This window comes from Loxodonta africana, chromosome 2, assembly GCF_030014295.1.
Source record: "Loxodonta africana isolate mLoxAfr1 chromosome 2, mLoxAfr1.hap2, whole genome shotgun sequence".
Lineage (NCBI taxonomy): Eukaryota > Metazoa > Chordata > Mammalia > Proboscidea > Elephantidae > Loxodonta > Loxodonta africana.
In genome coordinates, this window is record NC_087343.1 from 48,966,046 (window position 1) to 49,105,931 (window position 139,886).

The following is a 139,886-nucleotide window of genomic DNA, read 5'->3' on the forward strand; positions in this document are numbered from 1 at the left end:
ATTCCTTCCAGAAAAATGCCGTCGAAACATATTATCATGCCGGATAGAGTTTTTCACTTTATATGGATGTTGTGTGATTTGATTGACTGTTTAGTGGTCCATTTGAAAACTCTAACTCAAGTTAGATTTAGATTTAAGATTTAGCTTTTTTTTTTTTTTTTTTAAAGGATGCCTCTCAGTAGACGCAGGAACTACAGAAGGCGCAACCAAAAGAACCAAGTTCATAAAAATAAGTATCAGATACCATGCACCAAGGTACATGTCAATGGTGGACTGTCACCGTATCCGCTTCTGTTCCCTTTTTGGTAAAGCTTCCAGTTTCTACTGCAAAATAGCTTTTGGTGCAGTTCCATGTTAGCCGCAAAGCAGTTTGAACAATTCCTTTTTCACTGGTTTTCAGAAAATGAATCTAAAACTTTAGAGTCAAGTAATTCAAGGAAGTTGTGTCAAAGTTTTCTGCCTTTTTTTTACTACCTAAAAATGTGACCAATGTATCTGTAAAGATAGTATACATGACTTTTGACTAAGGCTTTTCGTTAACAATAAACCTACGATCTGATATATATATGTGCATGTACGTATGTATGCGTGTATATGTATGTGTGTGTGTGTATATATATGATGTGCTAGAATAAATATATGTAGCCATCATACTACATAAATTATTGAGGGACTACTATGTACAGTGATAAAAGTTATAAACTGTGGTTCCTACTTTCAAAGGACTTATAATTTAGTTGAAGGAACAAAGGCATAAACACACATAGTAAATAATGCAAGATACAGCATAAGACATAAGTAACTATCAAATGAGTTGTATATATAATAAATGCCATTGGTTCATTAACAGCTTGTGATATACAGATGATACAACCTTGCTTGTTGAAAGTGAAGAGGACTTGAACCACTTACTGATGAAGATCAAAGACTTAGCCTTCAGTGTGGATTGTTTTTCAACATAAAGAAAACAAAAATCCTTACAACTATTCAAATAAGCAACATTAAGATAAACAGAGAAAATATTGACGTTATCAAGGATTTCACTTTACTTGGATCTACAAGCGACGCCCATGGAAGCAGCAGTCAAGAAATCAAGCCACATATTGCACTGGGAAACTCTGCTACAAAAGACCTCTTTAAAATGTTAAAAATCAAAGATATCACTTTGAGGACTAAGGTATGTTTGACCCAAGCCATGATATTTTTAATCACTTCATATGTATGCGAAAGCTGGACAATGAATTTGGAAGACAAAGAAGAATTGATACCTTTGAATTGTGGTGTTGGGGAAGAATATTGACTATACCATGGAATGCCAGAAGAACAAACAAATCTATCTTGGAAAAAGTACAGCCGGAATGCTTCTTAGAAGTGAAGATGGCGAGGCTTCGTCTCACGTACTTTGAATGTGTTGTCAGAAGGGACCAGTCCCTGGAGAAGATCATCATGCTTGGTAAAGTGTAGGGTCAGCAAAAAAGAGGAAGACCCTCAACGAGATGAATTGACACAGTGACTACAACAGTGGGCTCAAGCACAGCAAAGATTGTGAGGATGGCACAGGACCAGGCAGTGTTTCATTCAATTGTACATAGGGTCACTGTGAGTTGGAACTGACTCAACAGCACCTAACAACAACAACAACATTAGTTCAGAGCCACTTACCAAGTGCTAGACATTCTACTAAGCACTTAATATACATTATTCTGTTTTATGAATTATTATCCCCTTTCTATAGGTGAGAGTTACCTCTGATCTTCTCCCATTTTGGAGAAAGTAAAGAGAATGATATAAGATGAGCAAAAACCTAGAGTCAGGAATATGCCAGATGGCGAACAGACTGGTTGGTCTGGGACTAAGGATTCATTTATGGGAACAGAGAGAAATGAACCCTGGGGCTTGTGTTAGTCTATTCATTACCATATTCCAGTGCCTAGCATAGTGCATTTCACATAACAGGTTCTTAATTAATATGTCTTGAACAAATTAATGGACCACTGGTCTGTGTCTATAACCCAAACCAAGTACAGTGGAATAAAGATAATTAGAGAATTAAAGCCACACAGCAAATAGACCTGACCCTAACACCTCCCAATTCCCAACTATTGGAGTAAAGGATTCAAGTGGGATGTACACAATATACTGGGGCAGGTTTGGCAGAAATAGCACCTCTTATTCATTTGGGTTCATTTCATGGAATCTGACATGGCAAGCATTCCACAAGTCCTTCCACTGGTCTGCAAGACCCTGCACCTCTGTAACCTCAAATTCTTCCACTCTATCCTCCTCCCTCTCCAGCCAGTCATGAGCCTCCTTGCTGTGCCTCAAACCCATCTCAGGGCCTATGTTCTTGTTTCCCTCTTCCTGGAATGTGCTTCCACAAAATACCTATGTGGCTCTCTACCACTCTGCTTTCGGGTCTATAAGAGCCACTCCCTGTACCATCTTACTGCTCCACCCTGCTACCCAGCATCTTGAACAGTGCCTGGCACACTGTAAGCACTCATATACTGCAGTTCTAGCTGAAGAATCACTTTCTCTGGCTCTCCAGTACCTACTTCCCAAGGGAACAAGAATGTGTTCAAGAAATGCTGGATGGAAATTGAGGAGTAAAGCTTGGAAAGGAGAGTCAGAGTGGCAGGAGCCCAAACCAGCCTGTTTATTAAAGATGCCTTTGCCCAGAAGGGGAAAAACACACCTTACACCTCTGCCAAAATATATACTTTCTTAGGACACTCTTTGCATGCATATGCTTCTGAAATACCACCTTTACTGAACAAGAAGATCCATGGATTTGCCAAAACAACCAACTCCCTGGACTGAATAGTCACTACTACCCGTCTCAGCCTCATAAACAAGAATGGGTACTGCACATCTCAGTATCAAAAGGCTGGCTCACTGCTGTAACCCAAACCATGCAAATGCAACTGTCCGGGTGACAGAGAGAGTTCAGGAAGCTAAACAAGCCTATTTTCCCTGTTTCTTTCCCTCATTGAATGGTAGCAAGAACTAGATACTGTGAAAATGAGTTAATGAATGCTGGCTTTGCCTCAAGTTTGAACGATCATGGTCCCAGCAGGACACTTGCTGTAGCATCTGTAGCATGTGCTTTCAAAGAGGCTTATATCTGATAAATTAAAAATAATAATAGTAAAGGTGCTAACAGTGGTGAAACACTATGGGTAGAGATAGTGAGAATGGTGACACAATGTGAAGTATGCAAACTTTGTCATTGTACTGCACATGTAAAAACTATTGAATGGGTGTATTTTTTGCTGTGCATGATGCCTCACAATGTTTCTTGAAAGACCCTCCTCTAGTGAAATATTCAGATAATTTCACAAATATGTATAAAGCACACACTATATTTAAGGAATTGTGCTAGTACTATGGAGGAGAATGAGACATGTTCCTTACCTTCAAGGAGTTTATCGCCCATTGAGCAAGTCAGATGACTAAGATACTAAACCAAAACAAAACCAAAGCAGTTGCCATCAAGACTATTCCGACTCATGGTGGTCGTAGGCAAGGAATAATAATTGCCATGGTCCAGGTATGAAAAAGTGTTGCAGAAGTACAAAGAATGGAGAGATGGATTCCAACTTTGAGAAAATTAAAAAATGCTTTATGGAGGAGAAGCCCCTCAAATTGACCTTGAAAGGTGAATGGAATTTCCACAGGCTTAGGTGGAAGAGGCAAGAGGAGACAGGGACAGTCATGCTAGCATTAATGGGAACCTTCAAGTTCCACATCAGTAAAAGAGTGCCGCATACCTGCCCTGCCAGCTTCAGAATTAGTGAGAGGTGTAAATGGATGATGTGTGTATTAGTGCTTTGGAAATTAGCTCTCCCTTTAGATGAAACGTTTGAACAAAGACACGGAAGACGAGTGTTCAGGATGTGTTTGGGGGAGAGTAAATAGTGAAGTGGGCTGAAAGTTAGAGTCCCTGAGAGATGTATAACGCCAGTTGCCATCAAGTTGATTGCAACCCATGATAACTCCATGTGTGCCAGAGCAGAACTGTGCTCCATAGGGTTTTCAATGGCTGATTTTTCAGAAGTAGATCACGAGACCTTTCTTCCAAAGTGCCTCTGAGTGGATCTGAACGTCCAACCTTTTGATTAGCAGTAAGCGCATTAACTGAGAGAGATAATAGAGGGAGATAAAAACTGGCAAAGTTGGTGGTAGCCAGATCACGGAGGGACTTTATTTCCTGGGAGCACATGGAGTCTTTGAGCAGGGGGTGAAGGGATCAGGTTTATGTTTGGGGAAAATAATTTTGGGCAGCAATGTGAGGGCTGGATCGTAGACACTGCGTTTAGTCCATGTGAAAGGTGATGAGAGCCTGAGCAAGGTGAATGACACTGGGCCATACAAAGAAGGGAAAGACGTTGTAGGTCAGAGTTAATGATTCGAAACATTATCTGACTGTATCTTGGCAGACTGCATTCGAAAAGTGGTTAGAAGTCTTTTGGGATCTTGGGAACTGTCAGGGATTGAATTATGTGCCCCCAAAAATCTATCAACTGGGCTGGACCATGATTCCTGGTATTGTGTGATTTTCCTATATGTTGTAAATCCTGCCTCTATGATGTTAATGAGAGAGGATGGGCAGCAGTTGTGTTAGTGAGGCAGGACTCAACCTACAAGATTGGATTGTGTATAGAGGCAATCTCTTGAGATATAAAAAAAAGAAGTGAGCAGAGAAACAGGGGGACCTCATACCACCAAAAAAGCAGTGCCAGGGGCAGAGCGCGTCCTTTGGACCCAGGGTCCCTGTGCCTTAGAAGCTCCTCAGTCAGGGGAAGATTGAAGACAAGGACCTTCCTCCAAAGCCCACAGAGAGAGAAAGCGTTCCCCTGGAGGTGACACCCACTGAATTTGGACTTTTAGCCTACTTTAAAACCGTGAGAAAATAAACTTCTCTTTGTTAAAGCCATCCACTTGTGGTATTTCTGTTATAGCAGCACTAGATGTCTAAGACAGGAACCCCTCAAGTTTTTCGACTATTAATCTTGGGGGAACAGATGAGTGACAATAATACAGCTGCCTAAGTCTGCTGCTTAAAATGAAATTGAAGAGGAAAAGAAAGAGGCTATTTTAGAAACTCTGTAAATACTCGGAACACTACAAACTGCAAATTGGTCATTTATTCAGCAAATATTTATTCATCATTTTTATATGCTATACACGAGGATACATCTTCCTTTCGTCTAGTGATAAGCTCTTGTTGTTTCTGATCAGAATGTTAAAATAATAACAATCACTACTACCAACAGTGCTGTCTTTTCCAACATTTATTAAATACTTGCTCTGCACTGTGCTAAGTACTTCATGTGTACTTAAGTCATTACATGACTTTGGGAGCATTGTATAACTCTTTAGGCCTTTGTCTCCTGACCTCTAAACTGGGTATGATGGAATGACCTACCTCATAGAATTGTACCAGTTTACTAGGTACTGTCAAGTCTATTCTGACCTATGGTGGCCTCATGTGTGTCAGAGTAGGGCTGTGCTCCATAGGGTCTCCAATGGCTGATTTTTCAGAAGTAGGTGGTGGGGCCTTTCTTCTGAGGTGCCTCCAGGTGGACTCGAACCTCCAACCTTTCGGTTAGCAGTCGAGCGCATTAACCGTTTACACCACCCAGGGACTCCCATAGAGCTGTAGGGGGGATATTTCTTATTGCCATCTCTACCTGCCTGCTACTTTTCACTGTCTTCTTTCACAGAATTGAAGAGCAATTTTGCATTTATTTGATAAGCATTTACTGAACTACTTTTCTGCTCTGTACTGGAACCTGCTCTGGGATCAGAACTGCTAACACAGGAAAAGAATAGAGGCATCTACCCACTTGGCAGCAAAATACTTTGAGAATCATACATTACTTATACCTTATATTTTATCAGTTAGTTCTCTGCCTGTCCATGGTTATTAATATCTTCTTTTTTTTTTCATTCCACATGGCAGAGAGGGAAATGACTGGGATTAGGAATCAAGGAACCTAGTCCTTGATTAAGTTCTGTGTGAATTTGAGCAAGTCCTTTGAACTCCTTGGGCCTTAGTTTTCCCATGTATAAAATAGGAGGAGTGACTAAAACTCTAAGATATAGTAGTTGACATGTTGTCAACAGTGATATGTTGGTAAATGTTAAACAACCAGCTCTGCTGGGAGGCAGGAAAGCCTTGATTTGTAGCATTTTCCAATTTCTGTGCTGTAAATACTCCCACTGTGGCTGGTTTCCAGTCAATGACATGATGTCACTGAACACAGTTAGAAAGAGATACCATCTCTAGCACACCATTTATGAGTCACCACCTGAACTCTGAAGTTTGTTATCATTCTGACCCTATTGTATTTAATGAGTGAACTCACAGGTATTAATAACATCTAAGACAGTGTTTGGAGCCCTGGTGGCACAGTGGTTAAGAGCTCACCTGCTAACCAAAAGATCAGTTGAAATCCACCAGCTGCTCTTTGGAAACCCTATGGGGCAGCTCTACTTGTCCTATAGGGTTGCTATGAGTCAGAATCAAGTCGATGGCAACAGGTTTGATTTTGCTTTTTTTTAAGACAACATTATTAGGGAAGAAACACTTCTGTCCTCCCACATTTCAGACTGACCTTTGAATTCTTTCTTAGTCTGTCTTTCTGATCTCAATCATTTGGCCCTGACTGACATACGTAAGATTGATCTTGGCGAATGCCAACCTGTGATTCTGTTAGCATTGCAGTTATTACTCTGGGCCCAATTATCACATTGCATGGAGGGCTCACTTACTGCCCATGGCCTGGTGTTGACATTTCAATAATGAAAAGCAGCTTTTGGGTTAGCTAGTAGGAAAAGATGTTTCGCTGTTTTTCTAGCAGTAGAAGGGAAAAGCAGGAGGAATTTCTGGGAAGTTTTGCACAAAAAAGATGTTGGGGCATCTATAAGCAACTGCCTCTTTTGCTATGAGACCAGAGGAACTGGATGGTGCCCAGGTACAATTACCGAACACTTTGATCAATGATTCCATAGAAGAATCCTGATCAAAAGGGGGAAAATACAGAAGAGAATTTCAGATTTCATGGACTCCAGAATTTCTGGAGCCATGGAGGGAGGATGAACCCCTGAAAATATTGTCCTGAGATAATCTTTAAACCTTAAACCAAAAACATCCCTTGGAGTCTTCTTAAAATCAAACAACTGTTGCTGTTAGGTGCTGTTGAGTCAGTTCTGACTCACAGCAACTCTATGTATAAAAGAATGAAACACCGCCTGGTCCTGCACCATCCTCACAATTGTTATTATGCTTGAGCCCATTGTTGCAGCCTCTATCAATCCATCTCATTGAGGATCTTTGTCTTTTTCACTGACCTTCTGTTTTACCAAGCATAATGTCCTTCTCCAGGGACTGATCCCTCCTAAAAACATGTCCAAAGTATGTGAAATGAAGTCTTGCCATTCTTGCTTCTAAGGAGCATTTTGGCTGTGCTTCTTCTAAGATAGATTCGTTTGTTCTTCTGACAGTCCATGGTATATTCCATATTCTTCACCAACACCATAATTGGAAGGCATCAGTTCTTCTTCAGGCTTCCTTATTCATAGTCCAGCGTTCACATGCATATGAAGCAATTGAAAATACCATAATGTGGGTCAGTGCACCTTAGTCCTTAAAGTGATATCTTTGCATTTTAACATTTTAAAGAGGTTTTTTGTAGATTTGCCCATTGCAATGCATCATTTGCCTTCGTGACTGCTACTTCCATGGGCATTGATTGTGGATCCAAATAAAATGAAATCCTTGACAACTTCAATATTTTCACCATTTATTAAGATGTTGTGTAATGGTCCAGTTGCGAGGATTTTTGTTTTCTTTATGTTGAGGTGTAATCCATACTGTTTAGCTTAACTAGTAAAAAAAAAAAAAAAAAAATCTGCCTTGAGCATTATGCTCTTTTAAGAACTGTCTGTATGGGATCAAACTGACAACAGCAGCTCGAAAGATTAGATAGGAATCTTAAAAAAAAAAAAAAAACCTTAGGGGGCAGTGAATTTATGTTAATGAGGGAGGAACAACTCAGAAAAGGAGGGTGAGAATGGTTGTACAACTCGAAGAATGTAATGAATGTCACTAAATTGTACGTATAGAAAATGTTGAATTCGTGCATATTTTGCTGTGTGTATTCTCAACAACAACAAAAAATTTTTTTAAATAAAGATGCAGGTTGTTACTGCTCCAGTGCTGAGATCCAGCTCAAATCCAGCATTCATCTTGACTGTTGCTCTCAGGACTCCTTTTAAAAACACCACCACCAATGTCTTCTCCTAAAGTCACTGCCCCTTTAACTGTCATTATGGCCCAAAGGGCTACATTTGAAAAGCCTGACTCCAGTATCTATCTTTAAGTACAAGCAGATGTCCTCAGTACACGCATAAGCTTATGTCAGAAGGACGTTTTTCAAAAACTTGCCAGACAGGAAGGGAATCTATGAAGCTTAAAGCTATTGGGAAACTTCTGCGTATGTCCCACTCAACCAGAGGTAGAACCTGTGAGAGAAGAAGGTCTTCATGATATCTCATTGCAAATTGACTCTTGTTACCTTCAGACCCAGTGACTCACAAAAAAAAAAAATCAAACCCATTGCTGTTGAGTCAATTCCAACAGCCAGCAACCCTATAGGACAGAGTAGAACTAACTGCCCCATAGGGTTTCCAAGGAGCAGCCTGAGTTCTTAACCACTGCGCCACCAGGGCTAAAAAATACATTTACAGCAAAATGTAGCCACTGCATATTTCTTTAATCATGTGTTTCTTTTCATGAATGACACCTGTTTTTCTTTTAAAATTGTTCTATATCATTTGACCAAAAACCCACCTTTAACATTAAAGAATGTTGGAAACCACCAGAATCATTTCATGTTTGTTTATTTTTCTAATTTGTTGAAATTCTCTCTCATGTAATGGGCTTTTTGATTTACTGTTCAAGTAAAGAAGAAACATAACTCCCTCGTAGAGATCTGGGAGGTGATACCGTCCGCTTGAAAGGCCCAAAGATTTCCTGTTCTGATTATACAGGCTTCTTTAGAGCTGCCAAGAGTCATGACGCATACAAGATAACACATCTTAGTTCAGGAGGAACTGGGAGTGGAAATTCAATTAATACAAAAAGCCACAAAAGAAAGGATATTCCAGCTTAGAACTGTCACTGGGCTTGGGCTCAGTGGACTCAGTGGGTGGAGGGGTAGCTATGACCAAGTAGATTATTATGCTTGTTGTTGTTGTTGTTGTTAGGTGCTGCCAAGTCGGTTCCAACTCATAGCGACCCTATGCACAACAGAACGAAACACTGCCCAGTCCTGCACCACCCTTACAATCATTGTTATGCTTGAGCTCATTGTTGCAGCCACTGTGTCAATCCACCTCGTTGAGGGTCTTCCCCTTTTCTGCTGACCCTGTACTCTGCCAAGCATGATGTCCTTCTCCAGGGACTGATCCCTCCTGACAACATGTCCAAAGTATGTAAGATGCAGTCTCGCCATCCTTGCTTCTGAGGAGCATTCTGGTTGTACTTCTCCTAAGATAGATTTGTTCCTTCTTTTGGCAGTCCATGGTATATTCAATATTCTTGAATATATATTATTATATATATTATTAATATACATTATATATATTATTGAATATATATTATGCTTGAGGACCTGCTATGTAACAGCATTCAACAGCAGGGCTAACGGAAGTGGCCTGGTTGTCAGAGTGTTGTGGATCTTACTTGGTTCCTCATGAACTGACCCCTGAAGGGTCTTTGTCAACAGCCTCAGCAATCTGACCCCATCATTATAACTTTCCAGGATATCTGCAGCATTCCAATAAATGGATTAGCCCGGGCTTTATCCTGCGTCTTCTAATGAGCACCAGCTATGGGCATGCAGTGAAGAAGCACTCCAAGCAAGTCCTGCAGAGGACACAGCTCGGAGGAGAATTAATTGAGCAAGGAAGTGGAGCAGAGTGAAGTGATGTTGAAACCCATCATAGAATCACCTGGGGTGCAAAGTAAACACACGGAGTCCCAGGACCTTCTCCTGGAGAGAGGTGCCCTGGTGGCACAGCGGCTAAGTGCTTGGCTGCTTAGTGAAAAGGCAGTGGTTCAAACCCACCAGCCAGGAGAAAGATGTGGCAGTCTGCTTCCATAGAGATTACAGCCTTGGAAACCCTATGGGGCAGTTCTACTTTGTCCTATAGGGTCGCTGTGAGTTGGCTGTCTTATAGGGTCACTCTGGGTTGTAATCACCTTAACAACAACGGGTTTGCATTTGGTTTTTATCCTGGAGACTTCAGATTCTGTAGATCTAGGACAGGGCCCTGGAACCTGTACTTTTAATGCATGCCACAGTAGATACTGACAATCAGGCAAGTTTGGGAAGCAGTGTAGGGGATGAAGAGCAGCAACTTTGGAGTAAGACCCTGGCCCCATTTCGAATTCAGGCTCCACTGTTTAATTGCTGGGTAATCTTAGACAAGTTACTCAACTTCTCTAAACCTCTGATCCATCATCCGTAAAATATAACTAATTATAATTTTCACTTCCGAGGTTGTGAGGATGAAATGGAAAAAATCCATAAAATATGCATAGTACAGTGCCTGGCATATTTTAAGCACACAATAAATGTAAGATGTACATTTTTTTGACTTTTTCATCCGCCAACCCCTTTAGAGGCAGCAGTACGTCTGGGGCACAGCATCACTGAGGTCAGGCTTGAACTTGAACCTGATTGTAAGGACTGACGAGCAAGATAGGGACTTTAAATTGAATACTCTTTGGTAATGGTGATGAAAGTTTGAAAGAAAGGAAGGACAGGAAGGCAAAGATGGGTCTGGAAAGAGCTTTAAAGGTTGAGATCCTAGCAGGGAAAATTTCTGGAATGTGGTTGAGGATAAATAGACTTCAAAAAGACAGGAAAAGTCATCAAGCAAACTTAAGTTTTCCAAGGGGAGGCACAATTTGCTGAGAATATTTTTATTTGATTCACTTTTGGCTCAGAAGCCAAAGTTTGCAAACATACATAATTCATCTTCATTTACCTCATTTATTTGGCAAACTTCATTAATCTGTTAGGTGTCATGCCCTGTGCTAGTAACAGGTTACAAGGATGAAAGGAGCAATACCTGCCTCAAGGAACTCGCCACATACCAGTCGGGCCAGGCAAATAAACAGTGACAGGAAGGAATATAAGAGCAGTATCTGGGAACTTGGGTGTAGGGCCCACTAAACTGCCCAAGGGAGAAATAACAATCTCTCTCCAGCATTGAAAACCCCTATTAAATATTTACTGAGTGAATACTGGAAACCCTGGTGGCATAGTGGTTAAGTGCTACAGTTGCTAACCAAAAAGTCGGCAGTCCAAATCCACCAGGTGCTCCTTGGAAACACTATGGGGCAGTTCTGTTCTGTCCTATATGGTCACTATGAGTGAGAATCAACTCAATGGCAGCGTGTTTTTTTTTTTTTTTTAAGTGAATACTTAATGAATGGGACGCTACAGATCATAAGTGAAGCCACAGTTTCTAATGGCTTCCATAATTCTTGTTACTGTTTGAATCATGATTTTCTGTTTGTGGTTATATCTTTATTTGTTTTTCCCTCTCTGTTCAATACTTCTGGACATTAGGCACACGGCTTTGGCACTAATTAAAATTGCTAATGGAACACAACACCTCCATTTGCTAAGAGAGCAGGGTTTTGAAATCGTGCTTTGCTTTTGTAACCAGCAGGCTCTCAGCACTGCCTTAACTCTGCAGTCCTACCTCAGTCATGCCATTTGCTCCTTTTATGTACTGGTGCATCACACGTTGTGGAGGGTGTTAGCTGAGTAACACTTTCTTGCCTCATGAAAATGTCACCAAATACCGACACCACAAAGTGGAAGGTACCAGACGTTGGTTTGTAAGGAAAGCAAAATCCTGTTTGTGACGTGTCAAGGTGGCCAGGCCTTCCCCCTTCTTTCCCAGCCTGAAGTTTGGCTCTGCACCCCACCTTGGGCTTTCATTTTGTAGCTGACCCCCAAATTCCATTTCATTCATCATTCTGAAGAAACTCTTCTCAACTTTAGTGCTAATCTAAGAAACTGTCGTCTGTTCATTTTCTCAATTTCAAGCTGAAAATTAAGACAAACTTGCTGGATAATTTTGACCAAAATAACACGTGTTTGTGGGCCCTCTCATGATTACCTCAGTTGTTCATTTCCTTTGAACTGTAGAAACATTTTCAAAGAATACGTAGTTGTCAGTGAAACAGGCCATTCATAGTCAGAAGTTATAAAAACTTACCAAGCCCTCAGCAAAGTAATGTTTTCGTGCTGTACTTAGGGTAAGGGGTCATGAAGTAAAGTGTTCTCTCATTTTTAGCAAGGAGTTGGGGTAGTTCTAAATGACTAACAGTATTAACAAAGACATAGGGTATGACAGTAGTGAGTAGATTTGAGAGAATCGTCATAAAATGCAAATTTTCATTCTTTCACCTTAAAACCAGTGTAGCACATTATCTACTCTAGACAAATGTGTATTCTGCCTTCTTTTATGCCATACTTCTTTATTGCATTTGGAAGCAAATTAGTTTGTATAGGTCAAGGTAAGAGTAAAATTTAGAGGGAAGAAAAAGAAGCATTTTCAGAAATAATGTTGTTAGCTTCCGTTGAATCGTCTCCACTTCATGCCAACCCCATGTATAAGAGAATGAAACACTGCCCAGCCCTATATGGGCAATATTCTGTTGTGATCTATAGGTGATCTATAGAGTTTTCACTGGCTAATTTTCAAAAGTAGATCGCCAGGCCTAGTCTGTCTTAGTTTAGAAGCTCCGCTGAAACCTGTCCACCAAGGGTGACCCTGCTGGTATTTGAAATACCGGTGGCAAAGCTTCCAGCATCATAGCAACATGCAAGGCACCACAGTACAAGAAAATGACAGGCAGTAGACAGAAATAATAGTCAGAATTTAAAATATTAATTCACCAAAACTCCCAACCCTAACCACTTAAAAAAATACGCTCACCGATAACACCCAGACTGAAAAACCCCTACAAGGATTAGAATTCTGTAGCATTTATTGGGGAGAATCTTCACTTCATCTGTTGGTCTCTATTTATGAACACCAGACCCAGCAGCTGCTTCCTACAGAATAGCTAATTAGAGGGAGTTAGTGGAAAAGTACATTGAAAAGTGGCTCAGGAGCAGGTGGCCAGGACTCACTAGCTCTGAAATTCAGGGAGATGAAAGTGAGTTATCTCACTGCCCGATGCATCTTCATTTTCTTTCTCTTCCTTTTTTTATTCCAGAGAAAGATTTCTTAGCACCTTGTGAAGAGTCAGAGTAGCCAGGCCTCCCCGCTCCTTCCTAGCCTGAGGTTTGGCTCTGCACCCCCTCCTTGGGCGCTCATCTCATAACTGACCCCCACATTCCATTTCAGTCATCATTCTGGAGAAACTCTCTTCAACTTTACTGCTAATCTGAGGATTTCTACTGAGGACCAAAATAAGAGCATCAGTAGCTTCACTCACATTGAAATAATGCTCAGTGTTTCTTGTGGGCCGGGGAAATGCTGCACCTCCAAGAATCACCCAGAGGTAACATGATCTGAAAGGAGTTCCTGGGGTGGCGCAAACAGTTAACACGCTCAGCTGCTAATCAAAAGGTTGACAGCTCAAGTCCACCTAGAGATGCCTCAGAAGAAAGGCTTGGTGATTGACTTCCGAGAAATCAGACATTGATGTTTGACACACATCAGGTCACCATGGGTCTGAATCAACTGAACAGCAACTGGCAACATGATCTGATGTGGGAAATTCTGTACAAATACCCTTTTCCACCAAGCCCGGATAACAATTGCATATTTTATAGCTGAGATGCTTGCAAAGCAGTCTGGTGTAATAGTTTAAGGTAGAACACCAACTACACTGATCATTTGCCATTTTTCCTGTTTTTAATATAATCTAATTTTTTTTTTAATGCTATAGATTATCGATCAAATTATAACTGCTTTTTAATACATGACTCATTGTCCATCTTGTATCATAAAGTTCTGTATCTTTCTTGTCCAACTTTTTGCTTCCCCTCCTTTCTTCCCCACTCCCAGGATTACTTGTATGTTTATTTCTGAGAGACATTTTTTTGACCGAATGGTTTTTAATACTGTTTTAAGAAAAGAATTTATGTTCCTCCTTGTTTTCATAAGCAAGGCTCAAGTTTAGACTCAAATGATAATAAAAGCCATTTTTTCATTTCTCCTGACTGTATCTAGGCATGAGACCAGAAGTGACTAAAACCAGAAGATTTCCATTTGCTCCAGTTATTTACTGTATAATTTGTAGTTCTATGAGTCGGAATCAACTCAACGGCAGCAGGGTTTGGTTTTGGTTTAAGAGGGAAGATTTACAATTTTAATTAAAAAAAAAAAAAGCAGGAGCATTGTAAGGGGGTGCAGGTCAAGTTTTTTAATTTAGAAATGATACTGTAGTGGGGTCACATCAAATCATTTTGACAGAGATGGCTAATAGTTTTCTTCTTTTTTTGTTCCAGCCACACCAGCTATCCTTGGCAGAGCATCCCAGAGTCTGCAAAGAGTTAATCCAGGCCCAGGGACAAGTAAGAATTTCCATCCTTTTTCTGCCTTCAGCAATATTGTCCATGCTCTACTATAATTCAAGCTACTGTCCTTTTTCTGTTTTGTTTGGGATATTGGTAACTGGGAGAGTGACTGATTGAAATTGCCCTGGCAAGCAAAGAAGTATATTTTTTCAGGATTTTTTTTTTTTTCAGCTTCTTTGCAAGGCTGCTGCTTTATCTATTTTTCTTATGCTCAGAGGTTAAGTTAGGCCAAATAAATGGGGGGGGGGGGCATAATTAATTTGGATATGAGTCAATAACTTTATCAAATTAAGGACCCTGCCTCTTTTTACAGATCCTGTTTTAGAGGATCATTATTATTTTGAGATATATCTATCTAGTGATCAGCTTGGCAGAAGACTAAACTCATCTCTCAACCAAATTGCCTTATGCTCCAAAATTCTTCCTTCGTGTGAGTTAACTCTTTTTGAAATGCCTTTACATGTCCCTCTCTTGTCCTTTGACAATCTTCCCTTCATGCCTAAGACTGAGCTCAAACCTCTGCTCTGTGGGGAAGCCTTCTCCACATCCTCTAGGTCTGAATAGTTGTTCTGCCTTTTGTGTTCCCACGAAACTTGGTTCATCACTGCATGATGGCATTTACTTCACGATATTTTAATGTATATGTTAGCATCACGCATAGAACTCAACAAATTTTGTGAGCTGTACGTGAGTTAATTAATTAAATTGAACTTTAAGACCCAACAACCAGAGCCCACATTTTATGATACTTCTAAGTCTCTCACGTCACCTAAAAATTCATGATCACATAGTACGTGCCCATTTAACTAAATTCTGTAAGAATGGGTATTTTTTCATCAGTTAAGAAAGTGCTAGAATCCAATTATCCAGTAAAAGAAGGGAAGACAGTCTGCCTAATTGAATTTAAACCGTTGCTGTTTTTGTCAGTAATTCTGGTGTCACGAAACCACAATTTGGATTTTATGACTAAATTGCAGAGTAAATTTCTAATGTGAGATTTAAGCATCATTTTCTTGGAGGTGGCCCAAATGGAGGGTTGGTGGTGTTTTTTAACAAATGTCATTCACTTGTCAGTTGTGCCAGACCACAAACCCTTTACAACCCTCCACTTTTAGAAGGACCTGACATGTTAATCTGCTCCCCAATTAACACGAGGGGTTGTAAAAGGGGTGGCTGTTTGGTTATGTTTAGGTTATACCAGCCAGCAGTTCAAAGCCTTCATTCAACAGATGCTGTAACCTGTTGTTACTTTCTGCAAGGAACTAAGAAGGAATTGGTCAAGAATGTCTTAATAATAGTGCATGCTCCAACCCACATTGCAGCCCTCCCCCACACACAGATAATACATTGCCCTCCCCTTCTCCCCAAAGTGGTAGCATGATTTCTTCAAGCCATTGTCATTAACAGGTCACGGAGTCTGTCTTGGTTTTCTAGTGCTGCTATAACACAAATAGCACAAGTGGGTGGCTTTAAAGAACAGAAGTTTATTTTCTCACACTTCTGGAGGCTAAAAGCCCAAATCTGGGTCTCAGCCTTGTTGATTCCTTCCTTGTCAGTAGCCCTAGGCATTCCTTGGTTCTTGGTGATTCTCACATGGCATCTGTCTTCCCCAGTATGTGCATGCCTCTGTGTTTAGTCTGCTCTTTTTATTACTTAGAATTGATTAGTTTTAGGATCCACCCTACACTGGTATGACCTCAACTGATGGACTGATTATATTAGATTGCATTATGGAAGAAGACTGCATTACATTATATTCACAGATATGTTGTTGTTGTTGTTAGGCGCCCTCAAGTCAGCTCTGACTCATAGCGACCCTGTGCACAACAGAATGAAACGCTGCCGGGTCCTGTGCCATCCTTACAATTGTTGCTATGATTGAGCCCATTGTTGTAGCCACTGTGTCAGCCCATCTCATTGAGGGTCTTCCTCTTCTTCACTGACCCTGTATTTAACCAAGCATGAAGTCCTTCTTCAGGGACTTATACCTCTTGATAACACATCCAAAGTATGTGAGATGTAGTCTGGCCATCCTTGCTTCTAAGGAGCATTCTGGTTGTACTTCTTCCAAGACAGATCTGTTCGTTCTTTTGGCAGTCCACGGTATGTTAAATATTCTTCACCAACACCACAATTCAAAGGCATCAATTCTTCTTTGGTCTTCCTTATTCATTATCCAGCTTTCACATGCATATGAGGCTATTGAAAACACCATGGCTTGGGTCAGGCACACCTTAGTCCTCAAGATGACATCTTTGCTTTTCAATACTTTAAAGAGGTCTTTTGCAGGAAATTTGCTCAATGCAATGCATCTTATGATTTTTTTGACTGCTGCTTCCATGGGTGTTGATTGTGGATCCAAGTAAACTGAAATCTTTGACAACCTGAGTCTTTTCTCCATTTATCATGATGTTGCTTATTGGTCTAGTTGTGAGGATTTTTGTTTTCTTTATGTTGAGGTGTAACCCATACTGAAGGCTGTGGTCTTTGATCTTCATCAGTAAGTACTTCAAGTCCTCTTTACTTTCAGCAAGCAAGGTTGTGTCATACGCATATCACAGGTTGTTAATGAATCTTCCTCCAATCCTTATGCCCGTTCTTCTTCATATAGTTCAGCTTCTCAGATTATTTGCACAGCATACAGATTGAATAGGTACGGTGAAAGGATCCAGCCCTGACACACACCTTTCCTGACTTTAAACCATGCAGTATTCCCTTGTTCCGTTCGAACAACTGCCTCTTGATCCATGTACAGATTCCACATGAGCACAATTAAGTGTTCACAGGTATAGTGGTTAGATCCCAACACATATTTTGGGGGTGTCACAATTCAATCCATAACAGGATCCTTGGTGCCTCTAGGTTAGACTGATCTATAACAACCTCCTACCAGTCATTTGACGTGTGTTGATTTCCTGTCTTTGTGATAAGCAAGAATACTAGCTAATCATCATTCATCATACAGACACTGGCCTCTCTAAAGGAAGAATTTCAGCCTTCCAGCTTCTTCCTGTTAAAAATTACCTGTCCTCTGACCCAGGATTGATTGGATAAAGTAACCCATGTAAATGAATGTGCCTGTATCAGTGGGCACCTACCACAGTGAACATGCTTTGACAAAACCATGGCCGCCTTTATCACCATGAGTATCTCATTCAAATCTGACAGACCCAGGTGCTCATACCTTCTTACTCTGTTACTGGGTACGCCGTCACTGAGTCACAAATAGTTCACTCTGCAGTGCACCTAGCACTGAGCTTTGCACCCTGGAGAAGAAAGAAATGAGTAAGATGGTGTCCTGATACCAAGGAGCTCACATCCTCACTAAGGAGATAATATCACATGAAAAGCTTGTGTACAACATGAGATGTCCTAAAGATACACATTTCCTATATGCACTTTTCTAAATTCTCAGGTTCAAAGCAAAATCTCATAGAAGAAAAATAAAATAAAAACCCTCTCAGGGCCAGTCCTAGACAGAATTGACCAAACATAAGTGAAATAAATGCCACCACCCTTCTCTGGGCCACCTTTATACCTGCGCTATTGCAATAAACATTTAGTAGCTGTCTCCCTCCTCTCTCCTTCCACCCCCTGCCCCATCTCCCCTACTTTGGATCCATCTTCCTCTGCCAATAATAATATCACTTCTATGCTCTAAACACCACTAAATATGTTTAGGCCATCCTCACTACCTAAATTTTAAACTCCAAGCCTTTCCCAAGGCACTAAAATCCACCATCCATCATCACATCCCAGATAGTCTAGACTTCTGACTATTCCCAAGGCACACTATGCTTTCCCATCTTCCAGAAATATCCTCCTTCCACACCACCCTGTATCCTGTAAATATAAATCCTGCCTGTGCTTTAAGTTAAGGCCAAAACACCAATACCCTTGACCTGAAGCAGTTCCTTCCTTCTCTATGCTTGTCTGTGAGAGAGGTCCTGATATTTCATACCACACTTAAGGAATATATTAAATGTTGCTTTGGAGTATAGTTTTTTGCATGTACCTTCTTCTTTCCCCATCTGGACTATGAGCAGCTATGTGTTATTCAAAGTTGTATAATTCAGCATACTTAAAATGATAGCTTAGCACGGTAAGTAATAAATGACATTGAAAATAAAGTAATTAAATGAAAATACCTTTAACAAGAGTCCCTGGGTGCTACATACAATTAATGTGCTCAGCTGCTAATCAAAAGGTTGGAGATTCCAGTCCACTCAGAGGTGCCTCAGAATAAAGGCCTGGTGATCTACTTCTGAAAAATCAGCCATTGAAAACCCTATGGAGCACAGTTCTACTTTGACATACATGCGGTTGCCATTAGTCTGAGTCAGCTTGATAGTAACTGGTTATCCTTAATAGCTGCCTGGTTACCAAGCCCTTTCCACACTTAGCAACTGCCACCCATACCACTTCTTATCATGGAGTCTCTTGACTTCCCCCCTGAATTAATTATACATGAATCACCTTGAGTGTTCCATTGCTGGAAGACTCACAGGACTCAAATGGTTTATACTCACAGAGCTGCTTTATTACAGGCAAAGGATACAACACAGCAAAAGTAGAAAAGGAATATGCATTGACCAGAAACACACTTACATAGCTAAATTATACACTGGCTCATAAAATAAAGAATATTACCTGTGAGTATGGTGCTCTTTTAAAAAACCATCTATTTGAGACCAAATTGTCGACAATTACTCTAAGGAGAAAGTAAGGAGGGCAGGGAAAACAGGTTACTTAAATGGAACAAGCAGAACGGAAATCATGAGAATTTTGACACGTGAAAAATGTAATCAATGTCACTGAAAAATTTGTGTAGAAATTGTTAAGTGCGAACCTAATTTTCTGTGTAAACGTTCACCAAACACACAATAAAACATTATTTAAAAAAAAAAAAAAGTATGCTAAAGACTTGGCAACTAGTCGAATAATTAAATAATTATACGCTATTAATTTTACAAATTATTTATGTAATTATTTGACTAGTTGCCAAGTTACTAGCATACCTTTTTTTTACAAGATTTTCACTGGCCAATTTTTTCAGAAATAGACCGCCAGGTCCTTCTTCCTAGTCTATCTTAGTCTGGAAGCTCTGCTGAAACCTGTCCACCAAGGGTGACCCTGCTGGTATTACCAGTGGCAAAGCTTCCAGTATCACAGCAACATGTAAGCCACCACAGTATGACAAACTGACATTATTAATTATACTCTGCAAAAGATGTCTTTAAAGTGTTAAAAGGCAAAGATGTCACTCTGAGGATTAAGGTACGCCTGACCCAAGCCATGATATTTTCAATCACCTCATACGCATGGGAAAGCTAAACAATGAATAAGAAAGACTGAAGAAGAATTGATGCATTAGAATTATGGTGTTGGCGAAGAATATTGAATATACCATGGACTGCCAGAAGAACGAAAAAATCTATCCTGGAAGAAGTACAGTTGGAATGTTCCTTGAAAGCGAGGATGGTGAGACTTCATGTCATGTACTTTGGACATGTTATCAGAGGGGACCAGTCCCTGAAGAAGGACATCATGCATGGTAAATTAGAGAGTCAGCAAAAAAGAAGATGATCTTCCATGAGATGGACTGACACAGAGGCTATAACAATGGGCTCAAACATAGCAGTGATTGTGAGGATGATGCAGGACCAGCAGGTGTTTCATTCTGTTGTACATAGGGCCACTATGAGCTGAAACCAACTTGAGGGCACCTAACAACAGCAACAACAATTATACTATCTTAGTCACACTAAAAATTCATCATTAAAAGATAAGGCATTTCTGAGAGTCGGGAGGGAGGGAGAGAGGTATTCACTAATTAGACAGTAGACAAGAACTATTTTAAGTGAAGGGAAAGACAACACACAATACAGGAGAGGTCAGCACAACTGGACTAAACCAAAAGCAAAGAAGTTTTCTGAATACAACCGAACGCTTCGAAGGCCAGAGTAGCAGGAACAGGGGCCTGGGGACCATGGTTTCAGGGGACACCTAGGTTAATTGGCATAACAAAATGTATTAAGAAAACGTTCTGTATCTGACTTTGTTGAGTGGCATCTGGAGTCTTATAAACTAACAAGCGGCCATCTAAGATGCATCAACTGGTCTCAACCCACCTGGAGCAAAAGAGAATGAAGAACACCAAAGACACAAGGTAAATATGAGTCCAAGAGACAGAAAGGGCCACATGTATCAGAGACTACATCAGCCTGAACCAGCCTGAGACCAGAATAACTAGGTGGTGCCCGGGTACAAATGCTTACTCCTCTGACAGGGAACACAACAGAGAATCCCTGATGGAGCAGAAGAACAGTGGAATGCAGACCTCAAATTCTCATAAAAAGACCAAACTTAATGGTCTGACTGAGACTAGAGGGGCCCCAGAGGTCATGGTCCCCAGACCCTCTGTTAGCCCAAAACTGGAACGATTCCCAAAGCCAACTCTTCATACAGGGATTGGACTGGGCTATAAAGTAGAAAATGATACTGGTGAGGAATGGGCTTCTTGGCTCAAGTAGGCACATGAGACTATGTGGGCAGCTCCTGTCTGGAGGCGAGATTGAGAAGACAGAGGGGGACAGAAGCTGGTTGAATGGACATGAGAAATACAGGGTGGAGAAGAGGAGTGCGCTGTCTCATTAGGGGGAGAGCAGCTAGGAGTACATAGCAAGGCATGTATAAGTTTTTGTATGAGATACTGACTTGATTTGTAAACGTTCATTTAAACCACAATAATTTTTTTTTAAAAAAGGTAAGACATTTCTGTTCCCTTGGGTCTTAATGTTCTCTAAAGGCATCATAGCAGTGGTCAATAAATAATAAATGCAAAAAAAACACACACACTTAGGATAAGAGGGACATTAAGGAAGTTTACGGTTTACAGAGATACACAGAAATCTTTGTTATACTTTAAATAAATAATGATACAAATTTACCAAAAAGAAAGTTTCTCTTAGTTGCTGGGTAAAATGATGACTATGATTGGAATTCTCTAGAAGAAAGTAAAACATTTTTAGTGTCCCTGAATAAGACAGATACCTCAGCTAGGATGCCTGGCTCTTTGCCTTCTAGCAATAATTTTATTTCTCTGTCATGACTAACACTATGCTTTGACTATTGGCAGAGGATTTGATTATTATTTGGACCAAATAGATGAGACTTCATTAGGAAGGGAAATTTTTGGATGATTGTATATCTTTCTGAGGGGGATTTTTCCCTCATTTTTTAAAAGTCATTCCTTTTTACAGCGTTTGTCACATATGACTATAAAAGTATATGTTTTGTGATCAGTAACATAAACCCCAAAAAAAAACCAAACCCGTTGCCATCGAATTGATTCTGACTCATAGTGACTCTATAGGACACAGTAGAATTACCCCATAGGGTTTCCAGGGCTGTAATCTTTATGGAAATAGGCTGCCACATCTTTCTCCTACAGAGCATCTGGGTAGGTTTGAACCATGAACCTTTTGGTTAGCAGCCAAGTGCTTAACCACTGCACCACCAGGGCTTCTTTAATCAGTAACATGTCCACCTCAAAATAAAATGAATATTCAGCTGGAGCCAAATGTTGAATTTTCATTGACTGCTCTTTGGAGCATAAATTAGTCCAAAAGTTTATGAAAACAGGCATTCTGAACAAAAAAATCAATGACTGAGATCAGAGTTAAGTGTGCAAAGGGTTCCAAAAAATTTATTATATTAGACACAGAAAATAAATTTCTTGAAGTTTTAGGGGTTCATGAAAATCTTCTCTCACAATTGTGAGTTCCTTTCACTCTTCAATAAAAACACATTTATGAGACAAAGACTAACATAGCCAACTTCACCTTGCTTGTTCAAAACCTTATCATACATTCTTAGCTGGATTTTTGTGCTAATCTCCTAATTTTTCTTCCATACTTCCTATTTCTTCCTCATCCTAAACCACCCTACATTCTACTTCAAGAGTAATTCTTTCTGGCTACCTTTGATCCAGGAATTGTGCTGCTCGATCATCTTCAGTAGCATTGCATTGTTTTTTAAATTACCAATTAACCCATCTCCCTGGCTTTCAAAGAATTCCACCACATGGATCCTACTGCCTTTTCCAGCCTTATCTTCCTTGTGTCCTATGCATCCCCCTCCCCATTTATGTTCTTTGCATTCCTGCTTCATTACATCCATTCATTTTGGCCCTTTCCCCAGATATTCTCTCCTCTTACCTCTGAGTCTTAAACAATCCCTCTTGAATTTTTGCCCTTTAAGGCATATTTGAAATATCTCTTCATTCACAAGACTTCTCCTAGTTCCCCCAAGAAGATGAGTGCTTCCTCCTTGGAATCTCTGTAGCCCGTTCTTTCTCCATCTCAAAGAGAGATAGCATAGCATAGTAGTTTAAAATGTCAGCCTCTGGAGCCAGACTACTTTGGTATAAATCCCACTTGTACTGCTTACAGCCCGTTTGATCTTACCTAAATTTCATAATCTCTGCACCTTGGTTTTCTTATCTCTAAAATAAAGACGCTAATAGTACATGCCTCACAAGGTTATTGTAAGAATTACAAGTGTTGATATATGAAAAGTAGTTAGAGTGGCAACTGGTCACATGGTAAGCTTACATGGTGGCTATTATATTTTCTCATGGTTCTTATGTTATCCTGACACGTAGTAGTTTGAATTATATGGAATTGCCCATACTCAAATGTATTTTGGTTCATAAAATCATTATGTCATTTAGTACAACCTAATGTAGACTTCTGTGTGCTTGCTCTTCCCCCTTAATAGACTGTACTTTTCTTAAGGGTAGGGGCTATATCATATCTATCGTTGTGTCCCATACTCCTCAATAAGTGCCTGACACATGATGGGTGCTTAATGAATAGTTGTTAAAGTGAATTTTGTAAAAATAAATAAAAGACAAAAAACAGGAGCCAGATTATCCTCATTGTCTTAACTACTCTTTGGCTACCAAACAGTACCATCATGCCCTTCAGCACTCATTTATGAAGGCATGAAGAATTTATAAAGGAGAAGAAATTTCTTTTGTCCATTGCTAAGTATAGATACTTTCAGCCTTTCTCAAAAACCTTCCACAAAACCTTAAGTTCAGGTCATGGACCTGGTATCTGGTCTTGGGTTACATCACACAACATTTCTGCATCGTCGTCATGGCATCCTGTTGGCACTTTAACTGCCCAGAAAATAGTGGCGCCATTCCTGCATGTGGCCCATTGCTGCCCCATAAGAGCCGGATAACCCTCTCAGCTTAATATTCTTTTTCATCAAGTGCTTTCAACCTTAAGGGCTTATTCATAGCAACCCTATAGGACAGAATAGAACTGCCCTGTAGCGTTTCCAAGGAGTGCCTGGTAGACTCAAACTGCTAGCCTTTTGGTTAGCAGCGGTAGCTCTTAACCACTATGCCACCAGGGTTTCCAAGGGCTCATTAGCTGACAACAAGGCTAAAATATGCGGGACATAAGGGCAGTGTGTCCTCGAGGGTGGTGTCTTAGAGAGGATGTGCAACCTTTATTTGTTACAAAGAACTCAAGCTGTGGGCATGCATTAGAGAGCAGTGCTGGCGTGGGGTGCTGACATTGAAGCTGACATTGAATTCTTGATGGTCTACTTGTTTATAAGGGATTCTGTAAACAATTCAGCAAGTAAACACAGATTATTGTGACCCTTTTAAGGAAACAGTGTTTATGTTGGATCTCTCTGGCGCTCAAATTAGTAGTAAGCAACCTTCCTGACTCACACACAGCACTAATCTCCAGATAATACCGAGCATCCTTGGCATTTATCCCCCTTCCGTGTTTCTCTGAAGTAGGAGGAATGCAGGTAGAATCATGCCTTTTATACAAGAAGAAATGGAGGTACAGAGAAAACAACTTACTAAGTCTCTTAACAGACCAACTCAGAGAGTAAAGAAGACATTGTCAGTGCACTGATTTCTGTCTGTCCCTAAATGAGCATCATAAAGTGTGGAGAACACGTGTATATGGGTAACTCAAATGGCATTGTTCACTTATCTCAGAATATGAACTTTGCAGTGACTTCTTTCCAGCCTGAACACCCAGAGGATGACTGCCATTTGTTTCACACATGTTAGTGCCTTAAGATATACTCTGTTGCTCTCAGGTGTACTTGTTGGATGATAAGGATTTTTTGGAACATAAGTATTAGATCTTAACTTTTTATCCTCCTTCAACTTCCAGCAACTTGCTGAGCTTACTTATCAGTGATAAGCAGATATTTGCCACTCAGTTTACAAGAGACATTTCCTTCTCTGTATGTATGCTTAGGCCAGTGTTAGCAAAACTTCTGGAACAGGCAATGAGCCCACAGCTCAGGGTCAGCCTCCTCAAGTACCTGCACGTGCCTTCTGGTTAAGAACATATATCAACGTCTTTTCTTTTGGAACCAAAACAATAATAAAATAATTCGAAATCTGTTTGTGGACAAGTTGTTGTTGTTGTGTGCCGTTGAGTCAATTCTGACTCATAGTGACCCCATGTGACAGAATAGAACTATCTCATGGGGTTTTCTAGGCTGTTATCTTTACAGGAACAGATCACCAGGTCTTTTGGGCACAGAGCCACTGGGTGGGTTCTAACCACCAACCTTTAGGTTAGCAGCCAAGAGTTTAACCATAGGGGCATAGACCTCTAAAAGAGTTGAACTTGGAAGTGAGTAAATGAAAAGAAGAAAAGAAAAAGAAGCCTGCGAAGAATGATAAAGTGTCTCCCGAAAAATGCCAGTGTGCCTCTGTATGCTCTCTCTACTGATTTCTAGCATGGTTTCTCTCCCAAAGTATAACACACGTTTTGCAAGGATGAAACCCAAAATAAACATCCTCTCACCCTGAGTGACCTCAGTGGATGGTAAACACGTTTTAGTGACTCTAGAACATTAAGAATCCCAGAGTTTGTTGTGGCCTTTGAGTACTTTTAACTGAGCCCTCTGATTTGCTGCTAAGTTCTACAGCTTCCAAGCCAACTCTATAACCACTGCTCTCAAGAAGGCCTTTCTTCTGCACGCATGCATGAGCCTCTCACAGGGAGTGGATACTTGAATTACTTAAAAATGCCCTTTGTTCACATCAACTCCTGCTTGTGATGAACAGGTTTTTCAGCTAATGTATATTTTTTCACTTAGAGAAAAGACTTGAGCTCACTATGTAGACGTGCCCTGACTTTGAAACAAATGAACCTGTACACTGAGAAAGCAAGTTACACAGCACAGTTGTAAAAACATGTATGGCTTTATCAAATAATTGAAACATAGGTAGCATTGAATAGTGGTTCAAGTAATAGTGTGCTTCGTGGCAAACATATGCAATAAAAAAAAAAATATGAGATAATAATTAAGCCAAAAAATAACTCAAAGGGTGATTATTCTATAAAGAATTCATCACTTAAAAAGGGGTTATACAACTTTCGAAGGGCTTTTAAAAATATGATACACACATAATTCACAACGTATGGTACAAAATAAACTACTTTTTTTTTAGGTTAACAATTATCTAAACCAGAGGTTGACAAACTGTGGCTCTCGAGCCTACTTCCTGTCTTTGTAAATAAAGTTTTATTGCAACAGAGCCATACCCATTTATTTACAGATTGTGCTTTCAGGGTACAATGGTAGAGTTGAATAGCTGAGACAGAAACTATATTGTCCACAAGCCTTAAATATCTACTATCTGGTCCTTTAAGAAAAAGTATGCCAACCCCTAATTTAAGAAGGAAATTGATTATTTTGATAATATTTTATCAAACTAGTCATCATATATATACTAGTTATTGTCTTTTAGTCTCCTGCAACAATTTATCTTCAGTTTAGTAGCTGACAGTAATGAGACTACGAGATTGATTTCATAAATTTACTTCATAGTCAACTCTTGAAATACCAAAACCAAAAAACCTAACCCATTGTCAGTAAGTCGATTCCGACTGATGGTGACTCCACGTGTTATAGAGTAGAACTGAGCTCCGTAGGGTTTTCTTGGCTGTAATCTTTACAGAAACAGATCTCCAGGCCTTTCTTCTATAGCACCACTGCGTAGGTTTGAACGGCCAGCCTTTTGGTTAATTGTTATTGTCCTTAGCTGCTGTCAAGTTGGCCCCTGTCTCATGGAGACCCCATGTGTTACACAGTAGAACTGTTCCATAGGGTTTTCTTGACTGTATTCTTTATGGAAACAGATTGTCTTGCCTTTCTTCCACAGAGCCGCTGGGTGGGTTGGAACTGCCAACCTTCCGGTTAGCAGCCAAGAGTAAACTGTTTGTACCACCCAGGGACCTTTTTGAAATACACTATATTGTAAAGTAAGGATTAACTATATTTGCCAATCCATGTGGGCATGTATATTCATTATTATTAAAGGAGCCCTATCACATGAAAGCTGAACATGTGTAAATGCTTGTTGATTGATGTAATGGACAATTATTTGCAACTGGACTGTCTACGACAGTGTCAACATTATTCCATTGTATTTATCTCATGAAAAGTTATGGTCAGCGAAACACTCAGCTCCAGTTTGAGAACAAACTTGACTTTACAGGTTGTAGCACTCTTACAAACTGACTGCTGTCACTAAAACTCAGGCTGAAGAATAAAGAAAGAAGGTTCTCCTGTTAGGAAGTCGTGCGTTAAAAAGAGTCATAACCCTGAAGCCTCATAGCATCCTGACAGATGTGTTGTCAGAGGCCGTTCATGAGTGATTGTGGTATTCTCAAGGAGCAGTTATGACTTTACTGCTCTAGGTTATCTTTTGATTTTTCATGTGTCATGGAAAAGCAGCTCTTAACTCTTCTTTTTTCACTCAATATTCCTCAATAAATGCATGTGTAAAACCAAATTTGGATTCTTGTGAAAGCAGTATCTGCAGGAGAGCCCACCTGTGGTCTGTGTCATCAGCACATACGGCTTTGTGCACCTGCCACCATGAAGCTTCTGCCAGGCAAGCCCCATGTGAGTCCTCGGAGAAGTGGATAAACATCTGGATACTAAAGTGCTTCCTTCTCTGAGTTCTGGAAGCTTTTTAATTTGTGCTTCTTTGACATTAAACAACATGTGGATTATGTACACGTGGTATCTTCCCTACAGACCCTAAGTTCTTTGAGTGCAGGGACTAAGCCCTGCTCATCTTTTTATACGCTGCTCCCTTAGTCAGGACCTTGCACAAAATAAGAGCTTAATAATATCTGTTAAATAAATATCATACTGAGTTCCTGGAATTACCAGACAAAGAATGCAGAAGGGAAGTGGAGGGAGATGAGTTCGTATAGATTTCACAGTGCCTGAGTCTGGCATTTTCCCTAAGACTAACACAGATGAGTAACATGTTGTTTCCTCAAATCTAAGAGAAGATACATTTCCTCTTCTGCCCTTTTCCTCTTGGAGAGAAGCAGACAAGAAGTTCCTGCCAAAGTGTTGGAGGTGTTTGTTCTTATCAAACAGGAGTGGTTGTGGCAGCCTCTTTTGTTGGTTTCAGTTGGTGCCACAGGCAGTGTGATGAGGACTTTGGGACCTAGGGAGCCGGAGACCATGGATTGCCCTTTATGTTTGCACACAGTTTACTGTTAATATGCATGAGCTTCAGTTTATCCATCTCTAAATAGAGACATCACAACTATCTCAAAGGGTCACCGTCAGAGATGGTTACATAGAAAAGTTCCTGGCACAAAGCAGGTATAGAACAAATTTTAGATATTTAATTATTTTTATTACTAGTGTGCCAAGTCTATTCCTACTCATAGTAACCCCATGCAACAGGGTAGAACTGCCCCATAGGGTTTCTTAGGTAGTAAGCTTTGTGGGAGCAGATTGGCAGGTCTTTCTTCTGTGGAGAGGCTGGGTGGGTTTGAACCACCATTCTTTTGGTTAGCGGCTAAGCACGTAACCGTCATGCCACCAAGCCTCCTTCTACTAGTGTTACTACTGTTAACGTTATCACTATCACTACCACTACCACTACTACTACTACTACCATTACTGAAAGAGTGGTGGTAGCCTGGGTCACTGGCTTACCAAAAACTTACCCCTTGTTTAAGTTCACATATATTTTCTAGAAGAATAGAAAGGATACTGAATATAGTATCACGTATCTCATATTTGAGTAGTATGTTTTTAAAGGAAGTAAAATTCCCACAGACCCTTCCGAATGCCTGAATAGTCTACTTTGGCAAAGATTGTGTTAAAAAATAAAATTTTAATGTTGTGAATATTGTCAGTTATCTCTACCAAAAATGCAAACCTTCATTTTGTAGTCCAGGAGGGCCCCAGTTTATCCATCAGCATTGTTACCTGGACTGTGAGCTTAGGTTGACCTGTTAGAGGTAGAGAAGCAGAGAACACTTAAAGGGGAGGACTGAGAGGCGTGCCAAGCTACAGATGGCCAGACATGGGATGAGGCCAAGAAAGACAGGCACCCAAACAAAGAGTTGGGGCTAGAAGAGGGAGAAAGAGTGTGGGCCTGGAGGCTGGCTTCATTACATCAGAGTATTGCCTCAGGCCTGCCTTCAAGCAAGATTAGTTAGATGTTTATCACAGGGCTTGTCACCTCAGAGAATGTTGTTCCGTTTCCTTCCTCGTTCCCCTGAAAAAGATGGTCCTTCAGAATTTTTTTTTTTTTTTAGAATAGAAGAGATGAGGCTAAAAAAAGCAGAACATTAAAACAGACGTTTTCTACTTTTCCAAGGCTGTAGGGCTGCTTTACCCCTTCCTGGAGCAAGCTCAGTCCAAACTTCAATGAGCTCTTATAACATTTGCTACCTGGGAGACATTTGGCAATAATCATGTACCATTTTATTGGCAGGATTCTCTTATACGTGCACATTTATAAGCCCCTAGAGTCCCTAATTTAAAATTTGTTTTTGCTTCAGAAATTCAGCCAAAAGGAGACTTCCTGGATCAATTTTAACAACAGTAACAAATAATATATTAACGGTGTGTAGGTACCCAGGCTAGCCCCTGGCAGCCTTTGGCTTCTGCTGCAGGTGAACTATGGGTGCCTCCGAGGGTTGGAGCAGGAGCTCTACGGAACGTTTCCCACTCCATCTCATCCTCTTCTCATTAGCCCTACCCTCTTATGCTTCCCACCTCCTTACTCCACGTCCCTGTCGTTTTTGGGTGAAGGGCCAGCTGGGGCAAAAATTTGAATCTGGTAAAATTTGTCTTTGGTACCATCCCAAAATTTAGATTTTTGACAGAATAATTTCAGTTTAAATTGTAAGTAAATAACCTCCTAGGTTATGTTGTTATTAGCGGCTGTGGAGTTGACATCTGATTCATGGCAACCCCAAAAGAACAAACGCTGCCCGGCCCTGCACCATCCCCATGATGGGTTGTGGAGGATCAAATCAGTGTGATCCATAGAGTTGTCACTGGCTGATTTTCAAAAGTAGATCACCAGGCCTTTCTTCCTAGTCTGTTTTAGTACGGAAGTTCCACTGAAACCTGTTCAGCAACATGCAAGCCTCCACTGACAGAATGGAACATTGGTTGGGTGGATTGGCTCGGAATCTAGCCGAGGTCTTCCACGTGGAAGGCTAGAATGCTACCAATGAACCACCACTGCTGCCGTTCCTAGGGTATAGTCAGCCCCAGTATGAGAAGCTGTCATAACAGGGACGCAGAGTAGCTCCTTCCTGTCCTGCAAACCTCTCCTGGCCAAGGTGTTTATAAGAATGGGTGCCTTATTTATTAGTGGTTAGATATCAACAAGACTAGAGGGACATCTTATCTTCTGGAGAAAACAAAAGCCTCAGAGTGAAGAAGTGTATCAAAAAGATACCCAGGGAAGTTAGGCTGCTGACAACAGAACAGTTAGTAAAAGAAAGAAATTTTTTTCAGAGTAATGGAATCTGAGAATTAGCAAAACAAACTTCTCAGGCAGCTGATGGACAGAAGGAAACTGAGACCTGAAAAATTAGATATTATCTTAGTTAACTAGTACTGCTATAACAGAAATACGACGAGCAGATGGCTTTAACAAACAGAAGTTTATTCTCTCACAGTCTAGAAGACAAGAAGTCCAAATTTGGGGCACCAGCCCCAGAGGAAGGTTATCTCTCTCTGTCAGCTCTGGGGGAAGGTCCTTGTCATCAATCTTCCCCTGCTCTGGGAGCTTCTCAGCACAGGGACCTCAGGTCCAAAGGACATGCTCTGCTCCCAGCACTGTTTTCTTGGTGGCATGAGGTCGCATCTCCTCTCTGTTCCATTCTCTCTTTTACATCTCAAAAGAGAATGACTTAAGATCCAGCTTAATCCTGTAGATTGAGTCCTGCTTCATTAACATAACTGCCTCTAATCCTGCCTCGTTAACATCATAGAGGTTAGGTTTACAACACATAAGATAATCACATTTAAAACACATAAGATTTACAACACGTAAGATAATTGAAGCCCTGGTGGTTAAGTGACGCAGCTGCCAACCAAAAAGTCGGCAGTTCAAATCCGCCAGCCCTCCTTGGAAACCTTATGGGACAATTCTACTCTGTCCTATAGGGTTGCTATGAGTCGGAATTGACAGGCCTGCAATGGGTTAGTTTTAGTTTTTTAAGATAATCACATCAGATCACAAAATGGTGAACCACACAATACTGGTTGTGTGGTTGATACACATTTTTGGAGGACACAATTCAATTCATAACAGATGTGAATTAGAAGAATTCATAAAAGACCAAGGTTTCCCACATGACCAAAAGAAAGGAAGGGCAGCCGTGTTTAGGCTGCAAAATGAGCATTCCCTTCAAGTAAGAGCTGTATGATTAAAGAAGAAAAAAAAATTTTTTTTCTCTCTCCTCTTTAAGTCCACAATTATCTCCTCCCACTAACGCAATCTCGACCGTCACTACCTGTAATATGCACCTTTCAAGGGATGACCAAAAGATATTTCCTTTGGGGCTACTTTCTCTGAAAAAGAGACACGGATATAAAGGGCAGAGGGCTCTGTTGGTGAGTCCAGAACCACAGCAGGAGGTAAAAATCCTAGTTGTTATTAGTTGCCGTTGAGGTGACTCTGACTCATAGTGACCCCATGTACGACAGAACAAAATGTCCCCCCATCCTGAGCCATCTTCACAGTCGTTGGTATCTTTGAGTCCATTGTTGTGGCCACTGTGTATTTTGAGTTCCTTTCAACCTAGGTGGCTCATCTTCCAATGCTATAGCAGACAATATGCTATCGTGAATCCATAGGCCTTTCATTGACTAACTTTTGGAAGTAGATCTCCAGGCCTTTCTTCCTATTCTATCTTAATCTGAAATCTGTTCACCTAGTTTACCCTAATGGTATTTGAAACACCAGTGGTGTATCTTCCAGCATCATAGCAACACCAAGTGACCACAGTAAGACACACCAACAGATAGGGAGTGGAAAAATCCTAATAGGATGTCAGTATAGGCAGGCAAACAACCCTTCTTGTTTCTGTTGTTGGTTGCCATCAAGTTGATTCTGAATCATAGTGACCCATGTGTTGCAGAGTAGAACTGCTCCATAGGGTTTTCTTGGCTGTGATGTTAATGGAAGCAGATGGCCACACCTTTCTTCCGTGGAACTGCTGGGAGGATTCAAACCATCAACCTTTAGGTTAGTAGTCGAGTGCAAATGTCTGCACCACCTACTCTTTACTTTTGTGTATATTTGCAAATTCCATAATAAAAAAGAGTACACCCTCATGAGACCCTAGGTCTCAACTCCCATCCCCAAGTGAACATGATTCAGATTCCCGATGGAACCCATGAAATTAGCCTTACTGGTGACCAGAGTTCTCTGTCTCTGAAAAGTGGGGAAGGTCCTTATATGAGCACAGTATTTTAGAAAATTGCTGTGGGAAAACCAGAAAAAAAATATTTGCGTTCTAGCTAATTAGACATTGGATGAGTTGTGCTGAAGCGTGTGGTCCTGAAGGGCTGATGTTGAAAGACAGACATGTTTTCAAGTGGTAAGGGACAATGAGTGACTTAGCTAGAATTTAAGGCAATGACACGAGGCCACAGTTGAACTCAACTTGAGCTGAAGATCTCATTGCTGTTGTTATCTAGCTTGACAGTGTGTGCTTGCGCACCAGCTCTGCTATGGTCTAATATTGGTGCAAGCAATTTCCTAGAACTGAAATCACCTTATACTAAACACTGCTGTGTCTCAGTAGAGATCCCAAGACTATGCAGCCATGGAATATTTGCATTGCCTTTTGGGTTAGTCTCTTGCCATACCTAAAACAAAAAATAAAGATATCCAATAGGCTTTCTATTATTGGCACAAACCAGAAAGAGAAAGAAAATGAATGAACCAGTTACATGCTGTTTTCTAAAAGCAGGTGTCTGCTTGTTTCTACCCTCTCGTACTTGCTCTTGAAGCCATGGTTTTAAAGCTTGCCATTTACAAGCCTACAGAGAACATCTGAGATGTGGCCACCCCTGCCTTTGCCTCTCCACCTGCATTGTCCCCACTCACCCCTGCTCCACTCCCTCAGGTCAGCTTAGGGGTGGAAGGCATTACAGGAGCACAATTATTCACCAAAGAAGCCCAAACTCATTGCCATCAAGTGGATACTGACTCATAGCGACCCTATAGGACAGAGTAGAACTGCCGCATAGGGTTTCCAAGGACTGGCTGGTGGATTCGAACTGCTGGCCTTTTGGTTAGCAACCAAGCTCTTAACCATTACCACCAGCGCTCCACGCAATCATTCAAGCTCACAAAAATAAGACAAAATGCAAATAGTGACCAAAAAGGGTAGAACTTCAGTTCAAAGATCATTCGATTGCCTTAGTGTTGCTGACTGATTTCTAGGAGCCCCAAGCTGAGCTCTTGGGTATCTCATAACTAAGGAGAGTAATCATTTCCACTATATGCGTCTGCACAGTGGCCTAACCTCCCAGAAATGGTTCACAACTTGGCCTACTCTGATAAGCAGAAGATGAACAGACACTCTGAAAGTAAGTCCTGCTACAAAAAGACATGGACAAGCCTTAAATGCATATTGCTAAGTGAAAGCAGCCAGTCTGAAAAAAAACTACATCCTTATGATTTCAACTGTATGACATTCTGGAAAAGCCAAAACTATAAAAACCAAACCTTCTAGTCAATTCCAACTACTAGCCACCTAGGGGTGTAATGGTTAAGTGCCACAGCTGCGAACCAAAATGTCAGCAGTTTGAATCTAGCAGGTGCTCCTTGGAAACCGTATGGGGCACTTCTACTCTGTCCTATATGGCTGCTATGATTTGGGATCAACTCGACGGCGGTGAGTTTGTTTTTTTTGTTTGTTTGTTTTGGCCACCCTACAGGGCAGGGTAGAACTGCCCCATAGGATTTCTAAGGCTATAAATCTTTATGGAAGCAGACTGTCGAATCTTTCTCCCGAGCAAAGGCTGATGGGTTCCAACCGCTAACCTTTTGGTTAGCAGCCAAGTGCTTAACCACTGCACCACCAGGGCTCCTAGAAAAACTATAGAGACAGTAAAAAAAAGATCAGTGACTGCCAGGGATTCAGGAGGAAAGGAAGAGGCACAAGTCGGTAAAACACAAAGCATTTCAAGCCCAGTAAAACTGTTCTGCCTGATATTGTAATGGTAAACACATGTCATTATGCATTTGTCAAATCCCCAGGACTGCACAACACAAAGAGCAGATCCTAACGTAAACCATGGACTTTAGTTAATAAAAATGTATCAATATTGGTTCATCCATTTTTACAAATGTACCACACTAAGGCAAGATGTTAATAATGGGAGAAACTCTGTGGGAGGGTAGACATGGTATATGGAAACTCTGTGTACTTTTTGTACAGTTCTTCTGTAAATCTAAAACTACTCTAAAATATAAAGTGTACTCAACAGAGAAACCCTGAGGGAGCAGGAGAGCAGTGGCATGCAGGCCCCAAATTCTCGTAAAAAGACCAGACTTAATGGTCAGACTGGGACTGGAGGAACCCCGGAGGCCATGGACCCCAGACCCTCTGTTACCCCAGGGCAGGAACCATTCCCTAAGCCAACTCTTCAGACAGGGATTAGACTGGAATAGGGGATGGAAAATGAGACTGGTGAAGAACAAGCTTCTTGGATCAAGTCGACACATGAGACTGTGTTGGCATCTCCTGTCTGGAGGGGAGATGAGAGGGCAGAGGTGGCCAGAACCTACCCGAATGTACACGAGGAGAGAGAGTAGAGGGAAGAACTGTGCTATCTCATCCGAGGGAGAGCAATTAGGAGTGTATAGCAAGATGTATGTAAATTTTTTGTACGAGACACTGACATTTGTAAACTTTCACTTAAAGCACAATAAAGATTAATTCAAAAAAATAAAAATAAAAAAATAAAGTGTATTAAAAATAACAATCGTAGTTCCTAAAATGCCACCATAAGACATGCACCTAGACTCGGCTCCCTTCCCACCAAGTCATACTTTATGGTTTCCTGCAATGGCATGTTCTCTTCTTCCAGCACCTGAGGTTCCATGGGCAGGGCAAGTCAGAGGATCAAGATTTTATTAAATTTTTTAAACCAAAAGCTTTAGGACAACAAGTGAGAGGTGCACTGGAAATGAAGTATCTATGCCTTCGCTTATCAATGTCAGAAGGCTGGAAGGCGATCTTTCATAACTTATTACAAATGAGCCCAGCGAACTTAACCCTGGCTTGCCTTATTCACTCTCCATTCCTCTTCGCCAGACTGTGTACATGTACATGTATCGGGAAAATGGTGCGTTTTAGTCTATAGTTTTTGCCTGCAAGCTAATATGGGTGAGTCCACAGCACCCTTAGTATAAGTAAAAGCTTTCGTTTTACTCACCAAGGTAAATAACTAATAAGCAGAGATTTCTGCTTTGTTCATAGATGTGTACTTGGACCTAGAGCGGTGTCTGACGTATAGTGGATACAAACACAGTATGTCTTAAAGGAATGGATGGTCTGCAGGACACAAGTTCTCTGTGCTTAGATGAGTTATTATCCTGTAGGCTCAGAGCCTAAATAGAAAATATCACCATGAGGTTAGATAGTCCTGCAGACTGTCTTGAGGCGCTTGGGGATGTACTATAGCCAGGCAGACCAGATGAGGGACCCCACTGTCACTACGAGCATGTCAGCTTTCATTACATTCTCAAATTATAAGTCATTGTGGTAACCAGACTAGGGATCATGTCCCTGATACCTTCTCATATTGGGTTTTTTGGTTTGGGTTGGGTTTGGGGGTTTTTTGTTTTGTTTTGTGTTTTGGTTATTTAGCTTCTTGGTATCTGAGCTTATTGTTCAGAGAAGCACATGACGAACATGACTCTTCCATTGCCTTGCATGTCTGTTATCAACAGAGGAGGTAAATGAATCACTTAAAATGAGACAATTCCATCCACTTTAGTCCAGTATAAACATAGCCTGTGTTTTGACTGTAATTATAGTATGTGGGTGATGCTGCTGAGAAAGTGGTATAATTATAACATTATGGTTGAGAACCATCTGAGGAGAAAACACTGAGCTGTACTGTGCCAAGTTCCAGACAGGATTATGGTTGTTTTCATTATCAGTCAATATTAGCAAGACTGATTAGCTAACTGCAACCAAGAGCCTTATATAAGATATTAATAGTATAATAAAATCAAAGGATGGGGTAAAAACATAGGGAACAGTGACGTCCTTAATTTTCACACGCTCCTATAAAAGTGTAATGCAGAGCAGAAAATCTTTCCAACTTGAAGAAAGCGTGAAGAAAATCATAAAGAGAAGCTGGGTTAGGAAAAACAGCTCACTAGACTGCTTTTCCCTTCTTCCCTTCTGGCATAAGGACCTCACGTAAGTATATAAACTGCTTGTTTTTAAGTTTTATTTCCCGAAATACGACTTTCTCTCCTGTTTAGTAGCTTTGTCTAATGGCCCTGGAGCCCTGGTGGCACAGTTATTAAGATTTCAGCTGCTAATCAAAAAGTCGGCAGTTTGAATCCTCCAGCTGCTCCTTGGAAACCCTGTGGGGCAGTTCTACACTGTTCTGTAGGGTCGCTATGAGTCAGAATCAACTCTACAGCAGTGGGTTTGGTTTGGGGAATGGCCCTAGGTTTTATGTCACCACAAATTAGGGAGAACAGTGTTCTATATCTTGACCTGAGTGTTGGTAACACTGTATGCATTTATCAAGCCATCGAAATATAAATTTAAATTTGAGCGTTTCACCATGTGTTGTTTATCTCAATTAAAATAAATAAATAAGACCAGAAGTTTCCAGCAGCAAGAAATATAAAGTATTTATATTTTATATTTCTAATAGTACTTTCTTCATGACTTAAAAGTTATGTATTCTTTAAGCTTCGTATTTTCAAATGAGAATATTTGTATTTATACCCTCACCTTCACACGGAACAGGTGTGGCAAGGATATGCAGGTCCCTTACAAGTGCTTGAAACAACCTGTTGCCATTGAGTATAGCAACATTTTAGGACAGAGAAGACTTGCCCCATAGGGTTTCCAAGGCTGTAAATCTTTAAGGAAGCAGACTGCCACATCTTTCTCCCACAGAACAGCTGGTGGGTTCAAATCACCAACCCTTTGATTAGCAGCCGAGTGCTTAATCACTATGCCACTAGGGCTCCTTGCAAGTGCTCTAGGGCTCTGTAAACCATAAAGAGCCCAGATTGCCACCTCTTCGAGGTTTACTCCCAAAGGAGAGGAAATTGCGGGTTGCTCAAAATAGTGGAACAGGGTTGCAGGAAATCTGTGTCATGTGACCAGGCTCTAAAGTTATTTTCTAGGGTGAAGGCGGTCACGGGTAGCAGTGCAGGGAGTATGTATACATGCGTGGTTGTGTTTCGCCCCTGGATGGCACAAATGGTTACTCATTTGACTACTAACAGAAAGGTTGGTGGTTTGAACCCACCTACAGGTACCTCAGAATAAAGGCCTGGCAATCTGCTTCTGAAAGGTTACGACCTTGAAAACTATGGAGTACAGTTCTACTCTGCACACATGGGGTCACCATGAGTTAGAATCGATGCGATAGCAACAGGTTTGATTTTTTGATTTTGTTTGGTGTATGTGTTTTGGAAGATGGAAATGAAAATAGTTTATCTCCCTAACTTCGTCTCTATTCCTGGCTTTTCCTAGAGCCTTATTCCTCTCCTTACCCCAAACTTCAAAACAAGGACTCCTCACCCCCTTTGCTAATAAACCGAGATTTTGTCTTACCCTTGTCTTACCTCATTCTCTTGGTCTATGGCTGCAATAAAGGCAAAATAATAATATTAATACTAGTGTTAATACTAGTTAGTACTGTTAATACTAGTTAATACTAGTGTTAAGACAACTCTGATGATGTAGTGGTTAAGAGCTGCGGCTGCTAACCAACAGGTTGGCAGTTTGAATCCACCAGCCACTCCTTGGAAACCCTCTGGGGCAGTTCTACTCTGTCCTGTAGGATCGCTATGAGTCAGAATCAACTCGACGACAATGCATTTGGTTTGGTTTTCCTTTAGTGTTAATAATAATGATGATGATGAATAAAATTAAAGGTTTCCCCATACCTGATTAATAGCTCATATGGCAATTGCCCACAAATTTGATTTGTTTCTGAATCTCATTACTTAGCATCTTAAACAAATGGTTACAACCTGCAAAATTTTGAGTCCTTAAGATCTTGTGTCTGAAGCCTGGCCAGTATCTCTTTTTCTTTGACTTGGTAAAGATAATTTCTTCTGTATTTGTTGTTAGGTGCCATTGAATTGGTTCTGACTCACAGCAGCCCTGTGTACAACAGACCAAAACACTGGCCGCTCCTGCACCACCCTCAAATCATTATGCTTTAACCCGTTGCTGTGGCCACTGTCCCAGTCCATCTAATTGAGGCTCATCCTCTTTTTCGCTGACCCTCTACTTTAGTCATCTAGTGCTGCTATAACAGAAACACCCCAAGTGGATGGCCTTAACAAAGAGAAATTTATTCTCTCACAGTCTAAGAGGCTAGAAGTCTGAATTCAGGGTGCCACTTCCAGGGGAAGGCTTTTTGTCTCTGTTGGCTCTGGGGGAAGTCCCTTGTCATCAATCTTCCCCAGTCGAGGAGCTTCTCAAAGCTGGGACACAGGGCCCAAAGGACACATGATTCTCCTGCCTCTTGTTTCTTGGTGGTATGAGGTCTCCCGTCTCTCTGCTTGCTCCTCTCTTTTATATCTCTAAAGAGATAGACTTAGGACACAACCTAATCTTGTAAATTCAATCCTGCCTCATTAATACAACTGTCACTAATCCTGCCTCATTAACATCATAGAGGTAGGATTTACAACGTATAGGAAAATCACATCCGATGACAAAATGGTGGACAATTACACAATACTAAGAATCATGGCCTAGCCAAGTTGATAGATGTTTTGGGCGGACACAGTTCAATCCATGACACTAAGCATGCTATCCTTCTGCAAGAATTGGTTCCTCCTGATAATATGTCTAAAGCATATGATACAAAGTCTCACCATCTTTACTTATAAGGAGCATTGTGGCTGTACTTTTTCCAAGACAGATTTGTTCATTCTTCTGGCAATCCAGAATATATTCAATGTTCTTCATCAGCACCATAATTAAAAGGCATCAATTCTTCTTCAGTCTTCCTTATTCATTTTCCAGCTTTAGCATGCATACGAGCAGATTGAAAATACCATGGCTTGGATCAGGAGCACCTTAGTCCTCAAAGTGACATCTTTGCTTTTTAACACTTTTGAGAGGTCCTTGAAACCCTGGTGGCATAGTGGTTAAGTGCTACGGCTCCTAATCAAAAGGTCAGCAGTTCAAATCCACCAGGTGTTCCTTGGAAACTCTATGGGGTAGTTCTACTTTGTCCTATAGGGTCTCTATGAGTCGGAATCAACTTGACAGCAACAGGTTTTTTGGTTTTAAGAAGTCTTTTGCAGCAGATTTGCCCAGTGCAATGAATGCACCATTTGATTTCCTGACTGCTGCTTCCGTGGGCATTGATTGTGGATTCAAGTAAAATGAAATCCTTGACAACTTCTGTCATTTCTCCATTTATCATAACTTTACTAATTGGTCCAGTTGTGAGGACTTTTGTTTTCTTTATGTTGAGGTGTAATCCATAGTGAAGGCTGTGGTCTTTGATCTTCATCAGTAAGTGCTTCAAGTCCTCTTTGCTTTCAGCAAGCAAGGTTGTGTCATCTGCATACTGTAGGGTGTTAATGAGTCCTTCTTCAATCCTGATTTCGAATTCTTCTTCATATAGTCCAGCTTCTCAGATTATTTGCTCAGCATACAGATTGAACAAGTATGGTAAAAGAATACAACCCTGACGCACTCCTTTCCTAATTTTAAACCACACAGTATCCCCTTGTTCTATTCAAATGACTGCCTCTTGATCTATGTACAGGTTCCTCATGAACACAATTAAGTGTTCTGGAATTCCCATTCTTCCCAATGTTATCCATAATTTGTTATGACCCACATAGTCGGATGCTTTTGTGTAGTCAATAAAACACAGATTAACATCTTCCAGGTATTCTCTGCTTTCAGCCAAGGTCCATCAGACATCAGCAGTGATCTATCTCATTCCACGTCCTCTTCTGAAACCGGCTTGAATTTTTGGCAGTTGCCTGTTGATATACAGCTGCAACTGTTTTTGAATTACATTCAGCAGAATTTTACTTGTGGGTGGTATTAATGATATTGTTCAATAATTTCTGCATTCTGTTGGATCACTTTTCTTTGGAATGGGCACAAATACGGATCCCTTCCAGTTGGTTGGCCAGGTAGCTGTCTTCCAAATTTCTTGGCATAGACAAGTGAGCACGTCCAGCACTGCATCCATTTGTCAAAACATCTCAATTGATATTCTGTCAATTCCTGGAGCCTTGTGTTTGCCAGTGCCTTCAGTGCAGCTTGGACTTCTTCCTTCAATATCTTCAGTTCTTGATCATATGCTACCTCCTGAAACGGTTGAAAGTCGACCAATTCTTTTTGACACAGTGACTCTGTTTTTCTTCCATCTTCTTTTGATGCTTACTACGTCATTCGCTATTTTACCCATAGAATCCTTCAGTATTGCAACTCGAGGTGTGATTTTTTTCTTCAGTTCTTTCAGCTTGAGAAATGCTAAGCGTATTCTTTCCTTTTGGTTTCGTAACTCCAGGTCTTCGCACATTTCATTATAATACTTTTACTTTGTCTTGTCAAGCTGCCCTTTGAAATCTGTTCAGCTCTTTTGTTTCATCATTTCTTCTATTTGCTTTAGCTACTTGACCTTCAAAAGCAACTTGCAGTCTCTTCTGACATCCATTTTGGTCTTTTCTTTCTTTCATGTCTTTTTAATGATCTTTTGCTTTTTTTATGTATAATGTCCTTGGTGTCACCCCACAATTCATCTAGTCTTTGGTCATTAGTGTTCAGTGCGTCAAATCTATCCTTGAGATGGTCTCTAAATTCAGGTGGGACATACTTAAGGCCGTACTTTGGCTCTTGTAGACTTGTTTTAATTTTCTTCAATTTAAGCTTGAACTTGCACATGAGCAATTGATGGTCTATTCCACAGTTGGCCCCTAGCCTAGTTCTGACTAATGATACTAAGCTTCTTCATTGTCTCTTTCCAACGATGTAGTCAGTTTGATTCCTGTGTATTCCATCTGGTGAGGTCTACCTGTATAGTCACCATTTGTGTGGTTGAAGAAAGGTATTTGCAATGAATAAGTCATTGGTCTTTGCAAAATTCTGTCTTGCAATCTCTAACGTCATTTCTGTCACCAAGGCCATATTTTCCAACTACTGATCCTTCTTCTTAATTTCCACCTTTCACATCCCAATCACCAGTAATTATCAATGCATCTCAATTGCATGTTTGATCAATTTCAGACTACAGAAGTTGGTAAAAAATCTTCAATTTCCTTATCTTTGGCATTAGTGGTTGGTGAGTAAATTTGAATAAGGGCCGTGTTAACTCGTCTTCCTTGTAGGCATGTGGATATTATCCTGTTATTGACAGCCTTATACTTCAGGATAGATCTCGAAATGTCCTTTTTGACAATGAATGGGATGCTGTTCCTCTTTAATTTGTGATTCCCAGCATAGTAAACCATAAGATTGTCTCATACGAATGGCCAATACCAGTCCATTTCAGCTCACTACTGCCTAGGATATCTATCTTCAAGCATTCCAATTCATTTTTGACAACTTCAAATTTTTTTGTCTCTTCTATGTGCAAGATTAAAAAAACACAACTGATTTTTGTAAAATTTCTCTTAAAGGAAAGGAGTAGTTGAAAAATGAAATTCGAAGAAAGAGTTCCTCCTCTCAGAAGTGTTACCAGATAGCTCAGATGCTGAGTCACACAGAATTGGCTTAATTTCTGACACTGCTGCTTACTAGCAGTGGGATTTTGGACAAGTCACTTAACCTCTGAGCCTTAAGCTGCTGGTCTGTAAAACAAGGATAAATAATACCAACTTTATAAGCTTTCCTGTAAGTTTTCACTGAGCATGGTGTGAGCATGAGCTAGATTCTGTCTAGCTCTGAAGATGTGCAGCTTAATAAGTTGTTAACATTTCATTAACACCGAACCCAAGATCTTAAATCCTTCAGAATAGTTTCTAAAAAACAAATGGTACTAATTTGGAATTTGATGCATGGATTAAGGGATATTTGTAAAATAATAATAATAATTTATTAACTAAAATAAATGAACAAACACAATACTTTAATTAATGAATCAGAAAAAAAAACAAAGATTAATAGATGTTCAGCAAAAGGGGAAAATATAAAAGTAATAAGGTACAGAGCAGTTGATATTTGTAAAGTAATGCAGAGGCCATAAACCCCATTTGAGAGGAGGCAAAGCCAAAAAGTTGTTTCCCTTTGACAGGCTCTTGGTAATAGACATCTGGAAAATTGTGGTCTACTCACTGGGCCTTATTTCCTACTCTGGATAAGCACACTCTATGTGAACAACAAAAAAAAATAGCCAAAATAACTAAATAGGAGATGAAACTATTTGTCAGAACTGGTTAAAGTTATTAAATCTGAAAAGCAATGGTCCTGGGCATGGAACAGAGTGATTTCTACAGACATTTTTATATACAAGGATTTGGTTAGACTACTACAGAGCAATAGGACAGGTGGAGAAAACTGAGAATATTCTGAAAATCCTGTTACTTTGATGGTAAGCCAGCCATCCAGGGGAAAAACCAGGGTTCCTTCCCTTAAGGAAGGCAGATTTCAGTCAGAAGAAAAAATTAGAAAGGTAAGTTTCAACCTAAAAATGAATTGGGAGTATTTACTGAGCACCTGTTGCAAGCATAAGGAGTCCCTGGATGGTGAAAACAGTTAACACGCTGGGCAGCTAGCCGAAAGGTTGGTGGCTCAAGTCCACCCAGAGGTGCCTCAGAAGATAGGCCTGGTGATCTACTTCCAAAAAATCAGCATTTACAGCTCTGTGAAGCAGTTTTACTCTGATACACATGGGGTCACCACAAGTAAGAGCTGGCTCAGCAGCAACTGGCTTTTGGTTTATTGCAAGCATAAAATTATTTTAAGTGACCAGGGAAGGGGCCAAAGGTTAGAAAGGAAGAAGATAGGCCCCTGGACTTTTATCAAGGGCTCTTTGTCCCCATTTTCCTTAGAACGTGATGTTATTCAAAGTCATATGAGAGGGCTCTTAAATTTACCAGGGATAATATTACAGAGAGCAGCAGTGACACTTAAATGCTTCCATTATATTCACTACCCCAGTTATCTGCAGTTGCCTGGGGGATTTGCAAGCAAGGACAGGAAAATGCCAGCACTAGCCAGTTCCAGATAATGCAATTATTTGCTTTAAAAACTTTCACTACATTATTAAATTAGATGAGTTGGGACCAAAAGGTAATAAGACTGATTTTCCTATGTGGCTTATGAAATAATTTAACTCTAGAAATAGTTCTAAAAGAAGAGTTTTAAAAGTCCTTTGAGCGGTAACATCATTGGAATTTATATGAAACTCCCCAAGGTACTCACTTTTAAAGATAACGTTATTTAAATATATGAATTTGGGCACGATGATTAAAATTATGTTTTATGACTGTATAATCACATCAAATACTGACGATTGAAGTAAAATCTGTGAGATTAATGAATGTAATAATAATACATAGCGTATGGAAGCCTTTCCACATGCAGTGCGTGATTGCTATAATTGTCCTTTTGAGACCCCAGCCAGATTCCCCAAATAAGTATGTGTAATAGCATTTATCTTGAGTATCACTGAATCATCAGGCATGAGTTCAAGTAGCTTCCAGGGATACAACTGTAAATTCCAAGGTGATTTTAAAGTCTGACCAGTTATCAGCCTTCATTAGGATAGGCTGAGCTTGCCAGCTGTATCCGCTACGTGGGAACTTAATGGGAAGAGAATGAAGTTGTCAAATAGGGGACAGGGATAATGGTAATGGTGTTTGCTGGTTTCTCCATTCTAATAAAAAGAGTCCCGCATGGGTAGTAAGGTCCCCTAGGATGATTTTCTACCTCCCATCTGTCAGTTTGTGGTACTATGTTTGCTTGTGAGTTGCTATGATGCTGGAAGCTGTGTCACCAATATTTCAAATAACAGCAAGGCCATCCATGATAGGCAGGTTTCAGCAGAGCTTCCAGACTAAGACAGACTAGGAAGAAAGGCCTGGCAGTCTACTTCTGAAAATCAGCCAGTGAAAACCCTGTGGATCGCAACCAAATATTGTCTGATGTAGCATTGGAAGATGAGCCTCCTGCGTTGGAAAGCACTCAAAATTTGCAGTGGCCACAAAAATGGACTCGAGCATATCAACGATCATGAAGGTGGTGCGGGACCAGGCAACATGTTGTTCTGTTGAGCCAACTCAACAGCAACTAACAACAACTAAGAATGATTCTAGGAGACTTCCAGGAATGTTGTCAAGATTTGGGCTTCCTATGTTTCGATGCTAAAGAAGCCACACTGCTCACATTCCTGTAAGGTGTGCCTGATTCTTATCTCTGATGGGCAAGGGCTCTACTGATATTATAACAGTCTGATCCTGAGTAATCTTCAGTCACTGTCGAACCTCATCCCCAGACTACCATCACCTTCCCTAAGGGCCGGGGAACCTCCAGGTTCTAAGGCTGGACTAGGTTTTAGGTGGATACCCTATGAAGTGTTGAGAATGAAACAGAAGCATTGGTGTTTTATATGGTAGCCTGTCATCAGTCTGGGGTTTAGAGGATCAAACCAGGGACCCCAAGTAAGTAGACACATGTGGGCCATGAAATGGGCTTCTCTCAACTGGCCCATCATGTTTCCTGGAACAATGAGAAATAAGAGGCCATACTCCTCAGAGTGACACACTGAACAGTTTTCTATCTCTCCTCTCTCTGCTCCTCCACTTCCATTTATTCTCCCTCTCACATCTGGCAATAAATTTGTTTCCTCAGTGATATTTTCCAGACAATATTGCCAACCTAGAAGATGAATGGTTATTTGATGAGATTTCTGCTATGGTCTCAACTTCAGCATTTTTTCCCAGTACCAATATTTTTTAGTGTGGTTCTTAACCTGATTGTATATTCACCTTACTCTTGAATTAAACTCTTGCCCAAAAAAAATTAGCCAAAGGAAAAAAAGTACAAAAGAAGAAGACACTATTTTAAATTCTATAAGTAAGCTCTAAATTTTAAAAAACGCAAGGCACAATTCCGTTGTATTGATTTTTACTTGGGCTTATTCAAAAAGGGAAACGTGTAGGTGCTACTTTACTGCAAACTTATGCTGAGGCACAGCTTTCAAATTCCAAACCATAAACCAAAATTAATGGAACTATAGGAAAGCTCAAAATTAGAACCCGATAAACTCCCTGCTTCAAGGATTAAGTAAAAGATTACACACATTCCACTCCTCATACCACTTAGGTGAAATGAAAGTGCTGGATTTTGTATCACAGGTCGTTATGGCAACTATAAGGAATTCTGAACTTTAAAACTTTCAAATCCTGGCCTTGTAAAATATGAAACTGAAGAAACTGCTTCAGCAAGGATTTTTAAAATTACAGTGTGCATGTGGTGGCATTGACTCTCTCTGGTGGTGTGGCTGGGATGTCAGATGGGCCTGTGGTCTGATGGGTGCCTAATTTAAAAGACCACATTTTATTTCTTCTCTTTTCTCACCCAGTGATTTCATGGACCTAAAGTTGCTTGTAGTGCTGTTCATATCACAGAGAAACCAAAATGGGCTATTGCGTTAAAAAGGCATGGAGATGTTTTACTTCATGAAGTACTAGCAAAATTATTATTTGATGCAGACTTGTAAGGAAGTATTGTAAACATGGAAGCCCTGGCGGTGTAGTGGTTAAAAGCTACAGCAGCTATCCAAAAGTTCGGCAGTTCGAATCCACCAGGCGCTCCTTGGAAACCCTATGGGGCAGTTCTACTCTGTCCTTTAGGGTCTCTACGAGTCAGAATCGACTTGACAGCAGTGGGTTTGGTTTTTTTTTTTTTTGTAAACATTGAAAGGAGCAAAAAAAGTTACAGATTGTTTTCAGTTCTGGGGGGAGGATATCCATTATCAGGCTTGCTATCTGAAAATATTATAATAATAGTACTTTACCACATGCTGACTTAAGTACTTTACATATTTTTTAAAAACTGTATGCAGCAAAAAGTATACCAATTCAACAATTTCCACATGTATAATTCAGTGACATTGATTATGTTTTTCAAGTTATACAAACATTCTCACCCTTCTTTTCCAAATTATTCCCCACCGTTAACATAAAAAGCTCACTACCCTCTTAGCTTCCTTTCTAAACTTTGAGAGTCGCTGTTGTCAATTTGATCCCATATGCATAGTTCTTTAAAAGAGCACAATGCTCAAGGCAGACATTCTTTAATAATTAAGCTAAATCATCATTTGATTTAAAGAAGATGTCAGAGGATATTTTTGGTTTAAGATTTAAAGATTATCTCAGCGCAGTGGTTTCAGAGGTTCATCTAGCCTCAACGGCTCTAGGAAGTCTGGAATCCATAAGAATTCAAAATTCTGTTTTACATTTTTCCCATTTTGATCAAAGATTCTTCTATAGAATCTTTGATCAAAACATTCAGCAGTGGTTTACCAGGCACCATCCAGTTCTGGTCTCATGGTAAAGGAGGCAGTCAGTGGTTTTCATATTTTAAATGAGCAATAACCTTCGTAACAATCCTATGAGGTAGATATTGTTATCCTTATTTAACAGATGAGGAGACTAAGGCACAGGGAGGCTAAGGGACTTTCCCCCAAAGCACATACAACTGATGATTCAAACCTAGGCATCCTGACTCCAGCACCCTTGCTCATTACCACTGTACCTCTACGTCTTCTTGATATAGAACTCTTCTAGAATAAATGAGAGGTAGGGTTATACAGTGACTGAGAGTACAGGCTTTAGAGTAGGACTTTCTGGGCATGGCATCCTCTGGGTCTGGGCCAAAGGTTTCTTATCTTCAAAATGGGGTAATGTCAGTCCCCACCTCATTTTACTAAGGATTGAACAAGATAATACACCAAAGGCTCTGAGAGTAGGGCCTGACACATAGCATTGCCCAATAAATGTTAGGTCTCATTATCACAGTAAATATGTTAAGGTCAACTTTAGTATGTGACTTGTGGAAGCCAAATTTCCTGGGTGAGAGATGATGAACGTTTATTGAGCAGGCACTTTTTATATTAGAGTTTGTCTCATGATAACTCAGTAAGGTTACTCTTACCATCCCCAATTCACTAAGTTTGAGGAAACTCAAACTCCAGGAGAAGATATTATTTTCCTGAAAACATATAAGCATGGAGCCAAATGCAAGGCACACTGACCCTAAAGCCTCAACACCTTCTACTACCCCACCTGATGTTCTAATTATTGTCTTATCCTAAACCCTAGGTTTGATCACCCAGTCCCCATTCATTCATCAAAAATCACTAATACAAACCAGAGAGGGAAAGGTCGTATTAAACTTGTGAAAGTGTATCATGAGCATGGTAAAAAATGTAATGCAGCTGTATTGGTTCAGCGAATAACAACCATGCTGCTTTGTGCTAAGACCAGCCAAGGCCCATAAATAAAACTATGTTAATAATTACAGCACAGAGACCACCCAGGAAATCTTGGTTCATATAGAAAGTGTCAGCTGTGGCTCCTAACTGAGGAATATTTCTTCCTGAATTAGTGCTGGACCCTTCTTCAGGGGATATTAAGCCTGCTCTGTCCATGGAAGGATTGAAACCCAACAGCTGGCCCAACCACTTGTCATTGTTGACGATCCCATAAAATTTCTCTTAAGAGAGGAACTCTATGGCCTAGTCCAAACCTAACAAATATCTCCTGTTTGTTGACTTACGACTTCAAGGGCAGTAAGTCGTCAGTCTGTAAAGATTCCTTTTCTCCCCTCTGTTGTAAGTTATTGTAGTTCTACTAAATGGTGAAAGGGGATGCCTACAAATTTCCCTAGCCTTTCTCTGTTTTTTCCTACCTCTTCTATACTTTTTCTCTCTCTTACGTGTTTACCAATGGTACCCTAAATTTTAGAGGCAGCAGGGTAGTAGCATGGGGCGGTTAGAAATGCGTTAGTTGTGAATTTTGCAGACCTGGTTTAAATCCCACCTCTGCTACTTACTGGCTGAATAAACTTGGACAAGACATGTAACCTCTCAGAGTCTTACATTCCCCATGTAAAAATGAAGATAATACTGTTGTTGTTGTTACGTGCCATCGAGTCAGTTCTGACTCATAACTACTCTATGTACAACAGAATGAAACACTGCCTGGTCCTGCGCCATCTTTGCGTTAGTTACTGTGTTTGAGCCCATTGTTGTAGGCACTGTGTCAATCCATCTCATTGAGGGTCTTCTTCTTTCACGCTAATCCTCTACTTTACCAAGCATGCTGTCCTTCTCCAGGGTCTGGTCTCTCCTGATAACATGTCCAAAGTACATGAGATGAAGACTAGCCATCCTCTCTTCTAAGGGGCATTTTGGCTGTACTTCTTCCAAGACAGATTTGTTCATTCTGGTAGTCCCAGAGATAATGCTAACTGCCTTATATGGTTGTCTCAATCATTAAATGTATGTGTTTCTGGACGACAGCAGGCATGCACTAAGTGTTAGCTGAATCTGTCCCAGTGCCCTGCCCCCACGTAAGAAAAGGCATATCTCAACAAATCCATAGCAAATTGTCCTTCTTTTCGAGATGAAGATTTACATGCTCTCCTAACCAATTCAAGTGTTTCGTTTCCTTTATGAGCAAGACGTTGTCTTACATCTTACTCAAGTTCTTAAGTGTGAATATAGTACCTTCTTTTTCAAATGTAGCCTCTAATGACCTCAGACAAGTGGGAGAGCCTCTGATCCTATCTTTTTCTTCCTTTCCAATTATATATAAGACACCATGTTCTGCTTGAGAGTTAACACCCAAAAATATACAAATCAAATGAGGGTTCAACGATGGCGATTCCCACACAGAGTTTGAATCAGTTGGTCTGAAGTAGAACCCAAGAACCTAGATGTTTAGCAAGCTTCCCAGATGGTTCTGATGCAGGCAGACCAGTCTCCAGGGCCACATGTTGAAGACACTGGCCTGTAGGCAGGACATACCTTCTCTAGCAGAGTTTATGCAGGACCATTTATTGAGGCCTCTCAGCAAAGTTTTATGAAGAAAAGGGCAGCCAGCTTGTAAGAACCATCAGGGCCATGGGAACTTCATCTGGGAGGGAAACTCCCCTTGTGCCTGCTCTAGAATGCCAGACTATTTTCTCCATACCCACACCAACTTTTTATATTTACCAATATAACTTAAAATAGTGAATACATCTTTAGGAATTCTTTGTTTATGGCTCTTCATTTGAAAAGATTTGCTTATAGAAGAATGCATAAATTATCCTGTAGCATCTTTCTGCTCTAATATCTGGGTCCTTCCTTTCCATATAGTTGCATCTTATCCTTTTCTTTCTTTAATATTTCTTGCACTTTTGCTTATGCTTCCAACAGAGCAATCCTTCAAGGATGAAGGCACTAAGAGAGTTGTCAGAGGAGGGAGCCCAGGGCTGCTCCCTGGTTCTGGGAGGATGTAAATGTGTATCTGATGAGCTAAGCTTGAGGAAGGTGTGGAAGCAGAGTGCAATGAAAAAAAATCTGCTAAAAGAATAAGAATTTGGGGGTCTAACTGTGTTGTGTGGTGACACTGTGCAGTCCCCAAGTCTCTTGCTCATCTTATTTGTAAAGGGATTAGGCTCAGTTGTCAAGTCAGTAAAGTTCGAGTCACATATCCCATTAGTAAAATAATTTTTGAGCACACACAGTATAAACCAAGAACCAAACCCATTGCAGCAGAGTCGATTCTGACTCACGGCAACCCTATAGGACAGGGTAGAACTGCCCCATAGCGTTTCCAAGGAGCAGCTCGTGGATTCAAACTGCCGACCTTTTGGTTAGCAGCTGTACGCGTAACCACTGCGCCACCAGGGATCCAAAGAAACATGTAAAAAAATATATCGTCATTACAAATTAGCCTGTAATATCTCCTAATTTTGAATACCTCTGCTGCCAATATTCATAGCCTACTTTGGTTAATGATCTTTCCTGTCCTAGTGAATCCTGATGTCATGTGCTGCAGCATCCCCTCGAGCCTGTCTTTTCACTGCTGCCCAGCCCCCGTTCTCTGATTATGACTCCACCTCTAATGGCCAGGAAAAATATTCTGGAAAAAAAAAATACAGTATCTCCCTACCAGCCCAAAACCAAAACCAAACCCGTTGCCATGGAGTCGATTCTGACTCATGGAGACCCTATAGGACAGAGTAGAACTGCCCCATAGAGTTTCCAGGGAGCACCTGGTGGATTCAAACTGCCAACCTTTTTGTTAGTATCCATAGCTCTGATCCACTATGCCACCAGGGTTTCCTCCTACCTGCCCAGGAGTCAGAAATTCTATGATTCGACATTGTATCATTTCATCACAAATGATTTTTAATCACTTCACTATGTATAAGAAAGAACTTGGATAATTTGAACACAAATTCTTCAAGAATTTAAACCCAAATTCTTCAAGAATGTATTGAGAGTATGCAAGAAATGATTGTGGAAAGTTTAACTTGATTCAGGCAAATTTAGATGCAAGCTGTGCATGGTTTCATTTTTGTTTTCAATTTTCTAGTTAACTGACTATACACCAAATACCTATTTGCTGCCATCTAGTGAAACAAAATGTTTGTTATGCACGGAACTCTGAACCTATTTCACGGCTGAATATCAGTTTTCTAAGTAATTCTTCTTCTGGGTTTCTTACAAGCTTTCAAAAATGCCTCGGTAAGGGATCTGTCATTCTTATCATGGTGACCCTGTGGCATAGTCTTTATAGTGTCCTAGAGTTTAGGGTTCAGGACCATGCTTGTTTCACTCTCTATGAATTTGACATTTGGAAATTCAGTAGGCCCTTAGAGGTCAGAGACTCTGAAGTAAATGCATAAAAATAATAATCCAAAGGTCATCCTATTTTAGTGACATGATTTCCACTGCATGGAGGCAGTAAAATACATAATCTGGCTTCTTACCAGTTCTGTGACCTTGGGCAATTCTTTCCTTTTGGTGTCACTTTCTTATGTATAAAGTGAAATGATGGGCTTAGGTGACTGTCATAGGTCCCAGGTGGTGCAAATGATTTACACTCTACTACTAACCTAAGGATCCCTGGTGGCATAGTGGTTAAGAGATTGGCTGTTAACCAAAAGGATCCCTGGTGGCATAGTGGTTAAGAGATTGGCTGTTAACCAAAAGGTCAGCAGTTCAAATTCACCAACTACTCCTTGGAAACCCTATGGGGCAGTTCTACCTCGTCCTATAGGGTCGCTATGAATCGAAATTGACTCGACGGCAACAGGTTTGGTTCTTGGTTTTTGAGAGTAACCTAAAGATTGGCAGTTCAAACCCACCCAGCAGCACCACAAAAGGAGGGCCTGGCAATCTGCTTTCATTAAGATTACAGCCAAGAAAACCCTATGGAGTAGTTCTAGTCCGTAACACATGGGGCTGCCATGAATTAGAATCAACTCAATGGCAACAGATTTGGTTTTTTTGTTTGTTTGGTTTGGTTTGGTTTGGTTTGGGTTTTTAGGTGGCTGTCAAGGTCTCTTCAAGCCCTACAAGTTTATAACTATATTTCAAATATTTTCTCTTTGAAAATGCCAAAATCATATGCTTAGAGTCCTTGTTTATATCTGGAATGAATGTTGCTTCTCTAGCTCTTCTACGTGTTTATCTATCCATTGGTTATGTTAGAAATGAGAAGAAACCCTGACTTATAAGAGGGAGAGGCAAGTGTGGACCATGATTTTATCCCTTCCATTCTTGAACATTGTCCAATGGAATGTTGCCCTTCAGTGGAAAAGGAGATACTCTCTACCGTGCATCTAACCTCTTCTCTCTAATCATGAGGACAAGTTTAGAAGTACAGTAACTGCTATGAATGATCAGCTTCTCAAACTGTGCTCCCATTTTTTGTCTCTCTAATTCCTAGCAGACCTTCTCCAGGTCTGTTATAACTCATACTGGTCCTTCCCTTTCTTTGCACGATTTTGTATAGCCAATCCAGTGTATCTTAAAATATTTTATTTTTATATTGCTTCATTATGTGTAAGTCTTAATTTCCCAACCAGAATGAAAATTTCTGAAACCCAAAAGCTCACAAATTTCTCATTTCCATGAGGGGATCTGGTACCATTGTTTAGGATTTCATATGATTCTGATGTTTCAGGAGATAGCATATGATCAAGACCCAATGGTATTGAAGGAAGCAGCCCAAATTACACTGAAGGCATTGGCAAAAAAAAAAAAAAAGGCTCCAGGAATTGTTGGAATGCCAACTGAGATGTTTCGACAAACAGATGTAGCACTGGAAGCGCTCACTTGTCTTTGCCAAGAAATTTGGAAGACAGCTACCTGGCCAGCTTACTGGAAGAGATCCATATTTGTTTCCATTCCAAAGAAAGGTGATCCAACAGAATGTGGAAATTATTGAACAATATCATTGATACCACACACAAGCAAAACTTTGTTGAAGATAATTCAAAAACAATTGCAGCAGTACATGGATAGGGAACTGCCAGAAATTCAAGCTGGATTCAAGAGAAGATGTGCAATGATGTCAGGTAGATCCTGGCTGAGAACAGCGAATATCAGAAGGTTATTTACCTGTATTTTATTGACTATGCAAAGGCATTCAACTGTGTGGATCATAACAAATTATAGACAACATTGTGAAGAATGGGAATTCCAGAACCCTTATTATGCTTATGTAAAACCTATGCTTAGACCAAGAGGCAGTCATTCGAACAAAACAAGGGAATACTGAATGGTTTAAAATCAGGAAAGGTGTGCTTCAGGGTTGTATCATTTCACCATACTTATTCAATCTACATGCTGACCAAATAATCCAAGAAGCTGGACCATATGAAGAAGAATGGGGAATCAGGATGGGAGGAAGACTTGTGAACAACCTGTGATATGCAGATGACAAAAACTTGCTTGCTGAAAGTGAAGAGGACTTCAAGCACTTACAAATGAAGATCAAAGACCACAGCCTTGCGTGGATTACATCTCAACAAAAAGAAAATAAAAATCCCCACAACTGGGCCAATAAGCAACATCATGATAAACGGAGAAAAGATTGAAGTTGTCAAGGATTTCATTTTACTTGGATCCACAATCAACGCCCATGGAAGCAGCAGTCAAGAAATCAAACAACATATTGCGTTAGGCAAATCTGCTGCTAAAGACTTCTTTAAAGTGTTAAAAAGCAAAGATGTCACTTTGAAGACCAAGGTATGCCTAACCTAAGCCAGGGTGTTTTCAATCACCTAATATACATGGGAAAGATGGACAATGAATAAGGAAGACCAAAGAAGAATTGATTCCTTTGAATTATGGTGTTGGCAAAGAATATCGAATATACTGTGGACTGCAAGGAAAATAAACAAATCTGTCTTGGAAGAATTGCAGCCAGAATGCTCTTTAGAAGCCAGGATAGTGAGACTTCGTCTCATATACTTTGGACATGTTATCAGGAGGGACCAGTCCATGAGACAGAATGACACAGTGCCTACAGCAATGGGCTCAAGCATAACAACAATTGTGAGGATGGCGCAAGACTGGGCAGTGTTTCGTTCTACTGTACATAAGGTCACTATGAGTCCAAACAGACTCGACGGCACCTAACAACATTACATGGTTCTGAGAGTAAGAATGCTTTTCCTATTTGCTTCATATAAATGAAGGTAAAAGGTAAAGTCCTGGACCTTCTCAAATCAAGTACAGAACAGTTAATCTCTAAGCTCTGGTCTCCACAATTTATCTAACAGCTTAGAGTAGCCGATAAGACTCTGCGCCTAATGCCAAAAAAAGCAATCCTACCATAAAGAGAAAACCCAAATAAACAAAGAGACAGTGTAACATATGGCGGAGGGAGAGCTTGAAAGTGGGAAAAATCTGGATTCAAATCCCAGCTTTGCTACTTACTAGCTGTGGGTTTTGACTAAAGTTTATCAAGCCCCACTGAAGTTTAGTTTGCTTTATCTGTAAAATGAGGATTATGATACATCATACAACATTTCTCACAGAAGAGTTTTGAAGATTAAATGAGAAAGTGCATGGCAAGCACTTAATACAGAGTAGGAGCTTAACCAATGGTAGTTAAAAAGAATTTTTTTTTAATTTTCAAGTAAAACACTTTTGCTTATGTAAAATAAAAATTATTCAATTTAAATGTAATCAAAGCATCTGTAGTTCAAGTGTTATAAAATGAGTGATGCATTTCTATAGAGCAGTGGTTCTAAACAGGGGCAATTTTCCCACCCAAAGGACACTTGATGATGTCTAGAGACATTTTGGTTGTCACAACTGGGGAAGATGGGGAGTGCTACTGGCATCTTGTTGATTCTAAACATCCTACATGCACAGGTCAATCCCCATGACAAAGAATTATCCAGCCCAAAATGTCAATAGTGCCAAATTTGAGAAACCCTGCCACAGAACCTAGGGAATTTAGCACAGTGTTTCTGTCCTAAATTTGTCTTACATTTAAGACTGACTGGGTGCGTGGCAACTTCCATTTTGGTAGGTTATGAAGAGACTTGTCTAGTCCTAAATATCTTTCTGAGAGAACTATTCTGGTGTTTCAGAGTCTCATTGTGAGGCATACTTTTGGGCTAAGGCATTGCAATCCATAAGACCCAGTTATATTTCAGTAATTTCCTGGGAGGTTGTGATGGTTAAGATTGTGTGTCAACTTGGCTTGGCCATGATTTTCAGTGTTTATATGTGATCATCCCCATGATCGGATCTTCTGTGAGTAGCCAATCAATTGAAAGGGAGTCTCTTTGGGCGTGTGGCCTGCATCCAAATATAAGCGGACATTCTGGTTTTTGCTTGCTCTGGATCCTGCAGCTGGCTTATGTTCATCTGACCTCCAGTTCTTGGGACTTGTGCTAGCAGCTTACCTGCTGACCTTGGGATTCATCAGTCTTCACAGCCTGTGAGCAAGAGCCCTGCTCTCCAACCTGCCGATCTTGGGTTTGCCAGCCCCAGTAGCTACATGAATCAGGAGAAGCCTCTATTATGATCCACTGACTTGGGATGTTCTGGTCTCTACAACTGCGTGAACCATTTGCTTGGTATAACTCTCTCCCTCTCTCTATATATATATGTATATATATATATTCATATGCTTTACTGATTTTGCTTCTCTAGAGAATCCAGCCTAAGACAGAGGTCAGTGGATAAAGGCATCAGGATCTACATCAGTATCACCATTAGAATTGGCAAATTTATTCTCTGTAATAATGATGTTGCTCTTTGTTGAAGATCAACCATGTACTGGGTACTTTATATAAATAATCTGATTTAGTTTTCAACACCTGTAGATGACAGTTATTTTGCTCTCATTTCACTGATGGGGAAACTGGGGCTCAGAGAATTTACATAATTTCTGGCAAGTTGTACAGCTGGGACTCGGGCCTAAATCCAACTGGCTTCTAATCCTGTGCTCTTTCTACTCCTGCGTATTGCCCCTACCTAGCAAGGTTCTAAGACTCCAAAGGGGAGTGGGTATGTTTTAAAGGGAATAAGGTAGGAGAGAATTTCAGAATATAAGAGGCTCTGCTCAGGAAGGTTAGGTTTTCATCTCCTGCATAAGAGTTTTTAGATGTCCAAGCACCGGATGAAAACTCTGGGCTCTCTCAGGAGGGTGGGCCAGAAGGGCATGGATTTATCAAAATGAGGGTTAACACTATACTGTGATACACAGTTTGATAATTCAACAACATTTTTAGTTCCTCATGTTTAAGCCTGATACAATATATTTTCTCATTTCTTCCTTTTTATTTGTTGATGTTGTTTTTTTTTTCTTTGAAATCAGTTCTACCATCTAAACCAGCATTGTCAAATAAAAATATAGTGTGAGCTACATACATAATTCTACATTTTTTAGTGGCCACATTTGGAAAAAAGTAAAAAGAAACAGGAGAAAATTGATTTTTAAAATATTCTTATTTAACCCAATGTATCCAAAATATTATCATTTCAACATGTAATCAATATAATAAAAATGTTATTATGAGATACTTTATACTCTTTTTCATATTAAGTCTACAAAACCTGATGTTTATTTTACATTTACAGCACATCTTAATTCAGAAGTTAAATTTCCAACAGTTGAAAGTAAAATATAGCCCTACCAAAACAATAAAGTTGTGTTTAAGGAAATATAGTCTATACTGCTTTTGTTTTTAAATTTGAATTTAAGTTAATTAAAATTGAATAAAATTAAAAATTCAATTATTCTGTCATACTAGCCACATTTTAAATGCTTACTAGCCACACAAGGTTAGTGGCTACCATATTTGACAGGGCAGATTAGATTCTTGCTACTCAGAATGTGATACCCCTTAATCTAGATCAATTGGCATAATAAAATGTATTAAGAAAACATTCTGCATCCCATTTGGTTAGTGGCATCTGGGGTCTTAAACGCTAGCAAGTGGCCATCTAAGATGTATCCATTGGTCTCAACCCAGCTGGAACAAAGAAGAATGAAGAACACCAAAGAGAAAAGGTAAATATGAGCCCAAGAGACAGAAAGGGCCACATAAACCAGACTCCATCAGCCTGAGACCAGAAGAACTAGATGGTGCCCAGCTACCACAGATGACTGCCATGGCAGGAAACATAAGAGAAAATCCCTGATAGGGAGAACAGTGGGATGCATACCCCAAATTCTCATAAAAAGACCAGACTTAATGGTCTAACTGAAACTAGAGGGACCCTGGAGGTCATGGCCCCCAGACCCTCTGTGAGCCCAAGACTGGAACCATTCCAGAAGCCAACTCTTCAGACAGGGATTGGACTGGACTATAAGACAGAAAATGATACCGGTGAGGAGTGAGCTTCTTGGCTCAAGTAGACACATGAAACTATGTGGGCAGTTCCTGTCTGGAGGTGAGATGGGAAGGCAGAGGGGGACAGGAGCTGGTTGAATGGACATAGGAAATACAGGGTGTAGAGGAGGAGTGTGCTGTCACATTAGGGGAAGAGCAGCTAGGGGTACATAGCAAGGTGTGTATAAGTTTATCTGAGAGACTGACTTGATCTATAAACTTTCACTTAAAGCACAATTTAAAAAAAAAGAAAAAGGAATATGGTCCCCCGAAGCAGCTTCAGCATTGTCTGGAAACTTGTCAAGAGTGCAAATCTCAGGCCCCACCTACTTAATTTGCATTTTAATAAGATCCCCAGGTGGTTCTTATACACTTTAAAGTTTGAGAAGCTCCTCTCCAGAACACAAATGTCTCCAACAATAAGCTCCAAAAAGAACAAATGAATGAGGAACTGTGAGGGTTTAGGAAATTTGCTGCAGGAGAAGCAGTGCCAGGGACTGATATTATTGATGTGTTCTCTTGAAGAGTTAGTTGTAAATTTCATGAAGGCAACTATGGCTGTTCTACTGTTTGGACTGACACAGGGGCCATCCTGGGGCCTGACTGGCTCTGCTCCCAGGATCTACATCAAAGAATCTAACACTAGCTTCCATGACTCCCACAATTAAGGCAGCTACACTCCCACACCACCATATAGATTGGAAACTGCAATTTTAGAATCCCTGAAACACAGCTGTGAGCATCTGTTTCTTCTCCACACAAGTGGAATTAAAGGCTGGACCTTCTTGGTGAACACCAAGAATATCGCCCAGAAGAGGGGCTTGTATGGTCAGTCTTGCTGCCATTCCCTGAGAACTAACACAGCCATGCTCAACATCCTTATTAAATGGGATCCTGTCCAGTTCCCCCAGATGCAATCCGTGCTGCTTTGCCTAGCTAATCCTTATTTGTTTTGCTTCTCATAGGACTTAGCATTTGAGAAGCTTTTCAGTGTATTCGCTTAAGGAATTCGTTTTACTAATCTAACATAGAAGTTCATTGTTCTAGCTCAGCGGTCCTCAACCTTGGTTGCACATTAGAGTCACCTGGAACACTTAAAAAAAAAAAAAAAATAGCAACGATGCTTTACCCCAATCTAATTAAATTAGATTTCTAGGGGGTGTTTTTATAAAAGATTCCCAGGTGATGGCAAAGGTGAAGCCAGAGTCTAGAACCACTGGTACAATTAGAAACAGCCCTGGGAATCTGACAGGCTTGTGCGCTGAGTCAGTGTTTCTCATTCTTTAACGTGCACACAGATAGCCTGGAGGTCTTGTTAGAATGCAGATTCTAGTTCAGTAGGTATAGTGCTACGCTGAAGAAACCTAACTGTCGACAGATATGTCCCCGGTAGTGTTTGGTTGATGGTCATGATCGGGGTGTTTCTATGCCTGACCTACTGATGGACATACCCTCTCCCCTTCTGAACCCTTCCTTCTTTTCAGGGAACTACTTGCAGTGCTAAAACTCATTCCGGGCAAACTAGGATGAGTTGCTTATCCTATTCTTACTCCTTTTTGAAACCTTCCTCTGTCCCTCCCACCCTCAGCTCCAATAATTTTTACTTTCTCTAATTCCCTAAAGCAATTACTGTCTTTATCTGACCTGTCTTTTGTTGATAGCTACCTCTGCATACACACATACTTTGTTTCCTGTACTGGATTACAGCTCTTCAGCCGCAAAATTCATGTATTGTGCTTATAATTCCTACCGCACTTGAAATAGTGCCTTACACAAAACAGGTGTTAAAACAGGTGTTACATAATGCTTATTGATTAATTGATTCAAACACGAAATGTCTGATGTGAGAGTCTCTTTTAAAAAAAGTCTAAAGGGCTTAAAATGCAAGATGTATTTTCTTTGTAGAGCAGAAAAAGAAAGTTTAGACAGGCACGGGGATAGAGGAGATTAGATGTTTAGATTTTTACATTAGTTTATTTCACTCTCAGCACATATTTACATTTGGGGGAACTATTTTGTTAATGTTTTAATTCTTTGCATGGAACAGGACACTACTGAGATTTTGGACCAGATAATTCCTTTTTTCTAGGGGGCTGTCCTGTACATTGTAAGATTTTTTGTAGTATTTCTGGCTTCTACCCCCTAGATGCCAGTATCACCCCTTCCCCAAGTTGTGACCAACTGTGCTCAACCCCAGGTTGAGAACTCCTGACTTGAAAGTATGAATTGTGATGCATATGCCTTACTGCAGTAACCTAGACCTAAAACAAACCCACATAAGAGAATGACAGTTTGTGTTCCAGAGAAATATCTATATTTATAAATATTAATAGAAAGATCTGTTCTTTGTTCCTGCATTTTGAAGTACATGTCCATGTATACCAATTTTATCTTTCTGTCACATTGATCATTCTTTTTATGGAAATAGAGGTGTGATATATACATAAAGCATTTTTTAAATCTGAATATAAACTCTAGGAATTCAAATGTGTGGTGGTAGTAATTCCACCAAGCAAGAGAATGTACACAGAGCAAAAGTTATTAGGAAAGAATGACTCAGCTGATTCTCAGGGAACTGTCCCGGCCTCTTTTTATAAAAATGTCTGCCTGGTATACCGTGATCCTTGGACTGAATATACCACTTTAGAAACTGATGGTGTTAAGCCAAGACCTGGCACGCAAGCAGGTGTTCAATGATTGCTAGTTGAGAAAGTGAACAAATGAACGTTGAATGTAACTGTAAATCTTTAAATTCAAAAGCTTTGGTGTGCTCATTACAAAAGTCCCTGTTTTATTGCATTTGAAAATTCAAAACGTAGACATGAAATTACATGAAAGGGTATATCATCATCAATCAGAATGAAATGGCCTTAACAGAATTACAAGATGGGGAAAATAAAGTCTCAATCGTCCACTGGTTTCTTCCAGCACTAGAAGGTTCCCTGTAGACTTTATTAGTCCATACTTTTCAGTGATACAGGTGAGACATTGGCAAAGCATTGCCATAATTTTAGAATTGGATTGCAATGCCCCTGAAGCTACTTTTTCCTCCCATTCCTGGCCAAGAACTTACCACGTGAAAACCAAGGAGAGGCTCCAGTGGTAGAAGTAAGCAGTGTATATCTTCTGGGCTTGCAAAGGAGAAGAGGATATGTCAGTATTTCTCAAACTCTGCTACACATTAGAGCTTTTAAAAATCCTGGTGCCCAGGCATCCCTTACCATATAAAATAGAATCTTGAAGGATGGAACCAGTATTTTTTTTTAAACTCCCCAGGTGATCCAATGTACAGTGTGTTGTGCATTATTACTGCTTATAAAATCAAAAAAAAAAAAAAGAAACCAAACCCGCTGCCATCAAGTCAATTCCAACTCATAGCAACCCTATAGAACAGAGTAGAACTGCCCCATAGGGTTTCCAGGGAGCACCTGGTAGAGTCAAACTGCTGACCTTTTGGTTAGCAGCTGTAGCTCTTAACCACAAAGCCACCAGGGTTTCCATTTCTACTTATAGACCCTCTAAAGAAAAAAAGAAAAACCCACTGTCGTCAAGTCAATTCCGACTCATAGCGACCGTATAGACAGAGTAGAACTGCCCCATACAGTTTCCAAGGAGCGCCTGGCATATTTGAACTGCCAGTCTCTTGGTTAGCAGCTATAGCACTTAAACACTATACCACCAGGGTTTCCATAGACCCTCTGAAAAACAAAAAAAATCATTTTTTTGTTTGTTTATAGACCCTCTAAAAAAACAAAAAAACAAACCCATTGCCATGGAGTCAATTCCAACTCATGGCAACCCTGTAGAACAGAGTAGAACTACCCCATAGGGTCTCCAAGGAGTGGCTGGTGGATTTGAACTGCTGACCTTTTGGTTAGCTGCCAAATACTTAACCACTGCACCACCAGGGCACCTATAGACCTTTTGCCAGCTACTAATTTTCAGGAATTTGGATGGTCTCATTAAAAAGGACCTGACAACCACATTCACAAGGGCTTCGGCTAACTTTCATTTAGGATGTTTTCATGTGGCCAAGGGGACTCTGTGGTATCTTTAGTGCGATAAGCAACAAATTTCTGTTCTTGTGACAGTGACATGTGTAAATTAATGAGCAATGATCAGAAAACTGGAAAAAATTGTGTGGGGGGGAATCTTTAATACTCCAAATAGTTTTCAGGGAAATATATTTTACTCTGTGACCAAGCTAAGTTTAGATATTTTCTGAGTAAGAAGTGCATGAACAATCCTTTTGAGAATAATTTTGATTGTCCATTTTCAGAAATGCTGTTTTTAGGATATTCTAATTCTGGGTTTTTTGGGGTGGCGGATTTTGTTTGTTTGTTTGTTTTACTTTTTTAAGTTGAAAAAGTGTCCAATAGCAGTTAACAAAAAAATTAAAATTAAATTCTGCTTAGGACAGTGTGTGTGCACGCACTTTAGCTGAAGTTTTGCAGAACGAATAGTTCCCGTTCAACAATTTGTACACAGAAAGTTCCAAGACGTTGGTCTCAGACCCCTCAATGTGTCAGCACTCTCCGCATTCCTGCCCTGGGTTCCCTATTACCTTTCATCTGGTTTTCCTAACCCTTCCTGTGTTCTTACCTTTGGTTTTAGTCAGATTTTGCCCTGTTGGTCTCATAATTTACTGTTCTAAGGAGCTGTTTCCTCTCAGGTGTTATTGTTTATTTTGTAGGCCTGTTTATTGTTTGGCTGAAAGGTGATCTCCAGGAATGCCTTCACTTCTATGTTAGAAGGATGTCTTAGGGCCATAGTCTCAGGGGCTCCTCTGGCCTCTATCAAACCAGTAAGTCTGATATTTTTTATGGATTTGATTTTCATTCTACATTTTTCTTCTGCTCTGCCCAAGACCCTCTATCATGGTCCTGGTCAGAGTGATAGGTAGTGGTAGCCAGGCACTATCTAGCTCTTCTGGTCTTGGAGTTATGTAGGTTGTGATTCATGTGTTGTCTGTTAGTCCTTTAGATTTATTGCTCCCTTGAGTCTTTAATTTCCTGCATTCTCCTTTGCTTCAGCTGGAATGAGACCAATAGTTATAATTTCTTGCTTTGTACATTTTAGATAGAACTTTATGTACAACTCACCATTTTAACTATTTTAAAGTATACCATCCAGCAGTTCTTGAGTATATTCACCATGTTGTGCAGCCATCACCACTAATTCTAGAACATTTCTATAACCCCCAAAAGAAATTCCATAACTATTAGCAGTCACTACCAATGTCCTCCTTTGTAAAAATGGTGTGGGGCATCATCTGACCTCCTTGTCTAACTTCACAAGGGGGGAGAAGCATCAGCATCAGCCCAAGGCTGATTCCTATGAGAGAGAGGTCAAACATACCTCAACCCTTTAACCTTTTTACCCATTCTGACACCAGCTGTCCCTCCCAGGGCAGTCTCTACTTCTCTGCTGGGTCTGATAATTCATAACAATGGCCATACAGAACTCACAGTGTTCACAGTTATGGGGCTTACAACTTGGGATCAGGATCAACAGGCCACAACTCGGGATCAAGATCAGGAAGCAGCAAAGTCTCCCTTATTCAGTGCAAGATAGCTCTCTCAGTTCCTCTCAGCCATGCAAGGCTCCCCTCAGCCCCCGAGGACAGGCTCCTCTTGGCGCCCTCAGAGCCAGCCTCCTCTCTCGGCCCCTCTCAGGCCTAGCCTCTGCCCTGCTCAAACAAGTGTTACAAAGCTCTTTAGCTCTCTCGGTAAGTCCCCAGAGGCACCACACCCCACTAGGAAGCCTCCTATCCTAAGGCACTCAGCTCTCTCACTCTGTGGGTCAGCAAGCCTCGCTCTGTGGGTCAGCACCCCACTCCACCAGGAAGGCTCCTGCCTGGAGACTCTCAGCTCTCTTGCTGCATAGGCCAGCACACCCACTGTAGCCACTTTGCTCCATGGGGCGGGAAGCCCACCACACTGTCTCTTGCTGGTCACCTGGTTCTGCTGGCACCGTTTCTCTGCTGCTGCTTCTCCAAGTCTCAGGCTGTCTCTAGTGTTATAGCTCTCTCTCCTGGGTCTAGGAGGTTCTCAGTGCAGGGTCCCTAGGTCCAAAGGATTCACTCCACTCCTGGCTCTTCTTTCTTGGTGATAGTGAAATCCCCTCTCCGCTTCTGGGATTGGCTCCCTTTAGCCCTAATGAGTTGGCAAAACTGGCCAATCCCCTTGTTAGAATTCCATATACCTTATTTGCAGGATCCAACCCCCAAAAGGGTGTTATGCGCCTTATTTGCATTATCAGTAAGCTGTCCAATCCCTTGGTAAGCCACAAGCACCATTTTTACATAGTCCCACCCAATCATTGTGTGGGAGTTACGAGGCTATGCGTGGTTAAAAGGGCCATATTAAGTGATTCATTGCACTACATCCTCCTCCCATTCCCTGGCAACCACTAATCTACTTCCTGTCTATTGAGACAGGATATCTATTCTGGTCATTTTATATAAATAGAATCACACTATAGTCATCTTTTGTGTCTGGCTTCTTTCATTTAACATAATATCTTTGAGGTCCATCCATGTTGTAGCATGATTCAGTACTTCTTTTTTCATGGCCAAATAATATTCAAGTGTATGAATATACCACATTTTGTTTATTCACTCATCAGTTGATGGACATTTGGGTCTTTTCTACTTTTGGGGTAAAATGCTCTCTCTAGTTTTTTTTCTAGTAGTGCACTCCAGGAATTGACAGAATATCAGTTGAGGTGTTTCAGCAAACAGATGCAGTGCTAGAGGTACTCACTCATCTATGCCAAGAAATTTGGAAGACAGCTACCTGGCCAGATGAATGGAAGAGAACCATATTTGTACCCATTCCAAAACAATGCAGAAATTATTGAACAATATCATTAATATCACAGGCAAGCAAAATTTAGCTGAATATCATTCAAAAATGGTTGCGGTAGTACATCGGCAGGGAACTGCAAGAAATCCAAGTCGGACTCAGAAGAGGACATGGAATGAGAGATATCATTGCTAATGTCAGCTGGATCTTGGCTGAAAGCAAGAGAATAGCAGAAAGATGTTTACCTGTGTTTTGTTGACTATGCTAAGGCATTCGACTATGTGGATCTTAACAAATTATGGGTAACATTGCAAAGAGTGGGAATTCCAGAACACTTCATTGTGCTCATGGAGAACCTGTACGTAGATCAAGAGGCAGTCATTCGAACAGAACAAGGGGATACTGCATGGTTTAAAATCAGGAAAGGGGTGCATCAGGGTTGTGTTCTTTCACCATACTTATTCAGTCTGTGTGCTGAGCAAATAATCCAAGAAACTGGACTATGTGAAGAAGAATGCGCTATACGGATTTGAGGAAGACTCATTAACAAACTCTGTTACTCAGATGATACAGCCTTGCTGAAAGCAAAGAGGACTTGAATTACTTACTGATGAAGATTAAAGACTTGCACCACAACATAAAGGAAACAAAAATCCTCACAACTGGACCAATAAGCAACATCATGATAAATAGAGAAAAGATTGATGTTGTCAAGGATTTCATTATACTTGGATCCACAATCAACACCCGGAAACAACAGTCAAGAAATCAAATGACATATTGCATTAGGCCAATCTGCTGCTAAAGACCCCTTTAAAGTGTTGAAAGCAAAGATGTCACCTAGAGGATTAAGGTACTGCTGATCCAAGCCATGGTATTTTCAATCACCTCATATGCATGTGAAAGCTGGATGTTGAAATAAGGAAGACCAAAGAAGAATTGATGTCTTTGAATTATGGTGTTGGCAAAGAATATTGAATATACCATAGACTCCCAGAAGAACGAACAAATCTGTCTTGGAAGAAGTAAGATCCTTAGAAACGAGGATGGCAAGACTTCGTCTCACGTACTTTAGACATGTTATCAAGAGCTACCAGTCTCTGGAGAAGGACATCATGCTTCATAAAGTAGAGAGTCAGCAAAAAAGAGGAAGACCCTCAACAAGGTCAGCTGAACAGTGGCTGCAACAATGGGCTCAAACATGGCAATTGTGTGGACGGCATAGGACAGGGCAGTGTTTCGTTCTGTTTACCTAGGGTTGCTATGGGTCAGAGCTGACTGATGACATATAACAACAACAGTAGTAGTATGTGAGCAGCCCCCTGCTTCCTGACACTGCTGCAAAAACGATGATCACGTATAGGCTGTGCGTAGTCAAATTCAACTGCCAAAACCTATATGTTGTGAATATATTTCCAAGAGACTACAAAGTTCAGTTGACTTGACATTCACCCAGCAGTAACTCTAAGTGCAGGGTATGCCTTTAGTAACGGAAGGTGAAGAATATGTCTTTATTTGGGTCAACCCTACAATTTTTTTAATTATCAGGAATTCATTTTTTAAGGCTTATTAAAGTTTTAATTTAACATAATAAAAGAAGAGAAATGAACAGTTCAAGGGAGACTTGCGAACTCTTGCTTTCAACTCTAAGCCGGTGAGTGAGTACCAAAGCAGATTTCACAGCTTTGTCTTCTTCAATTCCACAGAGAACTATGAGAAAATCAAGTATGAAGGTGAACTTCTTACATTCGATATTGTCTAAATTTAAACACTTTATTAAATTTTTGGCCAATTTCCATCAAGTCAAAGCTTTTCTTGAGAACAGCTTATACCATTTCAGGAACTATTTGTAGTTTCATAACCATATGGCAATTTTAAGGTTTAAAAAACAAGCCTAGCAGTCATTTTTAACTGCACTCTTTGACACTATATTGTTTGCAAGGCAGTTCAGTTATGTTTAACAGTAGTGATCAGCCAGGACATTTATAGATTTCCTTTACCATATTATAACAGACTGGCATCCTTCAAGCATATGACCTTTATTGAAAAGAGACTTAAGATGCTCTTAGGTGGAGGAATTATAGAATTTGTGAACCTCTTCAGACAGAAGAACACTTTGGAAATCCAAGAGTACTTCGGAGAAGGGTGTGCAGCCTTAAAGCGGAGCTCCAGGAGTAAGGACTCCAGCAAGCTGGCTGACGGGTTCAGAGAGGTTCAGCCTTCTCAACATAATGGTGTACTCTGGGGGCTTACTATATACTGGGCACTGTGCAAATCTCAGTACCCCTCAGCATAGAACCTAGTCCCCAGGGAGCCCCCAGGAAATATTTAGGTTGTATTTCTTTAAAAAAAAAAAAAAGGATAATAAATCAACCACCTAAGCCCATTCCGTTCAGGGTGGCTTTGGCTTAGAGAAGTGAAATGGTTGAATGGAATATTAGTGAAAGAACCAGAACTCCTCAAGTTTTTCAGTTCATCACTCTTTGTATTTAACATGCTGTTTCTGAGAAGAGCATTGCCAAGAAGCTGATAAAGCTTCTGCCACAGTTCCAGAGGGCCCACCCAGGTCATCAGGAAAAGGCATCAAGTAGCATTCTAAGTGTTTCAGAGATCCCGTTGGGGCCAGCCCCTCTAGTATCTGCATGAGTCACTGGTAAGTCTTCTCCTTTTGTGAACTTCTTCATAGACCTGCACTTGGGAAAACACAGAGAAAGCCTTTGCTTGGAATTTGTTTTTGTTTTAATACTAGTATATAATAATGCAACATCCTCCAGTTCTCTAGAACTCAGACTTTGGTAGTTATAACCATCTAGAACACAACCACAGAAACCACCTCTAAACAGTGAGGGAAATAGCTGTCACAATACCACTGCATACACATCAGACCTTTGAACTACCACCATTAGGCTTATAATTCCATGTAAAAAGAATTTTAAGAGTAAGTTTCATTTACCTGGGACATGCAGTTCTGTTGACCATCTCAGAATTGATGCCAGGTAAGTTAAATATTTTTGCCTTGCTTTGAGGGAATGACAGACTGACATTCATGTTAATTTTCAACTTTCATAAAGAAGCCAAAAAACCAAGCCCATTGCCGTCAAGTCAATTCCGACTCATATCAACCCTATAAGACAGAGTAGAATTGCCCCATAGGATTTCCAAGGAGTGGCTGGTAGATTCAAACCGCCAAGCTTTTTAGTTAGCAGCCAAGCTCAGCTTTCATAGGGGCAGATTAGTTTACAGTGTTTTCCAAACTGAAGATGGCGATCTACTAATAAATCAATTTACTGAGATGTGACCAGCATATTATAAATTATAAATTGAAATACACTAGATCAGAGTGCATTGCTGGCACTAAGAGCTAGTATGGTTTTGACACATTTTCATTTCGGCTATATGTATTCTACACATGTTGTTGTTAGGTGCTGTCGAGTCAGTTCCAACTCATCACCCTGTGCACAACCAAACGAAACACCGCCCCGTCATGTGCTATCCTCACAGTTGCTGTGCTCGAGCCCACTGTTGCAGCTACTGTGTCAATCCATCTAATTGAGGCACATCCTCTTTTTTTGCTGACCTTGTATTTTACCAAGCATGATGTCCTTCTCCAGGGACTCATTCCTCCTGATAACATGTCCAGTGTATGTGAGATGTAGCCTCACCATCCTTGCTTCTAAGGAGAATTCTTGTTGTACTTCTCCCAAGACAGATTTGTTCCTTCTTGTGCCAGTCCATGGTATATTCAGTATTCTTTACCAACACCACAATTCAAAGATGTCAATTCTTCTTTGGTCTTCCTTATTCATTGTCCAGCCTTCGCATGCATGTGACGCTATTGAAAACACCATGGTTTGCGTCAGGCGCACCTTAGTCCTCAAGGTGACATCTTTGCTTTTTTAATTGTTTAAAGAGGTCTTTTGCAGCCCATTTGCCCAATGCAATGGGTCTTTTGAGTTTTGACTGCTGATTCTGTGGGTGTTGATTGTGGATCCACATAAAATGAAATCCTTGACAACCTCAATCTTTTCTCCATTTATCATGATGTTGCTTATTGGTCCAATTGTGAGGATTTTTTGTTTCCTTTATGTTGAGGTGTAATCCATACTTAAGGCTGTGGTTTTGATCTTCATCAGTAAGTGCTTCAGGTCCTCTTCACTTTCCGCAAACAAGGTTGTGTCATCTGCCTAACACAGGTTGTTAAGGAGTCTTCCTCCAATCCTGATGCCCCATTCTTCTTCATATAGCCCAGCTTCTTGGATTATTTGCTCAGCATACAGATTGAATAGGTATGGTGAAAGGATACAACCCTGACGCACACCTTTCCTGACTTTAAACCATGCAGTATCCCCTTGTCCTATCTGAATGATCGCCTCTTGATCTATCTACAGGTTCCTCATGAGCACAATTAAGTGTTCCGGAATTCCTGTTCTCTGCAATGTTATCCATAATTGGTTATGATCCATACAGTCAAATGTCTTAGCATAGTCAATACAACACAGGTAAACATCTTTCTGGTGTCCCCTGCTTTTAGCCAGCATCCATCTGACATCAGCAATGATATCCCTGATTCCATGTCCTCTTTTAAATCCTGCTTGAATTTCTGGCAATTCCCTGTCGATATGCTTCTGCAGCCACTTTTAAATGATCTTCAGCAAAATTTTGCTTGCATGTGATATTAATGATATTTTTAGATAATTCCCACATTAGGTTGGATCACCTTTCTTGGGGATAGGCATAAATATGGATCTCTTCCAGTCGAATGACCAGGTATCTCTCTTCCAAATTTTTTGGCATAGGCAAGTGAGCACTTCCAGCGTTGCATCCGATCGTTGAAACATCTTAATTGGTATTCCGTCAATTCCTGGAGCCTTGTTTTTCACCGATGCCTTCAGTGCAGCTTCAACTTCTTTCTCCAGTACCATCGGTTCCCAATCATATGTTACCTCCTGAAATGGTTGAACGTCGACCAATTCTTTTTTGGTATAGTAACTCTGTATTCCTTCCATCTTCTTCTGATGTTTCCTGTGTCGTTTAATATTTTCCCCGTAGAATTCTTCAGTATTGCCACTCAAGGCTTGAATTTTTTCTCCAGTCCTTTCAGCTTGAGAAATTCTGAGCGTGTTCTTCCCTTTTGGTTTTCTATCTCCAGGTCTTTGCAGGTGTCATCACAATACTTTAGTTTGTCTTCTCAACCCGCCCTTTGAAATCTTCTGTTCTGCTCTTTTACTTCATCATTTTTTTCCTTCTGCTGTAGCTACTCAGTGTTCAAGAGCAAGTTTCAGAGCCTCTTCTCACATCCATTTAGGTCTTTTATGTCTCTTTTGTCTTTTTAATTACCTTTTGCATTCTCCATGGATGATGTCCTTGATGTCATTCCACAACTCGTCTAGTCGTTAGTTATTAGAGTTCAACACATCAAACCTATTCTTGAGATGGTTTCTAAATTCAGGTAGGATATACTCGAAGTCATACTTTGTCTCTCGTGGACTTGATCTAATTTTCTTCAGCTTCAACTTGAACTTGCATATGAGTAATTGATGATCTGATCCACAGTCAGCCCCTGACCTTGTGACTGATGATATTGAGCTTTTCCATCATCTCTTTCCACAGATGTAGTCGGTTTGATTCCTGTTTATTCCATCTGGCAAGGTCCATGTGTATAGTCACCGTTTATGTTGGTAAAAAAAAGGTATTTGCAATGAAGAAGTCGATATTGCAAAATTCTGTCATGCGATCACTGGCATCATTTCTATCACTGAGGCCATATTTTCCAACTAGGGATCCTTCTTTGTTTCCAACTTTTGCATTCCAATCACGAGTAATTATCAGTGCATCCTCATTGCATGTTCAGTCAATTTCAGACTGCAGAAGCTGATAAAAATCTTCTATTTCTTCATCTTTGGCCTTAGTGGTTGGTTCATAAATTTGAATAATAGTCATATTGACTGGTCTTCCTTGTAGGCGTATAGATATTATCCTATCACTGACAGCATTGTACTTCAGGGTAGATCCAAATGTTCTTTTTGACAATGAACTCAACGCCATTCCTCTTCAAGTTGTCATTTCTGGCAGAGTAGACCATATGATTGTTGGATTCGAAACGGCCAATACCATTCCATTTTGGCTCAATAATGCCTAGGATATTGATCTTTATGCATTCCATTTCACTTTTGATGATTTCCAATTTTCCTAGATTAATACTTCATACGTTCCACTTTCCAATTATTTACAGTTATTTGCAACTGTTTCTTCTCATTTTGAGTTGTGACACATCAGCATACGAAGGTCCCTAAAGCTTTACTCCATCCACGTCATTAAGGTCAACTCTAAGGAGGCAGCTCTTCCCTAGTTGTCTTTTGAGTGCCTTCCAACCTAGGAGGCTCATCTTTCGGCACTATATCAAACAATGTTCTGCTGCTATTCATAAGGTTTTCACTGGCTAATTCTTTTCAGAAGTAGACCGCCGGGTCGTTCTTCTTAGTGTGCCTTTTGAAGCTCAACTGAAACCTGTCTGCCATGGGTGACCCTGCTGGTATTTGAGTACCGGTGGCATAGCTTCCAGCATCACAGCAACACACAAGCCCCCACAGTATGACAAACTGACAGAGGCACGGGGGGATTATACACATACACACACATTAATAAGTGCATACTGGGTCATGATGTAAAACAGCATTTCTTCCTGAGGGTCACATTCAAAACTTTGAAAACCACAAGTATACTGGTTAAGATTACGAACTCTGAAAAAATACTGCCTGGGTTGGTTGGAATCAGGGCTCTGCCACTTATTTCACTTTACTTCAGTTTCTGCATCTGTACCATGGTGAGAATCACAATACCCCTGGTGGTGAAAACAGTAGTACTCCTGGTGGTACAATGGTTAAGCACTTGGCTCCTAACTGGAAAGTTGGCAGTTCAAACCCACCTAGCTGGAGAAAGACTTGGCGATCTGCTTGCATAAAGATTCAGGCAAGAAAACCCTATGGGGAACTTCTTCTATGTCACATGGGGTCATTACGATTCAAAAATCAACTCAGCAGCACTGAAGAACAACAGCAACCTTATTCCATAGTTGTGAAAATTAGTTTATATTTATTTAATTATTATACATATATATATATATAGTGCAGGTGGGTGCTTGGCACAAGGTAAGTCCCCAGTAAGTGTTAGTTGCTATTATATTGTCAGTCCCCATCCCCTTCCTGTTCCTGCCTGAGAGGAGGACTTGGAAAAGCAACAATGTTGAATGCAATAGCCTCTTTCCATCATGGTAGAATTACATCTTCAGTTTTTTTCCCCTGACCACACTGCTCTGGGCTTTGCAGTTGTAGTTAACTGACGAAACATCCTCTTCCCTAATCAAAACTGTCAGGATCATGAACTGTCTATTCTGTAATATTTCTTTGCCCAAATATAAAGGTTAAATGCAGAGATGTTTGTAAATCACTGCTATATTTAGGCTAATCAGTCACCCAAAGATTTTACTCAAGAGCTGTGCAGGCATAGCCTAGGAAGTGAACTGGCTCTCTAGAATCACCGTCTCTTGTTTATTATTTGTGGAAGGAACATTACATTTTCACCATTCTTGGCCTGGGCCAGTGTGCTTATGCAATCCTCAGAACATATGAAAGCTATTTCAGTTGATAGTATTTCCTCACTTTGGCTTGTGTTCAGCAGTAACCATTCTTTATCCAGATCAGGGTGACCAAGCGCGCTATGACTGTTTTTCTTTTCTAAAAGTGATCATCGATTGACTGAGTATGTTAGATTTCGTAGAAGAACTCAGATCCACAAGAATGGGCCAAAAAACTTTTGGTCAGTGTGCCTCATGCTTTGCTCTCATTACAGTGTTTCCCCTCTCATTTCTCATGCACATATAACCACATACTCTGATTTGGCCTCATAATTTCTTCCATTCTTTAGGATTAAATCCATGTTTAAAGTTTATTTCTCTGTTCTATGGAATTGCTTTCTTTAGTATGTCTTTGTACAGTTTTAATTCAGCAGGTTTTTTGTTCGTTTGGTTGGTTGGTTGTTTTTTGGTTTGTTTTGTTTTGTTTCCTTAATCAAACTTAGGACTGTCGTTTTTCCTTTTTTCCCCCCTTCTTTTCCTTATTGTTTGTCAACTGCTGCCCCAATTCAGTAGAAATCTTCAACTGGTTATGTTTAGTTACACCTTGGTCAAAGGGCCTCCATTTCCGCACAAGGTATCTAAATCCCTCACCCTCTGTTCAGAGCTAATTACAAATTTCCAGAACTGTTGACAGCAAGTGTTCCTAGCAAATTGTTAAGGAGTGATTCTACATTTAATGACAAATGGCTGCTGAGTGCCTTCCATTCCACAATCTGGAGCTGTCTAAAGACTATCCTTTCCCTTCTAAGACTCCTTTCCTTCCAGCCTTCCCCTCCTCTCTCAGTTGCTCCTCTTCTTCCTTCCCCCATAGCCCTGAACCCCAAGAAGACATGGGGTACCTTAATATGATTTCATTTGGTTTTTGTTTTTGCTGTGTCATGAGTAGAGGATAGAGAAACATCTCTGGTAAAAAAGCAGAGAGTAAAAACATGAATTAATACAGTGAAACCTGTGGGAGCCAGAACTCAATGGGACTGCTTTGTTTTTCTAGGTGTTGCAAGTTTTCCACCTTTGACATGATGCAATCTTACCACTTTTTTATCACTTGTTTTAGTGGAAAATATTTTAGTTTTCCTTCTCTGATGGGTTTCCATCTTACACAGGTTCCAGCTTTAGCAGGTTTTACTGTACCTTAATATATAATAACTGCTTAATGTGCCCCCACTTTGTACTGTCTGATAAGATCATCTTCCTCCAAGAGGAAAGCCACTGGGCAGTGAAAGAGGAAGCCGACTTCAGCCTGCCAGCCAATCTCACCAGGAGATCAACCATGGTCACTAGCAAGATTACATGCTGCAACCAGAAATGCCTCCCAGTTCCATATAACATTGTTCTTCTGACATTGTAGGTTTGGGCACAATATCATTTCATCGACTTTAAAAAATTCGAATATAGTAAAACTCTCTTCAAGCTTCCTAAATGTTAATTTCACCAGGAATATCACTTCAGCTTATTCTTAATTAATTTATATTGCCAGTTTATAGTCCATCTGAAGTTTAGGCAGAATTATCATTTAGATGTCTCATTTTGTACATGTACACCCGCTCCTCGCTGATCGACATGGTTAAATTCCAAAGACCAGGTTATTATGAGAAAATTGGCATTATGAGAAAATGGAAGATAACTACGTCAGATCACAAAATATTATGTGGAACACATATGTCCCTCTGGACCTGACAGGCGAAAAGTGTAGGTGGACGCTTTCTATCCCACTGGTCATAAAGAGATTACTGCCAAACGTACATCATCAATGCACAAAATAGTCTAATAACAGATTTTTTACTATTGTCACAAATGCAAAATGTTGGATAATGACATAGTTGATAAGTGAAGAGTAGGTGTATTTAAACTATCTCTTAGTGCCCCCAAGCATTCATCATGATGCATTATTATACCCTTCTGAGGTGATGACTAATATCCGTATTCTCTCCACACACTCCTGAGCTAGTTTCACAGGAGTTTACACCAAGTGTTCATTCTTGATACATAGGTCTGATAGAACTGATCAAGGAATCTAATCAGGAAAGCCAAATGGTTAGTGCTTACATATCACTTTATTTCTGTATAGCAATAGTCTCAACCTGGGCTACATACTGCACATACTTGGAGAGCTTTTAAAAATCTTGATATGTAGGCTGCAACCCAGACAAATTGATTCTAACCTCTGGGACTAAGCCAAGGCATCAGTATTTTTCAAAGCTGCCCAGTTAATTCCAATGTGCCGCACTACTAAAATTTGATGCTCTTGGGGCTTGTCTGTTTTTTGTTTTTTCTGAGAGTCAAATTACAGAGAACATCTGAGCATCATTTTTGCCTTCTGTAAAGCTTATGAGAAGCAAGAGAGAATTGCCTAAAAAAAGTTAATATTTTTTGCTTGTGCTAAGAATTGTGCTTTAATCTCACCTTTGCTACCTTCAACAGTATGCTGTAGTTGTCAGGTGTCATCGAGTTGGTTCCCATTCATAGCGATGCTAGGTACAACAGAACAAAACACTGCCCAGTCCTGCGCCATCCTCACAATCATTGTTATGCATGAGCCCATTGTTGCAGCCACTGTGTCAGTCAGTCTCCTTGAAGGTCTTCTTCTTTTTTGCTGGCCCTCTACTTTACCAAGCATTATGCACTCTTCCAGGGACTGTTCCCTCCTGGTAACATGTCCAAAGTACGCGAGACGAAGTCTCAGCATTTTCGCTTCTAAGGAGTATTCTGGCTGTACTACTGCAAAGACAAATTTGTTCATTCTTCTGGCAGCACATGGTATATTCAATACTCTTTGCCAACACCATAATTCAAATGTGTGAGTTCATCTTCAGACTTCATTATTCATGGTCCAGCTTTCACATGCCTTTCAGGTGATTGAAAATACCACGGCTTGGGTCAGGGGCACCTTAGCCCTCAAAGTCACATCTTTGCTTTGTAACACTTTAAAGAAGTCTTTTGCAGCCCATTTGCCTAGTGCCATATGTCATTTGATTTCTTGACTCCTGCTTCCATGGGTGTTGATTGTGGATCCAAGTAAAATGAAATCCTTAACAACTTCAATATTTTCTCCATTTATTATGATGTTGCTTATTGGTCCAGTTGTGAGGATTTTTCTTTATGTTGAGGTACAATCCATTCTGAAGGCTGTAGTCTTTGATCTTCATCTGTAAGTGCTTCAAGTCCTCTTCACTTTCAGCAAGCAAGGTTGTGTCATTTGCATATTGCAGGTTGGCAGTGAGTTCTCTTCCAATCCTGATGCCATACGGATTCTTCTTCATGTAGTACAGCTTCTCAGATTATTTGCTCAGCATACAGATTGAATAAGTATGGTGAAAGGATACAACCCTGACACACACCTTTCCTGACTTTAAACCATGCAATATCCCCTTGTTCTGTCTGAACAACTGCCTTTTGGCCTATGTACAGGTTCCACACAAGTACAATTAAGTGTTCTGGAATTCCCATTCTTCGCAGTGTTATCCATAATTTCTTCTAATTCGCACAGTTGAATGCCTTTGAATAGCCAATAAAACACAGTTAAACATCTTTCTGATATTCTATACTTTCAGTCAAAATCCATCTGATATCAGCAGTGATATCCTTCATTCCATATCCTCTTCTGAATTCAGCTTGAACTTCTGAAAGTTCCCTGTCAATGTACTGCTGCAACCAATTTCGGATGATCTTCAGCAAAATTTTTCTTGTGTGTGATATTAATGACATTGTTCAATAATTTCCACATTCTGTTGGATCACCTTTCTTTGGATATGGATCTCTTCCAGTCAGTTGACCAGGAAGCAGTCTTCCAAATTTCTTGACATAGGCGAGTGAGCACCTCCACTTTCTTTGGATATGGATCTCTTCCAGTCAGTTGACCAGGAAGCGGTCGTCCAAATTTCTTGACATAGGCGAGTGAGCACCTCCAGTGCTGCATCTGTTTGTTGAAGTGCTCAGTTAGTATTCCTTCAGTTCCTGGAGCCTTGTTTTTTGCAATGCCTTCAGTGCAGCTTAGACTTCTTCATTGAATACCACCTGTTCTTGATCATATGCTACCTTCTGAAATGGTAGAATGTTGACCAATTCTTTTTGGTTCAGTGACTCTGTGTGTTCCTTCCATCTTCTGATACTTCCTGCATCATTCAGTATTTTCCCCATAGAATGTTTCAATATTGCAACTTGAGACTTGAATTTTTTCTTCAGTTGTTTCAGCTTGAGAAATGCCAAGGATGTTCTTTCCTTTTGGTTTTCCAACTCCAGGTCTTTGCATATTTCATTATAGTACTTTGTCTTCTCAAGCTGCCCTTTTCAGATCTTCTGTTCAACTCTTTTACTTCATCAATTTTGTTTGCTTTAGCTACTCAACATTCAAGAGCAAGTCTTGGAGTCTCTTCTGACATATCTAAGTTGGTCTTTTCTTTCTTTCTTCTCTTTTTAATGACCCTTTGCTTTCTTTGTGTATGATGTCCTTGAGTTGAATCTATTCTTGAGATGGTCTCTAAATTCAGGCAGAAGATACTCAAGGTCACATTTTGGCTCTCATGGACTTGTTCTAATTTTCTTTAGCTTCAATTTGAACTTGCATATGAGCAACTGATGGTCTGTTTCACAGTGGAATCCTGACCTTCTTCTGACTTATCATACTGAGCTTCTCCATCATCTCTTTCCACAGATGTAGTTGATTTGATTCCTGTGTCTTCCATCCGGTGAGGTCCACATGTATAGTTGCTGTTAATGTTGTTAAAAAAAAAAAAGGTATTTGCAATGAAGAAGTCATTGGTCTTGCAAAATTCCGTCATGCAATCTCTGATGTCGTTTCTATCTCCAAGGCCATATTTTCCAATTACTAATCCTTCTTCTTTGTTTCCAGCTTTCACAACCCAATCACCAGTAATTATCAGTGGATCTTGACTGCGTGTTTGATCAATTTCAGGCTGCAGAAGTTGGTAAAAACTTCAATTTTCTCATCTTTTGCATTAGTGGTTGGAGCGTAAATTTTAATAGTAGTCGTATTAACTGGTCCTCCTTGTAGACATATGGATATTATCCTATCACTGACAGCGTTGTACTTCAGGGTAGATCTTGAAATGTTATTTTGACGATGACTACAACACCATTCTTCTTCAAGTTGTCATTACCAGCATAGTAGACCATATGATTGTCAGATTCAAAATGGCCAACTCCAGACCATTTCAGCTCACTTTAATGCCTAGGACATCAATCTTTATGCAGTCCATTTTATTTTTGATGACTTCCAACTTTCTTTGATTCATACTTTGTACATTCCACGGTTAGATTATTAATGGGTGTTTACAGCTGTTTCTTCTCATTTTGAGTCTTTCCTCATCAGGAAATGAAGGTCCCAAAAGCTTGATTCCATCGACATCATTAAGGTCAACACTACTTAGAGGAGGCAGCTCTTCCCCAGTTGTATTTTGAGTGCCTTCCAACCTGATGGGCTCATCTTCTGACACCATACCAGACAATGTTCCACTGCTATTCATAAGACTTTCACTGGCCAGATTTTTCAGAAGTAGACCACCAGGTCCTTTTTCCTAGCCTGTCTTAGTCTAGAAGTTCCCCTGAAACCTACTGGTGGCATAGATTCTAGTATCACAGCAACACACAAGCCATACAGTACAACAAACTGACAGGTGTATGGGGACCTTCAACAGTATAGCCATAGGCAACTCATTTAACTCATCTAAACTCCAGTTGTACTCATTTCAAAGTGGAAATAACTATTCATCTTCTAGAATTGTTATCAGGATTAAATGATATTATATATGTAAAATGTTCACCGTGATGCCTTTAACATGGTAATAATAATTAAAAGAAATGTGCAGCTACAAAGTCAAAATCCCCGTTTTTAAAATGAAGCGTCCAAATAGGAAAAGGAAATGTATCCTAAATCTATTGCCAAGATTTCTGAGTGCTTAGCAATATTAATAGTAACATTTCTTCAGAATGTGAATTCCACTTACTTTGGAACACTCATTTCTCTTAATCAGAATTAATTTAGGGCCAAAGGTGGCTCTCTTGTTGATTACATCATTCTTTTCAGAGATGCTGTAAATGGATGTTGAGCTATGCTGTCTAGGTTTTTCTCCCAGCTTTAGGCTAAAAGCTCACAATAGAGCAGGCATTATTTGTAGTTCAGGAATGACAGTGTGTTCATGGATGGCTCATGGGAGAGGATCTGAGAGTCTATGTAGCCATTTATTGTCTTCATGGTGAAATGGAAAGCAAGTTTCTAAGAGGATTTTCAGAGATAGCCGGAGAGGTGCTCATTTAAGGTAATGCTGATACCTCTCAGGCTTGGAAAACTTCAGGATGCCACTAAAAAGCTAGACTTCAGGAATGTTGGATATCCTCAGCAATAAAGTTGTAGCAGGAGGTGACTAACCCACTAAAAAAAAAAAAAAAAAAACTAGGAGGAGCTAAACAGCCGGCCACACTGCAGTTCCCGAAGTTTTTCAGTTTCACTGCCATGCTTCTTTCTATTTGCAGAGAAAAGTGGTTCATGTCATTCTTGAACACTGCTTTTAACTTTTGATATATTAGATTCATTTATTCTGTATCTATATCATTCAAATATTTAGTACAGTTAATAATATTCCTACTCTTCCTCCAAATTAACGCATTAACAAATATCCACATAGTTTATTTATTAACATCCGCTCATTTGTTCTAAAGGTCAGGAACCAAGATACCCAGTTTAATGAGATCCTCTGCTTTAGGGTCTCTCATGAGGCTGCAGACAGGGTGTCCACCAAGGCTGCAGTCCCATCTGAAGGCTGGACTAGAAAATGATCTGCTTCCACATTCGCTGATGTGGTTGCTGGCAGGATTCAGTTCCTCCAGGGTTGTTAAACTGAGGGCCTTAACTCCTTTGCTGGGTATTGGCCATAGGCTGCTCTCATTGCTTGCCATGTGGACCTCACCAGCATGGCAGCTTGCTTCATCAAAACCAACAAGAGAGAGAACCTGATGGGAAGATGACAGTCACAGCCTTTTGTAAGTTAATCACGGAAGTGACTTCATTTCAGCCCTGCCATATTCTGTTGGTTAGAGGCAGGTTACTCAAGGGGAGGAAATACACAAGGTCATGAATACCAAGAGACAAGGATGATTAGGGACCTGAGAGGCTGCCTGCCACAGCAGTTCATATCACGTATTCATCCATAAATGAAAGAAGGAAAGAATGTGAATGTAAGGAAGAAGGGAGGGAGAGACGGAGGAGAAGGCAAACAAAAAAGGACAGAAAAATATAGCTTTCCTGTACTACATCTGTTCCAAGGTTCCACACAGTTTATCACATTAGCACTACAACCATGAATTTCTTATTTAAAATGAGGAGATAATATGGGGCTTTCTGTACATATAGAGTTGAAAAAAAAAAGAGAGAGATAGAGAATAAACATAATACTAAGTTTAAGCAAGTAAAATGTGTTTCAGATTAGTTCCTTTTTTAAGGTGAGTTTTTGTTTTTGTTTTCAGTTAGCAATTTTTTTTTTCCTTCTGTTTCAAATTTTGAGGCTGGGTTCATTTTTCTTATCATTATGTGTCAGGCATATTACACAGGTGATATAGAACCGTGAATAGGGTTTGCATTTTTTGTTCTCAGGTTATTTCAGCTCAAATGCCAAAATTATGCTTCGGTTATGTGCATTACTGTTAATGGCTGTATACGCCACCTAATTGTAAAACTGAAGTTGTAAAGTGCCTTGAATCTCATCTATTCCAGCCCCTTCGTTGAGGAAGCTGAGGCCCAAATGACTTCGAAAGGTCAAGGCTAAATACTGACAGAGCCAGAACTAGAACTCAAACGTCTCGATTTCGAATCCAGTACATTTTCTCTTCTTACCTTCTGTGCAAAAGAACAGTTAGAATGGGAAATATTCTCCTCAAGCCTACAGACATTTTAATAATTGTGGTTTATATATATTTTCATAATCACCAATTTTTTGGAAAGACCTAAAAATAATGTTTTCAGTGCTTCAGCTAATGGGAAAAGGAACATTTCCAGGTACTTTACTGTATAATAGGTGCTGGCCTGAACTTCTTTGCTACATTGATAAGGATGCCCGTTTCCCAGCCCTATCGTCTCTTCTTACCCTGCTGACTTTTCTTCACAGGATCCCTACTTCCTACACCCCATTAGAATGGAAACTCCGTGAGAACTAGGACTGTATCAGTTTTGTTCATTGCTCTATGCTTAGAATAATGCCTGACACAAAATAGAGGTTTAATAATTGTTTGTTGAATGAATGTCTGAATGATGAAGGTTTATGACTTGCCGTGCCTTGTGAGTTTGTTGCCAGCGGGAAAAGAGGCATGTTTTGGTTATGTACTTGGAACTTGGAATCAGGAATTTTTATGTTTGTTTGCTTGCCGTTTATTTTTAAATTGTCTTTTTTTAAGTAGTCATAAAGATTCTTCAAGATTGAGAGCCTCCCTAATGCCCAAGAATGAGAGTTTTAGATCAGAGGACAAATATATTAAGTTTACAATTGAATTGAAGATTAATCAAATAAGGAGCCAAAAATATGGGGAAAATGAGAACAACTTGACCATCTCCAAAATGGCCATGGAAGTCAGAAGGTCAGTGAGAATTGACATACAAAATCTGCTTTGCCTCAGACTTGTCTGTTGCAGATTTCATAGATGCAGAGGAATTTTGGTCAAGATCCTGACCATAGAAGGCATTCTCCATTCCCCAAGTTAGAATTGGCACATAGGTATGCAAAAGTCATTTCAGAGTTGGTAGTTATTCAATGAGATTACTGACTGAACCTTTTAAAGATAATGCAAATATAAGTGACTTTTGTTCAAAATCTATAAAAATAGAAATGGCTCTGGAGCGGATGCTGTGGTCCCCACACCACATTCCGTTGGCCTACCTGATTTCAGCACAGCCATGGTGGGCAGTGGCGGCATGCATGTTTCCAGGTACATTTCCAGTGCGTGCTTAGACTGCCCCCAAGGCAGGCAAGGATACTCAGCCCATGTACAGGAGCAGCCTAGACACATATGGGAACTAACAACCCAAAAGCAACCTTCAACTAGTGGAGTTGTTGGATAAATGTCCTGGCCTCCCATCCCTCTGTTGGAGATGGGGAAGCACATTCTATGTGGCTCCTCTGAGGGGCGTCAGTACTTGAGAGTCTCAGTTGGCCACTGCAGTAACCATTTCAATAACATACACTTTAGTAGCTGCTCTCCCATCCCTTCCCACTCTCTCCATTCCCCGACTTATGGTTCCAGGAATCATTTTCCAAATAAATTGCCCATACCCAAATATTCATCTCTAGCTCCGGTTTCTTAAAGAGGTCCTAAGAAATAATGCTTGAAATAAAAGCAAACCGTTAAAAAAGACGAGACTTGCTGGTCTGACAGAGACTGGAGGAACCCCCGAGACTATGGCCCCCAGACATCCTGCTAACTCAGAACTAAAGCCACTCCCACTTTTCAGCCAAAGATTAGACAGGCCTATGAAACAAACAATAACACATATAAGGAACATGCTTCTTAGTTCAATCAAATGTAGGAGACTAAATGGGCGAATCCTGCCCAAAAACAAGACGAGAAGGCAAGAAGGAACAGGAATGGGACGAATGAACAGGGAACCTGGAGTGGAAAAGGAGGGCATGCTGTCACATTCTGGGGCCTGCAACCAATGTCACAAAACAATATGCGTATAAATTTTTGAATGAGGAATTAACCTGAGTTGTAACCTTTCACCTAAAGCACGATAAAATTAAAACGAAACAACAAAAAGCTAACTGTTTGTCCTTGGAATCAAGTGCTGACAAAGAAATAGCTGGCAAGCAACAAGCTCTGAAACTGGACCAAGGCATCACTTCCTGGATACAGCATATGCTGATATGCTGGCTTCCTCCCAGCAGTTTCTTCTTTACCTTTTCAGATATGTGTTTCATTAGGACCATACATTATCCTCCTGATTTCAAGCTTTGCCTTTTTTTTTTTATTATTATTCTGCAGATTCTTCTGGGAAGCCTAAATTCACCAAGTGCCGTTCACCCGAACTGGAGACATTTTCATGCCACTGGACCAATGGGGTTCATCAGGATTTAAGGAGCCCAGGAGCCGTACAGCTATTCTATATTAGAAGGTGCAGGCTTCATGCCTTTCTGATTTTTCTATCCGTTGATTTACTGATTAAAATATACTGAGTTGCATGCAGTGTTAGGAATGGAAGTGATTTATTTTGGTGACCTAAATGTATTCATTCATTCTCTTATTCAAAATATAGTAATTAAGCCCTTACTATGTGTTGGTTACCGTTTTAAGCACTGGCGATACAGCAGTGATTTAAAAAGATAGAGTCTATGGTCTCATGGAGATTCCTTTACAGTGGGAGGGGACAGAAAACTAAAAATAGATAAATAAAATCAAATGTCAGCTGGTAATACAGGTTATTAAGAGAAATAAAGCCAAAAAGAGAGCAGCACTGTGTGTGTGTGTGTAAGAGAGAGTGAGTGTGTAAAAGTATGGGTGAGAGTGTGTGTGACTGTGTAAGTATGTGTGTGAGAGTGAGCATGAGTGTGAGAGAGTGAGCATATGAAATTGGGTCAGAGTGTGTGTGTGTGAGGATATGTGAGATTGTATGAATATGTGTGAAAGTGTACGTGAGTGAGACAGTGAGTGTGTGGAAGTGTGGGTGAGAGTGTGAGCATGTAAGTGTGTGCTTGTGCATGAGAGTATGCAGGAGTGTGAGTGAGTATGGGAAAGTGTGGGTAAGAGTGTATGAGTGTGTTTAGAGGCATTGGATGATATATTAGCCGAAGAATTCTGAGGAGGCCTCTAATGTGGAATAAGGGAGGCCATGTGAACATCAGGGGAAAGGCTGTTCAAGCAGAGGAAAATGTAAATGCAAAGGCCCTGAGGCAGAACCAGGTGAGCCTGAGGAAAGCAATGAGACCAGCCTGGATGGCACAGGGTGGGAGATGGCGAGCATGATATGGGAAGGGGTTGGAGGCTTAGCCTGGGCCAGACTGTGCCAAGCTGTCTCGGCTATGGCAGGACTTTGGATTTTATGTTATCTGTGGTGGGAAACCTTTGGGGTTTTTTGTTTTGCTTTGTTTTGTTTTGTTTTGTTTCGTTTTGTTTTGTTTTAAGACGTGTTTTAAAAGACTGTGTTTGGTTTCTATGTAGAAAATAGACTATGTTCCTGTTTTAATTAATCTTATTAGGTTAAAGACTGTAATACTTTTCCTTTTTTTCGAGTGGTCCTCTAAAAAACAGGGGAGAGTGAAACAGAGATCTCAATATAATCACCACACAATAATTTATTCTAATCTCTTGCCTGGCATTATTTCTACTTCTGTTTACTCTTGTTTGTACCTCTTTAACTTTTTTAAATTTTAGGGTCTAACACTTCATCATTTCATCTTTTCTGCACCAACCCCAGGAAAGGCCTAGTTCAAGAAAGAAGGTTATTGAGGACTTAATCCTCGGCTCTCGTTGCTCTAGGACATGATGCCTTCTACCCTCTGAGGAGTGGGGAGCAGGAAGTAAATTCAGTGAGCAGTTAAGAGAAGGGGCTCAGGGCCAACATTCCAACCTGGCTCCAGCCCTCACTCACTGAGTGACACTGGACGGATTTGTCCCCAGCTTGGCTTCCTAATCTGCAGAGTAGCAGCATAGCCCTGGCCTTGTGGCTTTTTGTGAGAAATTTATTAGATAATACATGAAAGGTACTTAGCACAGTCCTCGGCACATAGTAAGTGTTATGGACTGAATTATGTCCCCCCAAAATATGTGTTAGAAATCCTAACCTCTATGCCTGTGGTTATAATCACGTTTGGGAATGGGCTGTCTTTGTTATCTTTATGAGGCAGGATTAGTGCAGGGTATACCTTGAGTCAATCTCTTTTAAAATATAAAAGAGATTTAAAAAGCAAGCAAGTTAGCAGAGATAGGGGAAGAGAGATGCCAAGCCACATGTAGATCACCCAGGAGCAGAAGCTCAAAAAAAGACAAGAACCTTCCTCTGAGCTGACATACAGAGAGAGAACCTTCCCCTAGAGTCAGCAATTCGGACTTCTAGCCTCCTAAACTGTAAGAAAATAAATTTATGTTTGTTAAAGCCACCCATTTGTGGTATGTCTGTTACAGCAGCACTAGATAACTAAGACAATTTGGTACTGAGAGTGGGGTGCTGTTCTAACAAATACCAAATGCGGAAGTGGTTTTGGAAGTGGGTAGTGTGTACAGGCTGGAAAAAGGTTAAGGTGTCTGTTAGTAAAATCCTAGATTACCTTGAAGAGACTGTTGATTGCATTATGGCCGTCAAAGGCAATTCTGGTGAGGGCTCAGAAGGAAGTGATGAGAGCTATAAAGAAAGCCTCTATCATCTTAGAGAATACACATGGCACCAGCAACAGAATGTTGCTAGAAATATGGACGATAAATGTGCTTCTAGTGAGACTTTAGAAGAAAATGATGAACGTGTGATTGGACAATGGAGGAAGAACAATGCTTTTTATGCAATGGCAAAGAACTTGTCTGAATTATGTTCAAATGTTTGGTGGAGGTAGAACTTGGTAATGATAAACTTAGATATCTGGATGAGGAGATGTCTAAGCAAGATCTTAAAGGGGTCATGTGGTTTCTCCTTGCCGCTTATAGTAAAATTCAGGAGGAAAGAAATGGACTTTAAAATAAACTGTGCAAATTGAAAACAAAACTTAAAGATTTTGAAAATTCTGTTGTACAGACTAAGGACACTTGTCCTGGAATTTTCATCAAGGACATGGCTACACAATCTTTTGTTAAAGAGACTGATGGATCTAACCAACTACCACAGCAGAAAACCCGTCAGCTTAGACTGAATGGGAAGAGAAAGAACAAAAGGAGAGAATGTCATCTGCCTCTTGGAATTCTACAGGCAGGAAATGGGCAAAAGGAGCTATATCTGTTGTCCTCCAGGAAAAGAAAAGAATCACCCCTGGAGCAGCTCAGAGATCAATAGAAGTATTGGAAGGAGCATGGAAAGCAGGACCTTCTCAGTTTCAAAGGGTAGGGTAATGATCCCCTGGACCTCAAAGGGTGGAGCCACAGCCTCCTCGGTTTCAAAGAATCAGGTCTTCAACCTGAATTTGGACTTCTAGTCTCCTAAACTGTGAGAAAATAAATTTCTGTTTGTTAAAACCACCCATCTGTGGTATTTCTGTTATAAGAACACTAGATAGCTAAGAAAATGTTATTCTTGTTATTATTCGTAGTGTAATAATAATGAAAATAATGATATAGAATTCCAATTTCTGTACTTTGAAATGATTTTTGATTCCTTACTGTTCGTGATTATTAATATGGATCCATTTTTAATGCAGAGCTTGGTGCTTAATTTGCAAATAACAAATACTTCCAGTTAGCGATCAGGACCAGGCTTGTCCACCTTCTCAGTATGAGAGAGGTCCCTTGGATATACCCCCAAAGGTCACACAAAGAGGAAGTGGGTGGACACTGAATACATTTTTTTTCTTTAAGACTGACCCTACAGAGAGGCAGGGGCCAATACACAAAACTGATTTGAATAAATTCCTTCAGACAGGAAACTAATATGTTTGGTAACACTTTTGAATATGTACTGAATTCATTATATCATTTGTAAATGAAGAGAGAGATTTTGTAGGTGCAATTCTCATGTTTTTGCTTCAGCGGCTTAGGGAGCCAGCTCAAGCAGAACAAGTGAAATAAATTATTTGTGCAGTTATTTGCAAAAAAAATTGAGAAATAGCACAGTAACCTTTAAGCTGGGCCACTTTATGGAAATATGTTTTCACCACCCTAATAGTCACCAAATTTGAATCTGAGCCAAAAGATAAATCCAAAGATATGGAAATGTCACCAATATATATTTGTCCCTTACCCTCATCCATCAAGGCTACTGCACTTTGCTTACAAGGTTCTACTGCACACCCAGAACTTTCCACATTCCTAATCCAAACCCAGACTCTGTACTAACAAGGATGTCACTGAAAATTTGACCAGTTGGAGAGAAAATCTTGTACATATTCAGAAGAATGTCATTAATTTTTGCCGTAGTGAAGTTTGGGATCCCAGGGAGAAAAAACTGTCACATCCTCAGATACCTAAACTACCATGGTTAAGTGCTAACTCAAATTTGGAAAACCAGTATTTTGTGTTTCCTCTATAAAATATTTTCTTTATAAAAATAAAGCTATTCTGAATATCTTAGCCAAAGAGGCTAAAGTAGAGGGCCAGCCAAAAAGAGGAGGACCCTCGAGGAGATGGATTGACACAATGGCTTCAACAATGGGCTCAGACATGGCAAGGATCATGAGGATGGTGCAGGACTGGGCAATGTTTCATTCTGTTTTGCACGGGGTCACTATGAATTGGAACCAACTTGACAGTACCTAACAACAACAACAAACCAAAGCACCACAAGTCCATAGTCCAGGAGTGTTAGAACTAGACTTCACTGATTAGTATACACTTGCATTAGGCTTCTCATTACCAACTTACACAAAGACAACAATACACAGGCACTTTCTGACTATCATCGTTGTTTCTTAGAATTCAGTTCCCAAGCAACTCCTGGAACTATAGGACCATGCCTCCCCATCCCTGACACACAAAACCGTGACATGATTTCATCGCCACTGAAGCCAGCGGAGGCAGGAAAGAGCGATGCATTGAGCTTTCAGCTCCCTGGCCTGTCCTTGGTATCTAAATCAGACTGAATTTAAAGACAATGGGCTGTCAACAGGACAGCAGAGGGCAGAGCCAAAGGTAGTCATAGGCTTTGCTTGGATCTGCTCCCTGCCAGGTGAGCTGGCAGAAAGGCAGCCTCAGCGCATTAGGGCAGCTGATTCTGGACAGTTCTCTGCAGCCCCTGAGATGGAGACCATGCCAAGTTTGGGCTTTGAGCTTGGAAGGGACTCAACATGAATGCAAATTACAGGCATGACAAGAAGAGGCTCTGGGCAGTGTATCAGGGATGCTCTACTCTAGGTCCCTGGCATGCAAATGCCTGTTTTCAAAGGACATGGGTGAGGGAACCATTATTCACTATGGATATACCCCCTTCCACTTCTTTGATCCCCACTATGCCGTCCACAAAAACCAATGTGGCCTTTTTTAAAAGAGCTTACTTAAAAGGGAAAAAAAGCATTGTTTCTTTTCTTTTTTTCCTAGGAAAAAGATTAAACTTTAAGCCTAAAATGCATGAGTTGTATATAATGAAAACATTGGTCCTTAACATATAAATGATGTTTTATGTTTATTAGGTCCTTTCCAATTGGTTACCTTTAGGTAGAAATATTTCATCTGATCTTTATTCTGATATTTTTTATTGATAGTCTCTTTCCACTTGTCTCTCTACTTCTGTCATTAGATTGTCTGGAAGCAAAGCTAAAATATTTAGCTTTGGGGAGTGAGAAGAGGAGATAAGCTTCCATAAGTTGGCAGTGGTCCCCTTTATAGAGATTCAACCCTCTGTAGGCAGCCAACAGAGTATCTGTTTTATGAATCCATTTGGAATTTTTGTGTAAATGTAATGGTTTAATACATAAGTTTTAAATATTGGTTTAAAATAAAATTCAAGTTTGGTTAATGAGTAAGGGGGTGGGGGAGTTGTGTTTCGGATCAAGCATTTCCTGATTCATCATGCTGAAGATAAGTGCTTTAAATTGTTTGTCCTGTGGAGCTAATGGATTTGGGATACTCTAAATATGGTTTTTCCACACAGTCCCCATGGGGACCAGGCTGCTGACATGCCAGAGTTGAGAAATTGTGTGAAACACTGCAAAACTAACCTCCCTATTCCAAATCAGGGCCTGCTAAGAATTGGCCCATAATTCAGAACATTTTGGAATTCGGAGTTTTCTCACTTTAAAACTATCAATTATCCTAAATACATTTGATATCCACTATACTGTCTTCTGGAAACCCTAGTGGCATAGTAGTTAAGTGCTACGGCTGCTAACCAAGAGGTCAGCAGTTCAAATCGGCCAGGTGCTCCTCGGAAACTCTATGGGGTAGTTCTACTCCGTCCTATACGGTCGCTATGAGTCGGAATCAACTCGACGGCAGTGGGTTTGGTTTGGTTTATACTGTTATCTGGAACCCTTGTGTCACAGTGGGTAAGAGCTAGGGCTGCTAACCAAAAGGTTGACAGTACAAATTCTCTAGCCTCTTTGGAAACCCTATCAGGCAGTTCTACTCTGTCCTATAGGGTCGCCATGAGTCGGAATCGACTCGATGACAACAGGTATACTGTTATCCAGAGCCCTAGTGCCAAGTGGTTAAGAGCTAGGGCTGCTAACTGAAAGTTCAGCAGTTTGAGTTCACCAGCTGCTCCTTGGCAACCTTATGGGGCGGTTCTGTTCTGTCCTATAGGGTCACTATGAGTTGGAATCGACTTGATGGCAGTGGGTTTGGTTTTTGTTTTGTTTTTTAATGCTGTTATCCACCCCTCATCTATCAGTTTACCATACTGCATGTTGCTGTGATACTTGAAGCTATGCCAGCAGTATTTCAAATTCCAGCAGGGTCACCCATGGTGGACAGGTTTCAACTGAGCTTCCAGACTAACACAGACTAGGAAGAAGGATCTAGCAATCTACTTCTGAAAAAAAGTCTAGTGAAAACCTTATGAATAACAGTGGAACATTGTCTGATTTAGTGTCAAAAATGAGCTCCTCAAGCAGGAAAGCTCTCAAAAGACGACGGGGAAAAACTGCCTCCTCAAAGTAGAGCCAACCTTGGTGACATGGATGGAGTCAAGCTTTCAGGATCTTCATTTGCTGATGTGGCACGACTCAAAATTAGAAGAAATAGCTGCAAATATCCATTAATAATAGGAATATGGAATGTATGAAGTATGACCCAAGGATAATTGGAAGTTATCTAAAATGAAATGGAATGCTTGAAGATCAATATCCTAGACACTAGTGAGCTGAAATGGATCGATACTGGCCATTTCAAATAAGACAATCATATGGTATACTATGTCAGGAATGACAGATTGAAGACGAATGCCATTGGCAGTCATTGTCAAAAAGAACTTTTCAAGATCTATCCTGAAGTACAATGCTATCAGTGATAGGACAGTATCCATACAACTACAAGGAAGACCCATTAATACAGCTATAATACAAATGGAAACCCTGGTGGCGTAGTGGTTAAGTGCTACGGCTGCTAACCAAGAGGTCGGCAGTTCAAATCTGCCAGGCACTCCTTGGAAACTCTATGGGGCTGTTCTACTCTGTGCTGTAGGGTTGCTATGAGTAGGAATCAACTCGACGGCAGTGGGTTATAATACAAATGTACACATTAATCGCTAATACCAAAGATGAATAAATTGAAGATTTTTACCAACTTCTTCTATAGTCTGATCAAACATGCAGTCAAGATGCAGTGATAATTACTGGTAATTGCAATGGGAAAGTTGGCGTAAAAATGGTGTGGTAGAGACACCTGACCTCCTCTAACTTCACAAGGGGGAATAAGAATCAAGATCAACAGGCCAAGGCTGATTCGAAGGCCAGACATGCCTCCACCCTCCAACATTTTTACCAGTTCTGACACTAACCATCCCTCCCGTGGCACTCTCCATTTCTCTGCTAAGTTCAATCATTCGTTGCAATGGCCACACAGAACTCACAGACCATACTCACAGTCGTGAGGTTTATTAGGGAAGTAAGAGGTTACAATTCAGGTTCAGAAATGCTCAGGATTCAATACTTCAATCAGGACAGCCTATTCTCAGGTATGCCCAAAGGCAGGTCTCTCTCTGGCCCTTGGCTGCTCAGCCAGGCCTCTGCCCTGCTTGGGCAAGTGTTACAGCGCTCATTTGGATCTACTTATAAGTGCCCAGAGGCACGCCACTCCGCCAGTAAGCTTCAGCTGGAAGAAGCTCAGCTCCAGCTCTGTGGATCAGCAAACTTGCCCCCGCTAAGGGCCAGGAGGCACCCTACTCCACCAGCAAGGCTCCTTTCCAAAGGCACTCAGCCTTCTCACTCTGTGGGCTGCAAAACCCACCATGCCATCTCCTGCTAGTCTTCTGCCTTTGTTGCCATCCTTTCTCTGCCACTGCTTCTTGCTGTCTCCAGTGTTACAGCTCTCTCTCTGTCTCCTGGATCTCGTTTCTTGATGATGGTGAGATCCTCCCTTTCCACCTCTGGGATGGCTCGTTTTAAGCCTAGTGGGATGGCAAAAGTGACCAATGCCCTCGTTAGGGTTCCATACACTGTATTTGCATGATCCCACCTCCACAAGGGTGCAATGCACCTTATTTACATTATTATCAAGCTATCTAATCCTATTGGTGGGCCACAAGCACCTCAGTTGCATAGTCCTACCAGTCATTTGATGGGAATTACAAAGAAACAAAAACTTGCTCTTGAGCATCATGATAAAAGGAGAAAAAACTGAAGTTGTCAAGAATTTCATTTTACTTGGATCTGCAATCAGCACTCACAGAAGCAGCAGTCAAGAAAAAAACTGATGGGTTGCACTGGGCAAATCTGCTGCAAAAGACCTCTTTAAAGTGTTAAAAAGTAAAGATGTCACCTGGAAGACTAAGATGCACCTGACCTAAGCCATGGTGTTTTCAGTCAGGTCATATGCCTGTGAAAGCTGGACAATGAATAAGGAAGACTGAAGAATTGACACTTTGAATTATGATGTTGGTGAAGAATATTGAATACACTGTGGGCTGCCAAAACGATGGACAAATCTGTCTTGGAAGAAGTACAGCCAGAATGCTCCTTAGAAGCAAGGGTGGTGAGACTATGTCTCACATACTTTGGATATGTTATCAGGAGGGAGCAGTCCCTGGAGAAGCACACCATGCTTGGTAAAGTAAAGGATCAGAGAAAAAGAGGAAGACCCTCAGTGAAATGGATTGACACAGTGGCTGCCAAAATGGACTGAAGCAAAACAACAATTGTGAGGATGGCACAGGACCAGGCAGTGTTTCATTCTGTTGTACATAGGATTACTATGAGTCAGAACCAACTCTATAGCACCTAACAACAGAAACAACAAAGACTATGGCTGTATTAAGCAATTCACTGTGCCGCAGTTCGAAACAGAGAAAACAGGTCAGTAGTTGGAAAATATGGCCTTGGTGATAGAAACAAAGCTGGAGATCGCATGATATAATTTTGCAAGACCAACAACTTATTCATTGGAAATACCCTTTTTCAACAACACAAATGGTAGCTACACACATGGACCTTGCCAGATGGAATACACAGGAATCAAATTGACTACATCTGTAGAAAGAGACGATGGAGAAGCTTAATATCATCAGTCAGTGGAAGGCAAGAGGGGTCACCTTCAGAACAGACCATCAATTGCTCATATGCAAGTTGAAGATGAAGAAAATTAAAAGAAATCTATGAGAGCCAAAGTACAACCTTGAGCATGTCCCACCTAAATTTAGAGGCCATTTCAAGAATAGATTTGACGCATTAAATGGTAATGACAGAAGACCAAACAAATTGTGGGATAACATCAAGGACATCATGCATGAAGAAAGCAAAAGGTCATTAAAAAGAAAGGAAAGAAATAAAAGGCCAAAATAGATATCAGGAGAGACTCTGAAACTTCCTCTTGAATGAAGAGTAGCTAAAGGAAAAGGAAGAAATGATGACGTAAAAGAGCTGAACAGATTTCAAAGGGCAGCTCAAGAAGACAAAATGAAGTTTTATAATGATATGTGCAAAGACCTGGAGTTAGAAAACCAAAAAGGAAGAACACACGCAGCATTTCTCAAGCTGAAAGAACTGAAGAAAAAATTCAAGCCTCAAGTTGCAATATTGATCGATTCTGATGGGCAAAAATTAAACGACACAGGAAGCGTCAAAAGAGGATGAATACACAGACTCGCTGTATCAAAAAGAATTGGTCAATGTTTAACCATTTCAGGACGAAGCATATGATCAAGAACCAATGATACTGAAGGAAGAAGTCCAAGCCACACAAATGCATTGGCAAAAAACAAGGCTCTAGGAGTTGACAGAATACCGATTGAGATGTTTCAACAAATGGATGCAGCTCTAGAAGCACTCACTCATCTATGCCAGGAAATTTAGAAGAGAGCTACCTGGCCAACCAGCTGAAAGAGATCCATATACACACCTTCTCCAAAAAAGGGTGATTCAACAGAATGTGGAAATTATTGAACAACATTATTAATATCACACGCAAGTAAAATTTTGCTGAACATAATTCAAAAACATTTGCGGCAGTACATCCGCAGGAAACTGCCTGAAATTCAAACTGGGTTCTAAAGGGGACGTGGAGTGAGGGATATCATTGCTGATGTTAGATGGATCTTGGCTGAAAGAGAATACCAGAAAGATATTTACCTATGTTTTATTGACTACGCAAAGGCATTCGACTGCGTGGATCATAACAAATTCTGGATAACATTGCAAAGAATGGGAATTCCATAATGCTCAGTTGTGCTCATGTGCACAAGAGGCAGTTGTTCAAACAGAACAGGGGGATACTGCACAGTTTAAAATCAGGAAAGGTGTGTGTTAGGGTTGTATGTTTTCACTATACTTAATCTGTATGCTGAGCAAAATAATCTGAGAAACTGGACTGTATGAAAAAGAGTGCAGCATCAGGATTGGAGGAAGGCTCATTAACAAGCTGCGTAATGCAGATGACACAACCTTGCTTGCTGTAAGTGAAAACAATTTGAAGCACCAACTGATGAAGAGCAAAGACTATAGCCTTCAGCATGGATTACTCCTTAACATAAAGAAAACAAAAATCCTCACAACTGGACCAGTAAGCAACATCATGATAAACAGAGAAAGGATTGAAGTTGTCAAGAATTTCATTCTACTTGAATCCACAATCAACACCCATGGAAACAGCAGTCAAGGAAACAAAGGACGTATTATGTTGGACAGATCTACTTTAAAAGATCTCTTTAAAGTGTTCAAAAGCAAAGATGTCACCTTGAGGACTAAAGTGCACCTGATCCAAGCCATGGTGTTTTCAGTCACCTCATGAGCATGCGAAAGCTGGACAATGAAAAAAGTAGGCCAAAGAAGAATTGATTCCTTTGAATTATGATGTTGGTGGAGAATATTGAATATACCATGGACTGCCAGAAAAATGAACAAATCTGCCTTGGAAGAAATACAGCCAGAATGGTCCTTAGAAGCAAGGTTGACGAGGCTTGGTCTCATGCACTTTGGACATGTTATCAGGAGGGACCAGACCCTGGAGAAAGACATCATGCTTGGTAAAATAGAGGGTCAGGGAAAAAGAGGAAGACCCTCAATGAGATGACCTGACACAATGGCTGAAACAGTGGCTCAAACAGCAATTCTGAGGATGGCGCAGGACAGAGCAGTGTTTCCTTCTGTTGTACATAGGGTGACCTTGAGTCAGAAACCGACTGGACAGCACCAAACAACAACACAACAGCATACTAGTATATGAAAGTATATTTCTGGACAGTTTTGTTAAGCCATTCTCCTTAATCCACTTTTATTTAATTTGAAAGTCAAGATGAAATCAACCATGGGAAAATCATCCAATAACCCACCTGTTCTTAATTTTTTTTACCTTTTTTCTGCTACTCTAAATGCACACACACAGAGTTCATCCTTTTTTCAGCTATTTACCTACTTATTTTTTCCATCAAAGATGAATCTCCCTTTCACACAAGTTTATGCAACTTTTAAGAATCTCAACTAACATGTAAGCAATGCTTCACTGTCTTGGACCCTGGTGTCTTTGCTATTTAAATCCCAAGTTCTTTCCAACAGCTGATGAGCAACTCTGGAGGACCCCTGATGCTGCACAAGTTTGTTCCCAGGTACAAGCCAACTAGCCTGATAAACAGCTATAAAGAGGGAAAAACATGTCTTCTCTCAGTCCTTCATCCCTTCCTTCCAGCCCCTGCCTTCCCCACAGCCTCCAGCATCCTCACTGCTGCCCATTGCCCATCCTGCAGAGGACCCCACTCCCAGACCTCCACATTCAGTCCTGCCAGCCCCAAGCATCTCTGCCTGTACTGGGTTATCCCTACCTTCTTCCTCAGACAAAGATTGCATGGCATTATGTCCCCTTGACTTGTAAATGCTATTCTCAGCTGAGAGGGCAGTGAATATAAGGAGATAATGAGTTATCCCCCCTCCCCAGTAGCAATTTTATGTTAAGAAAGTTCTTCATATCATTCCACTGTCCCCTTGCTCTCCTCACTACACTTGTGCATATACATCCTTACCTCAATTTCTTTTGCTTAGTCTATTCCCTCCTTTCCTCATCCTATTATCATCTACTAAATGTTTTCCTATCCTTCAAGTCTGCTAAAATCACCTCTATCTTGAAGCCTTCCATGATTAACCGGAGCAAACATTCCCTCTTCTAAGCTCTCAGGGAACCTAATGAACACTACCTATGAGCACTTAGCCCACGCTGTGTCAGGAGTCATTCCTTAGACATGTGTATTTCCCCCTAGTGGCCAGCACAGTGTAGCAGCTGAGCATTTTAACCTTTGCACCACCCAGGAACCCCACTTGGTATGTAGTAGGCGCTAGAAACGGATTGGCTGAAATCAGTCATTCATTCAGTCAGACGGATGGGATGGGATTTTGGAGAGCCTGTCACATCCCGTCACATGTCTGCTCTGTCCTGCTGGGATGCGTTGAGCCAGAGCTGTCTTCCAATTGCTCTGCATCATTGTCCTGGTCCCCATGGCAGCTGACCAGGGAATTGCCTTTCCCAAAACTCTGACTTTCTTCCACGGAAAACGTTCTGGCATCTCCTTCCCATTCAACACGCAACCTGCTGGACTTTTAAGTCATCTGGGTAAATGACATTTTCTGTAGAGTGGGGTAGATGTGACTAACACAGTGGAGACATAGCTTTTCTGATTTATTCGATGTTCTCCAGGTATCCATTTATCCTCCATGATTTATTTTGTTTGTTCATTTGTTTTTATTTATCTGACCCAAGATACAGGAAAAATGAACTTGCTTTGTGTGTAGGACTGATTAGGACTTCCCCACAGAGTTTCCAAGGAGCAGCTGGTGGATTGAAACTGCAGACCTTTTGGTTATCAGCCAAGCTCTTAACCACTACACCACTAGGGCTCCTCTTAGTGTGACAGGGAGAAGAAAAAGCTCTAAGCCCTATTTTTCATAAATGTCACCAGTTATCCACACGTTTGAAATGTTCTTGTGGCTCTTCATGTAGCTAAGGAAAATAATCGGGAGCATTGGAAGAAGTTCAAGACATCGTAAACGTGGACAGCCTTGGAGAGATGGACACAGGATGCAGAGGTTCAGAGTGGGGCGGGAGCTGATTTTCCACCTCTAAACCAGCCACGCCTCAATGTCACTCAGCCTGGGGCACACCATCAGCGTGCCTCCTCAGTTTCTTCCACCCTGAGTTAGGGAAACACCCAGGTTCAAAGACTCACTCTTCCCTGGGAATCTCTGTAGTTTTGGGGTTGACTCCCTGCAGTGTTTTAATAAAGGAAAAAATATTTAACCTTCCTAAGCCCCTGAACCTTCATCTGTAATAATAAAGAACCTACCATAGCAATTGTTTAATTTAGGAGCTGGCACGTCACATGCAATCAAGGAATGGATGCTTTTACCATTGGCAGAGGTATCAAATGGTCCCCTAATGGTCTTTGGCAGGGGCGGATTGACCGTTAAGCAAGGTACACACCAGCTTACATTAAGCCAATACGTATGGGCTAACTTGTGTTTATTTACTAATCTGTAGTGATGTGGTGAATGATAGATGAAATTGTTCACCACAGATTAGTAACTACACACAAGTAAGCCCATGAGTACCTTATTTATTAGGTAATCCAGCCCTGGCAGTCTCTGATGATATTGTCCACAGGTGTGATGCTTCCTGGAACTAGCAACACTAAAAAAAACTCCCTCAAGAAATATGTGTTACAATTTATGAAATCTAACAAGCACCTCATTTTGACTTGAGCTATGGCATGACTTTTTGGAATAATTCATCCTTTTTTACCCTCTATTTCAGGAGCACTCAAGAATGGACTCAAGAATGGAAAGAATGTCCTGATTATGTCTCTGCTGGAGAAAACAGCTGTTACTTTAATTCATCTTATACCTCCATTTGGATACCCTACTGTATCAAACTAACTGACAATGGTGGTACGGTGGATCAAAAGTGTTTCTCTGTTGAGGAAATAGGTAAATCACAGGTTTGTGTTTTACTTGACATGGCTTTAGATTAAATAAGTGGGGGAGTATCTGGTGTCCAAGTATGATCTAGTAGGAAGACTTTGTAATAGTGTTCTGTAGGCATATGGAGAACTCTTTTACAGGAGATAAGACCAGCTAATGAACAAGAGGAAAAGGGCAGGGTGAACTTAAATTGGCACTCACGTAAAACAACCTGGCTGTAACTGTTGCACAGAATAGAATGGGAGCCTTGCAGAGTCTTTTTCTATAAGAGGTCTTTAGAGCCGCTGCAAGGGACAAATTCAATGTACTCTTAAGGTCTCTTTTCTAACTTATTCGATATGATTATTATATTAAGATCTACTGAAATATACTGGCTGTTGCCCTCTATTATGGCTATAACAAAAGCTTAGCTTGTCTTTATCACCAAGCGTAATAATTCTGGAATTTCACAGTTATAAAACAGCCAGAATCAATTAATCGATTTAAAGCCATGTTTACAAAATTTCAAAACAAACATTGGAGATAATCAGTGCAATGAACTGAGTAAAAGATACAAACAGATTATCTCTTGCCTTTCATGTAGACAGAAGGGGGAAAAAAAAAAACAAAAAACAAGTATAATTGGACTACTTGCGTTTATACTGTAATAGTAAAAAATATACAATAAAATAGAGATAAATAAAGAAGGACTTTGAGTAGCTGAAATTGGTACCTCAAAATCTATCTACAAAAGCGCATTTGTTGCTTAGAGGAATGCCTCGTAGCTCCTCTCAGATGCGCTGTTCTACTATGTGTTTCCCAGGTCTCAGCAGCCAGAAGAGCCTAGAGAATGTGGCTAGAAGCTGCAGACAGAAACAAGTAAAATCTGACAGACAGAGGGAGAAAATTGAGAAAACTGTAATAAGCAGAAAGGAGAATCTGATTTCATAACTTTGAGAGACATGTATTCTCTAAGCATCCATGGATTAGCTGTTGAGCAGCCAAGTGGGGGTAGTAGTAAGAACACTTGTTCTAGACCTGTGTTCTAACCCTATCCCTGCCAGATTACCAGCCCCACTCGTTTACCTGGCTGACTCACTAAATGCCTGCCACATGCCAGACACTGTGCTGGTGTGGTGGCTCAGAATGAGTAAGATATGGTCAAATAGGGGAGTCAGACATGTTAACAAATAATTGCAATACAGAGTGGTAGGTGCCAGACTTTGTTGTTGTTAGCTGCCTTCAAGTCGGCTGAGTGAAACAAAACACTGCCTGGTCCTGTGCCGTCCCAATGTAGATCAGACTGTTGTGATCCACAGGGTTCTCACTGGCTGATTTTTGAAAGTAGATTGCCAGGCCTTTCCTCATAGCACATCTTAATCTGGAAGCTCCACTGAAACCTGTTCAGCATCACAGCAACGTGCACACCTCCCCTGACAGACAGGCGGTAGCTGTGCATGAGGTACACTGGCCAGGAATCAAACCCGGTTCTGCAGCATGGAAGGCGAGAATTCTGCCACTGAACCACCAATGCTAAACTTAGGTGTGTGAGATGCATAGCAAGCTGAAGTGGTAGCTAAAGGAGAGAATGATCAACTCAGCCTGAAGGATGAGGAAAAGCTGCACAGAGGAGGTAACGCTTTAGTTAAAACTCAAAATGTGAGTGGTTGTTGCCAGGTGAACATGGCGGACTGTGCCTCCCTACAACAACTAACTTCCAAAAGTGAGAAATAGAACGGAATGTTCAAGGGCTCAGGAACAGTTGCATAGGTCAGCTAGAACAATCACCCGTGGTCTTGTGTGCTTTACAATGGAACCTGGACTTTATCTTACCGCCAAGAGGTAGTATGTGAGGATGTTTAAGCAGGGAAATAACTTGAAGATAGTAATAGTTAACACTTTCCCAAAGCATTTACCATATGCCACATGTAACAACCATACAAAGTAGGTTCTGTTGTAATCCCCACTTTACTGATGGTGAAACTGAGGTGCAGAGCAGTCAAATGATTTGAGAAAGGTCACACAGCTGGTAGGTACAGCCAGGATTTGAACCAGGCAGCATAGCACCACAGTCCATGCTAAATTTTAAGGCTATACAGTACTACCTGTCATGTTACTAATCTTTCAGGGAAATTAATCTGGCTGCAGTATGGAGGGTACATTGGAAGAGGACAGACTAGAGGTACAGCGGTTAGAAGATTTTGTAATAATCAAGGCAAAAGATGGTAATGGACAGGATTGCAACAATAACAGGGGAGAGAGGGAACTGAAAGGGAAGGAGAGCAAAGAATTGAAGATGACCCTAATGGACCTTCAGAAAGATGTTAATCACTATAAGCTTCAGTTTCCTCATCTATTATATATTCTACTACCTCACAACACTATTCTTTGGATTTAAGGTAATAAATTAGTAAACCAAAAAAAAAAACCAAACCCAGTGCCGTCGAGTCAATTCCAACTCCTAGTGACCCTATAGGACAGAGTAGAACTGCCCCATAGAGTTTCCAAGGAGCGCCTAGTGGACTCGAGCTGCCAACCCTTTGGTTAGCAGCCATCGCACTTAACCACTATGCCACCAGGATTTCCAATAAATTAGTAAGACCTATATTATTCATTCAGTTCATTCAACAAATATGTATTGAGTCTCCTCTCCCTTGTGCCAGGCAGTGTTCTAGGTGCTGGAGACAGAAAATGCCGACATGGAATTTTTTCACAGTGGCAGTGGGATGAGCCAAAACTAGGAGGAAAAATAATGTGAGAAAGGAGAATAAGAGTGTTGGAAAGGTAGCAATTTTAAGTAGGGTTATCAGGGTTGGCCTCACTGAGTAACATTCGAGTAAAAAAGGAAATGAGAGAGTGATCGTATATATCTGAGGAAAGGGTATTTCAGCAAGAGAGAACAGCAAGGGCAAAGGTCCTGATGCACCTCACACACTCAAGGAACAGCAAGAAAGAGTTGGCACAGTATAAGCAAAGAGGAGAGTGATAAGAGATAGAATGCCAGAGATAAGTGAGTCAAACCTATAGGACCACTGAAGCCATTGTAATGACTTTGCCTTTTATTGGAGTGAGATAGGAAGCCTTTGGAGGGTGATAAATGATGAGTGATACGATCTAAGATGATCAAGTCCCAAGTCCCTCGTATCGAGAATAGCCTGAAGGGAGGACAAAGACCCAAGGAGGAGACCAGTTCGGAGGCTAATGCAGGAAGCAATACAGGTGACAACTGTAATGGCTAGCTATGATCAGCTTACAGAGGTGCAGGTGATGAGAAGTGGTTGGATTCTGATTCTATCTTGACAGTACAGCTGACGTAATGTGGGGTGACAAGAAAGAGATGAATCAAGGTAGAGTTCAGCATATTGATCCTTAGCTCTTGGAAGGATAGAGTCGCCATTAACAGAGAGAGAAGCTACAGAAGAGCAGCTTTTGGGGGAAAGACCAAGGGCTTGTTTTTTGGATATATTAAGTTCAAGATGCTTTTTAAATGTTTCAGAGGAGTTGTCAAGTAGGGCATACGGGTACGTGTATGGAAGTAAAGTAGAGGTTACCATTATACTTATAATGGTGGTGCTAAACCTTCTTAAATAAAACCCTATTCCATATTCTCTTTTTGGAAATGGAAAAAGAGAATTTTAAAGTGCAATATGAATAGTAAATTCTATAAAATTTTCTTTTAAAACATTTTTTATAACCTGGTCACTTAAAGGGTTGAACTTCAGTTATCAGGATGCTTCATTCCTCCAGGAAATCCAGAGGGTGAGATATCACTGCCATTACGTGGGCATTCATGGTTTAGCCATTTTGCAAATCCCTCTAATTTAGTCTCCAAAATGTAATCATGATTGGTCAAATTTGGACTCTCCCAATTTAAAAAAACAAATGAAAAGTGGTGTCCACTCCACAGTGGACAAGCAGCATGCGCCTCTGTAATGAAGTTTCTTATCACTCTGGGTGAATACAAAAGTGTCCCTCGCTGGCCACCAGATTTTGACAGCCCCTTAAGAGTTCTTCACAGCATATGTTTGTAGCCTTATCTCTGATCAACTCTGGGAACCCAGGCTTTGTCTAGGTGACCTTCTACATACAGCAGAAAAGAAAGTAAATTTCACTCTGTATCGGCAAGTGATTTTGAAAACCCTCAGTATTGAGACATGAATAACAATAATTTATCAGGGACCATCCATAATGTAAATTTAGATATAGTTCCTAGCTTCAGAATCCATATTTTTCTTCATCAACCCTGGGGAATTTGTGGTCTTTGGAGTCTTAATAAGTAGAATGCAACAGTTTGCCTGAGAATGTGCAGTCTATCTGTAGAGGCAAAGCAAAACACTATTCCAACTGTTCACAAGGCAGTTAAGTAAAAGAAAACACTGAATCATCACCATCTGAGTGTACAATCTCTTCCTTCTTACGTCTGAAGAAATGATCACATGTGTCTAGGAAGACAACAAAGCTAAGGGCATTTGCTGAATGTTCAGATGGATTGTATTAGTGCCAGTACAGAGATGAATAAGACAAAATCTTGCACTTGGGTCATATGCAGTTTGGAAGAAAAAAAGATTCCTCTACCCCTAATTCCAAAAGTTCTAAAAGAGCCACATGCTTAAATACTGTAGGTCTGTCTCTCTTTTCCTTTGGTTTTTCAGCTAAAATTAATTCCTGTGAAAAAATTCCAAAGCATTAATACTATCGTAGCAAAAAAAGGTAAAACTTGGCAAGTCTTCTAGAAAGATTATAGGTCGGATTTTACACTTAAAAAGGGATTTTTTATAGGAGGTTTTTTCTTTTTTAAGCTAAATGCAGACCGTACTTAAGTAAAAAATGGTACTCTCTTATAAAATGAGAGTTATAATAATGGAACTATTAGAAGAATTTAGAGGATGATCAGTAAAAATGTATAAGGTAATTTGGTCTCTGGAATAAAGTATTCTGTTAATATCAATTGGTATTCCTTTGTGTGCTAATTCTCTATTTAAATGTACAGTGCAACCAGACCCTCCCATTAGCCTCAACTGGACTTTGCTGAACATCAGTTTAACTGGGATTCATGCAGATATCCAAGTGAAATGGGAACCACCACCCAATGCAGATGTTCACAAGGGATGGATAGTCCTGGAGTACGAACTTCAATACAAAGATGTAAATGAGACCCAATGGAAAACGGTAAGAAGTCACTGCATCTCATATTTAAATCCTTTGACTTTTATTCTTTCCATTTCAACATTCCCTTTCATTTATAATCAGACTCTTTTTTTTAACCTTACTGCATGCCCATGATATCTGCTCTATAATTTCTTATTTGAATACAACTGATCTAATTAGCACAGTATCATCTAGGAATTCTGTAAGATACAGATGTTTACATGGATAGTGTATGGAAGCCTATGGAAGGAAAGAAAAACTATTTGCCCAGCCGTACCTGGTGTCCAGTTGTCTTAGTTTCCTAGGGCAGCTTTGACAAAATACTACAAATTCTGTGGCTTATAAGAACAGAGATGTATTGTCTCACGGTTCTGGAAACTAGAAGTCCAAATCAGAGTATTGAATGTGTTGATTCCTTCTGAGAGTTTAGAGGGAGAAACTCTCCCATGTCTCTTTCCGAGCTTCTGCTAGCTCCAGTCACTCCTTGTCTTGCAGCTGCAGCGTCACATGTCATTCTTCCTCAGTCTCCTGGTCTCGGAGTATCTTCTGTTTTATAAGGACACCTCTCAGATGGGATCGGGAGCCACCCTACTCCTGTTTGACCTCTTGTTAACTTAACTGATAACATCTTCAGAGACCATATTTCCAAACAAGTTTATCTTCACAGGTACTGGGGGCTAGGACTTCAACGTCTCCTTATGGGGCACATGATTCAATCCGTAACACCAGTGTAACTTCAGAGCAAAATTGTAGACTCTGTCTTTGAGGAGTTGACTAAACATGGAAAGGGTTATGATCAAGATCAGCAGTGGCCTATGGCCAAATATTCCCCCATGACTTTAGTTGCTGCTACTCACAAGACCCAAGTCACAAGCTCTTAAGTGACTCCAGCAGGGCTTTTATCCCTTAGAGGTTTCAGAAAGATGTTTTGCTACATACCTCAAGGGAAAATCAAGCTAAGAGGCTCTTACATAGACAAGTAGAGAGCATGGAACTAGTTGACCTCTGAACCCCTCACAATAGTTCTCCTTGCCAAGTATTTGGGAATTCAACACTTGATAATTTCCACGTGGCACACAACAAGAAGAAAAACAAGATTACCATGCCGCTCCCAATATAGCTAATTCTAAATTAGTTTAACCACAGCCACAGCCCTGCTAAGCCAGGCGGTTTCTAGCCAGTCATCCAGTTATGCCCAGTAGCCTGGCACAGCCTCACTCCCAGAATTTTGAGACATAAGGCCCTGTCCAGTCAGTGACTGCTGGAAAAGAAGCCAATTTTGTCACTGGAAAAAAGTTAAGTTTAGAGCAGCTTTGAACAGTTACAATGCTGGGCTTTGAGAGTCTGTTTTCTGAATCATTTTAATTTAGATATCTGTTCTGTAACCTGGTACAAAAATGCCTGGTTGGGACAAGGATGCCCTTTATCACCACTCTTATTCAACATTGTGCTGGAGGTCCTAGCCAGAGCAGTTAGGCTAGAAAAGGAAATAAAGGGCATCCAGATTGGTAAGGAAGAAGTAAAAGCATCTGTATTTGCAGATGATATGATTTTATATACAGAAAAGCCGAAATAATCCACAAGGAAACTACTGGAACTAATAGAAGATTTCAGCAAAGTATCAGAATACAAGATAAACATACAAAAATGAGTTGGATTCCTCTACACCAACTTTGAAGAGGAAATCAATACTATTTATAATAGCCCCCAAGAAGATAAAATACTTAGGAATAAATCTAACCAGAAATGTAAAAGACCTATACAAAGAAAACTACAAGACACTACTGCAAGAAACCAAGAGAGACCTACTTAAGTGGAAAAACATACCTTGCTCATGGATCGGAAGACTCAACATTGTGAAAACGTCAATTCTACCCAAAGCCATCTATAGGTACAATGCAGTTCCAATTCAAATCCCAATGGCATTTTTTAATGAGATGGAGAAACAAATCACCAACTTCATATGGAAGAGGCCTCAAATAAGTAACACATTACTGAAAAAAGAAGAACAAAGTGGGAGGCCACAAACTGCCTGATTTCAGAACTGTTATGACAGCCATGGTAGTCGAAATAGCCTGGTACTGGTACAGCAACAGATACATAGACTACATAGACCAATGAAACAGAACTGAGAATCCAGACGTAAATTCATCCACTGTAAGCAGCTGATATTTGACAAAGGCCTAAAGTCCATTAACTGGGGAAAGGACATTCGTCTATTTAACAAATGGTACTAGCCTAACTGGATATCCATCTGCAAAAAAATGAAACTAGACCCATACCTCACACCATGCACAAAAACTAACTCAAAATGGACCATTGACCTAAATATACAATCTAAAATGATAAAGATCACGGAACTAAAAATCAGGACAATGCTAGGAGCCTTAATACGTGGCATAAACAGAATACGAAACATTACTAACAATGCACAAACACCAGAAGGGACACTAGACAACTGGGGGCTCCTAAAAATCAAACACTTATGCTCATCCAAAAGCTTCATCATAAGAGTAAAAAGACAACCTACAGACTGGGAAAAAAAAAATTTGGCTACAACAAATCCAACCAGCATCTAAAAATCTACAAGATACTGTAAAACTTCAACAACAAAAAAACAAATAAACCAATTAAAAGTTGAGCAAAGGATATGAACAGTCACTTCACCAAAGAAGCCATTCAGGCAGATACCAGATACATGAGGAAATGCACACGATCATTAGCCATTAGAGAAATGCAAAGCAAAACTTCAATGAGATACCATCTCACCCCAACACAAAAGAATAAATATTGGAGAGGTTGTGGAGAGACCAGAACACTTACACACTGCTGGTGGGAATGTAAAATGGTACAACCACTTTGGAAGTTGATTTGGCGCTTCCTTAAAAAGCTATATAGAACTACCATATGATCCAGCAATCCCACTCCTTGAAATATATCTTAGAGAAATAAAAGCTGTCACATGAATAGGTATATGCACACCCATGTTCATTGCAGCACTGTTCTCAACAGCAAAAAGATGGAAACAACCTAGGTGCCCATCAGTGGACGAATGGATAAACAAATTGTGGTATATTCACACAATGGAATACTATGCAACAATAAAGAACAACAATAAATCTGCAAAACATCTCATAACATGGATGAACCCGGAAGGCATTACGCTGAGTGAAATTAGTCGCGAAAGGAAAAATATTGTATGAGACCACTATTATAAGAACTCAAGAAAAGGTTTAAACACAGAAGAAAGCATTCTTTGATGGTTATGAGGGTGAAGAGGGAGGGAGGGGAGTATTCGCTAATTAGATAGTAGATAAGAATTATCTTAGGTGAAAGGAAGGACAACACACAATACAGGGGAAGTCAGCACAACTGGACTAAACCAAAAGCTAAGAAGTTTCCTGGATACAACCAAATACTTCAGGGGACAGAGTAGCAGGGGCAGGGGTCTGGAGACCATGGTTTCAGGAGACATCTAGGCCAATTGCCATAACAAAGTTTATTAAGAAAATGTTCGGCATCCCACTTTGGTGAGTGGCATCTGGGGTCTCAAAAGCTGGCCAGCACCATCTAACATATATCAATTGGTCCCAACCCATCTGGACCAAAGGAGAAAGAAGAACACCAAAGACATAGGGAGAATATCAGCCCAAGAGACAGAAAGGGCCACATAAACCAGACACTCCATCAGCCTGAGACCAGAACTAGATGCTGCCCAGCTACCACCAGTGACCACCCTGACAGGGAATACAACAGAGAGTCCCTGACGGAGCAGGAGAAAAGTACGGTGCAAAACTCAAATTCTAGTAAAAAAAGACCAGACTTAATGGTATGACTGAGACTGGAGGGACCTGAGAAGACATGGCCCCTGGACTCTCTATTAACCCAAAACTGAAACCATTTCCAAAGCCAACTCTTCCGACAAAGATTAGACTGGACTATAAAACATAAAATGATACTCGTGAAGAGAGTGCTTCTTAGCTTAGATAGATACATAATTCTAAAGGGGCAGCTCCTGTCCAGAGGTGAGATAAGAAGGCAAAAAGGGATAGGAGCTGGTTGAATGGACACGGGAAATCCGGGGTGGAAAGGAAGAGTGTGCTGCCACTTTATAGGGAGAGCAACTAGGGTCACATAACAATGTGTGTTTAAATTTTTGTATGAGAAACTAACTTGAAATGTAAACTTTCACTTAAAGCACAAAAAAAAAAAAAAAAAAAACCAGGTTGGATGCTGAATCAAACAAGACTTTCTGAATCCAAGCTGCTGAGTCAGTCATTCACTCAGGCATTTATTCACCTAAGAGGTATTGAAATAACTACTGCGCATTAGGCACTGTGCTAGCAACAGTTCTCCAAGTGTGATGCACAGACCCCTGAGAGTTCCCGAGGCCCTTTCAGAGAGTCCACAAGGTCAAAACTGTTGTAATAATATTTAAGTATTATTTCTCTTTTTCACTGTGTTGCTGTTTGTACTGATGATGCAACAGTGTTAGTAGTAGAAGTTAGTAGTAGTAGTAAAACTACCGGTGCCTTAGCACAGATCAGTGCAGAGGCACCACAATGATTTGTCATTGTTAGTTGCTATTAAGTCAGCCCCCGACTCATGGTGACCCCATGCACAGTGGAATGAAATGGGGCTCAGTGCTGCACCATTCCCATCCCCAGTTGCAGATTAGACCGTTATGATCCATGGAGTTTTCACTGGCTGATTTTCAGAAGTAGATTGCCAGTCCTTTCTTCCTAGTCTGTCTTAATCTGGAAAAAAAAATCTGGAAGCTCTGCTGAAATCTGTTCAGAATCTTAGTTTCCTACTGCTGTAACAAAAACACCACAAGTGGGTAGCTTTAAAGAACAGAAACTTATTTGCTCACAGTTTGGGAGGCTAGAAGTCCAGAATCAGAGCGTGTCTCTAGGATGAGGTCCTGCTTTATCTATTTCAGCCTATGGTAGCCAGCAATCCTTGGTTCCTTGGCGATCTTCACATGGCATCTGTCTTCCCCTGTTTGTGCTTCCTTGTCTCTGTGTCTCTGCTGCTCCTTATAATTCAGAAGTGATTAGGTTTAGGACACACCCTATACTAAAATGGGCTCATTAACATAACAAAGAAAGCCCTGTTTCCAAATGGGATTACATACACAGACACAGAGATTAGAATTCCAACACATATTTTATGGGGACACTATTCAGTCCCTAACAGGGTCATAACAACATGCAAGCTTCCACTGACAGATAGGTAGTAGCTGTGCACGAGGTGCATTGATCAGGAATCGAAACTAGGTCTCCTGCATGGAAGGCGAGAACTCTACCACTGAACCACCAGTGCCCCCAATGCGTGAATCAGTATAGCGGCACCGCACTATGCTAGTAGTCAATGCATTCACAGTAAAGAAGGGGGAAAAAAAACCAGTTTCCCATGAGAATATCCTTGATGAAGCTGTAAAAATTAATTTTATGAAATCTCCTCCTTCCTATACACAGCTTTTTAACATTCTGTATGACACATGGGAAAAAGCACTTCTGTTGTATACTGAGGTGCTGATGGTACTAGTGGAATCTTGACAGCTGCCCAATGTTTGAAGACTTTCCTGATGAGATCAGTGGAAATATTAGCAAAAGCGATTTCTTATATTGGATAATAAAATGTGTGTATAATTAGAAAATCTGCATAACTCAGTGAACCAATATTTCCCAAATAACTGATACATAATGTTACAAAACCATGCATGGGGGAAAGCTCCATTCAAAGTACAAGATGGCCTGGTGGATTTTAATGTAACAGAGTACAAAAAGTTCACCGGTAGCATTTCATATTCCACATTGCAAGTAACCTTGAAGAAACTTGTTGAGTTTGGTGCAGTGTTAAAAAGAGAATATCCACAATCACCTGAAAAGGCTTTTTTAAAACATTCCTTCCTTTTCTCACTATACATCTATGGGAGGCCAGATTTTATTCATAGACTCCAACCAGAACACCTCATTCTAACAAATTAAATGCAGAAGCAGGTATAAAAGTACAGCCATCTTCTATTAAGCTAGACATTAAAGAGGTTTGTAAAAATGTAGAACAATGCCTCTCATCTCATTATGCTTTTATGGTTTTGAAAATACAGTAATTTTTATAAAATATGTTTATGTTAACATAAAATCGTTATTACTTTAGTTAATCTTTCTAAATTTCTCCGTTTCAATTTTGAACATGCTAAATAGTGATATATATAACCCATGTAAACCAAGGTCCTTAGGATTCTCAATAATTTTTAAGAGTGTAAACAGGGCCCTGAAACAAAAAATTTTGACAACCACTGCCCTTGAAAAAACAAAGATGTAAGCAGAACTTTAGCATTCATGGATTTAATGAGCATAGTTTCAACCCTGAAAGTGCAGGCCATGTAGTATTACTCACTTAGCTGAGGCACAGAGATGAAATTCACACACTGAGCCTGGTGAATGGGAACACATGACTCACCTAATGGGTTGGTCAGGGCCATATCCTAACCTGGCTTCATTGCACTTTTTATTGCATACCTGCTCTCATTAGGGGGTCAGTTAACTTTTACTTTACTTATCTTTTATTGGTGTAGTTTTATGTTGGTGGCGTTTATGTTGTTGTTAGCTGCCATCAAGTCAGCCACTTGATGCCATCAACTCACGGCAACCCAATGTGATCAGACCAATGTGATCCATAGTGTTTTCCTAAGTTTGCTAATTTGGAAAACTCTCAGGGCAAAGTTGTCATAAATATCAAGGCACTGGGTTTTGATCATATAAGGGGAGGCCTGGTGGTACAGTGTTTAAGCGCTCAGCTGCTAACCAAAAGGTCAGCAGTTTGAACCCACCAGCCGTTCTGAAGGAGAAAGATATGGCAGTCTGCTTCCATGGAGATTTACAGCCTTTGAAATCCTATGGAGCAGTTCTACTCTGTCCTACAGGGTCACTATGAGTTCAAATTGACTCGACGGCAACAGATTTGGTTTTTGATTTTATCATATGAGAAACAACCTCTTCCCCAAAGAAGCTCACAATATGAGCATAGATGTCATAAGTAAAAAAGGAAAAGGAATTCATAAGTACAGAGAAAAAAAACCTAGAGTTTGTTACTGTGTCAGGAATTCATGACACCAATTCACAATATTGAATTTGGTATTATTGTGCCAATTTTTTTTTTAATAAATACATTTTGAATATAAAAGTAACACTAATGACCATATATTTGCATAAAACTATTTACCCTCGTGGCTTAACAGTTAAGCATTCAGCTGCTAACTGAAAGGTTGGGGGTTCGAACCCACCAGCCCCTCCACGGGAGAAAGATGTGGCAGTCTGCTTCCTTAAAGATTACAGCCTTGGAAACCCTATGGGGCAGTTCTGCTGTGTCGTGTAAGGTCTGAATGAGTTAGAATTGACTCTACTGCACAAAGCAAGAACTACTAAACCAAGTGAAGAATTTATGGTTTCTAAAGACTTGCAGTTATGCTAAAGACATGCAATTATTTATAATGTATGAGCCACCTATTGAGCACCTACTGTATATCTAGTATTGCACTGGACTTTGGAAATACAAAGATTAATTAAAGCATTGTTCTGCTCTCTGGGAATTACAGTGTAATGTAAAACACTGTGTAATTAAATTTGAACAGGGAAATATAAGAATATAAGATGTGTATTATATGGCAAGGGACCCTTTGGCACAGTGATTAAACACTCGGCGGCTGCTAACTGAAAGGTTGGCAGTTCGAACCCACGAGTGGCTCCACAGGAGAGAGATGTGGCAGTCTGCTTCCATAAAGATGTACAGCCCTGAAAACTCTATGGGACAGTTCTGCTCTGTTCTGTAAGGTCTCTATGAATCGAAAACAACTCAACATTAATGGGTTTGGTTTTTTAATTATCTAGGCAGAGTGGAGTGGGGGAACATGCTGGGAAAGATGTCGGCATATCAGCAATAATTGCACTGAGGATTGCACAAGGAATACTGCACCTAGGCATTTCTATATGCCACGGTTTAGTGCAGGTGGTAGGAGCCATGTGAGCAAATTTGAGTTTGGTGTGGCTGGTGTGTATGTTTGAGAGAAGATGAGAAATGAGATTGGAAGTGGGGTCAGAGGTTGAATCACTGTGGGCCCCATTTTGGTTTTGTTATCAGTGAAATCTGCAAAGAAATAATATTGGTGACGATAACAGAAATAGGAATTAGAGTTTCAAGAATGCTTTAAAAATATTTTGAGAAAAATAATTAAATAAGTCTAATATTCAGAACCCTGCCTTAAAGAAATCATTTCAGGCCTGCATATCGTCCATATATTATGAGGCTCCCAGAGAAGATGCCAGACCCTTCATGTACACATGGGAGAAAAGAGGTACTTTGTGAATAGAAACTAACTGAGGTGAAAGGAAAATGTGTTTTAGAAGGTGAAGGCCAAGCTTCTAACTTAATGAAATATTGGGAATTTTATTTATGTGAAAAATCCGTGCTGTCAAAAAAGTGAGTGTTCCAGGTTTCTATAAACAGGAACAAAATATATGAAAAGCAAGTGTTGAATACCTGCTTTGACTGTTTGACTTAGAAACATCATTATTTGTTGGGTCTACCTCTTTGATGGCAATATGTCTTAAAAGTCTAATAGTCTCACCCAGTCATTCCCTGGGGAGGTAGAGGACTATTCCAACTTTAAGGGTTATGAGGCCTGATTTCATTACCAAAGGGCTCCAGTGACTTTTCTTTGCATGTTTTGAATACCAAACTATTTTGAAGTAGTGTTTAAGCTTTCTGGAGTCCCTGGTTGGCGCAAATGGTTAACGCACTCAACTGCTAACTAAAAGACTAAAGGTTAGAGTCCACCCAGAGATGCCTCAGAAGAAAGGCCTGGAGATCTATTTCTAAAAAATCCACCATTGAAAACTCTGGGGGGCATAGTTCTACTCTGATGCAGGAGGTCACCACAAGTCAGATGCAGCTTGACAGCAACTAGTTTTTTCAACTTTCTAGAACAAGCAGATTAGATGTAGTTGCTTCTAATAAAATTACTTGAAAGCTCAATTAAGACCAACAGTTTTCCTAAGACCTTTTCCAATTCTGTAATTATATGCATGAATACCCAGAGTTTCTAAAGAATGCAGATATATAACTTGCTTATGTCTAGTAGTTTTGGTGTGGAAATATGTTTATCTGTTCTTAGGTCTTCCTCCAAACAAAATTATAGTATCCCACAGGGCAAGCAACCCATTTGTAGTCTTCTTCATGGGTATTTTTTTTTTTTTTGTACTTTAGATGAAAGTTTACAGAAGAAACTGTCTTCTCATTAAATAGTACACATATTGCTTTATGACATCAGTTACCAACCCTACAACATGTCAGCACTCTCCCTTCTCAACCTTAGGTTCCCCATTACCAGCCTTCCTGTCCCTTGCTGCCTTCTAGCCCCTGCCCCAGGGCTGGTCTGCCCCTTTAGTCTCATTTTGTTTTATGGGCCTGTCCATCTTTGTCTGAAGGGTGAACCTCAGGATTGACTTCTTTACTGAGCTGATAGGGGGCCATACTCTCAGGGTTTCTCCAGTCTCCGTCAGGCCAGTAAGTCTAGTCTTTCTTTTTGAGTTAGAATTTTGTTCCACATTGTTCTCCAGCTCTGTCCAGGACCCTCTTATCGTGATCCCCATCAGAGCAGTCAGTGGTGGTAACCAGGCACCATCTAGTTGTACTGGACTCAGTCTGGTGGAGTCTTCTTTATAGTTTTGCCATTCTCCCTAATAATTCTATTGTGCTTTGATCTTAATAGAATATCTCACAGCCTGTTTTAAAGATATAGCTGTATTTCTTGAAGCAAGTCTTTTTAATCTTTGAGTTTATACCAAAATAAATTTGAGGACTTTTACCCATTTAACAAAATGATTCTTTACAAAATTATTTCCCTTGATCTACCTTTAGACAGCAAACTCCCCCACTGCATTTTAAAATATGACCCACATTACTGAAATTCATTTTGACTTCAGATGGGAGAACACCTGATAGAGTTTACCATGTTGAGTTGTTGACTACCTAGCCAATAAGCTCTTGTATTTTGTTTTGAAAGATGGACCCTGTATTGTCAACATCAGTTCCGGTGTACTCGTTGAGACTGGATAAAGAATATGAAGTGCGTGTGAGATCCAGGCAAAGAAACTTTGAAAAATATGGCGAGTTCAGTGAGGTGCTCTATGTAACACTTCCTCAAATGAGCCCATTTGCATGTGAAGAAGGTAAAAAAAAAAAAAAAGATTAAAATGGTAGCCAATGTGGCTTTTGTCAATATAGAGTTGATGCATCCATATACTGTTGGGGTGTTGTCCAGGTCAATACACGTTAACATCAAATGTCAGGGTAGGAGACCTTGAGCTCACTATCTGTAATAGTTATTATCCATTGCAAAACCAGAAGGAGGATATCTTTTCTAAATTACTTAGTTCAGAAAAAATCCTGAGGTAGATTGGAAGTTTAGAGAGAGGAAGATACACTAAAAAATTAACAGTGGTTATCTCTGGATGGTAGGATTTTGAGTGATTCTTTATGTATATATTAATTTTTTTACAATGAGTTTGTCTTGCATTTATACTCAGAAAAATGTTTTTCTGGTGCCTTGGAAAGAAATTCTATATCTATATGGATGGATGGATATGTGACATCTAAGAGAAAGCCTAATGTTGAGTAAGCATAGGTAGTCAATGGAGAGAGTTACCGGTTTTAGGAAGTTTAAGTGTAACTTTTACCTAGAGGAAGACTTAATAAGTAGTATGCCAGTTCTGCTCAAGGGCATCATGGAACATTTGAAGACCCTGTATAGGAGAACTACAAAGATGATTAAAGGTTAAAAAAAAAGTGAGACCTATGAATTCAAAATAAAAGAATTAAATCTCTCATATAAAATAATTAAATTCTAAATTAAGAAGCCTGCTTAATATTGAGCAGGTAAGTGTATAAAGTGTTAGGACTCAAAAATGGGAATTGGCTACAGCCCATGTCCACTTAACAAAGAAGGCTTCCAGTGTCACAGGAGGAGTTGAAGTTTGTTAATGAAACAATCATAAGATACAGAGAAATTTATGTTTCTGCATTTATTGTACAAGTAGAATCTCATGATGCTAACTTGTACTGACATGAAAATTTCTGTAGCACCATTTTTTCTAAACTCCAGTTAATAGGACTGTTTGTTTCAAGTAGTATTTGATGTAATTCTGGTTTTAAGAGTAAAATTGCCACACAAACTTTAAACTTATTGTGATGGTATTTAATTTACTTAACAAGGATTTTTTTTTTTTAAGTGGCTTTTCCTTCTGTGTTTAAAAAAAAAAAAAACTCTAGCTTTATGTTATGTTCCTGAATTGGTATAAAATTATAGATACCACAAGATAAAAAAATGATGTTTTCTCTCCCTCTAATTCTTTAAAACCAAAACCAGACTCGTTGCTGTTGAGTCGATTCTGACTCATAAAGACCCTATAGGAGAGAGGAGAACTGCCCCATAGGGTTTCCAAGGAGTGCCTGGTGGATTCAAACTGCCAGCCTTTTGGTTAGCAGCCATAACTCTTGACAACTGCACCACTACTAGGGCTCCCTAATTCTTTACAATACCCATAATATTTCCATGGGGAATTTTAATAACTATTGTTAAATAAAAGAGTATTATGACATAAAGGCCTACTTTTATTAAAGCAACATTAAGGTAAGTTCCAAATATCTTTTTTACTAAAAAGCAATTAGCCTCTGCCACTGTAGTAAGAATACTGGGAAATAGCCACAAGGTGGCCAGTAGGCCCTTGTTCTTAAGAAATGAAATAGACATCTTTTTTAACAAATTCCCCCAAGTCTAATACAAAATATACTGAAATATGAAGATGGGAGCCCTTCAGTTATCATTTTTTACCAAAGGATTTTTTTTTAAGTCGTAAAACGTGTGCTCTGCATGTCTAAGAAGTTTCACTCATGATATTTAAATAAAAACTCTGCCCCCATCTTTCTGATAGATCTTCAATCTGAGGATCTACTTCTTCAGTAAATGTAGAAATATAAATGGTGGGATATATTTTATATATATATGTATATATACACATACATACATATATACATTTTATGTATATAAAACCAAACCCATTGCCATCGAGTTGATTCTGACTCATAGCAACCCTATAGGACAGAGTAGAACCACCCCACAGTGTTCCAAGGAGTGGCTGGTGGATTCGAACTGCTGACCTTTTGGTTAGCCGCCAAGCTCTTAACCACTGCACCACCATGGCTCCATAGATAGATAGACAGACAGGCAGGCAGGCAGGCAGACAGACAGACAGACAGACAGACAGATAGATATGTTGTTGTTGTTGTTAGGTGCCATTGAGTTGGTTCCAACTCACAGCGACCCTATGTACAACAGAACGAAACACTGCCCAATCCTGAGCCATCCTTACAATTGTTGTTATGCTTGAGCTCATTGTTGCACCCACTGTGTCAATCCACCTCCTTGAGGGTCTTCCTCTTTTCCGCTGACCCTGTACTCTGCCAAGCATGATGTCCTTCTCCAGGGACTGATTCCTCCTGACAACATGCCCAAAGTATGTAAGACGCAGTCTCGCCAACCTTGCCTCTAAGGAGCTTTCTGGCCACACTTCTTCCAAGACAGATTTGTTCCTTCTTTTAACAGTCCGTGCTATATTCAATGTTCTTTACCAACACCACAATTCAAAGGCGTCAACTCTTCTTTGGTCTTCCTTGTTCATTGTCCAGCTTTCACATGCATATGATGCAATTGAAAATACCATGGCTTGGATCAGGCACACCTTAGTCTTCAGGGTAACATCTTTGCTATTCAACATCTTGAAGAGATCCTTTGCAGCAGATTTGCCCAATGCAATGCGTCTTTTGAATTCTTGACTGCTGCTTCCATGGCTATTGATTGTGGATCCAAGTAAAACGAAATCCTTGACAAGTTCAACCTTTTCTCCGTTTATCATGATGTTGCTCATTGGTCCAGTTGTGAGGATTTTTGTTTTCTTTATGTTGAGGTGTAATCCATACTGAAGGCTGTGGTCTTTGATCTTCATTAGTAAGTGCCTCAAGTCCTCTTCACTTTCAGCAAGCAAGGTTGTGTCATCTGCATAACGCAGATTGTTAATGAGTCTTCCTCCAATTCTGATGCCCCATTCTTCTTCATATAGTCCAGCTTCTTGTATTATTTGTTCTGCATACAGATTAAATAGGTGTGGTGAAAGAATACAACCCTGACGCACACCTTTCCTGACTTTAAACCAATCAGTATCCCCTTGTTCTGTCCCAACAACTGCCTCTTGATCTATGTAAAGGTTCCCCATGAGCACAATTAAGTGTTCTGGAATTCCCATTCTTCGCAGTGTTATCCATAGTTTGTTATGATCCACACAGTCGAATGCCTTTGCATAGTCAATGAAACACGGGTAAACATCCTTCTCATATTCTCTGCTTTCAGCCAGGATCCATCTGACATGAGCAATGATATCCCTGGCTCCACGTCCTCTTCTGAAACCGGCCTGAATTTCTGGCAGTTCCCTGCCAATATACTGCTGCAGCCGTTTTTGAATGATCTTCAGCAAAATTTTGCTTGTGTATGATATTAATGGTATTGTTCTATAATTTCCACATTCAGCTGGATCACCTTTCTTGGGAATAGGCATAAATATGGATCTCTTCCAGTCAGTTGGCCAGGAAACTATCTTCCGTATTTCTTGGCATAGACGAAGGAGCACCTCCAGCGCTGCATCTGTTTGTTGAAACATCTCAATTGATATTCCATCAATTCTTGGAGCCTTGTTTTTTGCCAATGCCTTCAGAGCAGCTTGGACTTCTTCCTTCAGTACTGTCATCGGTTCCCGATCATATGCCACCTCTTGAAATGGTTGAATATCGACTAATTCTTTTTGGTATAATGACTCTGTGTATTCCTTCCATCTTCTTTTGATGCTTCCTGCGTCGTTTAATATTTTCCCCATGGAATCCTTCACTATTGCAACTCGAGGCTTGAATTTTTCTTCAGTTCTTTCAGCTTGAGAAATGCCGAGTGTGTTCTTCCCTTTTGGTTTTCCATCTCCAGCTCTTTGCAGATATCATTATAATACTGTCTTCTCGAGAGGCCCTTTGAAATCTTCTGTTCAGTTCTTTTACTTCATCAATTCTTCCTTTTGCTTTAGCTGCTGGACACTCAAGAGCAAGTTTCAGAGTCTCCTCTGACATCCATCTTGGTCTTTTCTTTCTTTCCTGTCATTTCAAAGACCTCTTGTTTTCTTCATGCATGATGTCCTTGATGTCATTCCACAACTCGTCTAGTCTGTGACAGTCACTAGTGTTCAATGTGTCAAATCTATTCTTGAGATGGTCTCTAAATTCAGGTGGGATATACTCAAGGCCATATTTTGGCTCTCGTGGACTTGCTCTCATCTTCTTCAATTTCAGCTCGAACTTGCATATGAGCAATTGATGGTCTGTTCCACAGTTGGCCCCGAGCCTTGTTCTGACTGATGGTATCAAGCTTTTCCATTGTCTCTTTCCACAGATGTAGTCAATTTGATTTCTGTGTGTTCCATCTGGCTAGGTCCATGTGTATAGTTGCCATTTATGTTGGTGAAAGAAGGTATTTGCAATGAAGAAGTTGTTGGTCTTGCAAAATTCTATCATTCCATCTCCGGCATTGTTTCTATCACCAAGGCCATATTTTCCAACTACTGATCCTTCTTCTTTGTTTCCAACTTTTGCATTCCAATCGCCAGTAATTATCAATGCATCTTGATTGCGTGTTCGATCAATTTCAGACTGCAGCAGCTGATTAAAATCTTCTATTTCTTCATCTTTGGCCCTAGTGGTTGATGCGTAAGTTTGAATAATGGTCATATTAACTGCTCTTCCTTGTAGGCGTATGGATATTATCCTATCACTGACAGCGTTGTACCTCAGGATAGATCTTGAAACGTTCTTTTGGATGATGAGTGCAACACCATTCCTCTTCAAGTTGCCATTCCCAGCATAGTAGACTATATGATTGTCCAATTCAAAATGGCCAATCTCAGTCCATTTCAGCTCACTTATGCCTAGGACGTCGATGTTTATGTGTTCCTTTTCATTTTTGATGATTTCCCATTTTCCTAAATTCATACTTCATGCATTCCAAGTTCCGATTGTTAATGGATATATCTTCAAAAAAGAAAGAAGGGAGGGAGGGAGGGAGGGAGGGAGGGAGGAAGGAAGGAAGGAAGGAAGGAAGGAAGGAAGGAAGGAAGGAAGGAAGGAAGGAAGGAAGGAAGGAAGGAAGGAAGGAAGGACCCACAGAGTGACCATTATTTGGGCAAAGCAGTACATTGACGAGTTGCACTTTTTCTTAGAGCCTTTAATGACACACCCAGAACACACAAGATACTTAAGGCAGTTTTGTTTTGTTTGTAAACATGGATTGTGTTTAAACTGTATGTTTGTTTTTTATTTTTTTGATGTGAAGAATTTGAGAACATGGACAGAGGTGTTCTTGGAGCAGAAAATGCTCCTTAAATCCTTGTCTTCTGTTTTAGTGGCTATCCAGTGAAATCACTGACTTTATTAGATGATTTCAAATTAGGAAATAGGCTTATGTGAAATACAAGCTTTGCTTCAACTATTTATGATTCTGTGAGTGAGATATTATTCTTTTGTGTTTCAGATTTCCGTTTTCCATGGTTGTTAATTATTATCTTTGGAATATTTGGGCTAACTGTGATGCTATTTGTGTTCATATTTTCTAAACAGCAAAGGTATGTGTAAAATAGTCTTCTTTAATATGTTTTTGCCAGTTGTGCTGTTAGATTTCATTATTATTATTTAATATTCCTTTTACAAGTTGTGAGTGAAGTTTTTAATTAAGCCCAATAAAACCTGATCTCTAGTTCTACGTTTACCATTTATATAAAACTCAATTCATCCTATTTATCATAGAAAATTTACAGGTTTATAGAAGTGGTTTCTTTGGTGGCGTCATGATTAAAAGTTCAGCTATTAACCAAAAGGTTGGCAGTTCGAATTCACCAGGTACTCCTTGAAGACCCTATGGGGCAGCTCTACTCTGTCCTGTAGGGTTGCTGTGAGTTGGAATTGACTCAATGGCGATGGGTTTTTTTTATTATTTGTTTGTTTTTTTGGTGAGTGGTGGCTCAGTGGTAGATAGAGTTCTCACCCTCTATGCAGGAGACCTGGGTTCAAGATTCTCAGCCAGTGCACTTCAAGCACAGCCACCACTTGTCTGTCAGTGGAGCGCTTGCATGTTGCTGTGACGCTGAACAGGTTTCAGTGGAGCTTCCAGACTAAAACAGATTAGGAAGAAAATCCTGGTAATCTACTTCCAAAATCAGCCAATGAAAACCCTGTGGACCACAACAGTTCAACCTTGTTGTGCATATGGGTTGTCATGAGTTAGAGGCTGACTTGACAGCAGCTAACAACAACTCCATTAATAGACTCTATCAGTGAGGTCATATATGAGGACATTAAGAGGCCTGGGCTAAATACTGTACACACCTCATGATACGGACCTCCTTAATAAAGCTACTCTCCAAGAGCTACCTTCTCACCTCAAAACCTGAACAAGTTGACCTGTTCCTCCCAGGACCACATGTGATCACTGAACCTGACTGTGTGTGATGCAATCCGAATTCATAGGCTATGTTCCAAGTTCACTAAGTAGCAAACTTAAGCAATTACCTGCTTGGGCCCTACAGACTTCAGGGTCTACTACCCTGGCATAAAGCCACCGCAGTGCCTAGAAAGCTAACTACTAACATGTGTCTAAATGCATCATCCTCTTCAAAAAGGAGAGACATATATAACTAAGTCAGCCATTAGCCATTTGGGAATCTTTGCTTCCTGTAGTTAGAGTTATGTGGTATTTTTATATGTTTTTGAACATTTGAAATATTCATTTAGAGATATAGATCCAGATAACACAGCAACATGGCCAAGGGCAGAGAGCGTGGGTTTTGGAGTCAGATACTCTGGGCTTGAGCAGCAGCTGTGCCAAGTATTAGCACATGATTTGGACACGTTTCTTAAATCTCTACATCTTTCTATATCTGTAAAGTGAGGCTAATATCATCTGCTTCCCTGGTGGTTGTAAGGATTAAATGAAATGTTTAGGGCGGGGGTCAGACTTTTTCTGTAAAAGGCCAGATAGTAAATATTTTGGAGTCCCTGAGTAGTATGAGCAGTTAATGTGCTCAGCTACTAACCAAAAGGTTGGCAGTTCAAGTCCAGCCAGAGACTCCTCAGAAGAAAGGCCTGGTGATAGACTACTTTCAAAAAATCAGCCACTGAAAAACCCAATGGAGCACAATCTACTCTGACACACATGGGGTCATGGTAAGTCAGAATCAACTTGATGGCAACTGATTTACTGGTTACAGTCTCTTTTGCAACCATTCAACTCTGCCACTGTGGCATGAAAGCAGCCATAGATAATATGTAAACATGGCTGTGTTTCAATAAAACTTTATTTACAAAATTAGGTAGTGGCCTAGATTTGTCCCACAAATCGTAATTTGCTGGCTCATGATTTAGTGTAAAATACAACTCACAACGTCTGGTTCATCAGAGATACTTAAAAAATAGCAATTATTTTTAGTAATAGTTTATTTCTATATGCTCTACCCAGAGACCTTCATATCTTCTATTCATCAGTAACAATTTGTTTTAACTCTTGCCCCACTGAGTAAGCATAGTGAAGGTTACTCAAAGCAACTTAAAAAATGAATTTTGGCTTATTCCTTGGATTAAGTAAAAAGTCAGATGGAAATAGCCAAAGAATGGGTCTGTATTGCATGGACTATACTGTCCATTCACACAAAGTGGAGTATCAGCTGATATCCAAAAATCAGACTGCCATCCTTGCCCAACAGTGGCATCTCAAAAGACTTAAGGTTTAGATATTGGTTGGTTGGTTGGTTGGTTGGTTGGTTGGTTGGTTGGTTGGTTGGTTGGTTGGTTGGTTGGTTGGTTGGTTGGTTGGTTTTTAGCAACAGAAGTAAGTTGGTTGTACTGGATAATCTCTGATTGCTGAGCTTTTTTCCAGGGGTATAACGCTGATTTTAAGACAAATTCCAGTTATACTTCTAACAAGCTAGGTAAATGATTTATCCAGATATATATGACCAATGTTTATTGAGTATCTTCTATGTGCCAGGAATTATTCTAAGTGCTGAGGCTACAACAAGGAACGAAATAGGAATCATAGACATTGACATGAATTATGGCCAAAAATATAATTTAAATGTTTGGAACAGAAAAATTAAGTGCATTGTAGAATTGTATATATAAATCCATACTGATTAATTAAAGATAGTTCAGATTTAGTCTGTCCTATCTGAAATCGACTCGACGGCAGTGGGTTTTGGGTATCTGAAATGAACCCTGCAGTGGTGACCGGGTTAATATGATCATCTTAGATAATGTTATATTTAGCATGAAATTTCTAGGCATGTGGTGACTTTATGCCAGGATAGTAGACCCTGAAGTCTGTAGGGCCCAATCAGGTAATTGCTTTAGTTTCCTACTTATATAACTTATCCCACTTCACCTTTTTTGAGGGTGCAAATAATTTTGGCTCCGTGCACATTGGATCTTTTCCTTCCTTCTTTCCTTCTTTCCTTCCTTCCCTCCCTCCCACTTCCCCCCTCCCTCCTCCCTCCCTCCTCCTTCCCCCTTTCTCCCCTTCTTCCTCCTTCTCCCTTTCTCCCCTTCTCCCTCCTTCCCTCCCTTCTTTTCTTTCTCCCCCCTCCCTCCCTTCTTCCCTTCCTCCTTCTTTCCTTCCTTCTTTTTTCTCTGCAAATTACTGGTAAGGTGTACCTTAAAATTGCCTTCCTTATACTTGACATGGAAATTGGCTTAAAACAGAATAAAATTTCTCACTCCCAAACACTAAAGCTGGCTGTCAATAAAAGGTATTAAGGAGGGAAAAAATCAGAGGAAAACCATGTTTTATATAAATTAACTTCAGATGAGGGCTTTTTTTAATTGTTGTTTTTGTTTTTCCTTTTTTTTGTTTGTTTTTCTACAGTTTTCACTAATTATTTGCTGCTTAATATTTTCCTTTTCTTTCTCATATTTCATTTATATAAAGTACAAGAATATTTAGAATAATAAGTAATGATTCTGCCAATATTTTATTTCTAGCTTTTGAAATAATACAATATGTAACTTTTAAGATACATCAAACCAAAATTATATTTGTTTTCAAGGATTAAGATGCTGATTCTGCCCCCAGTTCCAGTTCCAAAGATTAAAGGAATTGATCCAGATCTTCTCAAGGTAATTAATGAATCTATCTAAATCATGCATGAGAAGGAGTCCGAAAGAAATCAAATGTGATACATGAAGCTTGCTATAACTCTCAACATAAACAGTGTTTTTCAGATATCATTTAAGTAGCACTATGCACAATTTGGAGCCCTGGTGGCAGAGTGGTTAAGAGATTGGTCTATGTTGAGAGTTTCAGCAAGCTATATGTATCACATTTGATTTCTTTTGTACCCCTTCTCATGGAGGAAATTTCTTTAAATATTACATCTTTTAAAATTATGAAAATCATCTACCCTGATGTATTTTTTCTTATTATGTGTTTGTGCTATGATCTCTCTTATTATAACCATACTTAGTCTCTGAATGTTACTTGCTAAATCATGTAATCATGGCAGGTTTCTTTTTATAGATTTTCATTTTCATTCTGCTTCCTAGGAAGGAAAACTAGAAGAAGTGAACACAATCTTAGCCATTCATGACAACTATAAACCTGAATTCTACAATGATGACTCTTGGGTTGAGTTTATTGAGCTAGACATTGATGACCCTGATGAAAAGGCTGAAGGATCAGACACAGACAGACTTCTAAGCAATGACCCTCAAAAATCTCTTAATATCCTTGGGGCAAAAGATGACGATTCTGGACGTACCAGCTGTTATGAACCTGACATTCTGGAGACTGATTTCAATGTCATTGACATGTGTGATGGTACCTCAGAGGCGGCTCAGCCGCAAAGGTTAAAAGGGGAAGCAGATCTCTTGTGCCTTGACCAGAAGAATCAAAATAGCTCACAGTCTACTGAGGCTGCCCCTGCTACTCAGCAGCCCACTGTCACCCTAGCAGAGGAAAGCAAACCAGGACCACTTCTTACTGGTGGAACTGAATCAGCTCATCAAGCTGCCCATACTCAGCTAAGCAATCCGAGTTCACTGGCAAACATCGACTTTTATGCCCAGGTAAGCGACATTACACCAGCAGGGAGTGTGGTCCTTTCGCCAGGCCAAAAACTTAAAGCAGGGATATCCCAGTGTGACATGCATCCAGAAGTGGTCTTACCACGCCAAGCCAACTTCATCATGGACAACGCCTACTTCTGTGAGGCAGATGCCAAAAAGTGCATCGCCGTGGCCCCTCACATCCAGGTCGAATCACATGTGGAGCCAAGCTTTAACCAGGAAGACAGTTACATCACCACAGAAAGCCTTACCACTACTGCTGTGAGATCAGAGGCAGCAGAACGAGCACCCAGCTCCGAGATGCCTGTCCCAGACTATACCTCCATCCATATAATACAGTCTCCACAGGGCCTCGTCCTCAACGCGACTGCCTTGCCCTTGCCTGACAAAGAGTTTCTCACATCATGTGGCTACGTGAGCACAGACCAACTGAACAAAATCATGCCGTAGCCTTTCTTTGATTTCCCAGGAGCTTCATACTTAATGGCAAAGAGTTGGCAGGGGCATGAATAAATAAACCAAAACAACGTTTAAAGCTTTTTTGAGGGGCAGGGTGATGTGGATTCTAAATGCCTTTTCCTGAAATGTTGAAACATGATATTAAAAAAGAAGGACACTTAATCAGATAGATATTTCTGTGTGAACTGTAAATATTTTTAAAGAATTGTCTCAAAGACTGTTTAGTGGCTGTGATTGTCTTGTTATTGTGGGTGTTAATTTTGTGATACTAAGTAAGCATTGAATGCCTATGTTTTTAATGTATAGTAAATAGATCATGCTTTTTGAAAAAGCGAAAAATCAGGTGGCTTTTGCAGTTCAGGAAAATGAAATGCAAATTATAGCACAGGTCAAAATTTTTTTTTTTAATAATTTGGAACTAAAACTATAGATAAGAATGCAAAAAATAATTTGGATACATAAAAACATTTATTTTGACATAAAAATTGATAAAGATATTTTTAATAATTTAGACTTCAAGTATGGCTATTTTATATTACACTACATTGTACTGTAGTTTCTGATGACCCCATCTAAAGAATGTAATAACTACAGTCTAAAGCTGGTTTAACGCTTTGGTCAATGCACCCAAAGGAAAACAAGTTAGTTTTTTACGAGGCCCTTTTATACCTTCCAGAACTCCTTAAACAATTCTAGAATGATTGTAGTAACCTGCATTATTGGAACATACTCATCTAAATTTTTAAACAAATATCCATTAATTTAGAAAATGTTAAATTCTTTGCACAGGTCAACCTAGCATGAACCAAAAAGGAACGAAAAAAACCTCTTTCTTCACCAAAGTTTTGTTCATACCAAGAAAGCTACAGGCTAAGAGAGGTAGAAATTCTAGCTGGTTCCTATTTACCAAGATGCTTAATTAAGCACATGGAGTGATTTTTTTAGCGCATGTGGTTCATGAGAGGTAGGCCCTATAACCTCTGCAAGTGTATCTCTTCAAACACAAGTTGGTTTTATGTCATAGTTACCTAAGAAGGGAATAAGGTACAAAAAGCATTTTGTAAGTTGAAACAGGTTGAAATGAAGTTAACCGGCTAATGGAACAAAAAGTTCTAGGAGTAAGTTTTTGTTTCTCAGCCTATAGCCTGACTCATTATTCACGGTAACAAGGGAGAGGAGAAACAAGGTTCCAAAACCCCAGCGATAATTCAAAATTTACTTAAGCCAATAGCAGAAACCTTCTTCCTCAGTAAATCTTTACTAGAATTTATTTAAAGTAGTCAAAGAACTTTTACCTGTTTTTAAGTCCCCCCGAGAGGATTGGCCTCGAACTTCAGGTAAACAAAAGAAAAGGAAGGAGCTGAGTAATTTATAAATTAATTCTTGATCCCTTATTAACCTAAACGTCACTCTTAGGAGCATCGGAATAGCTCTCAAAAAAAATCTCTCAAAGAGAGAAGAATCTCGTATCACTGAAGAGTTCTCATTTTAAGTGTGTGCGTGTTTTTTTTTTTTAAGGATACATCTTCAAAATTAGCTTTAACTGAAAGAAAATAGTATCTGCCATTTCACGCAGACCTTTTTAGGAAGCAAGCGTAATGGCTGGTAGTCTTAAATTCCCTCTTTCTTGCAGGAAGGACAGTGAAAAGCTAGAACTGGGTGTTTAAAGTTCAACACGTTACTCTATAATAGATGTCTAATAGATTTTCTGCTTTCTTGCTGCTATGGTTTTCTCCAAGAGCTACAGAATTTAGTGTCATATAAAATTTCATCAATGTAGAACTTAAGTCAATTTAAAGCTCTGTGTTTGGAAGAACTATCTTACCATTTCACAATAGGCTGACAACATTTCTTTAGCCAAAAATAGCTAAATACCTCAATCAGTCTTGGAATGTCATTTTGGTACTTTGCTGGCCACACAAGCCATGATTCACTAGTATGACTAGTTGTGTCCTACAGTTTATATTTAACTTTCTTTATGTCTGTGGATTTTTTTCCTTCAAAGTTTAATAAATTTATTTTCTTGGACCCCTGATGGCGTGCTTCCATTGTCAAACACCAACATGAAAAGCATTCTTAACCTGTCTACATACTGTGAGTTCTTATTGTAACAAAGGGAGCTTAGCACAATCGGTTTAAACAGAGAGGGATGGAGGTGGAGATTTTTGTTGTATGCTAGAGTGTGTGCAGGCAGAGGAAGAAGCTCCCTACCTCCCTTTTTGAGGAGACAAGAACCCAGCTCAAAAATATCCCACTGGCTTGCCTGGACTGTGCCCCCTCCTCAGGCTGCAGTTCCCAGGTAAAGTCATGTTTTGGATGGGTCATAGATATTACATGATGGGGGGGGGGGGCAAGTAGTACTTGAGCATTGTCTCTTTTTTTTTAATAATAACTTATTGTGTCTTCTGTGAAAGTTTACACAGCAAATTATGTTCCCCTTTGACAATTTCTATGCAAATTGTTCACTGACATTAGTTTCATTTTTCACAACATGTCAACATTCTCTTTAATTACAGTCTGGTTGTTCCGTTTCCGGTGCTGTAGTTTCCCTGCCCCCTTCTCGCCTTTGCTTTAGAGTAATTGTTGACCTTTGAGCATCTTCTTTAAACCACACCTCTTTAAGCCTGAGGGTAAAGGGCAGGAGCAAAAGCAGGTCCTCCTCTTCCATTCACACGTTAACTTCTCAGGTTAGCTACTTATCATGGGAAGATCAACCATTTGCCATGTGTTTTCAGAGTAGAACTGCACTCCGTAGGGTTTTCAAAGGCTGTGATCTTTCAGAAGGAGAACACCAGGCCTTTCTTCTAAAGTGCCTCTGAGTGGGTTTGAACTGCCAGCCTTTTGGTTAATAGCCCAGTGCTTAACCATTTATAAAGATATGTAAATATCTAATGTTTATCAGATTTGAGGGTTAGTATGTCTTAGTAGAACCACTGAGTAGGTTAAAATTTAGAAACACATGTGTAGCCATCATCATAGGAGTAGATAATAAGTCAGGCCTGGGAGGGAAGCCAGCGAAGTAGGTTGTGTAGGAGCTTGAGAAAGCAGAAAAGCTACGAAGCATGGATTCCTACCACAGGAGGCTGACTTAAGCCGGAGTAGCTGCTAAGTCATAGGCTCTTGTGCAGGCTTTGGGTCCTGAGATGTGGGAGTTCAGATGTGGCATTGATAGCCCACTTAACAATTACTGCTTCAGCAAGTTGAACTCAAACTGCCACAAGTTTTCTGCAATGATGGAGGGTTTGTACTCAATACATAAAAAAAAAAAAAAACTTCCCCACCTGCTGCCTTCTGCCCCCTGAGCAGCCATTACCTGAAAGAACAATGGAGTAAAGCCTCAGAGTTTCCTAGATCCTTATTTGGAAATAGTTTGGAAAACTTGCTTGTCATCTTTCACTGGGCTATTAGAACATATACTCCCTTAACATTTACAAAACAGGACAACATTTATGGTCACCATATTAAGTAAGCCTGCTTACTTCTATGGGTTGACACAATCCTTTCTATTTCAGAAGATTAATGGCAAATGGAAGATGGCTACACATGTGTTTCTAAATTTTAACCTACTCAGTGGTTCTACTAAGACATACTAACCTTCAAATCTGATAAACATTAGATATTTACATATCTTTATACCAAAACAAAGAGCCCTGGTGGTGCAGTGGTTAAGCGCTTGGACTTGGCCACTACCAAAGGATCTGTGGTTGGAACCCAGCAGCTGCTCCTCAAGAGAAATGTGTGGCAGTCTGCTTCCATAAATATTACGGCCTGGGAAACCCTTCGAGGCAGCTCTCCTCTGTCCTGTTGGGTTGCTATGAGTCAGAATCAAAATGACAGTAACAGGTTTTTGTTTTGTTTTTGTTGCTTTGCGTTTTTTCTTTGTTTTTTGGTATGTCAAAACACTAAATGTTCTTTTTCTATTCCCTGTTTAGGGTAAAAAAAATAGTGAGAGGAAAAGCTGTAAGTTACTCAAATCCAAACTCCTTAGTTTGGAATTCAAGAACCCACATAATTCAGAACCCTATCTCCTTGCTAGCCTAAAATGTGAGAGATGTGAGTAAAGGGCATAGCATCTGAATAAGAATTTGAGTTTTGGTTAACTTCCAGATTCTGTTTCCTTGGATCATTGCTCATGGTAAAAATGATCACTGACTAGTAAATTACATCTGGATGGGAAGAAACTATAATGCCCAAAGAGAAGTCATACTGTTGGCTCCCCTGAGTATTACGACGCTTAAAATTGAGCGTGTTCCCTGTGGAGACCGTGGAAGCTATACCTACGGAGTTCTAACAAGAGCTATTGGCTCTGGTGGAGCATAGAGCTTCTAAGGCAGAGCGATTCCTTCACCTGCCCGATATGAGTCTCCTTCCATCAGCCCTGAACTGTCACACTTGGGGAGGAGAAGTATAAAATAGCTCCTGGACAACTGTGTAGAAGGCTGTTGGGCTGCACGGATTGCTGCAGCGACCACTTCTCTAAAGCAGAAAGCCTAATGATGCCTTGCCCTACATCCTTCCTGTCCTACTTCCTCTGAGTTGACTGGGGCCAAGCATAGTCTGTGTTCATCTGCTGAATCTGCGTGTATACTGGGACCTAGAGAAATCACCTTGAGGATGTAGCACAAGATGCTTGCCAATCCTTGAACAAAGTTTGTGCTTTCCCATCTCTATGTCCTTGCTCATACCTCTGCCTCCACCTAAAAAGCTCCCACTTACCAATCCTGTCTGTCAAAATTCTCCTCATCTTTCATGGCCCCACTCAAAGGCCTGCTTCATGAAGCCTGCCCTGATTGCCTCCAAGCTGAAGTGATTATTCCCTCCTCTGAACCACTTTTTTTATCACACTCTGTTGTTAGTTCACCTGGCAACCCCCGACAGTGGATCTACCAACCTGTATTCTGGGGAATACCAGTTCCCCAAATGCTTTTAAATAAGTAGTTCTAGGGTCACGTAAATTTGGAAAACACTTCATACTACAGTCCCATCTTGGAGTGATAGTTTTATTGACACTTTAAAGGCTCTACAGTAAAATAAATAAATAACAGCAACAATGTGCTCAAACGTACCAACGATCGTGAAGGTGGCGCAAGACCAGGCAACATTTCTGTTACACATAAGGTCGTCATGAGTCAGAGCTGACTTGATAACGACTAATAACAACAATGATTAAAAAAAGAAAAAACTTTAAATTTAATGAAATATTTCCCAATTTATTTAACAACAAATAGATAACAGTGAGGGTGTACCACTTCAATAGTATATCTATTAACACTCGGGAAAACCTGCTCTGGAAGATAACTAGCACAAACCAAAAGTCTGTTGCCATCAAGTCAATCTCGACTCATAGTGACCCTATAGGACAGGGTAGAACTGCCCCATACATAGGGTTTCCAAGGAGTGGCTGATGGATTCGAACTGCCGAACTTTTGCTTAGCAGCCACGCTCTTAACCACTGCGCCACCAAAAATAAAGCTGTAATGAATCAGATGAATGTGAATCTCAATGAAGCAGCTTTGTGTGATGTTATTAAACTTTCACTCTCAAAACAAACAAAAAAAAAAAAAAACTCCCTAAAAAATAAAAGGCAAAGAAGCTGCATGATTAAAATAACCATAGATTCTTTTCATCTCAACTCTGGTACATTACCTTTTTTTCGTATATGGAATGCCATGTTTCTAAGGGCTTGGGGGTCTTATGGCGTTCAGTATCTTCTTTGTGACAGTGACTTTTTTGTTTCCTTGCTGAAATAGACTTTTAATTTCCCTCCTGTTCAGCCAGAAGACAAAGGGAGAAAGGATAACAGATGGGACTTATCAACATTAACATCTTCTCATCCTCACTTAGGGCACCCAGTTTTCTCTGAAATCTCAGGTTTACAACACTGAGAAATGTTTATATCACACTTCATGAGGAAGAGCACATTTTGCTGTGAAACTACAGGATAATTTTACATGTTATTACCTGGACAAAAATAATTCGCTCTTGACTTCTGCCTGCTGAGTTTAAAAAAAAAAAAAAAAATCCGCCCGCAGAACTTGAAACATAATAGATTGTTACATAGTAGTCCCAGGAAGCTCTTTGTAGGGATATCTAGAAAAGCAATTCTCTACTGATTTTTTTTTTTTAAGGAATCGCTAGATGATTACTCTGTAGGCATTAAAAGATGTTACCAGAATTTTCCATAAGGATGAATTAATTTGTGAGGAAATTATATTCACTTTGGCTTCCCAAGTGATAGTACCGTATTCAAAAAGTAGAAAGTAGAATTCCGAAGTAAAAAGATTTCATTGTTCCGAAGTAAAAACATCCATTGCTTTAGATGGTGCTAGATGTTTTTTTTTTTTTTAACTTACATGGAGTTTTGATTTTAGAAAGCACTTTCATAAGTATTATTTCATTTAAACATAAATCTGTGATATAGGCAAGTCAGACATTATTTTTAACATTTTACAAAAGAGAAAACCTGGGCTCAGAAAACTAAGAGATTTTCCCAAAGTTAATTGGCTAGCAGCTATAGACCCAGACCTCCAAACTAGTCCAGAGTTCTAGACACAATGCAGGCTATTAAAAAAAAAAAAAAATGCAGGCTATAGCATTACTTAATAAGGGAGAAAAGCCCTGATCCTTTTTTGGTAGTGTGAAGAAAAGGGAAAATTAACTGTTTTATGATATTCGTGGACCCAAATAATCACTTGTCAAAGATAAAAGGCTTTTGTTTTGGTTTTTTCTTGGTATACATAACCAGTAATGTTTAACAAACAATTTACCTGCAAAGCGGGGAGAGGTGCCCTAATTTGTGGCATTGCCAATGTCTGTGGTGTAAATATTCCTAACATGGCTGATTTCGAGCTATCAATGTTTCGTCACTAAGCATCAAGTTGGGAAGAGATCACACAATCAGCTCCTATGAGCCTGTACAACCCAACTCCAACCCATCACTGAGTCCTATACAACCTTATAATTTTATCTAACGACTAGATAGCATTTCTAGCTAACACCTATTAAGCATTTGACGTGTGCCAGACACTACATGTATTATTTTATCTTCACAATAATTCTGTATAAGCAAGTCTATCACCCTCAGTTTACTGATGTAGAAACTGAAGCAAGATCATCGTTAACTTTTTCAGTCACACTTCTAATAAATATTAGAGGAAGAACGCAAACACATGCACTCTGGCTCCAAAATCCACGGTCTAAACCCAGTGCTACCCTACTTCCAAATAGTAAATGTGTCCAGACTGGATATATATAACCGTAATGATAAGAAAAAGCAGTCAATTACTGAGCACTTACCAAGCCAGGTGGATATTTTACATTCAGTACTGCTAATCTTTATGTAACACAAGCATCAGGCTCACCTACCTTCAGTGACAACCTTCATCTAGATTAATACTTGGGAAAAGCAGAGATTGCCAAATGTCTGCATCTAAGTCTTGCATACAAACATAGTGATTTCATCTTGTGTCTCTTTCCCTTTTTAACATTGATACACTCTCCTTAAAATTTCTTCAATATTTGATATTTGACAATCTGTACTTGAAACCTTCTTCCCCTCCCCCCTCCCCACCCCCGACTCTATGGCCCTTAACTTCTACTATTGAAGAAGGCTGTTTCTTGAGGCTGTGTTCCGGCTTCTCTCTATGCACAAAAAAAAAAAATTTTTTTTTTTTTTTTTTTTTTTTTATGCACAGCTTCTACTAATAAAGGGAGTTTCACTTACCAACTCTAAGCACAAGACTTCAAGATCTGTATCTTCAGGTCAGAACTCTAATTTGGGCTTCAATTCCCTATTTCTAGCTGCTTACCTAAAAAATTTTTTTTTTTTTTTTTTTACCAGTAATGTAGGAATGCCCCATCCTCACCTCAAATGTGGCTAGTTAAAACCTGTATTCATTGATTTTCTCCCAAATACAACTTGCTTTTCTAATTTTCTCACCTTAATCACTGGTTTTACCTCTCTTCTAGACTTTCAGACTAAATGACTTGCATTCATTTCTGGTCTTCCTTCTTCATCCATTACATGCTGCTGTTAATAAAATTTGTTCTTCCCACTGAAATCACTCTAGTATGTGCCTTTACATTTCACTTCCAGCTCCGCCACCACCACACAGCTTTTACAGATGCTGTAACACCAGTCTCCTGGTAGAGTTCAGTGACTCTCATTTCTCCAATACGCCCTGAATAATTTTCATGTTTCATTCCTAAATCAAGAAGGCACTGGGCTGGTATTGACACATGGGGTTGATTTAAGGAGACCTTAAAAAAAAAAAAAAAATTTTTTTTTTTTTTTAAAAACTGGAAGCTTGAACCAACTGCTGATGCTATTTGCTGTGTACAAGCCATGTAAATTATATACATTTCATATTAATGGAGAAGGAATGAGAAGAGTAAAGAAGACAGGTGGAAAGGAGCACAGATAAAAAGCAAAAACACATTCTGTGCAGCTATCAGTCTTTGATTCTCATACCTCCCTGAGGTCCAGCCATCTTCCCACCCTTGACCTGTGCAGCACCCTCCTATATTATCTGTATCTGTTATTTAAGACTAAAAGACATCTACTTAATATACCAGGTATTCCTTTTCATAATAATGAAGTTTTATGCTACTGTCAATGCAGCATCAAAATTTATAAATTATTTGACCCAAAATATCACAGTCACGGTGTCTTAGTCATCTAGAGCTGCTATAACAGAAATACCACAAGTGGATGGCTTTAACAAAGAGAAATTTATTCTCTCACAATCTAGTAGGCTACAAGTCCAAATTCAGGGCATCAGCTCCAGGGCAAGGCTTTCTTTCTCTGTCGGCTCTGGAGGAAGGTGCTTGTCATCAATCTTCCCTTGGTCTGGGAGCATCTTAGCACAGGAACCTCAGATCCAAAAGATGCACTCTACTCCCGGGGCTGTTTTCTTGGTCATATGAGGTCCCCTAACTCTCTGCCCACTTCTTTTTCCTTTTATCTCTTGTAAGATAAAAGACAGTGCAGGCCACACTCCAGGGAAGTTCCCTTTACATTAGATCAGGGATGTGACCTGAGCAAGGGTGTTACATCCCACCTAATCCTCTTCAACATAATCCAGCCTTGCCTCCTTAACCACAGAGATTAGGATTTAGAACATATAGGAAAAGCCATCACAAAATGGAGGACAACCACACAATACTGGGAATCATGGCCTAGCCAAGTTAGCAGATATTTTGGAGGAACACATTTCAGTCCATGACACATGACAAGAACTTTAACCTACTTTTCTCAGAATGTGAGAGATCCACTAAACAAACATCAAGCATCTGAAGAATTTGGACATGACCATTAGCAATCTTGTCTTAGTAGTTATATTTTTAACTTTGCACCTAAAAAGACATACTATAAACAGAGATGCTGAGATTCGCCCCAGTGGCTAAGAGAGAGAAAATTTTCAGAGAAAGTGGTTTGGGTTGACATTAAACAAAACTACTAAAATCTTCTTCCCTCAGTGAAGAAGTAACTTTTCTTTCATTTTAGATTTTCTTTTTCTTTTTCCTCCTCATTGCTTTTTGGTGTTAAAAAGACATTTACCTCTGGGGGCAACTCAGTTAATTGGTAAAACATAGTTCATAATGTTCTATATCCTGGTTTGGTGAGTAGCATCTTGGGTCTTAAAAGCTTGCAAGCAGCCATCTAAGGTACAACTATTAGTGTCTACACATCTGGAGCAAAAGAGAAAGAAGAAAACCAAAGAGGAAAATAGTCTATAGGACTAACCGTCTAGACAAAACATAGCCTCACCTACCTTGAGACCAGAAGACCTAGATGCTGCCGGATACTATTACCGACCAAACACAGGTAAACATCTTTCTGATGTTCTCTGCTTTCAGCCAGGATCCATCTACATAGCAATGATATCACTCATTCCATATCCTTTTCTGAATCTGGCTTGAATTTCTGGCAGTTCCTTGTCAATGTACTGCTGCAAGTTTTTTAATTATCTTCAGAAAAATTTTGCTTGCATGTGATAATTATGATACTGTTTGATAATTTCCGGATAATTTTGGATCACCTTCCTTTGAAATGGGCACAGGCTGGACAGGTAGCTGTCTTCCATGTTTCTTGGCATAGATGAGTGAGCACCTCCAGTGCTGCATCCATTTGTTGGAACATCTCAATTGGTATTCCATCAGTTCCTGGAGCCTTCTTTATCTGCCAATGCTTTCTGTGCAACTTGGACTTCTTCCTTAAATACCATCACTTCTTAATCATATGTTACCTCCTGAAATGGCTGAACATCAACCAATTCTTTTTGATACAGTGATTCCATATCCCTTCCATCTTCTTTTGTTGCTTCCTGCATCATTCAATATTTTGCCCATAAACCAAAAATGAAACCCATTGCCACTGAATTGATTCCAACTCATAGTGACCCCAGAATCCTTCAAATGTCAACTCTAGGCTTGAATTTTTTCTTCAGCTCTTTCAGCTTGAGAAAAATGACAAGTGTGTTCTTCCCTTTTGGTTTTCTAACTCCAGGTCTTTGCACACATCATAATAATTTGTCTTCTTGAGCTGCCCTTTGAAATCTTCTGTTCAGCTCTTTTACTTCATCATTTCTTTTGTTTGTTTTAGCTACCCTACGTTCAGAAGCAAGTTTCAGAGTCTCTTCTTATGTATATTTTGCTCTTTTCTTTCTTTCCTGTCTTTTTAATAACTTTTTGCTTTCTTCGTGTATGAAGTCCTTGATGTCATACCACAACTTGTCTGGTCTTCAACATTAGTGTCTCTTTTAGTTTCAAATAACAAACACAGATGATCTATAGGAAGGTCCCACACCAATCCAAGAACAGGAAAATGGCTGAAACTCAGGTAGGTATTCGAATCAAAGACATAGATGCATGGAGTATGTTTTGCTTCAAAACATGCATGGAGTATGAGTATGATCATCTGTGCTCCCTTCCAGGTACCTTCTTTACTCTTCTTTTTATCCTTATGTATATGATGATTTTCACAGCATGTATATAGCAAATGAAAGATGTCCAACTCACTGCAGCTCTGAAGCATCAAGCATTCTGAGGTTACATATCAAGCCATCTGAAGAAAACATCACTCTTTTTTCTATCTCCACTTAATATTCCCAGAATAAGAATTTTGACTGGTTTAGCTTGGCTTAATTTACCACTTCTAGTAGAATTGCAAATAAATTTAATGTGTTGAACACTAATGACCTAAGACCAGACGAGCTGTGGAAGGACATCAAGGATGTTGTATATGAAGAAAACAAGAGGACATTAAAAAGACAGGAAATAAAGAAAAGACCAAAAGAGACTCTGAAACTTGCTCTTGAATGTCGAGTAGCTAAAGCAGTTGGGAGAAATAATGAAGTAACAGAGCTGAACAGTAGATTTCAAGGGGCAGCTCAAGAAGACAAGGAGAAGTATTATAATGACATGTGCAAAGACCTGGACTTAGAAAACCAAAAGGGAAGAACATGTTTGGCATTTCTCAAGCTGAAAGAACTGAGAAAAAATCCAAGCCTTGAGTTGACATTTTGAAGGATTCTATGGGCAAAAGACTGAACGACACAGGAAGCATCAAAAGAAGATGGAAGGAATACACAGTCACTGTACCAAAAGGAATTGGTTGACATTCAACCATTTCAGAAGGAAGCATATGACCAGGAACTGATGGTACTGAAGGAAGAAATCCAAGCTACACTGAAGGCATTGGTGAAAAACAAGGCTCCAGGAATTGACAATACCAACTGAGATGTTTCAACAAATGGATGCAGCACTGGAAGTGCTCACTCATCTATGCCAAGAAATTTGGAAGACAGCTACCTGGCCAGCCAACTGTAAGAGATCCATATTTATGCCTATTTCAAAGAAAGGTGATCCAACCAAATGTGGAAAGTATCGAACAATATCTTTAATATTACGTGGAAGTAAAATTATGCTAAAGACCATTCAAAAGCAGCTGCAGCAGTACATCAGCAGGGAACTGCCAGAAATTCAAGCCAAATTCAGAAGAAGACATGGAACCAAGCACATCATTGCTGATGTCAAATGGATCCTGGCTGAAAGCAGAGCATACCAGAAAGATGTTTCCCTGTGTTTTATTGACTATGCAAAGGCATTTGACTTTGTGGATCATAACAAATTATGGATAACATTGTGAAAAATGGGAATTCCAGAACATTTAATTTTGCTCATGAGGAGCCTATACATAGATCAAGAGGCAGTTGTTCGAACAGAACAAGAGACTACTGCTTGGTTTAAAGTCAGGAAAGGTGTGAATCAGAGTTGTATCCTTCACCGTACTTATTTGATCTGTATGCTGAGCAAATAAGCCAAGAAGCTGGAATACATGAAAAAGAATGGGGCACCAGAATTGGCGGAAGACTCATTAATAACTTGTATAATGCAGACAACACAACCTTGGTTGCTAAAAGTGAAGAAGACTTGAAGCACTTATTGATGAAGATCAAAGACTACAGCCTTCAATATGGGTTACATCTCAACATAAAGAAAACAAAAATCCTCACAACTGGATCAATAAGCAACATCATGATAAATGGAGAAAAGATTGAAGTTGTCAAGGAACTCATTTTACATGGCTCTATGATCAATACAATCAACATTCATAGGAGCAGTAATGAAATGACATATTGGATTAGGCAAGAAGAAATCAAATGACGCATTGCATTGGGCAAATCTGCTGCTAAAGAATTATTTAAAGTGTTTAAAAAAAAAAGATGTCACCTTCAAAATTAAGGTGCACCTGACCTAAGCTGTGGTGTTTTCAATTGCCTCATATGCATACAAAAGCTGGGCAATGAATAAGAAAGAGTGAGGAAGAATTGATGCCTTTGAATTATGGTGTTGGTGAAGAATATTGACTATACCATGGACTGCCAAAAGAATGAATGAATCTGTCTTGGAAGAAATACAGCCAAAATGCTTCTTGGAAGTAAGGGTGGCAAGCCTTTGTCTCACGTACTTTGGACATGTTATCAGGAGGGACCAGTCCCTGGGGAAGGACATCATGCTTGGTAAAATGGAGTGTCAGGGAAAAAAAGGAAGACCCTCAATAAGATGGCTGACACAGTGACTGCAACAATGGCCTCAAGCATAGCAGCAATTACGAGGATGATACAGGATCAGGCAGTATTTTTTTCTGTTGTACATGGGGTCACTATGAATCAGAACTGACTCAAGGGCACCTAACAACAACAACAACAGATGTCACTGCATCATTTGATGCAATGGAACACAAAATATGAAATTAGAGAGAGTGTCTTAGGCAGGGTTCTCCAGAGAAGCAAAACCAGTGAAGCATATAAATATATAGAGAGAGAATTATACCACGGAAATGGCTCATGCAGTTGTACAGGTTGGGACATCCCAAGTCCGTGGGTCAGGATAGAGGCTTCTCCTGATTGACGCAGCCACAGGGGCTGGCGAACTAAAGATTGGCAGGTCAGAGAGCAGGGCTCTTGCCCACAGGCTGTGAAGATCTATGCATCCCAAGATTGGCAGGCAAGACTGCAGGTAAGCTGCTAGCTCAAGTCCCAAGAACCAGAGGCCAGACAAACAGAATCCAGCTGCGAGATCCAGAGTGAGCAACAGCCTAGAAACCTTGCCAGAATGTCCACTTACATTCCATGGAGCCCACAGGCCCAAGGAAACTCCCTTTCAACTGATTGGCTACTCAGAGCAGAGCCCATCATGGAGGTGATCAAATCTCATCACGAAAGTGATCACAGCATCATACGACTGCCAAACTATATCATAACTGCCAAATCACTAAGAATCACGGCCCAGACAAGTTGACACACAATCTTAACCATCACAGAGAATATCTATGGTGAACCTGATAGTGGAGAGCAGATGAGTAAGGACAAAAGAAAATGAAAGTAGAAATGATCTAGCTGCAGAAGATCCTGGAAAACAACCAGAAGCTATGAACAATACTTTCTTGTAAATACTTCAAAACTGGCACAAAAACAAAGTAGTAAAAATAAGTGATGCTGGGAGTTAAATGCAGCAAAAAAACTCATAAATTTTTGTGTCTTGCAGCTAATTTTATATTTTGGAAGCTAGGAAGGATTTAAGGGAATTGCTATTCTAGCTTTAATTTGGACCAAAACAAAGTGAATAGTGATCAGTGATGCGGAAGTACTGGGAAACTTTGAGGAAAACAATCACATCATTTAAGAATGGTTGATAGTAAATTCAAGAAGTCTTCATCAGACACGTGTTCCTCAGGAAGCAGACTGCAGCTATTTGTGAGAAAAGATGGAAATGATCCTGTGACAAGAAGAACTAAAGGAACTGAAAATTTGACTCTGACTTGAAAATTACAAATAATTCTAATTCCTTTATTTTATCCAAAAGCCCATCCAGGGCCTTTCTGACCCCTACACCAACCTCATTCCCCTTTTCACATAAAGAGCAAACTTGTTCAATGTTATCTCTTCACTCCTCCCTCAGCTTCAGTGTTTTGGCTGCTTACTAGCACCATTGCTGCTATACAGGTATTTGTATTTCCCCTTGTTTTCTCTGTTATGTTCCTAAAGCCAGCCCTTGTTCTGTTCAAACAACTGCTTCTTGGTCTATATACAGGTTCCTCATGAGCACAATAAAGTATTCTGGAATTCCCATTCTTCGCAATGTTATCCATAATTTGTTATGATCTACATGTCGAATGCCTTTGTGTACTCAATAAAACACAGGTAAACATTTTTCAAGTATTCTCTGCTTTTAGCCAAGATCCATCTGACATCAGCAAGGATATCCCTCATTCCACATCTCCTGAATTTGCCTTAAATTTCTGGCAGTTCTCTGTCCAGGTACTGCCGCAACACTTTTTTAATTATTTTCAGCCAAATTTTATGTGAATATGATATTGCTCGATAATTTCCATGTTCTGTTGGACCATTCTTCAAAGCAGAGCTAACTCTAGACACTAAAATTAAATAACATATTGTTGAAAGCTTGGAGAAATCATGGGAAAAAAATTATAGTGCAGAGAAGGAAATCTGGATACCAGACACTTACCTTCTGAGATCCCTTAACTGTGCCCCTCCTGAAAGGAGGAAGGCCCATCACGACCTTTGTCTCCCTTTGTGCTCCTACTGCCATGTCCACGGGACTAGTTTATCTCCCACGCATAGGGATGCCCTTGAACTTCTCTCATTTACCTAGTGAAAAAAATGCCCTCATCTCCCTCTTCCCCCTAAAGAAAACAAGAAACTCTCCCCCGGCCTAAGATCATAATAATTTTTTTATCTGAAGAATATCTGTCAAGAGAAGAAAAACTACATTATAATATTGTACAGGGGAGGTCTAACCTCATTGGCTCAGCCTACCCATTCTGGAAGATGATGTGAGCTTTTTCTTTGGGTAATAAAAAGGACCACAAAAGAGAAGTCTTTGCAAAGAGGTTTCTGGGATAAAATGAATGCTTCAAAGGTCAGTGGAGCAGCGACGGGGGTCTGGGGAACAAGGTTTGAGGGGACTTCTAAGTCAATTGGCAAAATAATTCTATTATGAAAACATTCTGCATCCCACTTTGAAATGTGGCGTCTGGGGTCTTAAATGCTAACAAGCGGCCATCTAAGATGCATCAATTGGTCTCAACCCACCTGGAGCAAAGGAAAATGAAGAACACCAAGGTTACACGACAACTAAGAACCCAAGAGACAGAAAGGGCCACATGAACCAGAGACCTACATCATCCTGAGACCAGAAGAACTAGTTGGTGCCCGGCCACAATCGATGACTGCCCTGTCAGGGAGCACAACAGAGAACTCCTGAGGGAGCAGGAGATCAGTGGGATGCAGACCCCAAATTCTCATAAAAAGACCATACTTGATGGTCTGACTGCGACTAGAGGAATCCCGGCGGCAATGCTCCCCAGACCTTCTGTTGGCACAGGACGGGAACCATCCCCGAAGACAACTCAGCAGACATGAAAGGGACTGGTCAGCAGGGGGGAGAGAGATGCTGATGAAGAGTGAGCTAATTAAATCAGGTGGACACCTGAGAGTGTGTAGGCAACTCTTGACTGGAGAGGGGATGGGAAGATAGAGAGAGAGGGAAGATGGCAAAATTGGCACGAAACGAGAGACTGAAAGGGCTGACTCAATAGGGGGAGAGCAAGTGGGAGAAGGGAGTAAGATGTATGTAAACTTACATGTGACAGACTGATTGGATTTGTAAATGTTCACTTGAAGCTTAATAAAAGTTAATTTAAAAAAAAAAAAAAGAGAAGTCTTTGCCAAAGATAGATTCTTCCTCCACCCCTAGAGGAACAGGCAAAATAACACTGGCAAATTTAAAATAAAAGTTTGAATAAGAACATTAAAAAGAAACAGCTGATATCAGGATTTTTGAAGAGACACAAGAAGTGCTAAGCTTCTCTGGACTCTGGGAGGAAAATGTTGGCAGAGCCAGCTGGACAGGAGAGCCATGCCCTTCCTTAAAGGTCCATCTCAGATCTCATCTCTTCCATAAAGCATTCCAGAGCACAGCACCCTTCATGTTCTCCCCCTCCTCCAAATGCCTAATGCAAATAGATCCCTGCAGGTAATTATCTGCTAATTAAAATGTGGCAAATGCGTATGCTTCTGGCATTGATTTGCCGTGGCATGTCTGGAAACACGAGCTACGTTTGCTATCATTTTCATTAGAGACTGAGAAGCCTGCTGGAAGAGAACTTAAAGGAAGAGTCAAGCACAAGGGTTATTCATGATAAAATGGCCAACATTCATTTAGTGCGTAGCCCCACTCCACATGTTCCCCATACATTCTCATCTATCTTTCTGACAATGCTGTGAGGCAGTTATTAACGGCCCCATCTAAGTGATGACAGGTTTTCTAAAGTCAAGCCATTTAGTGACAGGACCTAGACTTGAATGCAAGTGGGTTGCAGCTTATAACATCATAGTAGTTTGTCACTCTAGGCTTGTTCTAAAAACAATGTTTCTCTTCTCAGAGGAAAGAGTGATTCTGCATAGAGCACTGTGGCTAGTGGGGGACATGACAGCAGATTTTACCAGAGGGTGGCAGGATAGAGGGAAGAAATTTGCAGACATACCAGTGTAACAACAACGAAAAAAGTCGAAGACAAAGATTATATATAGTTTCAAAAATAACAAGAAAACAAACCAAACTTAAGATCATTTTATTTATCAAAATAATTATACACCCACTCCTCACTTATTGATGTGGTTAGGTTCCAAAGAACAGGTCATTATGCAAAAATCGATGTTATGGAAAAATGGAGGGTGATGACATCACAAAATGCAGGATGACTGTGTCGTTACATAATTGCCAAATGACATCATTGCGCAACTGACATAAATGACATCATTACATAACCTCCAAATCACATCAGGACACAACTGCCAAACCAAGAATCAACAGCCAGCATTATCCTCACCTCACACCTCAGCATTCGTTACCGCCAGACATACATCATTAATGTGTAAAATAGTCAAATAGTAGATTTTTTACTATTATCATAAATGTGAACTGTCAGATAAAGAGAGCCAATGAGGAGCAAGTGTGTAAATAACTATTACAATGAAAAGCCCATCTCCAGAGTGAAAGCCACATCATTCTCTACACCTTTTAAACCCGTCAATGAATTTATTCTTTCCTAGCTTTTGTCTTGAAGAAGATTCTATAAATTTTCCAACCATTCTTGTTGCTGTTTTTGTTAGCTGCCATCGAGTCAGCCCCGAACTCATGGTGACCCCATGTACAACAGAATGAAATGCTACTATCGATACTGCCCAGTCCTGCACCATTCCCATAATCGGTTGCAGGTTGGACTTTTGAGATTCATAGGGTTTTCACTGACTGATTTTCAGAAGCAGATCACCAGCTCTTTCTTCCTGTCTTAGTCTGAAACCTGTTTAGCATCATAGCAACATGCAAGCCTCCACTGATAGACAGGTGGTTGCTGTGCACGAGATGCACTGGCCAGGAATTGAACCCAGATCTCCCATATGGAAAGCAAGAATTCTACCACTGAACCACCAACACCTCATCCAACCACTCTTAGATAATACAAATTTTCTGGTAAGTTTTAGTCCCAAAACAGTCTTGTTTTAATAATTATAATGTCCAATCCAGTTTAATAATAAAATACCCAATTTTTTTTTAACAGTTAATATCTCTCCTCTGCCCAGTTTAGACCGCTGCAGGCGTGGGAGCCTATTGGAGTAATGGGGAACGGTCAGCAACTGCCTTCGCCTCACTCCTGAACTCTGATTTCTAAACTCTCCAGGATTGGAAAGCTAGAGGAAGGAGGAGAGGTTGAATTCAAAAAAGGTCTTGCTTGACTAGGACTGCCTGGACCTAGCTGGCATTAGTGCTCCTGGGACTGCAGTACCCAAAGCTGATTTTCC

The 139,886-nt window shown here is 40.2% G+C and overlaps 1 protein-coding gene across 1 annotated transcript; it reads left to right on the forward strand.

The window, feature by feature from the left end:
* The first annotated feature begins 62,623 nt into the window (after window positions 1–62,623).
* GHR (growth hormone receptor) lies at window positions 62,624–121,669 on the forward strand. Its single transcript, XM_064279687.1, has 8 exons — window positions 62,624–62,756; window positions 81,452–81,581; window positions 95,483–95,655; window positions 100,619–100,797; window positions 110,846–111,011; window positions 116,459–116,549; window positions 120,021–120,090; window positions 120,517–121,669. The coding sequence occupies exons 1-8, from the start codon at window positions 62,624–62,626 to the stop codon at window positions 121,486–121,488; spliced, it is 1,914 nt and encodes a 637-aa protein (XP_064135757.1). The 3' UTR covers window positions 121,489–121,669.
* The last annotated feature ends 18,217 nt before the right edge of the window (window positions 121,670–139,886 follow it).

Coding starts and splice junctions, on each gene's coding strand:
- GHR (XM_064279687.1), top strand. CDS start 62,624: ATGCAAGGCTCCCCTCAGCCCCCGAGGACAGGCTCCTCTTGGCGCCCT. Junction 111,012..116,458: donor CCCATTTGCATGTGAAGAAG/GTAAAAAAAAAA, acceptor TTTGTGTTTCAG/ATTTCCGTTTTCCATGGTTG. Junction 120,091..120,516: donor TTGATCCAGATCTTCTCAAG/GTAATTAATGAA, acceptor TCTGCTTCCTAG/GAAGGAAAACTAGAAGAAGT.